At 40.0% G+C, this 127,645-nt stretch overlaps 3 protein-coding genes across 5 annotated transcripts; 2 read left to right on the forward strand and 1 right to left on the reverse strand.

The window, feature by feature from the left end:
- The first annotated feature begins 64,515 nt into the window (after positions 1 to 64,515).
- On the forward strand, positions 64,516 to 84,295 carry CCDC80 (coiled-coil domain containing 80). Its single transcript, XM_005523926.3, has 8 exons — positions 64,516 to 65,121; positions 65,510 to 67,410; positions 71,480 to 71,636; positions 75,547 to 75,683; positions 76,324 to 76,472; positions 79,689 to 79,792; positions 81,368 to 81,448; positions 83,035 to 84,295. Exons 2-8 carry the CDS (start codon positions 65,518 to 65,520, stop codon positions 83,379 to 83,381), a joined length of 2,868 nt encoding a protein of 955 aa, XP_005523983.2. The 5' UTR covers positions 64,516 to 65,121; positions 65,510 to 65,517; the 3' UTR covers positions 83,382 to 84,295.
- Positions 84,296 to 88,450: 4,155 nt separating this feature from the next.
- On the reverse strand, positions 88,451 to 98,965 carry SLC35A5 (solute carrier family 35 member A5). 3 transcript variants are annotated; one of them, XM_014253306.2, is made up of 7 exons: positions 98,899 to 98,965; positions 97,484 to 97,636; positions 96,647 to 96,715; positions 95,489 to 95,625; positions 92,249 to 92,316; positions 90,235 to 91,030; positions 88,451 to 88,826 (listed from the first exon to the last, which is right to left on the reverse strand). In XM_014253306.2, the coding sequence occupies exons 2-7, from the start codon at positions 97,611 to 97,613 to the stop codon at positions 88,758 to 88,760; spliced, it is 1,269 nt and encodes a 422-aa protein (XP_014108781.1). In that variant the 5' UTR covers positions 97,614 to 97,636; positions 98,899 to 98,965; the 3' UTR covers positions 88,451 to 88,757. The 3 variants fall into 3 exon arrangements, with proteins under 3 accessions (XP_014108781.1, XP_014108780.1, XP_087907484.1); XM_014253305.2 differs by having other exon boundaries at positions 96,647 to 96,745; XM_088051358.1 differs by lacking the exon at positions 98,899 to 98,965 and adding an exon at positions 98,590 to 98,723 and having other exon boundaries at positions 96,647 to 96,745.
- A 114-nt stretch (positions 98,966 to 99,079) lies between these two features.
- On the forward strand, positions 99,080 to 121,238 carry ATG3 (autophagy related 3). The gene is made up of 12 exons (XM_005523928.3): positions 99,080 to 99,255; positions 101,980 to 102,021; positions 105,180 to 105,229; positions 106,457 to 106,527; positions 108,296 to 108,403; positions 109,986 to 110,035; positions 111,476 to 111,557; positions 112,074 to 112,108; positions 112,845 to 113,000; positions 113,636 to 113,763; positions 119,240 to 119,308; positions 120,961 to 121,238. Exons 1-12 carry the CDS (start codon positions 99,184 to 99,186, stop codon positions 121,040 to 121,042), a joined length of 945 nt encoding a protein of 314 aa, XP_005523985.1. The 5' UTR covers positions 99,080 to 99,183; the 3' UTR covers positions 121,043 to 121,238.
- The last annotated feature ends 6,407 nt before the right edge of the window (positions 121,239 to 127,645 follow it).

Consider the following 127,645-nt stretch of genomic DNA (forward strand, 5'->3'; position numbering starts at 1 on the left):
GAGTTTGTCTTTTATTGGAAATTTCATGTGCTTTTAAATTTAAACAAAAGGTTGCCTTGATAAAAAGCAGATATTTAAACTGATATTTTTAAAACAGATTTGTACTGTATATGTACTGAATGTATTTATAGATATTTGTATGTAACACTACTATTATTTAATGTTGTTTGTACATTACTGGTATATTTAGAGATTCTAGTGAAAGCCATGGAAAGTTATCATCTGAATAGTCAAAATAGGTACAGCGTGGAGGAAAATAACTTCAAGTCTTCATGACACATGTATACTTTCAATCTATTTTACCTCATGCCTTTCATTCATCTCATAAAGAACTCTCAAATTTAACAACAGTGAGTTTTATATCCATCATTTGAAAAAAAAAAAAAAAAAGAAACAAACCAAACATCTTGTAATATGCAGGGCCCAAAGAATGAAGCACAGAGTGACGCATCTGCACTAGGAGCATTCAACAGCTCTGCCACCTATGCAAGGAGGATCACAGTTAAAATAAGCTGTGAGGCTCTAGCTAAGGTTGGGCAGACCTCAGACTATGCAGAAATTCCCAACAGCTTTTAAGTGTGCAGATGCTGTCTAGGCCTTCTCCAAACAAGCCTCAGAAGACGCTCAGAAGTGTCACTCCGAAGTGTCTACTCAGTGCCTTCAGCCACAGGTGTAGGTACATGCCAGGGTCACAACTGTGTCAGTCTACGTGATACAGCTACCCAGGAGATGTATGGACAGCTCTGCCTTGGAAGCTCAGCCCTCAGAGATTTGAATCAGGCCGAGATGTGAAGGCCAAACACACCATTAATGTGGCAACAGTTGAACTAGGCATTAAGAAACCAGAAATGTATCCTTGGTCCTGGCCTCTTTAAGTTGAACCAATATAACTTATTTCATTGGGCAGATCCCTGGATTGTTGCCAAAGGATCGAAATAATGACTTGTTATCCACTGAAGCCTCAGAGATCCAGGAGTATAAGGAAAACTTGTGATATTCTCTTACAGATAGGGGATAACTTTTTCAACATTCTATCACCATTCAGGCCAGGCAGATTCCGCTCTACAGGGACTATCTAAAAGAATGGATTGCAGAGGCAAGAACAACTAGGCATCAGAATCCCAAGGATTTAGTCTTGCAGGGCTACATAATGATCAGCAGTCAAGTAGCTCCAAGGTATGAATTTTAGATTTAGAACAAAGATCTGACAGCCCTTATCCAGCTTTACTGGGAAGGGGAATGTGTATGATAATACCACTTTGTGGTGCACTACATATGAGTGAAGCAGCTCCCACCATAGCAGGTTTTCATGTGTGACTGCAGCCAGAAGGCACTTTGACCACAGGGACAGCAGCCAGTGTAAGTCCTACTCAGAAATTACATTATCAGCCACTGTCTCTAGTGTGCCATCATCCAGCTGGCTGAACAGCCTCTGGTTTGAGAGCATTCACAGCAGTTCAGAGTGAGTGTGGACACAGGACACAGCACATTGCTCTCATCGTCTTTCTGACCTTTTGCTTTGTTCCTGCAGAAGTAATTCATGGGCTGTTTACAGCAGCAGTGGTTAAGGAGCGACCTCAGCAGCAAGCTTAGGAATGACCCCTCTCCTGTAGCAAGAGAAAGCTGCTGTATAGTCATACCACTGACTAATTAAAGCTAATTAAATCCAACAGAAACATTAATCTAACAGGAAAATGGAAACAAATGGAGAGTCAGGAACATGCAACACATGAAACTATGTCAATGAATGATAAAAACCATGAAATGATGAAACCATAAACAATAGTTTTGAGAGGAAGAGAGACGTCTATATGTTAAAATGCCTCTTGGAAGCCAAATCAGAACATGGCTCCAAATTCTCTATCTGGGCTGAGCCAATTCCAAGACAGACCTTTTTATTCTAGGTCACACCTTTGGTGTTTTCAATACACGGAGTATAAAAGGGAGAACAAACTAGTTGTCTGTGTTCACCAGGAATCTCCAGCTGCTGGATATTTTTTCTTTGGCCAGTTTTATCCAATGCCAATAGCTGGCCAAAGACTAGAGGAACCCAAGAACAGGGAAGCTGTAAAGGATGGCTTAAAACTACCCATAGCTGTGTGTACAAGACAGACCTCTTTAGACTTCTGCCAGGTACAGTCCAGGCAATCTGGAGACCTTGAGCCAAGTTGTACAATGCAGGCCTGTGGTGGTTTAAGACCTGAGGCACATGAATACTGTGAGGTTCAAAGGGTTGCAGGGAGAAAAAAGCACACAGAGCACAAAGCAGTGTCTTTCTGTAGCTGTGAGTTCTAGACCCACGAGTTACTGCCTTGTGTCAAGCTATAACCTGGAGGCATAGTCAGCTCTGATCTGTTTGTTTTCATCTCCTCCTGGGAGCCATTATACAATATTAACAAAATAAATCAATTTTAAATAACTGATTGTGTAAGCTTACAACAGCACGGTTGTTCCTGGCATACCTCAGGGACATTGCACAGTCCACCACCATCATGAATGAATGAATGAATGGGCCTTAGCTGTACTGCAAGAGAGTAATTTGTTTTAATAATGTCTGAATATACACTGAGGTAATATTTGTGCAATCCCTAATAGAGTTCTGGGGTAGAAACTCACATATTAAGAGAACAGTGTTTATTTACATTTAAAGAGCAGTTACAGACAGAAAAGAGGCTTTTAAAATGACACCAGGAGGATCATATTTACTCTCTCCCTGTGGTTTCACCAGGAAGATCATATTTACTCTCTCCCTGTGGTTTCAGATCAGGCTTGCCTGCTGCACAAGTCAAAGGTGTTTTCTTTTAAATGACAGTTACAGAAACTTCATGGGATTGGAAAGACATCTGCTTTTTATCCCCATGTGCACAGTGGAGAGTCTGCAATTGTATTTAGCTGAAAAGCTGGCAGCAGGGAGAAACTCCAAATGCCCAGAATCTTTTAGTCCTTTCCAAGAGTCAGTCTTCCTCCTCTTAGAAAAGGAACATTTTGGTTGGTGGTAAGTGAAATCCATATACAGATTTGAAGCACCACAGGAGTCTTTTTTTTTACTGTTTCCTAAATCTAATACCTTCTCCCATTAAAAAATGGCAGGATGCTTGAGAAGGGAAGATTGTACCAAGGTCTTCAAGAAAGCCTTCTTGGATAAGATTGGACAGAGACATATTGGTACCTTACATAAAATTAAGAATCAAATATTGTATGTCTGTCACTTTTGATTCTCCATGAGTATCCCAACTGATATCTCTTGCTCAGTCCAATACAAAGCTGTTTTGAAGGCATTTCCTATGTGACTTGTTTCTGCAAAGATTCTACATGTTTCTTTTTAATTTATGGTAGGTCCTTGGAATGCTTAGTTCTTACTCCAAGAACAACTGTTTTTCAAAAAACAGATGAAATATCATTCACAGCACACAAAAATAAATTGCCATAGGCCAAGATCTGAAGTCACAAATTCTCTGTTAATAGCCAACTATTCACACTCATTTGATAAAGGCTAACCTGTATTTAATTTTGGCAGAACATCTTGTTTGACCACACAAATCAAAAAATCAAAATCAAATTAAAAAAAAAAAGGGTGCTGAGTTTTATGCAGTACATTTATGGTTTTTGGAAGGAACACTGATGACTGCTTTCTGTTCTCTGGACTACCCGCTAGCTAGACTACTTGTTCCTCTGTGTAGGAATTCACCACAATTTTTGTTGGAGCAGTTTGTTGCATCATAAAGGTGGGTCTGTGGCTCCTGGATTGCTGCTTCAGCAGTGGTGGAGCTCGTGAGAGCGCTGCAAAAGCATGATGCTGAAGATAAGGTTGAGATGGAATTTCCAGGCTCAGCATGGCAATCAGTTATCGCTGTCTCTCTCTTTCCAAACAACAATATCCCTTCTGGGCAGCAGTTACTCATGCTTGGCTGTGACTCAGAAGCAAATATTTTCAAGCTTTGGAAAGTCTGAATGTAATCATTTGGCTGCTTGCAGTTATCTCAAGTGAAAAAAATTGTTTTTCATCTGTTAGGAACTACATTCAGCTCAAGGCAGCTGAAGAATCATTCCACACTCCACAAACCTGTGTGCTTCTCCCTTCAGCACTTTGTTTTGTCAGATGCAGGATGTTGACTCCCTAGAAATTGCTTAACAAAGTGAATAAAACTCAAATGCTTCATACTGTTGTGGAACTCAGTTTCATTGAGGGTGACAGCCCTGTATTGCATCTGTACCTGACACACTCTGGTAAAGCCACCAATGGCTAATTATTAAAGTTCTTCTTGAGGAAGGAATGCAAAGCAACAGGAGTAAAACCCTCTGCAGGTTGTGATTTAGAAGCAGGGGTAAATTGTTCAATTTATACCTGTAATGGAAGCTCCTGATGACAATCTACGTGACAATCCCTATGAGAGAGCAGTTTCATTAATCCACACTGACAGGAAAACAAAGACCAAAAAAGGGGTTTTGAAAAGAATATTCACTACATAAAAATACAGAAGGATATAAGCCAAGTTTGCTCCTTCTAAAAGAAACGTTGGCAATCATTGCTAGGTTACTATAATGCATTAATTTACAGTAAGCATTCTTTACTCATGAAAGTAACAGTGCAATAATAGGAAATCTTAACACAAAACCTTGAGCCTGATTTACAACATTTATCTTTATATCTTAATTTAGGAGTATTTTAATATGTTTACAGTTGATCGAAAGTATCAAGCACATTTCTGAATTGGAATTAGATCTCCATATATTTCCTCTTGTTTTAGAAGAGACCAGTGGAGGAGTTATAAAAGTGGACATAAATGGCTTTTGAATAGTTTCAATTGATTTTCATTTCCTTACTTCTGTGCATGGACAAAACAGAAGAATTTTCATTAAGTAGAGTAGCATACAAAGTCCTGATTTTAAATTAGGATGGAAAAGAGCTGATTCCTACATCACTGTTGGAACCTATCACTAGATTTACTTCTGTGAAGGCAGTGAACAGAACCATTTTCATGAGAGGTTTCATTTCAAAATTGCTAGAGAGCTCCTGAAACAACACAGTTATTTTCTGTCAAGAGCTAGGTCAATACCCATGACAACAACCCCACCCTGGTATCCTTTACTCATTATGCTTTACACTAAATATCTTTAAAATGGTTCTCTGATACAAATTGCTCTCATTAGAGGTTCTCTAAGGAAATGTAGGCTGTTGTATCTTAAGGCAGCTGTCTGGTGACGAGCAGAGAAAGTGCCTGAAAACCAATCTAGGAGTACAACTATAGATCAGATGTATTTCTTCTAATGAAGAACATGGAAGCAGTAAGCAGTGTCAATCCAAAGGGGATAATGCTAATTTGATGGAGCTTTTTAGTATGTATTAGTCAAAATTATATGTAAGTGTCCTATTAATATAGCAAGTCTGAGTATGAGAACAGTGTGAGAACTAAAAAAAATTCCTCCCTTTATTGTAGCTGCTTTAACACAACATTATTTATGTCAGTTATTCTTTGACAGCAGTTAATTCAGGCTAGACTTGGCTTAAGGATGTGTGTCATCTTCTAGGAGGAAAGTTAGGAAGAGTAAATATATAGCTTTCAGCTGTTTTTCAGAAAACTCAAGCAGTGTTTATTGGTGTGACATTAGCAAATCAACATTCAGAATCTGAGCCAAACAGCACTAAAGTAAATCGGAGGCTTTTTGGCTGACTTCAAGCAGCGAATGAGATACCATGTACTGAGGAGATTTTGTTACAGGCATAAGACATAAAGACCTGCCTATGATCTGCATAAGCACTTTCAAGAGGCTCTTGCAAGAAGATTAGTGAATTCTAGAATAATAGAAAGAGCAATTGGAAACCAGCAAAAGAGAAAGCAATACCCTTTAGCAGTTATTATTGTTGTGTGTGAAGAAAAAATTCATCTATTGATGACAGAAAGTAGAGCTACATCAGGCTGCACTCTAAACTAAACTGATTTGAGAGTGAATCTTTCTCTTTCTCCCCTTTCCAAAACTACATATAAATCTAGTCTGCTTCACTGGAAGAACAGAGTAACAGAATTCTTGGTTCACTGCAGCTAGTTAGAACATACTTTTTACTTTGTTTTTTTAAAGTAAATCTAAAACATTTTCCAATTTCTGTCCTAAATTACAAGCCCTGGAATAGATTTTTGGGGTTTGATTTTTGTTTGTTTGTTTTTCACTAAAACAAGTATTGTGGTTTATTTGTTGTTCATTTTCACAGTCTGCTCTGTTCTGGAAAGATTAATCATGGAGATTTTCTAGATTATTTTTCACAGACCATGCATTGTTTTAAACAATTCCTAGGACAAAGGATTTCAGTCTAATGCCATTTCACAAATGGCAGGGGGCTGACTTTCCCCTGTCCTTTCTTCCTGCTTGTTGTTTTATGTTGAAGCATATTTCCCTTGGCAGTAAGAAGGAAATGAGTCACTATCAGCATCTGAATCCTCAGGTGCTATTCAGGTCCTATATCCAGCAATTAAATTGCTACAGATCAGCCTGAGCTACAGAATTCACACATGGATTCAAAATGTCACCACTGCTTAGGTTCACAGGAAATGAAGATTTGCTTCAAGCTCAACTTGATTCACACATTGCAAAACTACACTGCATTTCATGACAATATTTTATGGCTTGCTTGTGTGTTAGACAATAAAATACAAGGAGTTTGTTGGTTCCAAAGACCAGCAGCCATGTGCACCAAAGCCAGGGCAGTCTCAGAAACAAATGTTATACTTGGTACTATGCACAGAATACTTTCATCCTGTTCCATTTGGTCTTCCCCCTAAAAAAGTTTAAAGACAATACTGACGAGATACAGAAACACCATGAGACTTAAGTAGATGAGGATGAAAATGTACCAAAAGCAAAATTCAGTGACAATAAGCCCTACAAAGCAAATAAATGATGAGAAGTACTGCTTCATATTAAAAAAATAACAAAATGACTGCTTAAAGGAATAATGAAATTTCTGGTTTGCTAGCAATTAGAAATTTGTCACAATAGTTAGAAAACTAGATCTGTTCTTAAGACAGTACATTAATGTATGGAATGCTTCTTCCAGTAGGGCTCTGATTCTGTCTAGGAACTCTGTATTTATGGATTTTTGTTATTGTTATTGTTATTAATCAAGGCACACGTCATTAGCCAAACTGGAGGTTTCCATGTGCAACACTAATGTATAGTCGGAAAACCATAGAACTGAAATATTAACGTTGGATTGTTAGAGATGAAAGGACAAAGAACACAGGATTAGCACAGTCTTGTGTAAGAAACACTACTCTGAATAGACAAACTTTGGGACAGGAAATAAAATCTCCCTCAAAACGTGGTTATTTGTAGAAAAGCAACAAAGAAAACTGACATGGGTTTGCCCTTGTGAAGAGTCCAGAATGCCACATAGCTCTCTCCTGCTTTTTTTACAAGAACAGTTTTGACTCCACGTGAGCCAGGATTGTGGACTGCTCTGTTTCCTGCTAAGAGAGGTTACACACTCAACCACCCTGCCACTCATCCAGCCTCAGCCATTCTGAGGTGGGGTATAGTCTGCAACAGCTGCTGCTCAAATAGCTATTGTCTCACTTCCAGCAGAGTATTCCCTAGTGGTAATATATGGGAGGGGATAGAAAAAGTCCAGCTGGGTTTTCAGAGGGAACAGCTTTTGCCTCATTAATTTGCTTATCTGGATTTGAAAAAGAGTGAAATTCATAGAGCTCTTAAAATCTGCCTTAAAGTTCAACTGAGTCCTTTGGACAAAGTCAATAAACGTCATTAGAGAACAATTTATCAAAATCTGATAACTAGCAGTATGAGCTGATACTAACCACAAAGCACAGGTACCTTAACCACCCAAAGCACAGGCAAATGAAAAGCAATTTGGAAATCTCAAACACATCAGCAGAATGGCTTCATTAGGTACATATTCACAAGGGCATGCACATTCTTCTGTGTATTAGAGCAGAGGACAGAGCTACGTAAGTTACATAAGTGAAAGTAAAGCAAAGAAACAAAATTCAACATTGAAGTAGAAACACTGGAAACTGTGAAAATGTCTAGAAAGGCAGCTTTCACCATGCTGTCTCTTAAAAGCTAAGAACCGAAAACACCTTGATTCCTACTGTGTTTGGGGGTAATGTGTTCCTGGTTTTGCATACTTTGTAAATATACAAGATGACATCCAAGCTTTTTAATCTGTGTTTGTGTTAGCAGACAGGATAACAATCTCTTCAGAAACAACAGTGTTTTTACACTCAAATCTTACTCATCTAAGTGCCATTCAGAAAACTGAATGTTTTGATATCTCCTTTGTGGGGTTTCACTGCAGATTTTGCTCTTGAGGGTTTCAAAAACCATGATGCATTAAAACTCTTAGTTCTTGGTAGAGCTGGGTACTCCACAAGAGCTGCATCTCTGCTGGGTTCCACCCTGTGGAACATGGAATTTGTGCAAGACTAAAGCTGCAAAGCCAATGGGTTCCTTCAATGACACACTTTAAAAAGCAGGTCCAGCAGGCTCCATTTAAGACTGTATTCAAGAGTATTCAAAGATTTAAGACCTAAAGCCATGTGTTCAGCTCTTAGGCAAAACTCATCATCATCGTCTCTACTGTCCCTTTCCATGGAGCTTTGCCAATGCGACTGCAGCTCCAGCTGAGCCCCATCAGACATGGTGTCACAGCTGTTGCTGCACTGGACCATGAAAGTCAGGATTCCTAGACCACAATCTGACATGAACAGAGGTGAGTGAACACAACATAGCAAAATCTTGTTTGTTGAAGTCTCAACTAGAGTATTGAGTCAGCTGTTGGGTAGGGTGATTGAGCAGTTCCATGGACACGCATCTCTCTACATTTGCAGAAAAAGCCTTAGTGTCTGCACCTGTATTCTCACAGATCTTACCATTCAATTCTGGCATTCCTTTACACTTTGCACATCAGATACCTTTAAAGAGCAAAATCAGCTTTTTCATATTTATTCTTTGCTCAGGTTCAATGCAAAGAGTGGATTTAAAAAAAATTTGTTATTTTCAATACATAAAACAAACAGGATTTACAGTTGTGCAAATTTCTCAGGTAATCACTTTTCTGATTGCTTCACAATGAACCACTTTTAAGCATGCTAAAGCATAAAGAAGCACAAAACGATAAAGGAAGTTTGCTGGGATTCTAATGTGTGTATACAGACATTGCTGTCAAGGGAAAAACAGTCATTATTTTCAGTGTTGCCTTGCTTCTGCTACAATCCTGCTCTCAATGCATTACTGAGCAAATTTGATGGACAAATTATTCCACCATCTATACCTTGACAGATTTAAAGGAATGGAGATGTTATGCTGAAACATGTTCTTCTGTCTGTGGCTTTAAGAGGTGGAGGACTTATTCAAGCCCAGGATAAACAAACATGTCAGGAAGTCAGATGAGAGACCCCAGAGTCTTTGCTAGAGAAGAAATAACAAAAATAATCTCCTTGTACTTAGAAGGGAAACCAGGGGCCCACACTTTACAACCAGCTCACTATAGACTTTTGGAAGGAATGGGCTTTCCAGTGAAGGAATGAACCAGTTTCCAGACAAGCTCGCCTTCCTCAGTGGCTGGGATTGATAATACATCTGTATTAGCAGTGCTGGGAACTGCAAGTGTGATGTGAAAGGAAATATTTATGATGTTATTACAAGCGCTACATACTTATAAACTGCAAATTCCTGTAGCTTTCACTGGCAAGCCTGTTCTCCACACAGTACAGGCTCACAAAGCCTACATGATTCCAGGGCTACAGTTTAAGCTCCAGCTTTCTGGCCTGGCGGCAGACAAAAGTATTTGTAAGATAATGTCAATATTTTTTTCTTATGAACTTAATGTGTTCCTGAGAATTCTAAAAATGAAGTTCCTACTAGGAAAAATATAGCCTCTCTCATGTCCTCTTCATCAGCCTGATGCACAGATATTTTAGTAAGGGGATAAGATACTAAGAGACAGCAACAGTCCAAGTCCACAAACTTCTGCTGGGAAACAGGAATTGAAGTCTTCTGCCGTGGTAATTTCTGATGAACAGTTATCATAATGACTGTTCTCTAGGCACTTCATTGAGATTGATTCCTGCCATCCACAGAACCCTGGCAACAATCCATGCAATATGTTGGTAAGAATAAACAAAGCTGAAGTTTGTTAATTGTTTATTTTTTTTATCTTTTGAACAGAGTTTAAGGTTATGCAACAAGGTTCCCTCTCCCAATTATATCAGGACATGCAGAATAGAGTTAGTTTCCACAATGTGAAAATAAATCACTGAAGAGAATGGTCAGTCTCTGGTTGAGATGGTTCTCAGCAAAAAAGAGCACATCTCAAAAATTCTAAGTCAGAGCAAGTGTAATTTTCTTTTGTGTGCCTCAGTGATCTCCATCTCCTCCTGTCAAATTCCGCTCCTTCAGGTTTGATATTCATTTATATCCATTAAGATTTTTTTCCCTACTACATACAATTACATACATTACATACAATCCCTATTACCTGACCCTTGGGTCAGAGCCAACCAATTCAGATTACCAGTGAATTTCAACCCTTTCCTCTAAACTCTGGTATGTGAAGACATGGGTTACATGTATTTCTATTCAGAAACAACAAAGCCAGGCCTTGGGGATCATTGGGAAGGCACCCAGTACCCCAATAGATTTCTCCAGTGCATCTACAGAAGGCAGTGAGTAAAGCTGCCCCAACCTCATTCCTGTGCTCGAGTGTGTGGTGGCCCTAAGCCACTGCTGGTTCCTCTAGAGGTGGCCCATTCCAGTAGGAATGCCCTGCTCACACTTATTAGGCTCAGCTGGTTACAGAGGAAGTGCCAGGGTATAAAGTTGCAAATTCACTTCCCAGTTCTGAACCTATTTCAGAGCCCTACAAATCTTGGAATAGTTTGTGGAATCATTTGTTTCTCTCACAGCTCACAGTGCAACAGCCTCTTAAGCCAGCCCAGAGCAGCAGAAAAAAGGATTGGGGTTATGCAGCAAGAGTTGAGGCCCCAGCAAACCCTTGAGTTCAAGTCTTGTGGAAAGCCTGCCTGGTGCTCAAAATTCTGAAAATTCTGAAAGCTGGGATTCAACACAGGCATTTGGAATCTAATTGATGAGCTCCTGGGGAAGGAATCTGCCTTATTTTTATTCTGTATGGTACAACACATTTTTATACATCTACAGATGCATTTTACTATGCCAATAAAGCCTTCAGATTTCTCTGTTAAGTACTCTGTGACTTTCACAGAGGATGGATGAATGAAATGTGTCTGCAGAGTTCCTGCACTAAACATCCATGGCAAAATGCATCCCAACATCTTACACCCATCAAACCCAATAAACTGAATTTCCTCAGCACCTCCCTTTAATCCTTCATATCTCAATGCCTACAACTTCTACTCCTCCAGTTAAATCATTTGGAGTGCCTACATTTGCTTTTCATAGAATCAGCTGATTTTTTTCCACCAGCAGCTAGAAAGGACCTACCTCATTAGTAAAGAGCTTTTGGAATGACAGATTCCTAATAGATTTGTTCGATTTCTAGTGAAGCCAGGCTCTGACCTGGCCTGAGCTGTAAGCAGAGCAGTGCATATAGAAGAGTACAGAAAAGAACAGGTAAGTCTGGTGGGCATGTCTGTGTGTAGTCATGACCCATGTGTTCATAGATAAATGTCCTGGGAGACCACAGACTTACACATGCCAGAGCTGATTGCAGTCACCAGCACCTGATTATTCCAAGAGCATTCAGCAGCAGGATCATTTTAGCCCTCCTATTCACTCACCACAACTAAAGACAGATAAACTTTCTAAATATACCACTGCTTGCAACATAATTACCCTGAAGATGTTTTTTACTGTCAATTTAACACAATCGGCTTCCTTGTGTTGGGTGAAAGCTGAAGCATTTTTTTATGGACTCACAATCGCTGGGTAACAAGCAACCACTTTGCTACAGAGGCTCACAGTGGTCTCTGTAGATCAAAGAAAGGTCACTTGTGGCCAGTCACATCAAGAGACCTAAGAAGAAAGGCAACACCAGGAGCTGCTCCTTAAAACTGAGCATCCACCCAAATATGTGCTGACTGTAAGGCCTAAGGCCGAAAAAAGCATCCTAAAGTCTAACCTTTGCCAGCAAGGAAATTTATTTTCAACCATAACAATGGATTCATTTAGTAATGTGCTTCATCAAATGCCAGGCAGCAGGTGGAAATAGGTCAGGGCTCAGAGGAAAAGCTCTCAGAAAACAACCAAAACATTTTTAAGTGAAAAAGTCCACAGAAGCTTGTTTTTTCTCTCTCCTCTCCCCCAGTCCTTTTGATCATCATTTGGGCTCACAGGTTCATCTCCCAGAAAAGACTGGAAAAAAACCCTTCACCAAAATCTCTTTGAATCAAGTGGATTTTCTCAGCATAATGCCTGTTTTTTTGGTTTTTTTTTTAATTTCTGGCTAAATAAAAAGAATTTCAGAACTGTGGGGCAGTTTGCTTTATTTCTACATAACTGAAAAGTTGAGATTTATTTGATCTGATCTCCAAGTGAAGTGCAGAGGGAAAACAGGATACTGTATCTGGCAGCAAATATGTGGCAATCATGCAAAGTAAACTCTTGATATATCTGTAATCTCTTAGTTGGCTTATCCCTGCTTCAGTTTAAGGCTCTGGAAAGAGCTACCAAACCTCTTCATGTGAAGTGTGAGACGGAACTTATTAGTCATGGCAATTTGCTTCTTATGGGATGCTGAGAGCCAGAGAGCACAGTGTACTGAGAAAAACAAACCTAGAATCCTGAGTCTCTTGGTCCTCCTTAGAATTACCAGTGAGAAGAGAGCTCCAGGTTAGTTTAACACACAGAAGTTAGACATGTGAAGGAAAGCATGAAGAGAAGTCAGGCTTACAAAGCTTTAGGGTTTGGCTCTTGACAATCTTTTTGGGTTTTGTTATCTTCAGCCCATAGTACACAAATACGTTTCCCTTAAATCCATTAAATCTGAGGGATAAGAAAGCTAGTTTCAGATTGTTAAGGGGATGAATTCTAGAAAACCAGAATCCAATCTCTTCTCCAGGCATCATTTTTCCTGCACCTTTTTCTTGTTATATTTTAGTTCCCAGGTGACAAGACACTATTCACTGAGAAAAAAAAAAATGGACTAATTTCTGCCTATTTATATTTTCAAAAATCACACAGTGTTCCCTCTGTTCTTCCTACCTCATTCTAGACAGATGAAAAAAAATCTTCTTATTTCAGGCAGACAGAACATATACAGAGGTGTCCCACATACTTGCACATCCACTTTGGCAAAAGTGACAGATTTCAGGGTATTTGGCAGACACCTAAAAACACCACCAAGGCATATGGGGCTTCAGAGAAGCAGCAGAATGAACCAGGAGCTCCCTCCTCACCCAAATAGCCAGAGTCTCATCTGAATCCCACAGGAAGTGCCCAAATTTTCAGCCTGCAGGGCAGCTTGGCCACCACACATGAGTTTGGGCCTTTGTCCAGGCTTCAGGAGAGCTCAAGGGAGCCATGGCCACCAGCTCTTACCTCAACAAGGGCTGCAGGGAGTCCAGTCCCCTTCTCTGCTCCTCAGGAACAGCTCCTCAAGCCCATGCCTGCTCCTCACAGCTGCTCCCCATGCCCTGCCCATGGGGTGCCCTCCTCTCCCTTTCCCTCACAGCTGTGGGCCCAGATTATTTTCTGTCCAAACACCACCACGTAACCTGCGCATTCACATAGGCTGAAACCTTGTGCAGAGGCTATGCTGCCCTGGGGTAGGGCAGAATGGCTTTTTTTGCAGGGCAGGAGGGTCAGGGCAGGGTCAGTGCCATGTGAAGTGGTGCTTTGGCAACTCAAGAGTGCTTGAAAACAGCTCTGTTTCCCTCCCTGCCCTGCTCAGGCCATGACAGCTCCGGTGTCGGGTGCGCTGCTAGCAGCTCCACCCTACCCAGGCTGACAAAAATAACCAGAGTCAAGTTTTCCTTGTTTTTTAATTGCCTTTTGTTTCAAATGTGGAGTGAAACACCTCGTATGTCAGGGTGTCCTTTGTAGGGCAAAGTAAGGTGAAATTGCCAGCCGTGAGGGTGAGCTGTATCAGATTAGCAAGAAGCTGCTTCAGACCACCAGCGGGACCTTCACCACTAGCCCATTTCTCACAGTAAGATTTCATCCATCTTACTGCACATCCACATGTTTTAGGGTGAAAAAAGGGCCAAACCAAATTTCAGAGAGATTCGGTTTCCCTCAGTTTCAAGTTATTTAGTAAAAAGGCAAAAAAATTGCAAGTTTTCATTTGGCTTTGTTGACCATTCTTTTTAGCTTCCTGTCTTTTGTCTCCTTTTAAAAGACAGGCAAATATTTTTTGAAACAGCTCACTTAGCTGGAAAATAAAGGAAGAGGCAGTGAGAAATTGTGAGTTAAATGGAAAAAATATTTTTGGCAAACTTTAAGGAAAACACTTTTAAATGTTGATCACTCTTTGAAGTGAATTCCTTTAGCTAATTACCTTAACTCTTCTCCTGAGTTATGAAACAAGCTGGACAGCAACAGATGGACAGAGAATTGTACTCAGCTGTATCTAGCATTTCTCTGTAAATGATAATAATAAATATAAATAGCCCTCAGTTCCTGCATTTCCTTCCTTTTCCTCAGTTAAAATGATGTTGAAGGGGGTATCAGGCTAAATTCACAACTCTGCTGAGAAAGTGACCACAGCCTATGAGGAATAAATATGGTGCATAACCAGGGGCTCTCTTATGTAGCTCTTAGCTTAGAAAAGATGAAGCAGGTTAGACCTAGGAAAGAAACACAAACAGTAGAGATGCTAACCCTCCTCACACTTCAGAGTAGTCCATGAAGAGTTGTGTTACCTTGCTCCAACATGGAGCAGCCCCTTGGGTATGCTTATATTGAAGGCCACATTTTGCAATTTCCTAGGAAGCAGAGCAGAGAGCCATCCCTATCTACCAAAATGACCGTAGAGATACTCCAGTACCTCAGGAAGCTCTATCCTCCATAGCATCCAAGAAACAACAAATAAATGCTCCACAGTCTAGTGCAGGCTCACTCCAGACATCTTTTTTTTTCAAGGAAGAAATTTAAGAAGGCAGGATTTTCTTGTATGACTTTCCGTGTCTCCCAGTTGTCTCAACGCATTTTTGTTCTTCCTGACAGAAAAAAAATCACTGACCCATCTGTCAATGCCATCTCTGCTTCAGTGAGCTGCTTCACGCATTTGTTCACAGAGGGCTGAATAATGGACCAGCGCCAAAGTCCTAATCAAGAGGAAAGCTACGAGTAGTTACAGCTCCTCAGCATTATACATGTTTCTGAGTGTGACTGATTAAGACTGTTGTTTGGAACAGGGGAACTGTGTCAGAGGTGCCACATCCCATAAATTAGTTTAAGCTGAGGTAATGTATGTGCCAATATACAGCAATATGTCTGCTAGCTCAACAAGTTTGGCAAGCAAATGTCTGGGAAAACAAGACCATTTTCAGGCATTTAATCTAAGACAGAGTGGCACAACTGAGGAGACCCTTACAGGAAAAGCTTTGCATTTTATTTATTTTTTGAGGAGAAAGAAAATATCTGAGAAAAGATGTTGGTGTCCAGACTTGGTTGTCAGACAGGAAGAACGGTCTAGTTCTCAAAGCAAAGCACTTGCCACTAGGGACTCCTGAGTTTTAATCCATCCCCTCTGTAGCCTCTGTAGTGCTCTACAGAAAAGTCATTTAATTCTAGTCCAGACAGTGAACTTTGTATGCTGCTGAGCAGATTAGTCATACAAGTGTGTTCTTTTCTGTGGGACTACTCATGTGAGGAAGTTATCAATGGGGAGAGGGGGAGCAAATCTGGCCCTCTGTATGGAGTCACGCAGAGGGAGAAAAAGCTACCGCAAGTTTTAATTGGTCTGGCCTCCTTGGAGGAAAAACTATCTACTGTAATGCTGGAAGAAATTGTAAGAAAATTAAGGGACCTTTCTGATAGGAAGATCTGTTAATTGGAACAGCAGTCTTTTAAGTAACAGAAGTTTATTGACTGTTTCAAATACAATTAACTGGACTAAGGAATTGCAAATGCAAGGAATCAAATAAACCCATTTCACCAGAAACATTGAGTAAATGAATCAGTAGAACTTTTGTGTTTGTAGCACCCATCATTTCTTACAGCAGGTGACTGAGACACCATACTTGCTGGCAATGCAACCAGAGAAATGAACCCAACCAAAAGCCACCTAGAAATGTAATTTTTCTTTTGAACCAGAATTGGAGTGTAGTTTTGGAGGCTTGTAGAACCTCAACTAGAACTAGACCCTCTCAAAATTTACTTCAGTTAATTGGCAAGGGGAGGTAATATTTTTTATGCTGAAGTTCTGTTCCACTGAATCTTTTCCAGCAACTGACTGTTGTGAGTCAGTGCAAGAGATTAACAAATTATTAGTGGTCTGAACTGAAACTGAGCAGGAACAATTTCAGTTCCAGATTAACCTGAACTGGAAAGGAGGTAAAAAAGCAACTTGCTTGGCCTCCTGATGTGACAACATCCTTGCTGACGCTACAATTTCCTAATCACATTGATTTACCTGAGGGGAAATCTGATGTGAAGCAATCATAGGAAACCATGTTTTATTCAACATTTATAACTTTTCTGTTACTGTCAGTAGATTATCTGTGTCTTCACTACTTGTCTTTTGTGCAGAGGATCCCAAAATTAAACTTTATGAATCCAGGGAGATAGTGGTTCGTTCTTCTGTAAGAAAAGTTCGATGCCATACAGAGAATCCAAAGCAGGTTGGGAAGCAGGATGTGGGAATTTCTGGTGCCAAACCAATTTTCTGCCCTAACCTACCTGTACAGCTCAGTAAAGTGATAGTGTTCTCTGTACCTGCAAAAGACCTGCTTTTCTCCTTAAGGAGCCCCACAGGCAGGTCCTGAGTAATTCAGCCCTCAAGAACACTGTTTTCAAGAGCACATCTTCCTCAGCCAGGCAATACTCAGGTGTATCTTGTGCCAATGACGATATACAAGTAGAAGTTCAATTTTTCCTTCTTCACTGACCCCTCAGATTAGGAATATTGCATAGATTTTCTAGATTGTGATTTTCAGTAGTCTAGACCTGAGCTGGGCTGCAAAAATGTGTTTTGCCAGGACAGGAAAGTGTATGACTGAAACACTACATGGCTCTGCATCCCAGTTATACCTTGCATAAGACTGATGTTGCTTTTTTTTTTTTGGTATTACCACATTGATTATGACAGCTAGATAACTCATAACCAGAATATTCTCATAGAGAGGTTGGGGAGAAGAACATGTGAAGGTGAACCTAGTCCATGAATACACTGCTTTGTGCTGTGGATAATAAAAGTTGTTAGTTCACTTGGAATTTACTGAAGTTATAGCGTACTGGAGGACATGTATCATAGTTTATTCATTCTTTCCATACCAGAGAGGCCTCTGTCTGAGCAGAGCTTAGTCCATTTTCACTCTGGAAATATTCCCCTTTTAGAAGCCCATGACCTGGGAGGGTGGTTGTTCTTATTTAAGGGGGAAAGAAAAGAAAACCTCCATGAATTCGAAGGATTTAGTGTCACTGGATGTGTTGTATTATCCAGAATCAAAGAGCTTAATCACCATTTACACTAAAGCCTTTAGCACTGCTCAGGCAGAAAATTGTACTGTCTCCTGCTCTCATGTTCCTGCAGTCTTACATTGTCAAGAGCTTTAAAGTGCCTGGGAGAGGCACAAGGGCACAAAGATGAGGCTTGCAGTTTGTACAAGCCTGGTTACAAAGGATAGCAGAGAAATCCACAGCCCAGGTTCAGGCCTTGCCTATAGAGAGTTATGGTGGCACTGTCCAGATACCAAAACTACTTCAGAAACAGTTTAATGTGGAAATCTAGTTGGGCTAATTGACCTTGCTGAGAAGATGAGACTCCTTCATACATGGGACTGGCTCACATCTCTCTGCAGAATACTATTCTTAAGGCATACTTGTGCATTATGTGGCAGAAATTACATTGGGTTATTCAGTCCAAACTCAGATGGGGCATGAGGGACCTCATACTCTGCAAGTATTAAGTCACAGAAAGATCCCACAGCCATACAGCATATTCAGATATGCAGCATGGAATTAACATGTTATAGGAGACTGAGATCTGCAACTGGAAAGGCAATTGCTGGACAGCCTGAAGAACAGGACTGTGCTTAGCAGTCAGAAGTGTTAGAGCTGCTTGGAATTTCTAAGGGAAAATGAATTAAAGTAGAGGGCAACAACTGTATGTTTTGTGCAGCACTTGGCTGCACTGCCAGTGAAAGGAAAAACAGACTCAAGTTCATAAGCACTTCACGATCCCTTGCTTTGTTTTCCCTTCCCTCACCCTAACACCTTCCAAATTACCTTATTAATATAAACCACTCATTCATTACACAGAGGTTTAGTATTTGCAGGAGTTTTAGGGAGGAGTAATAGTTACACAATGGCATTTGCAGCTGATTTACATTTGTTTATCCAACAGTGTTTTCAAGTCTCTTGCCCAAAATCCAAACAGATGCCCTCTCAGGAAATGTCTAAAGAATGCTCACATGCAAGGCTGTCTGAAATTTTAATTGCAGAAAGATCAGGAAGTTCAGACTGAAGTTTTGCAGAGCAGCTCTAACCCCTTCTCCCTGGGTGTATCACATTGTTAAAACAGGGTCTTTCACAACATAATCATGCAGAATGGACAACTCGGCTTGCTGTTTGACATGTAGAACATTGCAAAGAACATTTCTGTCACCTCAAAATAACTTCTTTATTACCTTTAACTACTTCTTTACTATCTTTTGGAATCATTAGGAGTGCTAATAATTTTCTGAAAATTCAGGGTTTCTGAAAAACCCTGCAGAAATAGTTACAAGGGAGTCCGCATGTCTAAAGTAAGGACGTAAACTCAATGAGGTGCTAAGTACATTCATATCTTGAAGAACATTGGTGGATTCACTGATTAATGCATTCATTTCAGTTTAGGGATATCTTTTAATAGTGCCCAGGTGAGTATCAGGACCCCACACATGAAGGAGGGGATTGATTCCAAGTTCTTCTAACATTGTTGCAGGGTTGTACAGAAGTCAATAAAGTAGGTTGTCATGAATCACTTTTAGAGCTGACAAAATAATGTAAACAACTGTTTCAAGATGAGTTTGATGAGTTCATGAAGAGTGAAAGACTAGGGAATAATATTAAAAGAAACAGATTCAGAGAGTCTGCAAATCTTACCCATCACTGTGGTCCTCTTTTCCTCTACACTCATTTGGTTTATGCATCAGTGACTCAGTTCTGTAACGGCATGGTTAATGTATGCACTCATCTGGGAAAGCACTCTGTCTCGGCTTAAAATATTCTGGAGAGGCCAGAACATTAAAAACAACAAAAACACAATGAAAAGGGATACTCTCTGTATCAGTGTCAGTGGGTAAGCCATCAGCTGTGATAAAAGCAAATCCTTGATGTTGAGTGGAACTTAACACAGTTTTGTTCCAGATTCAGATTTTGAACCTTCTCCATGTGAATGTAACAGTGCTTTGATCAAGCATAAAGTGTAAATGCAATACAATAGATATAAAGCCTGATTGGATATAATTACATTTTGTCTCCTAGGTACTAGCACAAATGAAAGTAAGATAATTAGAATCAGAGGGAATTTAGTCTCCTAGGGAATGATATACTAATTTTACAGTACACTATATCTCATGAAATTTAGTTTAAATATAATATGCAACAAATGTATGTTGCATGTTGCTTGTTGCATGTGTTGCAAAGGGATGTCAACCTTTTGACTGTATGTATCAGTCTCTCCTTCGCTGAAGACTTTGAGTCAGGAAGATTTTCTTGAAGGTAAGCACTAGCTAATAGAGTTAAGGATTGTGAAATCCTAGGCCACATAGAATGGAAGACAAGTAATGATCATAGATTTTTCTCTGCAAAATGTCTGTTTACATAGGTAGCAACTCATGGGTTGCACAGAATCCTGAGACTCTCCAAAGGTCCACACAAACCTACATATTTCCACAAAAATAATGTATATACCAGACAGCTATTGATGGAGCGTTTGTGTGCTGGGTGTTGGGTATTGGGGAAAATATTGCTCAAACATTTTTCTTCTGACTAGACTCCTGTGATTAATTTTTACCTTTTTAATGATACTTTATTCCCTAACTCACTTAGGCAAACAGCCTGTTTTAGCAATCCAGAAAAGTAACAAAATGTGATTAGAACTTGGTACAATAGAAATTTGTTTTCTTTCCAGAAGAAGGAGAAAAAGAGAAATTCAGTGAGTGTTGGTAGAAGTGCCTCTTGGTTGAATTACTGAAGTATGATGTAATGCACCTTGGCTCTCCCTCCCGACTTGGGAGCAGTTCAGGCTGCTGTTCCTGCCTGCAAATATTCAGAGCAGGCACCATAAAGGCATATGTGAGCTCATACCCAGGGAGAGGTTTCGGCTGAGGTCAGGGCAATGATACAGACTCCACTGCAGTGTTACCTTGTTAATTGGGATAAATCAATTGTGGTGATTGGAACAGCAATCAGGTCCAGATTATAAATCAGATAAGATAAAAACCTGTCTAGTTCTTCCAGATTTTCCTCTCCCAAGCAATTTTAAGTATAAATTAAAATAAACACCAAATGTAAATACTTCGTCTGAAAAGCTTGTCTAACTGCCACTTTGTGGGCCTGTATCACCTTGGCCAGGAGCCTTCTTTAACAGATCCCATTTTTATTCACATGAATATTCCAGGGTCCTGTGGTTAAATCCAGAATAATTCAGAGGGAGTTTTTCTAGTGTTTACATTAGGACAAGAATTTGCACTGAGCAGTAAGTGCATTCCTTTAAAGTTTTTGTTTAGCAGCTAGTTTAACAGCTTTCCACATGCTTCTTCCCCTCTATGAAAGCTGCACAGGAGCAGTGTAAATCCATCTCAATGCTACTTTAGCTTGAGGGTTCAGTCATCCATAGATTGCACAGTGCACCTCGCTGCAGAACATGCTGCAGTTGGAGCTCTTAGTACTTGTTATGATACAGGTGTTCACTATGACGAGAGGGAACACAAAATAACCAAAGACATTCAGGAATAACCAAGTTTTGTTTATCACAAATTAGAACTACTGAGAGGTGATAGGCTTCCTATGTTTGTAGTAATTCCTCTCATCCGTCCTTCCTTTTGACAAAATGCTCCTGTAATCTATTTTTTCACAGTGCTTCTGAAAACAGCTGGATGGTTCCAATGTTTCTGCTTTTCCAATGGAGCATGGCTGCAGAAAACCTTCATCACCTTGGCCTTTGGCTAAATGAACAAGCTGACTCTGGCATTAGCCTCTTCAGACAACAAAGATAATATGCTATCAGAAACTAAAAGCTCTGAAGGAGCAAATAAAAGAGAAACAAGCCACCAAGTCTGGATAAACAGACACACCAAAAGTCCTGATGGGACCAAAAGACAGAATGGATGAACTGCAAATGAAACAATGGGCTTCTTTTATGCGTGACAGTTTCTGTGATGGATGACTAGAACACATAAGTACTGAATTACCTTCTCAGTTCCTAGGACTTAAAGAAGTGTTTATTATGTCAGAATGAGAAATAATGCATTGAACTTAATCGAAGCATTCATTATATGAATCAATGGCACACACTTGCCTGTAATACTGTATTCTCCTCCAAAAGAGCCACAGAGGACTTACCAGAGTTAAGTAACAAATGTGACTAGGAGCAGAAAGTTTCTGTACAGGGGAGACTGAGGCTATTGAGGTCAGAATGAAGATGCTTAAGAAAAATCAGGAAATTATCCAAAACCATTACACTATTACTGAATATTGGATGAGTGCCACCAAGGCTGTGTAAATCTGTAGCATCAGTTTTTGAGTACCACAGACTTAATCCTATTGCTGCCATATATGTGCAGTGATTTTGGGAAATGTTAAACTTGGGGCAAATTTAGCCCAGATTAACATCAAACTGCAAAGGTGAGTAGTATGCTGTGAAGTCCAGTTCACATCTCAGAGAGAAGAAAATAAGAACCCAGGCAGCCACTGTAGCCCGGAATTTGGTGGCATACAGGAAGGAATTGAAAATTTCATTGGGGAAAAAAATACACACAGAGGCAGAGGAGGTGACTGAGAGAATATACTATGGGGTATTCCTCAGCAATGGAGGGAAAAAGGTGGAACGACAATTTCAAGTGACAGCCAGAATTTAGTCTTGACTAGTGATACTACAGCAGCTTTCCTGAAGCAATTAGTAGGTGCAACACATGGATACAAAGTATCAGAATAGGCTTAACTAATTCTATGTGTCATTTCTTACAGTTTTGGAAATAAGAAATTGATTACAGGAGACAAGATGCAGTAAAACAAATTATGAGAGAAGTACACTTCCCAAGTGGACTGCCTATGATTTCACAGATTATTTTGAAAGAATTTAAATAAGCTAAAATTAAAGACAGTATGATAATTGTTAAAATCAGGTAAGTCCAATTCTGTGTTCAGTTACACCAGTTATTATTTTATTATCTTCTTGTTGCTTTCTCCTGTGGTATAGGTATGATTGAATGGAAAATAAATGCATCCAGTAAACCTTGTTTCTTGTCACACTTCTCAGTAGATGTTCTACAAAGTTTACCAGCAAAAGGAAGAGTCACTGCAGGAAGCATAAGGGAAAATAAAGCCTCTTTTGGAACAGCTCACTGACAGCAATAGAACAAGTTCAGCTGTAAATCAAAGGGGAGTCCTTATTATAAAATAAAACAGTGTTCTACTGCCCAAACACAGCTGAAAGGAACTGTTATATAGTGCATTGCATCATAACTAGGGAGCTTCTGTCACCCTATCTATAGCAACAGCCTTGAATATTGTGGTCCAAATCCTCTCATTTGCTACACGTGCACAATGATTTTCAGGGCTTTAATTTGGGGAGATTTGGCCCAAAATAAGATAAAACTGAAAACTTGAAAATTTTGCCTCCTTCTGCACAAAATAAATTTGCTCACTGCAAAGCAGCTGCCTTTCAAGTGCCTTCATACAGTAGTCTAATTCCTTGCCAGTGAAGTCAGGCTGTAATCATGGCAGCTGGGAGTGTAAACCTTCGATGTATGAAAACATCCAGGCTGATAAAGCAGATTGTTGTGCAAGTCCATATGTGGTGTGCCTGTGTATACATTGAGCATGAAAGCGTGTGGCTTTAGGGTGGGAGCGAGGCAGAGGAGAACAGCCCAGCAAAACCTTCACCAGAGAAACTCTGGGTAAGCTGCCAGCTGGATCCCAGCACTGCAGGCACCCCAAGGACACACGAGGGTCACAGGGCAAGGAGGCAGACAGGATGGGAAGGGATAATCCAGCAAATGAACTTCACCCAGTGTTGACTGGCTCTGGCATAATACAGCAGTGATGTCCCTCAAGGGAAAAAGCACTAATTCCGGCCTGACCTTGTTCTAAACACTGCATTTGTTGCATAGAGAATAGCACAGAAGATGGGTCTTTTGCTCCAGTGAATGCAGGATCTGGGGCCCAGGAGCAGGCAGCACACCTATCTACATAGAAGGGGAGAGGGACAGTCTCCCTTTAGTATTTTTTAGTCTGGCATTAGGTCAAGCTTTTCTTCATCCTTTTCCAGGGAAATTGGAGCCTTCATTCCTTCCTTTCATTAAAATAAATTAATGTATGATTGATGATCCTGGAGCCTGATATCTTCCACGTGTTAAAAGATTAGCTATAGCAGCAGCTACTGCCAACAGCACGTGCTGATGTGTTGCAGCTCTAATCTCCAGGGTCCTTTTTAAGGGCAAGAAGCCCATTTCCATGGCCTAGTCAGCCACTGCCCTCTTCAATTCTGTGAAGGTACAAGCACAGCAGTGATTTTGTGAAGACAGGTCTTCACCTCTCCAGAATCAAGCTGTGACCCACCCGCTCATCCCAGTGAAGTTGCTGAGTGAGTCGGGAGCAGTGACGTAGTGATTTGCACAATGGTAGGTACAACAAAGCACAGGCAAAATTGAGGTCAAAATCCACAGAGCAATTAAAAGCTTTGCCCTTACCAACCAGCAACGCTGTTATGCTCTGAGAATGAGTGGTTCCTCCAGAGTGCCTTTTGGAGAGGGTACTGAACTGAATCTGAACAGAAAACCATTTTGAGCTGCTATTTTTTCATCTGAGACCACACAGGAAACTATTATGATGATTTTGCTGAAGCTGAGCCAGGATGAGCAAACGTTGAATTTCTGGTTCAGAATAACAGAACAGGACTTGACAGCTTTACCAGGGACCTTTCTGCATGGGAACAGCTTGTTTCTAGCAGGCCCTGAACCTCACAGCTTTAGGCATTCATCAGCTTTCCCATCTGTTTTTGCCCAAACGTGCACTGTGATGCTGCTTTGCTCTGCAGACCTTTGCTGACGGCTGTTTGCCACAGCAAGTTTTTCACCTGTCTAAATTGATGCTCCTTACTGGAGAAACCTGCTAAAGTTTTTATTCCTCTGTCTGAAATGTCCTGTAAGGCAGCTGAGATCCTTGTGTCTGCTCCTTCCGGTTCAATCACCTGTATACAGCCTTGAATGCAGCTTCGATCCCAGATATAGATATGTATGTTCCTACACTGTACAGGCACAGGTTAATCAGGGAAGGCAGAGAAGCCCCTAGTCCTTTGACACTGGTGAGCCAGATTTTCCTTGTCCTGCCAAAATACTGTGACTACCCACTGTTGTGCTTAGCTCAAATTTTTCCCTGCTCAAAAAGGCAGATTTAGAAAGGTACAGAGAAATAGTCATGCAGTATTGCTAGAAATGTTAGTACTGCAGCCCTAGCAGAGAACCAGATGGACAAACTCTTCCCTGTCCTGAGGCTTGGCAGGTAAAGCCATCCTCACTGCAATGATGGCCCCCAGCCTTTGTTGAGACACTGATAACAGCAGTGCCAGACAACATCTCTGTGAATATCATGCTATTTTGCCACATATATACTGTGTCATCCTTATCCTGAGGTCCAGAGCAGCCCCAGTGTGGCCACACAACTTCCTGGGCTTGCCTTCATCCATCCAGACAGAATTTCTGACAATGAAGAGGACTAGAGAACCAGAGTAAATCCTAAGATGGAATCCATCCAGATGCCTTGATCCAGAATTATCCTTATATTCCCTATTTGTTTAGACCTATGCCTTCTGTATGGCAGGAGATACTGTGGTAACCAATGAGCCATCACTGGGAAGTCACCATAAACTCTGGAGTTTTACGTTTGGATGAGCAATAGCTCATAAGAGTTGTAAGAGCCGAAAGTTCTGGAAATTAAGCAACTTACAAATGGCCCAAAGCAACTCTGAATGGCTTAGTCTCAGATGTATCTCCCAATTAACTACTCCTGGGGTATTTCCTTCCCATTCCCCTGCACACACAGGTTTTCTTTTAAATCCCCATCTCCTCAAGTCAACTTCATTTCATAGTGAGAATAAAACAGCAGCACAAAGCTGGAGACTGTGTGCAACTGAAAAGACCAAAAACAATAACATTTGTTTTCAGAATTATTTGATCTATAATGAACTGCAAATTCAGTAGAGTACCAGCTTGCAACAACTATGCCCTTTACCAGCAAGAGCTGAGAAAGAACAATGACAAAACGAGTCAAAAATGTGGATCTCCTGGAGAGAGGGCTTCTGGCACAGCAGGGCAACATAAACAAGTGTACTATATATAGGACTGGTCCTTGGTTGAATACACAGATGTTAAAGATGACCTCAAACAGAACCCCTGTTCAGATACACAAAAAAATACATAGGATAGCTGTGTGGTTTGAAGCCTGGGCTGGATGCCAGTAGCTTCCAGTTTCCCTTTTTCCCAGTTCAGTTTATACCGACGGCCCCCGGCCTTTGTTGACACACAGGCAGTGATAGTGAGGAAGTTACGATCTTCTGGGAAATCACGCACGGCTCTTTTTGTCAGCCAGTCATGCCAGAGGCCCTAGGGACAGACCCTTGTCTCAGGCTGTGTGCTCCTCACAGCAGAGGCTGTGTCTTCCTTTGGGCACATACCCCTCCCAGTGTGGTTTGTCTCCCAAAGTGGGCAGCCATGAAACATTCCCACACTGCCCCATAGCATGCTCTCCTGTCCCTCATTAAGCATTCATTTACTCCCCAAATTTAAAGTATTAACTATGGAATTTAAAGTATTAACTTTTGAAACTGAAAATGAGAGGTTTTTTTCATACTTTAGTTATGAGCCCTTTCTATGTTTATGGCCTAATATCTCCTATATTCTGATGTACTATTTTACTGTAAAAGTATGACATGTTTATATCTACATTAGGTCAGAGAGGATTGGAGAGATTTATGCAATGTGTATTCTAACACTGACACAAAATGTTTGTTTACAGGGAGAGGGTTTTGGGGAAAGAAAGTATGGATTCTGTGTTTTAGAAGCAATGAAGTTGTTAATGGAGATGAATTTAAAATATGCCCTTTGGCAACATAGTGGTTCCCTAGAATCAAAATGCTTTTGAATTCTGTTCTGTACTTCATAAGTTTATGGTTTATTCTGGGCAACAATCCTTAAATAATACAATATGATGATAAATTATGAATATTGGGCAACCCCCTACCCCCTTGAAATTAGTTGGTTAGAGCATAGTGATAGTAATGTCAAGGTTGTGAGTTCGATCTCTGTATGAGAAATTCACTTAAGAGCTGGACCTGATGATCATTGTGGGTCCCTTCCAACTCAGAATATTCTGTGATATTAATGGAAATGCATATCTTTTGAAGAAAATTTTCCCACAGTCTTCCTCTAGGCTTCATTAAGAAAAAGTTACGATGGTTCTCAGAATCTTATTTCTTATTTCTTAATAAAAATTACCCAGGAGTATCAGACTTCAAGAAGACAAATTTGCTGTCATATAATATACTTCAGCTTCAGGAATAATTGAATTTGAGAGAAGACATGCTTGCACTGTTTTATACATTTTTCTCTGGATCCTGAATGTCAAATAATTTGCTGTGTTTCTTTGGGAGCTGAAAGAAATTAGGTCAAATTTACCTCTTTAAAGATCCCTTCAATGTTTTCCTGATTAATTGATTGAATCTAATTTATTCATTCTTCTTTTTGTGAATCTAGAAAAGAGCTGAACTTGAACAAAATTTAGTCTGTCAATTCTGAGACAGAAGCACTCAACTCTCAAGACAAAGATTAGGTAAATGTTATACTCCACCTTTTCTTGGGGCAGGAAAAGGTGTTAGTATTTTTCCAAAATGGTTTCATTCACTTTGCCCAAAAAGTGTTACTTGGTGTAATGACTTTGTAAGTCTCTTTCCCCCTGCTTTCTCCCACTTTGGTAAAGCTAATTTCCAGTCTATTAAAAGTCTTCTTGTGTAAAAACCTGCATAACAAATAGCATGGCTAGTGAAACAAATAAAGCCTGCATTCTCTTCATAAAGGCATTATTTTGGACCATTTTCCTCTTCTTAATTGCACAAAATGTGTAGAAAAATAATTATCTTTGAGATTTCCATCAGGTTCAAAATTTTACTTGGTGAAGATGGAAGGTTTAGGAAAGACTACTAACTCAGCTGAAAAAAAAAATCTATCTCCTTTTACTTCATATTAACAAAACATTATACTCAAGAATTTTTGCCAGGAGAAAGGTAGAGTTAGGGTAGATTAGAAGTAACTTAGCCATTGTTTAAGCAGTGGGAACAAGACGATGAAGGGATGAAGGCCACCACGTTCGTCCTGGCTTATTTATGTAATTTCTGATATGGACACACATACTACTGATATTAAGCCTGAAATCAGCATTCCTCTTCACAGACTTGTCTCATTCAGCTAAAGAGTTTTCAAAGAGATTAGCAATTTAGCTCTAAATGCTTCACCCAAAACAGAAATTCACTGTGAAGATGCCATTCTTAGTTCTGTAATTTCATCATGATTTCAAAACAAATTATTTCTATTTATTTCAGTGCAAGTAAAGGCATATGGGTATGGTGATGTCTTCTTGTTTGACTTAAAACTAGCTATGTTTCTTTATTCCAATCAAAATATTTCAAGCCACTGGAATGTATTGTAATCTGGTTCCTTTGTGCATTTGGGATCAAAAATAGCCAAGATACTTCATTTTTTAAATAGTCCTCTATATTGTAGAGCTGATTTGTTTTCCTCCTAATAAAAAGTTAATTAAAGTCTGCTGCATACAGTTGGATTCATTTCATAACACAGCACATGATGCACAGCTCTACCACAAAGAAACCCCCTCAATTCTTTCTGTTCCTTTTCTTTTTTTGCTTGGTTTGCTTAAACAAGGGAAATTTCATCATGTGAAATGTGCGCCAGGATAAATTCTGCACTCAGTCCTTCCCACTGTTCCCCATCCAACCACATTCATTTAAAAGATGTGTCCCCATTCCACAAGGATGTTCCTTTCCTGCAAGCCAAACCTTCTGCTTTGGCACAAGCACACTAGAAAACCGGGTGATGAAGCCTAGAGCTGTGCTCTGATCTCATACCATTTGTTGCTTTGGGATATGCTCCCAAGAAACTCACTTGGCAGAGAAGGAGACATTTCGTACCTCTGCCACATCCCTGGCTGATTCTCAAAGAAAGACCTGACTCAAAGAAAGATTCCGCATTATAGGGCAGTGAAACCCAAAGTCCATTCCACTCATGGATGCTGTCAAAAGATGTCATAAAACATGGTTGGTACCATTTCCAACCTGCATGTTGTACCTAGGTGTAGATAGGAACAGAGCAACAACTTTCACTGAGTGCACCAGCCCAATTCTCTACTATATGTGCAAAAGACCTTTTTTCAGTGTAAGATTCATCACTCAACAGAGCAAAAATTTAGGGTCCTCAAGGTAGAGCACAGAGAAATGTGTATGCAAAAGAAATAAGGTATCTGTGTTGCTGACATCTGTCAGCATTAGTGTCATAACTGAAGCCCCATGATCAGTTTGCTGAGTGGTTTGTCTTTTTCAACCTCAGATCTCTAAGTCATAAATTTAAGAGAAAAAGAATTCTTTTTAAGACCTCAAGGTATTTTACAGAGGAGGAAACTGATGCATGCTGAGATGATGCAAATGTGGTGATCAATTTAGGCAGCAATAGAGCAGGACAGTTCTGAGAAGAAGAATCTGAGAAGAAAAATCTGGTGGATTTCTGGAAGAGCGGTGTTGTATTCCAATTATTTTGAAACTAGAAGAAGGGAAAATAGAAGAAAGTTTTGTGTTTTTTTTTCTCTCAGTAAACCAATCATAGGTCAATCAATGCTTTCAGTAAAAAAAAAATAAAAACCATCTGGTTCTTCATCAGCTGTGCAGTACATACTCTTCCAGTTACTGTCAGTTCCTAGCTCTTCAAAGGATTCAGTACTTTCTTTTTCACCCCTTCCAAAACAGAACAATAAGGACTGTAGAGACCAAAATTATTCAACTACACAGTACAGTTTCCTCAATAAAAACCAGCTGGTACTGCAAAAAACAACAGCACAGCCATGGACTAGCTTGTTATTTGCAGTCCTGTGCTCTCAATAGCAAGAACCATATTGCTTTGTTTAAGCAGAATGCAACACAGCATGAGCCACGAGATGAGAAAAATAGATAATGAAGACACAGCACCCTGCAACATTTCGCTGAGTTTTAATTCCAATGTGAGCAGTTGCACAGACTTAATTAGAAAGTGACGGAGCGCTGCTGCTAGAGAGAGACAGCTGACACAAAGCATTCCAAGGTGCCTTGGACAAAGGTCAGTCAAAAACTCTGTCTTGCATAAACACCATAAATGCAAATTTCATCATTTTTATAGCATATTTTCTGAAAGAACACATGTGCTTTTAGTCATCTATTTGTTCACGTTCTCAAGTGTGGTAGATACATCATTTGGCTAGGAGACCCTAAACTAAATAACAGCTTGGGGGACTGAATCAACCTTGTTTCCTTGGGGTTTTTTTATATTTACCCTTTTCACAGAGATATTGCCACATTTCTTCTTTAAGATAACTGCTTATTCACTAGAGATAAAAATAAAAAAAGCTCCAGATAGCTGAAAGATTAGCAGAGACAGAGATGAAGCTTGGTGGGCTGGGAAATGTTATCTAAATCCTGAATAAAATATAATTTTTAATGGAGGCTAAGCAAACTTATATTAACTATGGAGATGAAAAATACAGAATCACTTGAGTAAATAGTGATGTCAACAAATGGCCACATGATACGTGCCAAGTGTCATTCTGAGGTCACAGCTGGTCATGAGATCAATGAATCCAAATGAAACCTGAAGGTCACTTATCCTTGTTTCTGCAGCAAGAGAACTAATGCAAGGAGATAATATCACAAGAGCATTTTACATGTGTAGCCCTTCAGTCACTAATTATGGATGAGGCCACTGCTTCCACAGCTGGCTACAGTGGTAAAGGAGGGAGCTTGTTCTGCAGAATGGCTGCAGCTTGGCATCACAGTGTCAACACCTGAGGTTTCTCTGAGTAGAAAGACAGCCTTCTGATCAGGAGAGATATTCCAGTTCTCTTAGAAACTACAAGAAATCGCCTCTGCTGCTGGGACCAGACTCTGACCCGGGTGGCTGCATTCCACCTTCTGTGGGTAGCCTGGCCTGTGGTCCCTGTTCATCCAAACCACCACAGTTTGGGATTCAGATAAAAGGTTTCAGTTTATTCTTATCTCTGTTATGAGAGGTAGGCTTAGTTTGATGTCAGAAAACCTCACCAATTTTAGTTTTATTCTGCTAGTTCAGGCATGGGACAGTTCATACCAGTATTCCCTTATGGTTAAATCTCAGTGGTTGGAAGGGTAAGATGGTAACATTCCCATTTTAGATAATTTCTGTTTATAAAACACAGATGAAACTGGCAGTAGCCTTTTACCTTAAATGATGCTAATTTTTGCAACTGAAGTGGTAAAGCTTGTCAAAAAGTACTTGAGGATCTGGCATTTCTGACGTTCTGAAATGGAAGCTATGTAGTCTCTGTTTTTACATTAAACTTACCAGGAATTTCAAGCAGCAGAGAGTATGATGGGTTTTTTCTTGGCTTTTATGAAAAATACTGTAGTGATTTATTCTTTGCCATTTGCTGCAACATACAAAATCCTGCTGCAGTCTTACCTCTATGCAAGCTTACTCAGAAGAAGCACACCAAGATTCAATTACCCATTAAAAGCAGAAGAGTTTATAACAGCAATGCTTACAATAGCAAATGTTATAAAGCTCTTAATAGCAAAGGCAAGAGATGAGGGCCAAAATCCTTCTGAGGCAGAAGTTCAGTGTAGTCAGCAGAATTATGCCACAAAACTGTATCCTCTTTAGAACAGTTGCCTTATTCAGTGAGATGTTTCCCAGCATATCCAGTGGAAAAGTTGTTTTTAATAGGTTTTAACCAGTGCAGAAGTCATCCTTTGTATGGCAGGCCCTCAGAATTTTGGTTAGCCACAGTCCTGAAACCCAGGCTTTCCTATGGTTAGATGATATAAATACCAAGCCTTTAAAAAGAGAAAAGTAGAGACAAGCTCTAGGAGCAGGGCTTAAATTTTCTATAAATATTCATCTAAATATAGTGCAGCTATTTCTAAAACACAGAACACAGATTTCAACAAATAGACCTAACAACTAGAAAATCATTGGACCAAATTTTATAAAAAATTGTGCCCTGGCAAAATTTTCATTTTGTCATTCCCTCCAGCTCTTTAAAAAGTATCTCCAGATTCTCAAAGATAATTTCTCTATTTCCTGACATGTTCTTTCACAGGCCACCACAGAAATGTCTATAAATACTAATATATTAAGCATGTATGGACAGGTTTACATCTGTAGAGCTCAACATGCTCAGCAAAAGGAAGGAAATAACAAATTTTCATCATCCAGATCAGGAAGATTCTTATCATACAGCAGACTTTTATATCAAGACAATAGATTTTACAGCAGCTAGCTCAAACCTTCTCTGCTGAGCACAATCCCTTACGAAAGTGGGCCTGTCTGCGTAACAAAACTCTGTTTATCACAGGCAAGGGCACTGCAGTCTGGCCAAGTGCAACTAGTCTAAGCTGACACAAGTTTGTAGCAAAGACAAGTAGATGGATTCCTGAGATTGGCAGCAAAAATTCCCTAAGCCTAAGAAAGATTTTAAACTGAGAATCTGATGAACATACAATTGGCTGTTGAACGAAGACAGCAGTTAAATAAAAAGAGCAGATTACACTGTGATGATCAGGGTGGGGCAATCACATCTCTCCCACTGTAATAGAGAATTTAGATGACTACAGTGAATATAAAAGTCAGCAGCTTAAAAACTACTGAAATTGGGGTTTCTTTCCCTCACATCTTTGCTGCTTTTGTCTCTCTGCAGAATCCGGTTTGGTGAATATTTGGATCTAGTTAGATTTCTGTTGAAGGAGTTGGGAACATAGATAAAGGTATTTCTTAGTGCAGCTCTTTTGCTTACATAGGTCCTGTTTAACTGGGGAGAGGAGTAGTGAAAACTACCTCTATGTTTCTTCCAACAGAAATATCTTCCTAATGCCTCACTTATTCACCATGAGTACATAACTTTCCTTTGGTTTCCATCCCTACTTAACATGTCTGTTTATCATACCCTTTCCTCAGCTGTGGAAGCACCAGGAAACTGAACCTTCTCCTCACACTTGGGAACTGAATAGAATAAATTCCTAAAGTCCACCTTTCTTGAGTGGTTGACCTGGCTGAAATACAGCGAAGCTGGTACCAGGCATAACCTTGGGTCACGACACAGAATTGTTAAGTCAACATATTGTGAGAAGAAGCATGAAATCCTTATATATCCCATTGGTTCTAGTTCACAGGCTTTTTCAACTTTCTTTCTCTCATATAAGTAACAGTAAGAATTACCACTTTACCTTCACAGGCTTCATATCCTTATCCACCCTCCAGGAGAACAGTGTCATCCAAAGTCATTCAAAGAGTAAAAAGAGAACTGCAAGAACCTTTTATTAACTTCTATAGAATGCAAAGCATTGGACTGCCTAACTTTGCTTAAACTTAGTCATGTTATTTATCACTAGCCGGGGCAAATATTTTTTTTGTGGAGCATTTGGGAAAGAATTTTCATTTATAAGATCTGTCACTATAAGATATAGAAAGAATGCAGATTATAAATGGTGGTAATGGAATGATACTGGTCTATCCTGTTTTATCCAAACGCAGGACAGTCTAGTTTTCAGATGGTCTGGTTGTTGCTTCCCAGTCAGCATTCTTAATTTACAGATTTTCACAGAAGGAGCTTTCTTTGGATGAAATGCAGTGACCCCAGTGTTTGATAGCCTAAAGCTTGCTATGGTTAGAAGCTAGAATAGAGGGTGACCACAATGACCACACTGTGAACTAAGGTGTGAACTGCACAGGATAGGGCTGTAGCAACAGAGAGTGGAGAAGTCAGATCAGCTTGGGCTATAGAGCAGGCACGTGGCAAATGAGCCTGCTAGAATTGAAATATGCCACTCTTCTATGCAGACATGGGTAGGACTCCAGGCAGACCAAATTTATGCTGAAGTGCCACCCCTTTCTTCATCTGCAAAATGGATAGATTAACACATAGGTTAATCTTTGCAGTGGGGTTACCAAAATTAATGCATGAGTGCTCAGCTGCTGCAGAAATTTTGTCTTTCCTGTAGCTAAATAGCTGCAGCCAGTGAGGTGCCTGTAGACTGACTATCTACCCAGTGCCAGATGCTGGAGGGGACAAGACTGGGGATAGAGAACTGGGGCTTTTCTTGCATTGTAATTCCTTTAGATCAGTCATTTTCTTAGTTATGTCAGGCAAGTTTGGCCAGTGATATATTTGGAATTGAAAGGCTGTGGGTTTTGTCTCCACTGTCTCTGTTTTGGCACACAGGAATAATGAGTTTCACTAACCAACACTACATTAGCATTGCCTGCTGTTGACCATGGGAGTCAACCTGATTTCTTCATGCTCTTTTTTTGGAAACTTTCAAACTGGGATGACAAAAATTAGCTGACTCTCAGTCAGCATTTTAAAAATTGTTCCCTCTCTGCTCACTGCCCCAAATAAAGAGTAGAAAATTACATTTTGTCTAAGTGCTAAAACAGCTTTGATTTTGCTCAGATGTTATGAAGGAACTTCATCACAACAGAAGTAGAATTAGTTTACATTCTTTTCTTTTTAATAAGGCATTGAAAATATTAACACTGGCTCTGCATGAGTAGCATTTAATGTCAGTATCTCATCATTTGAGCCAAGTACAATGCTAACTTTAAAAGCAAGCTACAGTCTAAAAAGTGGTTCCATGAAAGTGCTACTAAAGTACTTTATGTTTACTCTTGTTTATCTCTAACAGAAAATACAATGGTTGAAGCTGCATATTCTTAATCTTTTAGCTTCCAGCATTATAGAATTAAAAATATTGGAAATTCTACAAGAAATAAACTAGAAAAGATCAGCTGACAGCCTGATAAAGGTGGCAAACAAATGCTAACTCATCTTCCTCTAGGAGGAGTGGATGAATGTCACTATAAGAAGGAAAACATGTCACTTAAAGAATAAGAAAAACAAAGTCTGCAAACCCACAAAATTTCATTTCTGTCACTGCCACCTTCCACAGTTATGTTAAAAAGAATACATTTTAAGCAGTTTTAGAAGAACTGTCTTTCACCTTTACTCATCACCTTTTTTGTTTGCTTAGTTGTTTGGGGTTTTTTGTTTTCTTTTGTTTGTTTTTGGTTTGTTTTTAGGTTTTTTTTGTTTTTTGACAGTGGAAGTCAGGACAAGCAGTCTTTGTTCTGTGTACTGTTTGTCACTGTATTTAAAGTACCTTCATACCCAGTTTGGGGTTATATCTGATTCCACCCTTTCAAGGAGAAAGGGAGAATACACAAGTTTTCAGATGAAAGGATTTTCCACTCACCACTAAACCACTAAAAAGCAGTGAAAAGATACAAGATCTTTTTTTTGTTTTACCACCACCACTCACACTCCTCCCCAGCAGAAAGCACATCAGGCACAAACATCATAGTATATAAAAGAGTTCAGGGAACAGCTCTTATTTCATTAACTGAGAAGATGAGGTCTATTTGCAAGTATTTTGGAGATGAGCTGATCACTGTCAGAGATCCACCTTTGCTGCCTTTTACTGGGTAAAACAGCAAAGGAAAGAAATGAAAACATTCTGTGGGGATGTTTCCTGGAATAACAGAGTTACCTGAGAAAGCACTGTTAAATATTTTTAAGCTAGGACCAGCTAATTGAACAATTAAAGGTTGCAGATCTTGTCCTGAATATAGGGTCAGGTGCTGAAAGACTCTTTTGTAATTGGTAAACTGCTGTGGCTAGACAGAAAGCAAACTACATGCGTGATCACAAGCCCTCAAAACACAGTCCCATGTAAAGGACTTTTAAAAAGAAAATAAAAAAACAAACAGGGAGCCATTCAGTTTTCAAATTGGACAGGAACAAATTCTCTTACTTTTGAACACTTTTTCCCCTGCCAAAAGCAACAAGATGAAAATGAAAAGGGTCTAAACCAGCTATTTCAGATGTGCATAGTGCAGACCCAGCATCCTAGGTGAGATCAAAAGCATGACTCCACAGGATACTTCCTTTGCAAGGTGACTGGAAAACAGAATGAGAAAACCCAAGACCACCTTACACAACTTGACAAAAACAACTGTGATCTTTTATAATGACAGTTTGCAAGATAAAAGGCAACAACAACCCAAGCTCCCAAATGAGTGAGTTCAATCATCCATGCCTTAGTGTTCTGCTGAAACAGAGGACTTTGGAGGTAGATAGGAAATGTACAACAAATACGAGTGTTGGTCTGCAATAACTCAGGGCTCTGATGGGAAGAATGGAAAACCAAAATAAACATGTGTATTTAAAGGACTCACCTGTATATGTGGGTGACAACTACAGGTGCCTTAGTACTCCATGGCAGCAGAAAATAAGACTGTATAGGAAGTGACTTTCTTGTCCCATTCATCAATGCCCTGGGTGAAGGGGCAGATGCCTCTCCTGCAGGTTCACTGTGACCCAAGGCTGGGAGGAGTGGCCAGAGGGATGTGCACAGAGGGCTGTGCAGCCCTTCAGAAGGGCCTGGAGGGCAGAGGGACCTCCTGAAATTCAGCAAAGGCAAATAATGTGCAGGGTTCTGCACACTAAAAGCAGATATCAAGAGGATGGGCCCAGGCTCTGCCTGGTGCTGCCAAGCAAAAGGAAAAGATGGAAAGAAATTGATACACAGGAAATTCCACCTGAACATGAGGAAGAATTTCTATATTGTGCAGGTGACTGAGCACTGGAACAGGCTGCCCAGAGAGGTTATGGAGTCTCCCTCACTGGAGATTCCAGACCTGTCTGGATGAAATCCCATGCCATGGGCTCTGAGATGACCCTGCTTGAGCAGGGAGTTTGGACCAGATGACCCATTGTGGAGCCTTCCAACCTACCCAGTCTGTGATTCTGAGATAAACAATTTCAAAGTACTTCCAATCTTAATAAAGTCTCAAAGGACTGAGCACTATTCATGCACCATAATTATTATTAAAACTTTTTCTCTCTGAATCACCAAAAAATTTAATTTTAATACCCTCTAAGTACATCAATGCAATTTCAAAGTGTAGGTTAAGAAAATCGTATCTTGCTTACCTTTTCAAAGACAAGTTACTTTGCATTTGAAAATCGTATTTTTTAGCCTTGAAAATTGCATTTTCAATGAAATTAATTCCTGTAATGTGAGACAGAAACACTTTAAAGTGACTCTCTTCAAGTTTCTACAAGAATTTAGGGGTTTTCCAGCAAACCAAAACATTTAAACCAGGGGTGCTCTGGAGACAATGCAGTACCTTCCCATGGCCATCATAATAATCCATAGCACCCTTTTTAAATAAGACCATCCTCAGAAAAAAGTACATTCCCCTTTCTATTTAAGCAAGATCTGAGTGAAAGAAAGGGTTCTAGTGTAGCCCTGTCTACCTCTGATTTGTTTATCTAAGCATGTCATATGTTTTCTAGGGCCACAACAAAGCCCCAGTATGGAAGTAGGAATCACAGAATCATAGAATATCCTGAATTGGAAGGGACACACAAGGATCATCAAAGGCCAGCTCCTGGCCCCATTCAGGACCATCCACAAGTCACACCATGTGCCTGAGAATGTTGTCCAATTACTTCCTGAACTCTGCCAGACTTGGTGCTGTGACCACTTCCCTGGGGAGCCTGTCCCAGGACCCAGCCACCCTCTGGGTGAAGAACTTTTTCCTAATAATCCAACCTAAACCTCCCCTGACACAACTTCAGGCCATTCCCTCGGGTCCTGTCACAGGTCAGCACAGAGAAGAGATCAGTGCCTGTGCCTCCTCTTCCTCTCACAAGGAAGCTGTAACTGCAGTGGGGTCTGCCCTGAGCCTCCTGTTCTCCAGGCTGAACAGACCCAGTGACCTCAGTCTTCTCATACAGTGTCCCCTCAGGGCCCTGCACCATCTTCACATAGCCCTTCTTTGCACATTCTCAAATAGATTTATATTTTCCTTACATTGTGGCACCCAAAGCTGCCCCCAGCACTGGAGGTGAGGCTGCCCCAGCTCAGAGCAGAGCTGGACAGTCCCCTCCCCTGCCCGGCTGTGATGCTGTGCCTGATGCCCCCAGGACAGGGTTGGCCCTCCTGGCTCCAGGGCACTGCTGGCTCAGATTCAACTTTCCATAAATCAGGACCCCCAGGTCTCTTTCCACGGCTCTGCTCTGGCCTTCTTTCTGTGCAGCTCACTGAACAGAGATCTTTCTGCGGGGTCTTTTGTGCTGGGCCTTGAAAACCTGTCCAATCTGCCCAAATGCTAATAATTCCATGGTGTTTTTCAGTGTTACCAGGGTTGTCCTTAAACAAAATCTCACTTCATTTTCCCCTTTTAGGCAGAAAGCCCAGAGCTAATTGAATACATTCTCTCTCTTCTTCAGTGACTAACTGCAATGCTGATGTGTGCATATAATGTGGGAATCACGTTAATCATAGGCACACAGATTTCAAAGCCAAGAGTGCTGGTTGTGATGACCTAGTCTGATCCGCAGTGTAACACCAGGCATAGAATTTCTGCCAGTGATTCCTGCCTCAAGCCCATGATTTTGCACCTCAGTTCCCATCTGTATAAACTGAGCTGCAGCTTCCAGACACAGGGTTTATTATGCCTCTCTCTGCTACATAAAAGAGTTCTTTGTTCACAGAAACCTTCTACCATACTAAAGTCTTGTGGGTTCTGACCAAGCCACCTCTTCACCTTCTCTTTGCTGAAATGAATAGATTAAGCCTCTTATATCTCTGCCCCCAAGGTAAGGTTTCTATTGGTTTGAATCATTCTGCAAAAACACCACATAGACCTACACTCTTGGTATCTCACAAAAATCTTGAAGATATGAAGCTCCTTCAGTGCAGGCTTTTCAAAGATCACATAGTTAATCATACAGAAGTTAGTAATTTCAGCCCTCCAGTTGGGTCCACAGAATTTGCCTTGTCCCCGAGCACGTGTTATGTTTTCAGCTCTGTCATCACCTGGTGTCTCTCAGTTTATCCAATAGAATATCCTTTTGCACAAAGTAAGTTTTAAATGGATCTTAACAGCTGAACATATGTACGGCTGTGGGTCCATATTCAAAGAGCTTAGAAACTCTGTACTCACTCATAATAAACACAGAAAGCAGTAATCAGTTAGAAGGATTTAAGCAATTAGGTAGAGTATCACACAAAGTATTGGCTGTTCCGGTTTAGACTTAGACTTCTAGTTTGACCTGTTACTGCTGACTTGGTCCTTTAAAAACCAAACTTGGCTGAAAGAGCTGGTCCCAATAATTTCTGTCACCCTGCTTGACCTGCCATACTTGTACCCCTGTCAAATGACAGCTCACCAAATATGCCATTCCTATAATTACTAGCAAAAACGCATGTAATCCATGTCAAACTAACCATAATTTTCATGGCAAGATTCCCAGGTTTTGCAGCAATCTGATGTGACAGAGAGATCTCAAGAAGTTCACAAATCCAAAAAGTACTAACACTGTGAAGGGATTAATCAGGAAATTAATAAATAATGCAGAATTCCCTTTCTCAGTGTCTCTCTTGGACAGATATATACAGATATATGCATACATAACTCAAGATTCCAAAATCCTTGCACATAATTGGATTGTAGAAATCACTGATTTTAAGGCAGCAAGAGAGACTTAGAAGTTTAACAGAGTTGCTTAGGTGCCATGCAAGTCTTTTTAGATGCTTAGGATATTCAGCAATCTGTAAGAGGTGCCTAATATCACAGGGAAGCCAACAACAGAACTGTTATATAAATTGCTCTACTCAAGCTAATGAGAATTGAAAGCTCATATTACAGAATGAATTTCAAGCGTTTGCTTTCCAATGTTTTTACAGGTTTTTGTTTACCAATGTCAGTCATGGTTTCCATGTTTTTTTTAATAAATGAAGAAGTTATTCACCTCAAACCCTTTTGGAATATGCAGCTGCTTTTACCTGTTTATATTTACAATTTTTGTATCCTGGGAGAAGGAAGAGAAGCTTGGCATATAGAGCAAGAAAAACAGCATTGAAATTCTTTACTAAAACAATTTATTTATTTTTAAAAAAAATCCAACAGGATATATTGGTACAAAATATTGTTCTTTTTTTCATTTTATAAGTAAATACATACAATATACATACATTTCATCATGTAAATACGGCAAGTCATACAATTTTAAGCTGTTATTTTGGGCTATCTATAGATTCCAAAAATGTTTTAAGATTCTTTTCACAGACAGTAAGACTAGACATGTCTCTTTTCCTCTTCTATAAATACTGGAGTCTCAAGCCCTTTTCCATGGTAATAGATGGTCTAAATTTTTGACATACATTTGGCACTGTTAATATTTACTGTAAGTGTAACATAACTATTTTCTTGCAAAAGTCTGAGACACACAGCCTGCCTCCATATTGAGTGTGAGGTAATGCCTCTATCCACTGATCAAGAAGAAACCTAGGAACCAGAGAGCTGCTTTTTCAGCAGAGTTGAATTGGTGTTTTCATTTTCAACATGCTTTGCACTAAACATCACTAAAGCCCTTTCACTAATTCTGATCTTGTGATTTCTACCGTTGGCAAGTAGAAGCAGAACCCAGCAGAGCAAAGTGATGTAGCATTAGGGTATTGTTTCAAAAGCAACATCTAAATGTGACGGCTGCTCCATTGTCTGGCTCTTTAAACCCAGCCTACGATTTTCCTTATGGGACACTGCTCCAGCAAAATAAATAAATGGGCTGTAGTCTAAACTCCAAAGCCCTCTATAAGATGTTATTGTGTTCCAGGCTCAGTAAAAATAGGAGAGACATCACATTATGCCAGACGTATACTACTGCATTTTTGGAAAGATCAAAGCTTGCCTTGTCTGCTCTAACTGTGGATATAAACAAGATGGCTTGAGCTAGCATGGTCTAAAATACAGTAGGGAAAAATGCCATTAACATCCTATGGGCTAGTTTAAATTGCAACTCTTATTGCCTCACTTACCAAAAAGCCTGAAAAGCAGCAGCTGGTAAGTACCTCAGTGGTGGGGGGAAGCTGCAAGTGGAGGAGGAAGCACCATAGAAAGGTTTACACCTCTAGGGGACTCTGGAAAGCAGGGAGAGCAGAGACCACAGGTTCAGGTTGAAATGCTTTAAAAGGGCATGTTCCACACATTATCCACACATCAGCCTCAAAACCAAATACTCCACCAAATCTTGACCATTATTCTTACAAAACAGCACAACTTGGGCAGAGGCAGTTCAATCCAAGTAGAGTAGCCATCACCTAATTCCAGATAGCCTCCCATGGAAATCTCTGTGTCAGTCACTGGTCCTGACTCCCCGTTACCTCCAAACAGTGTCTACATCCATTGAGTTAAGAGGACTGATGTTTTGGCCACTAGCTCAGAAAACATGCTTGTAACAGGCTGGACACACTACCAATGCATGCACTGAATGAGTCTCACTGTCCTTTAAAATGTCACAATTCAATCTTCACAAGCAACCCTTAACTTCTGATTTGCCTCAGCTTGAGGATATTGGCTTTTGACGCAGAGGTGTTTCAAGAGCTCAGCACACACACTCCCCAGCCAGACATTGCTCCCCTGAAGGGATTGTCCCAGTGCCTGCTGGGCTACAGTGCTCCCACAAGGGCTGCAGCCCCAGGACAGTCAGTGCCCAGGGTGATGGCAGGGTCACAGTCCCAGGCTAAGGAGTGGGAGGCTGTCAGGGGACTCTGGGCTGGCTGCCTGGCTACAGGCAGGGAGAAAGGTGGACCTGGAGGAGGTTCCTGAGGGCTGCCAGCTTTCCCACAGGAAACCTTGGCTGTGTTTTCTGCTGTACTACATGACGCTGTTTGGGCTGTAAGTCTGGATGCTAATGCAGAAGCAGCTTGTGGTCCTATGCAGACAGAGGGGGGGAACTAAGCCTCTTCTTCCTCATTAGGGACAGTAATGCCTCTGGAAAATCAGCACAGGATGATTGTGATGTGCTCAAAGACACTGAGTAGCTAAGCAGAACATATGATTTAATCCTCACTTCTCCTTTTGCCTCCCATCTGTTTCGTTCAGGGTCAGGGTCTGATCACACACAAGCTTACAGTGCTGGTCCTGCCTCACTGGGCAGCTAACGTGGCTAGCTGACACATGAGGTCTGCTTGCATCACATGTCTTCTGTGGATTCCTTTCAGAAAAACTGGTTGCACTAGCTCAAAAATGCATGTAGCACAGTGTATCCTTCCAAGGCATGAGGTCTTACTGCTGACCTGCTGCTCTCTGGTGAATACTTATAAAACACCAAATGTGTTTCTCATGCAGCTTTACATAATCAGTCATGGACCTTTCAACTGAAACATACTGTACCTTCCACATTGCAGTTATCCTCCCATAGCCAAGAGGTAATATTTCATCCAGCTCAACACAACAAACATCCCTGGCTCTCTTTAATGCTTAACTGCAGCCAACGATAGAACTGAGTTATTTGTAGAAGAGTGGTAATAGTACTAATTATTTTTATTATTATATATATTATTTCTCCTGTAGAATTTTCCCACTCTACTCTGCATTGGGGTGGCCTCACCTCGAATCCTGTTTGCAGTTTTGGGTGCCACAAATACAAGGAAAATATAAAGCTATTAGAGAGTGTGCAAAGAAGGGCTATGTAGATAGTGCCACGCCTTGAAGAGAAGCTGCATGAGGAGGGGGTGAGGTCACTGAGTCTGTTCAGCCTGGAGAACAGGAGGCTCAGGGCAGACCCCACTGCAGTTACAGCTTCCTTGTGAGAGGAAGAGGAGGCACAGGCACTGATCTCTTCTCTGTGCTGACCTGTGACAGGACCTGAGAGATTTTACCTCTAATCTACACCAAAGTGAAGGGAGGGGAGAATAAATAAACAGAAGAGCTCACACTGCTCTTTGACAGGCCTGAAGTTGTGTCAGGGGAGGTTTAGGTTGTATTATTTGGAAAATAATTTGGAATATTTGGAAAAACCCCTGAGGGTGGTTAGACACTGGGACAGGCTCCCCAGGGAAGTGGTCACAGCACCAAGTCTGGCAGAGTTCAAGAAGTAATTGGACAACATTCTCAGGCACATGGTGTGACTTGTGGATAGTCCTGGATGGGGCCAGGAGCTGGCCTTTGATGATCCTTGTGTGTCCCTTCCAATTCAGGATATTGTGTGATTCTAGAATCATAGATTCTATGATCATTTGGGGTTTCAGTGACAGAAAAGACAAAAATCTTGCTATGCTAGAAGCCATACAAAACAACAGCTAAATGCTGAGCTTTGCTACTCTACAATGACAATGTACAAATTCGATGTACAGAAATTACAGAAACTCTAAAATCACTCACTGTTTTCATCTGGCAATACGAAATGGCTCAAAAGGAATAGAGGATACAGGAAAACACCTATATGTGGGAAGGTGGGGAGAGAAAATTAAAAGACAGCTGATTGCAAGCAGCTGAAACTAGTCAAAACTAAACAGAATTTGAATTGGTGGTGATCCACAAAAGTTACTGTGGAAATGCAGTGAAATTTTGGGATCCTGCTTCTTCAATTTTCACCTATTCAGCCTTCTCATGAACCTTGTAAGAGTAATAATTCTACAAGTCCCTAGACAGCCATTACTTAACTACTCTTACAACTAGAAAATTTTTTTGGGTTTTTTTCTACCTTTCTTAAATATCTAATGTATGTCCTCTTTGCTGAACTTAGGCTGATTTCTCTTTGCTGTACCCAGTTTTGACCTGTTGAATTGATCACTGTGTAACACCCCGGAAAATGTTCAAACACTATCATATTTTCCACCTCTGCTCCTGCCATGTTCTTTTTCCTAGACTAAACAAAACTGACTCGCTCAGTCTTTATTCCCAGTTCATGTTGTCTAAGCCTCTTATCTCTCTTTTAGCTCTAGAAGTGACTCTTACTTACTGACAAAAGATAGAGAAGTCTGTCAGGGTGTGGAATGGACTTAAAAGGAAGGGAGAGCACTTACTCTGTATAAATGCAACAAAATATCAGCATTATAGTAAGAGTTATTCCATATTGCCAGAGATTGATTAGGCGAGACCAAATGTATTACTTCTACCTTTGGTTTCTTCTAGAGTGGAAGTAGATGGAAGAAGCTTTCACAAATAAGACAGCTCTTCCCCTGTGTCTGGATAGTAGTCGGTGCCCTACCAGTGGAAAAGCTGGAGTGGAGGAGCCTGTGGTTCATGAGCTTTAGTGGCAATAAAACGTCTTTTTTTCTGCTGCTGAAACAGGAGCATGATGGTATCAGATCACAGACACACAGACCTGTGAAGCCAGGGTATAGCAGAAAAGCTTGTCCATGCTGTCCATGCTGTGCAAAGCAACACGGTGGAAATGCCCTTCAAGCTGGTGTCTGCCGGCTCTGGAACAGGAGGCAGTCCTGTCGTACTGCAGCTGATGGGTTTGGGGGGGACATGGTTAATTACCAGAATGAAGCCCCTGTAGCACATTTATGTGCCAGTCCAAAAGCCATCCAAATCCCTTATTTTTTTCTGGGTTCTGAGCTGAGATTTTGTTTGGCACTGTGTCACACTATGGTGGACCTCAGCTGCAAAGTAGCTACCCTGCCTCTCTCATTTTCTCCTTCCAGAAGAATCACAGGGATGCACACACATCTGCCCCATTCTTCTGTGGGAGTTCTCTGTCTCCCTTGCTGGACCCATCTATCAACATCAGCTTTCAGGGGGAAAGACTGAGAATCTTTCCAAAACAGGCTGGAAGAGTGTAAGAAATTGAGTGGGGAGGGAAGGGAGGAAATTTTTCCTCTAAGTCATAAAGGAAAGTTTGAGCCTACAATTTGTTTATCATTTGATTTTTTAACCTTTACTGTGGGAAATAAGGAAGGGGAAAGTTAAGGTTGTCTGGAATAGGCTTAGATCCAAACTATGCTGCTGAGAAAAGGAAAAATAATCAGAAGAGTCACATGCATAAACAGACAGTTAAGTCCACCAATTCTTTGCTTTACCAAATCATTCTCCACCCTGTACACCTCAATTACTGCCTCACCTATAGCCACTTCAAACTGGAGGTTGTGCTGTGCTGGTTTTTCAGTATTCCCAGGGGCTCACAGCTTGTTGCTCTGATCCCCCATTTTTTAAAATCATTTACACCAATGTCAAGAACGAGTAGAAAGCTATCAGGTATAGAGACAAAGCTTCAGCTAATGCAGTTAACCACAATCCATGTTAGTAAGGGACTCTCCCTGCCTGCACACCTCTTCATGGGATGAGGTACAGGAAGAAAACCCTGCAATTCCTCTCTAACTCACCTCAGTTTGTTTAGGCATGAACCAGCACTTTCCTGCATGTGCCTTCACCTCATCTCTCTTTTCCTCACTGACTCCTCTGCAGCTACTCATCTCCAGCAGCATTTGTAAGAGACCTTCTGCCCACTAAAATCTTCACACCACAGAAAACCTTCTCAGTATTTCCTCTTCTGTGCATGTGTGGTGGGGGTGATTTCAGATTCTCTTCCTGCTTCTATCTCACTCTGAGGAAGAATTCCAGACCAATCACTTGCAGGGGGGAATATTATCTGGATAGCAGAAGACTGCATTATAAACATCCTGTGGTTGCCAGCCTTCATTACTAACCTAGATGTCTTGTGAGAGATTAAAAATAAAAAACAAAACTAAACATAACACCCACAAAAAGCCCAAAAAACAAATAAAAATTAAGAAATCAACCTAAAAATCCCACTAAAAAGTAAAGGGGGAGATGAAGAGAGGGCTAATTTAAATCAGAGCTTCAAGGGGCTAATTTGAACCAGGATTTCAGTAATAATCCCAATACAGATATACCCCAAGACAGATATATCTATTCTTCTGGAATCTTTGGTCTTAAGAATTTACAGATGGAAAACATGGACGTCCTTCTGCATATTATTTTTCCCAGTGCACTTTACTTGGCAGCTCAGAACCTTATAGCAGGAAGATGGCTGTAGAATTTCAGGGATCAGTTCAAAGCCTTGTGCTGTAGCAGATCATCTGGCACTTGACCGATACACCAGCTGGAAGCCTTGGGAAGAACTCCACCCTGGATTTTTCAGCTCCTTTAAAATCAAGATCTGTGTGAGCACTGTGCACATGCACATTGCATCTAAAACACACACAAGGAATTCAAGTCTTAACGGGAATTAGGACACCAGATATCCTCCACAGGCAACAGATGATATCCTCCACAGGCAACAGCAACAAGCTGAAGTACTTACAAGTGCCCTGCTCACTGGCAAAATACAAGTTTAAGTTATAGCTCAGGTGAATGACTTGACATATGTCAGGCCTTTCACTGAGGTAATGCAAGTAATTAATGATACAGTAATTCCAGCTAGGCAATCTGAAGCACACCCTGTCCTGGCAGCATGGTTTGCCTTAGATAATCAGGTAAGTGGTGAGAACCTCACCACCTGTCTGCACCAGAAGGGGCCCCAGTCTTCTCCATGGGGATGAATTGAACTTGGCGTCTCTATTCCACCTTGCCCCTGTGCTCTTGCCTGTGCAGGGAATGAGTGTCTCCAAGGGCAGTGTTTATGATGGGCACACCATGGGAGAACATGCAATTCCATGGACCAGGCACACAGGGTCCATGCACTCCAGCGCTGGGATCACATGCGTGATCCAGCCAAAACTCCCTGTGTCACCCGCCCTCGTGAGCCAGCGCTCTGTCCTGCCAACAGCCACTCTTGTGTTCTCTGTATCTGTCTGCCTTTCCTGCCACACCACCTGGTAGCATCTAAGAGCCAGCAAGGCACAAGCAGTTGGATGGATCAACTCATTTTGTTCAGGTGCCCAAGTAGCCAGTGGGTGGGTAATGGCTTCTGGTCAAAAGCCATGCTAAGACAGTGTTGAAAAGGAAGGTTTGAACACAAACTACAGAACTCCAAGTGCCCAGTCTCTAATTAGATTAATGTAAACAAGCTAAAAATCTTAAAAAGCAATTTCCTTGGGCATTGGAGAAGTTAAGATCATGCTGGGATTTCAGGATTCACATTTTGTGACTCATCATAGGTGACACACTATTTTTCACTTACTTTCCTCAGCAACAATCACTTGATGTTTTAGAATAAACATCTGTCAGGAAACAGATCATATCCTATAGGAACAGAAAGAGGAAACTAAGCTTTGTTCATGAAATGCTAAGAATGTATTTTTAATGACAGAAGCCTGGGGCAGCTTCCCATAATTAGTTTACAGGAGTATCTCAGAAAGGCTCTGGCAGGCTGCGCAGTGCTCATAAATCTGTGCTATTGTAAAATGTTCCAGGGTCCCTTCAAAAGGCCTGGACCAGAGGCAAAAATAGCAGGATGCCCTTCATGTGGTTATCCCAGCCTCTGCAGACTGGGAGGTATCGGAAATCTTAATGAGGAATCCAATCTCTGGAGATTTTTACCTCTAATCTACACCAAAGTGAAGGGAGGGGAGAATAAATAAACAGAAGAGGTCACAGTGCTCTTTGACAGGTCCAAAGTGGGCTTCCAGAGTGTTTTAAGCTCCTTCATTGCTGACCAGCCATGACCCCATAGATGAAAGTAGTCAATATAGTCTTCATTAAAATAAGACTAAGTTCCCAGGCAAGTTTAGATGCATCTTCACTGGTGTCATCTGCACCTTCTCCAAGAGAATCCTTCCAGAGGTCTATCAGTTAACATGGAAGGCGGCATGTATTTTCAGCCAGGAAATATATATATATTATTAATAAAGATAATAATATAACATATATTATTAACATATATATTAAATGTACTAGAAGAGCTGGTACAGTTAAGATTCAGAAAGAGAGACCTGCTCCAGAGAGATCCCAGGCTCACAACACTGGGAAATTGTTTGGATATGAGAGAGAGCAGCAGCTGCCCAGGAGGGATAGATGAGCTACCTCCATGAAAACTGCAGTTCCACAGTGGTTTTGGCTTGTGGAAATTATTTCTTCCCACGAAGGTGCAAACACCACTACTGCAAATTAAAACAAACAATTTTCATTAATTTATCTACATTTTTCTTTCAAATCCTGGAGGTGTTACAGAGATGCCCTGATGAATATCAGTGCTCCACTGGGAGGTACCACAGCAGTAATGGAGAAATTTACTTTTGTTTGCTTGGGGATCTTTTTTTAACCTCTAGGGAAGAAGGCTGTGCCAGTAGTCCTTATTGCTGACCGTCCTTACAGCCCTACAAAAAGCTTCCTTTGCTTGCCTCTCACGAAGCCAAGAAAACATTTCCTTATTCTCTGCTTCTGGTTTCCACAGATTGAAGATAAAATCTGAGCAAGTTAAGAATGAGGAAGGAATAAAGTTGAAACAATAATACTAAGAGACATAGCAGTATTTACTAGCTCCTTCAAATCTTGAATCCAAGCATCCTGAGGCTCTTCACACAGCCCTGACACCCTGGTGTTGAATGGTAGGTGCTTTTCAAAGGAAGGAGCACTAAGCCAGAAAGTGAAACGAAGTCTCCTGACATGCAGATCCATGTTTTAGATCAGAAAAGTTTTGCTGTACCCCAGTCTGAATATTAATACTGAAATAGTTCAAAACAGGGCACTGAAGTGTCCAAAACAAGGACACTTCCCTGAGAAATCTCATTTCCAAGCTATTTAACACATTTAAAAATGAAAAATCCTAATTCAAATCTTCTCTTGAAATAGAGAGACCAAATCTTGGCCTCCAGAAAGCCCTTTTAGAACATGTAGAAGAACTTATGACTTTAATTCCATTATGAATATTTATGCACCAGAGCACACCAAAGAGAGTCCTCCTTTATCTTTCATTCCTACAGAAGTTGTTTTAGTTCTGTCAGTAAGAGACCTTGGGACGATCCTACTGATTCATCAAACTTGAGATGCTTCACATGAGGATCTATACTAGGTTAGACAATACGATATGACTCTTCCTCCTTCCGTTTCAGCCTTCCATAGAATGAAAACCCTTCCACTTTGTAAAGAGTGTTGAAAGTTACAGGAGAAAAAAACAAACTGAAATGCAGTGAACCATCAACCAGATTAGTTTACCAGTATATGGACTGAAGGATTCCGAGATCTGATGCCAAAGGCAATGCCTGCTGAAGGCATTTATTTTTCAAACAAAGGATTTACCTTTCAATCCTAGTTGAAGAAATTAATTGTCCAATATTTGGCATTTGTACTAGCTTAGACAACTTAATTCAAAATTGGAACCTGAGCAGCCCCAGTGAATCAGTGGCTTTAATTCTCATTACATTCAGAACGGCAGGGCCCAGCTGGGAAAGGCACCCAGCTACCTTCTCACTAGCTGGCAACAGTCAAGGACAAAGCGCACAGAGTGAGTGCTTCACTTCAGACACTTGAATGAAGTAATGTTTTACAGAGCTAATGTAAATACAGTTCAATGGAGAGGATGCTGGCAGAAAGCCACAGCAAGGACATAAATTCATGGTGCTGGAAGACCAACTTGGCTTGGCCTGCTGGAGTAGCTCGCAAAGCAATCCAGCATTTCATATAAATAAACTTTTTACCCAGGTAGTAAACCAAGAAAACAGCTGGATTTCTGTATTTTCTATCCAATGTCATGATTCAACAGATGGTTCCGTTTCCTCCACAAGTCACTCTTGTTCTGAAAAGAGCAAGTAAAATGAAAGAGGTTCTCAGATATGTCTGAGTTGTTTCAGCTAGCCAGTTCAATTGAACAGTGCACAGCACAAATGAGAAGCCACTCTCTTCTTGCTCATTCTTGCTTCCATTGCACAAGGAGCTAATTGATAATGTCCCAAACGAGGAGATTTGAGCTGTGAATATGTATCTTTAGTAGTTCCTCCAAAGGAGAGAAACTCTCAAAGTGTTCCTTCAAAGAGGAGCCACAGAATCCTCTTGGGTTATTGGTTACAGGTATTCTGCAGCCTTCCCATTTGCCTCTTACAATCTCTTTATAAACAGTCTTATGAATGCTTGGGAATCCCTCTAGTACCTGGTTCAACTGCCAGAGGAATAACACTGGAGGAGGATGAAGTCCATAAGCATTTGTCCTAACTGGCATCTGCAAATATTCTGACAAAGGCAATCTCAACTCAGTGAAAACATCACAGAGGATTTTCACTTCTTTTGTTCCTTGTAAATCAAGTCGCTCTATTTCCCATCATCAGTAATGAATTATGCCAGATTCAGTGTTAACTCAGTGAAGATCCTCAGTTTACCTCATGGTTTACAGGCTGCAATAGCCCATATTTCAAGAAATGTAGGGCTATTCCTTACAGGATTTCCATTTCCTTCTCCCTTCCTTCAGCTTGAACCAGTGCAGTGGCTGATCACAAATACCTGATCAAATATCTACTAATATTTTTGCTCTCTCCCCTGAACAATTCTGCTCATGTTGGTATTTTGGTGATTTTTTTTTTTTTTAAATGGTTGGCTTTGTTCTCTCACAGTCTTTCAAATAAACTGGAATCACATAATCCTCAAAGCACCTCCCCCTTATATAGAGAATCATTATGTCTGGAAACGTATCTGTGGCCACCAAGGCTGCATATTGTAACATATTGTACCTAGAGATTCCTTATCCCCGCTCTGGTTGTGAGGACAAAACAAAATTCTCTTGTCTCAAACCAACTGGGACCACAGAACTTCATAGACACTGACAGGACTCATCCCAGTATCTTACAAATATGACAGCATTCCCTGGGTAACAGGTTCCCTCACGCCACTGTCTGCACAATGCTCAGAAACCAAAGAAAATATAAGAAGCTGTTGCTATACAGAGAACACCAGCAATGCAGCATGCTATGCCTGCTCTGCAGGAAGACACCTGGGATGTCTGAGCTTCAGAAGATGACTACATGTGTAGCTTCTTCACTTACATCTAGAGTTCACATAGAGACTACGCAGTCCATATCCTCATCCTTGGCTCTAATCCTTCTCTGAAAGACCTATAAAATTTCCATGAAGATTAAGGCAGGCTCCAAGGTCCAAGATGTGGTCCAAACAAATTTAAGCTCTTTCTAAAGTCAAATGCTTAGGCCAGCTCTCCAATGTGCTCCTTCTCCTCTTCCTCATCAGAACTTTTACTTTTCTAATTGAGCTGGGACTCAAACTCTGAACTTGAAGGGTTAGTCTTCTCACATCCAGGACTGTCATTGCCATCTCAGATTTGTCATGCTGACACTGGGTGCTGCAGGCAATGACTTAAGACCTGGCCACTGCCAAAGTAGAAATGAAATGGGCAAAGAGCAGCAATCATAAGCAAGTCATTCATAACCAGGTTTAACTCCAGTCTCCCAGCCAGGGGAGGAGGAGAGAAAGGGAGAAGGGGGTCATATCCTATGGAAGAAAGCACATTCAGAAACGGTGGTATGTGTAAAGTTAGGACAGTAGTGCATACAGAGCTATTTTTAAAACCAAAGGAAAAAGCTTCCCAGCCACGATCAGGGTAGAAGGGAAGGTGCTGAGAAGGAAGAATTTAGTGGTGAAATGAAATTTATAGCTTCCATCCTTCCATCAGCTACCAGTCCATCAGCCAATGTGTTTATGCTCTGGTAGGCTCTCTCAGTCCATTTGGCCTGGGTGGGCCTAAAAGTTGCTGCCTGGCTTTGAAGCCTGCCCTGTGCTACATCTGCTGCCTTCCTAGTGTGGTTTTGGATCTCCATCCTCTCTGGGTTTCCTTTTATATGCACAGCTGCCTGCCAGGCTCACTAAACTGTAAAAACCTTCCTTGACATCAGGGCTGCATAGTCACTGCTACCCATGCAACATGTTCAGTAAAAGGGAGCAGGACACTTTGTGTTGTTTCAACAAAAAACACAGCTAACACTGTAGCATTTTACGGGATGCTGCATTAATGGGAAACCTATCTTTTGTCACTAAGGACAGAAAAGGCAGAAATACACAGAGGAAGCGATGAGATGTCCACTAGTGGCAGCAATGGAAAAAATACATTTTAAAAATGAATCATACATTCCAGAGTTAAAAACATGCATTTTCTTAAGATTGGCTGCTTTAACAGGACATTTATAGGCCATGCATTTCCAAACTAGAATGATGGAACCTGTGTCATATCCTTAGGAAGCTTTTCAAGAGCTACGTAAGAATGAAGAATCATCTACATGTTTGTTCATGTGGTTTTCTCCCCACTTCTGCATAGTTTCATAGACTAGAAGCGATGATGAGAGACAAATTCACTTTCAAGAACAGGTCTGAGTCCATGTCTTATGCAGACTAAAAGGGAGTAGGAGCTGACATTTTTGAAGTCTATTCTAAATAGAAGGAATGACAGAGAAAACCACTGAATTTCTTAGTCTTTGTTTCTGTGTTAACAGACTGGCTGACAGAAAGGCTCTCATGAGGCAAAGGTTGTATTTCAAAAGTGCCTTGCAGAGGCTTACATATTGCTAAATGTCAGCTTCCAGTTTAGGAACTCCAATAGGAAATAACAGATATAGACAACATTATCCTCCAAGATAGGCCACAATGTGTGAAACAGGAAAACACCCACAGCACTGCCATAATGTCTCCTTTGTGAATGGCGCGACAGGGACTGAGGCTTGTATTTATATGAGTCTGAACAGATCCACATAAAAACACTGGCCTGAGATGGGTCAGTGAATGTACTAAATGAAGGCACCATGGCATTGTTCAGCATTGTCTCACTTGATTCTAATAAAAACACTTAGCAATGCCTAGACACAAGTATTTCTGACCTGTTACATAGTGTGTTATTACACTTGCTTCCTGGAATAACAGAAAGGGAATTTACCTCCTACAGACATCGATCGGTGGGCAGAGATTTTTATATGTAAAACAGGTTTATCACACAAATGCAGCTATAGTTGTCACTATATCACATGCACCCTCACAGCTTCTGCTCAAACTACAGACTGCCTTCTAGAGGGCAACCAGTATTCGGCACAGATGATGGAGAATCCTCCTGGACAGAATGTGTTCATTTTTTCCCCACACATGAAATAGAAATTTTAAGTACCATTTTTCCCCCTACAAGTGAGTTTGGCCTGCGTTGGGTGCTGCTGAGAGAAGAGCATATCCCTTAATCACACAGCCCTCTGGCTAGAGAGTCAGCTAGAGAGAAAGATGAGGGAAGAGATGTCTGGTTTGGATTAAGAGATTGTTCCAAAACTTTCTGTTCAATGCAAAAAACACCCTACCAAACGTTTGTGCTCTGAAACGTCCAGAACCCTTCAAAAGGGACAGGATGGGAAGAATTTAGCAGATGCAAAGTAACTTCTCATTATGTCCTGTCCAAGAATGGCAAATGGAGAACAAGAGTAAGAAACAGAAAGGCAGAGAATTCAGTTTTGAGCTTGTTACAGGATAAAAAGGGCTCCACCATTCCTCCACATTACTACATTTTTCAAGCATAAGTTTTTCATTAATCCCATTTTTAAAATAAGTTGAGAAAAAACATCAGTTCAAAAATAAAAAAAAAAAAAGAAGAAAAAATTCCAGCAATAATCCAACACTTTCCAAAATATTAAAGTTTTAAAAAGTAGGGGGAAAAATGGTTTATTGCTTTCTAGACAGCTAAAGATTATAGAAGGAGGTTGTTGGTTTTACTGGGACTGTATGACTCTTCTCCCCTCTCCTTCCTCAGAGATTTATAAATCTTGGAAGCTTGCTATGTAACAGGTTCATCAAGTGGGGAACTCATCAGTAACTTCTCAGTAAGGCTTCCATTTTAATAGGCCTATGATGTGAAGGGTACTTTAATTAGCTCTAAAAGAGCACCAGCATAATTTATATACTATGTTTATTTGGGTGCTCTTTTTCCATGGAGCATAAATGGGGGTAGTTTTTTATATTGACATTAAAAGCAAAGGGAATTTGTGTATCATGAAGCCTCACACCAAGACCTGAAGCTGGGGTAGAACTCTGAGTTCTGCCTGGCAACGGGTTATTGCTTCAGTACACAATTTTCTTCCCATTTAGAATGAACTAACAGCTCAAATCCTACGGATCAAATGCTCCTCTCCTATCTGTTGGTTTAATTGTCACTGCTGTTAAATGCAAACATTTCTCCTCCTTGAAAAGCCATTGGCTGTTCAATTCGGTGCAACAAAATCAGAGAAAAGTAGTATTCTGAGTGCTCCGAGGATCCCCATGTGGCACTAGATGGCGATGCAAAGCAGCTACGGTACAACAACAGGACTGGGAAACTTGTGTAATTGGCTGCTCTATTACAGTGCAGTGCCCCAGAGAACCTGCATGTCTACCCAGTCATTAAAACAGCTTGGGTACCAGCTCCTATGTCTTTTAAACATGTTTAACTCACATGTGAATAAACTGAAAGAATGAACACATAGAAATCATCCATTTTCTTTCTCTTCCACAGCCCCTACATGCTGCTCCTACAAATGCAGCCACACACTCACCCATACCAAGCTAATCCACTGAAACCAGGGACAGTGGCAAAGCTGGGGCTGTTTCCATACTGAATATGGTCCTAGCTTGGAAAATTTGTCAGGTACATTAATGTCAAGCAGCCAATTCAGTCACTGCCTTCCCTTAAAGCTTGTGGTGTAGTCAATTTTCCAAAAATTGTGTAGGGAGGTCATATGTCTGTCTTTTAATACTTAAGCTCATGGAACCCTAACAATATGAAAAATAAAAGCTAGGAGTTAGCTTGCTGCTATGCTGGGAGCTTTGGGAATCAAGTCAGTATCTCGACTCCCACTTCACCCAGACCATGGCTGTCAGTAGAATTTACCTCTGAAGTACAAGTGCTCTACCACTTGCCTCTGAGGTCTGTGCTCAGTTACAGCTGTGTAGCTGCACTGGAGGCATCAGACTTGTCAGATATTAAAAGGGAGAACAATTTGGTTGTTCTTGTACAGTTTAGCTAGCGAGTCTGCTGATAATGTGTGAGCCTGGCACAGTCCAGCTCCCTGTTTGAGAACTGTGCCTGTTCTGCAGTCAGCAGGCTCATGTTTACAAAAGGTCAAGTCACACCTGTAAGCTTGGGTGGGCACTTCCTATTTTCCTTCTTCCTGCACAGGATGTGTGTATGTAGCCAACACTCTCCAGGACTGCCAGAATATGGAATGCCAGATTGAGATGGAGCAGACACAAAAAGCCAACACAGTCATCTGGGACTTAGTCCCCTACCAAAAAGAGATCCTCTAGTGCTCTGGTCAACTCAGATTTACATGACTCACAATGAGCTCTTGCTATCTCCCTTGGAAAGTTACTTGCAAAGTTTTAATACAACTCCTCCTTAGCCTCCAAAGCTTCACCCTGGACCTGTCTTTGACCAATGATCCCATAGCTCTAGGCACCCCAGCAAGAAATCTCTTCCTCTCTGACTCTTCATATCACAGGCTGGTGGCTGGTCGTTTGCCCAAGCTTAACTCACCTACTTTTTTCACTACCTCCTCATAAGTCAGTCTCTCAGTCTCTCAATCACTTGTGCTGTTCTTCTCAAAGAAAATTAAATCTCTCCCTCTATAAATAGTTCTGGTGTGTGTTTCAGTCTGCTGCCGATCTTTCCATTACCAAAATTTCTTGACATTTTATAGCCCACCATCTGGCTATGCATGATGGCATGCAGATGTTAGTCATGCAGATGTCAGACATTTTTGGCTACCAGTACAGCAATAAAGAAATATTTCTCTAACACAAAAACTTGAGATCTCGCCTTAAATGAACTAAGTATATGAAAGGCTAGTTCTGTACTGGGCTCCCTTTGCTTTTTGCTGTTGATGAATAACATTACATTTTGCCAATTACATTTGGGAAAAATAGTGCTCATTCTTCTCCTTCGTGTTATTCCTTAAAAATCCCTAAAATCTCTTATTAGCTAAAATGCCCCCACATCACTGCCAGTGAGTTTACTGACAAAACTTTGGCCACTGCTGCCTTACCAAAACAGCCTGACACTCCTGCCTCCATACTCTCATTGTCCCTTGAGCCCTGCATCTGTCAACCTTGTCTCAGCAGAGATTATAATCTTCCTGAAGAGGAGATTTTATTCATGTCCTAGGTTTTAGACCACAGGTACAACAGAATCACAGCCACAGCCAGGCTACTAATAGCCACCATGGATGTAACCATAAACTCTTGACAGGAATTCATAGCAGTTAAAATAATAAGTTTTTTTCAGATGTAATGTTATATATCCAAGGGTGAGATTAAGGACAAATTAGGATCAGAGTTCTGGCTACATTTTAAGCACCAGACAAGTATCGGCAATAGATATTTGCAGACAGTTTTCAAGGTGCAGTGGGGGGCATTAGTGGGCGAATTAAATGGTACTTTTCAGTAGATAGTTTTTGATAAATTGCAGTGTTAATCCATTATAGGACTGGGTTTCTTTCCCTATTTATTTTTTGGTGTTTTGTTTGGGCTTTTTTTTTCCTCTGAAAGGGTTAGGAACTATAATCCTAGTGACACAATGAAAATCAGAGGAGAAACTCTGTGGAATTAAATGGACTGGGTATCTGATCATCTCCTTTGTACCCAGCAGAGATGAGGCAGATCCCAAATGGTTTTGGAGAGCATGGGTATATGCTTATGCTTCTGGAGGTTAGAAAATCATTCATTCTGGGAGATGAAGTGAGTTTGCTACTGTAATATTAGTCACCTCTGTAGAAATGAATCTGAAGAGAACTGGAGGACCAAATACATGGCATTTCCAACAGCAGCAGATGTGTTGTGTCAGCTGAAGGTGGTATCAGTGTCAATGGCACTTCCTTACACCAATAATGTGACTTTCAAAGATAACTGAATGAAATTAGATATCTAAATCATGTTTTACCCATGTCTACATTACTGTGCATTACTTGGTACTTAAGACAATCTCTTCTTGGTAGATAGAGGTTTTTGGTTCCTTGGTCTCCATTTGGAGTGCATGGACACACATATACACTCACAAAATTTTGCCTTTCACTAAATTATTTCAGCTTTATCTTGAATCTCCCAGTGCTGACATACATGAGTAAAAAAACTTCAACTGTTTTGGTCATTTGTGTGTTAAATTTCCATTGCTACTGGAAAAATTCCAGGTCACCTCCCCTCAGTGGAAGCAGGAATTTGTTATAGCAATTATGGAAAAAAATAACAACATCCAGACATGAAAACTTGGACGAATTATTTCACCTGGGATCTCTTTCACCACATATTTGCTTTCTCATTTCTTTCTCTCTCCTCTTTAATTTTTGGAAATCTATGGTCTCTCTTTTCAGCTTAATTGTGTCCTATAAATACAAACAAAATCCAAGAGTCTTCACTGAAAACAGGAACTTTGCCATTGATTTCAAGGCAGCTGGGTTCCGTACATCAGGAACACATGTGGCTTCACATACAAGGTCTCCTTTAACATGAAGATAAGAAAGCAAAACCAGCAATGGAAATATCAGTCCTTACTGTGTATTTCTCTGAAGAAATCTGTTACACAGATTTCCCTCTCTTTTTTGTTATTTTTGGAGATTGTGAATTGCCAGGGAGTTTTTACCATTAACATAACTCTCTAAGGTGAGGTGACACTGAGGTGACAATCTTCCAAGTCTTCTTGGGCCTCCTGACACTTCCACTGACTCAGTCTATTCACTGGACAGAAATGTTGGTGGCACTGAACTGCTTTATTCCATGTATTTAGACAGAAGCTGCCTAGATTAGAAAGCCATTCTCTAACCATAAAATACACGCAGAGGTACCAAACTCGATGGCAAAAACTAGCTGCACTGTTATACTTGTGCTTCTAGCACTAATATGCTCCATGAACAGCCCACAATGATCTTTTTGGAGAACAGCACAGAGGGTTTTTCTCTGAATGCTTAAAAATAGGAATATGCATGGCCCCTGTATATAGCAAGGGAAACTCATCCAAAAAATAAACCTTGAAATGCTATCTAATATATAGACTATCAGATGTGTCATTTCAGATGTGAGCCTCTACAGGGGTATAATCCAAGAACAGCAGCAATATATTAATAAAACATGCTTCGACCACATTTTTTCTGGCAGATAGTACTTTTGCACTGTAGCCCAAAACACATAATGAAATCCAGATCTCACTAGTTGCTGGAATGTCCTTTGTCAATAAGTGTGAAAAATGTCTTTTACCCTGCAGTGCAAAATTGAGCTGTGGAATTTATGTGCATAAGTTCTTCCACCCTTTAAAAGTATTTTATCTTGAATGAAAATACTAACACTGATTGTGCCTGGCAGAAACCACTCCCTAACTCTTCTGTATATCTTAATCCCTTCTGCACCAATTTTGTTTATTTGAATTTATTGCCTGTGAAGTAACTACATCGACAACATCAAAAAAACCCAGATTTTTTATTATTGTTTGATTAAAAAGTAGCACAGTATTACCAATCAGCAAAGAGATGCATATGTACATCACCTCAATGTGAGACAGTCTATCAGGGATGAGTCTTTTTTATTTTTGTTTTTTTCTGCTACGGAAACCATTAGGATTCAACTGTATTTTTAGGTTTTGGCCTGGTGGGAATCCGTCCACATGACACCAGGGTTCAGTTCCAACCTGAGCTGAGATTATGTCAAAGACTTAAAACAAACAGACAAGAGAACTCCTAATTCCCTTTGAGCCAATGTCATGACTTCTCACAGTATTTTTCACCCTCTTCCTGTGTTATCAGCTGAAAGCACCAGATTAGTCAGCATTGTTCTACTGGCAGCTGCTGACCACTCTCCATCATCTCATGAATTATGGTTTTAGAACCAGCTACCTAAATCGTTCTGTCCATACTTCTGCTTCCAGAAGTAGCACAGGGACATCAAAGGATTCATGTTCCTATCTGTAGAACGATGGCACTAACCAGGTTAGCCATTCTCTCCCTCTCCCAGGTGAGTAGGTTCTGCTCCTACATAGCCACAGAAAGGAAAGAAAATTTTGTAAGAAAATAGGAACAACTGTACTCACCAGCCAAAGAGAGTGTTCAGGAGGCTGGCATAGGCCTCCCCACAGCAAATGATACCCCTGAAAAGAGGACATGGATCTTTTTCTCACTCTAAATGAGATAGCTTCTGACATAATTTTCTAAATACTCAAGTTTAAACCAATACTTGTCCCCTTCTTCTCTGTCTCCCAGTAGACACTGGATAGTAGACACTGCTGCTGAAAACTACTTCAAGAAAAGAACTAAAGAGGCCTGAGTTTCCAGCTACTTGTACTCCTTTCCCCCAATTTTATGATTCCATCTACAGACACCTGTCCTATGGAGCGCCTGGCAGAGCATCCCCTGCAGTGGGTGCCCCTTTCCTCTGCCATCCATCAAGGAAAGATTCCAAAAATGTCTGGCAGAGAAGATCTGGTTCAGGCCAGAGGAGATGAGGGAGAGTCAAAGGTTGCCACTGAGTGAGACACAGGAGAGCCTATTTAAATTAAAGAAAGAGAAAAGAATGGCTCCACTGAAGATTAAACACCGTGATGTACATGATAACTAATAAATAAAGACAAGGGCCACGAGTGCTTGCAAGTGAGCATAAACAGCCTGAAGAGTGGCACATTATCCACACATGATATTTCCTGCTGTCACTTTCAGGCTTGAACTGTCTGCAGTCTGACCTGAAGTAAGGGGATATAAATGTTTAATTCTCATTCTACCTGAATCTTTTGCCTTGCTTTGCCTTCCCTCCACTGAGACATGCAAAAAGCAAAGTGAGGTGGTACTTCAGTATATGCTTCATTTCTCTTCTGACTTAAAACTATCAGAGAATTTGAATTTTCTCCATTGACTACCAATGACTGTTGGTCAAGAATGTGTGCAGCCACATAACTAGTAATTTTTTATATTCATCTCCAAGGCATTCTGACATGTAGTCCCTGAGAGTAATCACTGTGCACAACTCTGTTTTGGAAGACTCTTCTACAGATGAACTGTGGCACAGTCTTTTTTTTAAACATGATACTCCTCCATTCCTACCCCTTCAATTTCATAATCAAAACAAGTCTTTAAAAAATCCCAGATAAACAAACCAACATTTTTAAAATTTAAATTAAAGGGTGCAAGAAAAAGTTTGTATGGCAGGATATTTTAGGATAATGACACCCACAAATACATAAGGAACAATCCCTCCTGAATCAGTGGGCTGTTTTCTGGCAGAATCCCCTTGAAGTTCCTCTACCAGTGGAGAGGAGAGTTGAGTTTTCCCTGGTAAGTGAATGAGCTGATTGTATTGCAGGACAATTTCTACTTGATCTTATTCCAAGTGTGCAAAGCCATAAGTGATTGTATTTGGGCAAAACAGCTGTCAAAGAGATCAGGCCTGGGGGCTCTGCATTAAGAAACCAAGTATTTGTGCAGAGAGAGGTTGCATAAGCACCAGCTTCTATCCTGCTTGAATTTGCTTTGTACCAAAAAGTGGGGCTGTGAGAGCCACGAGACAATTTCCCCTCTTGTTCAGAAAGGCTCAACATCAGCTGGCAGTCATCCAGACAAAGGGAGAAGGACAAAGGAAGCACGCCAGAGAAAGGATGTGGCATGGATCAGTGTTCAGACCTGTGCTAGCATAAAGGCCTCCACTACAGAGGTGTGAAATTGAGATGGGAATCCAAGCCCTTGCAGATGGTGACTTCATTGCTGTGGCCAAATTCATTTAGCTGTGCAGGCATATGACTTGGGAGCTGTAACCAACAGCACTTCATGGGACAGTCTTCAATATCAGCATTATGAGATGCCTGTAGCACAGCTTTCCCTGAGTGATTATGTGACTGTAACAGAGGGATACTGGCCTCGCTCACCAACAATTTAAATTAGTTGAAGCCTTGTTTTCCTTGTCATCTCAAAAACTATTCCTGTGATTGTCTGTCTGTAACTATTCTGAGACTGCTCCTGTGGTTTTTGGAATGCTTCACCTCAGCAGATGTATCGTGGAGAGACCACTCACAGCATGCTGCAGTGGCTTTACCTCTCCCCCCAGCCTGTGGCTGGGTGACACCAACTGCAAGGCCGGCAGATGGCAATCTTTGTATTCATTTGCTCTCCGTATGACACTTTCATCTCAGTGGACATAACACCAGTTGCATCACTTAGTTTGGTGTAGAACTTGTGTTGGTCCTGTCCAGAAGATATTTTGCTCTCCCTGGCTGATGTTTCCATCCCAGATGTAGAACAAGAAATGGGTCTATGCGAGAGCCTTCCTCTCACCAGGAAGCTCTGTAAACTGGACAAGCAGAGGTGCTAAAGTCAAGGTCAGCATGAGCACAGGCCAGTAATAACATCCAGGCATCAGAACTTCCCTGAATCTCAACTATAGACTGAACTTTTGGGGCTGCAACCCTATCAGTATCTAGGAAGCTTAGCCTTGGTTTAATACATTTAATGCTATAGTTTGTGTTATTTATTTTTAAAGCTTGAGTGTCATATGGTACCACCAGTTTCTAAGCAGCAACATTCTTGAGGACTCCACAGAAAAATATATATTTAAAAAGTGAAGATTCAAATGAGGCCAGCCAACCTATTTATCAAAAGCTCCTTTCTATTTTAGGAACTTGATCCGACTAACCAGGCACTGCTCTTTTTATCATGGGTCACTGCATTTGCAAGCCTCCCTGTACTGACTCCCTTTCCTACTCACATACAGGGGGCTGAAGTGCAGTTCCCCTGTTTACACTACTAGTTGTTATTTCTCCAGCTGCTGGCTGGGTTATGACCCCAGTCAGATTACTAATAATAGTCTCTTTCCCCCTCAGGAAAGTGAGGACCCAGCAGGGTTCAAGAAACCTGTCCCTTCTTAGACCATCAACAATGTCTGGCTTCACGGGATTCAGGCTCTGGTGCTCTCCACTCTAATAACCCCCTACTGGCATCAGCAGGGGAACCTACACCTGCTTATCTGGCTCCCAGCTTCCCAGCAATGCGCAAAGCAGATGATGCCAGTTTTCCTAAGCCCCTTGCCTCCTTTCACCTTCCTTGGGAGTAGTTTCTCCCACACTCTCTGGAGGATTGCCTTGAAGTCTACTCAAAGGAAAGTTCTCAATTGGCCCTGTGGCTGTCTCCTTCTTGCTGCTACCTTATTTCTCCAGGTTTTGAAGGACTGAGAAAGAACCCTAGTTCATGGGGTAGTTGACTTTCCTATTAATTCTTTAGCAGCTGAAATAATGCAGTTGTGTGCACATCCCTTGACATATTTGATATATTTAAGTCTGATACCTAAAGCAGAGTATAAAAGGACGTGCAGTACTGTCATCCTTAAACAGATATATAATTTCCCATGGACATAGCATTAACTTTCAGTTCCTTATTAAAAGCACTCTAAGGGATACAGGTTTTGTACATTGCATTCCACCTTTCTCAAACTTCTCATTTAAGTTCAGTGGGCTACAGAATTCATTTCATTAAGCCTCCAAGGAGCTGCACTTTTCAGGGGTTGGGTGTCGTTTTGATCTCAGATTTTCCATGTAGAGGCATCCAGGGAGATTTCATTCCATCCTTTTGTGATTACTTCCAGTTCAGCCCAGAAGGTCTCTTAAAGCCTTGATTTGAAGACTAAGCCAGAGAAAACAGCTACATTCTTGAGCAAATTATGCCAGGGTTAACTAAGACAATTAGTAAAAATTTCATGTAATTGCAATTACTTCAAGTCTGCATTCAGCAAGATTTAATTCCTAATCATTTGTTATTCTTCTGCTTTCCTCTGCTGGATTAAAAAGCAATTTATTTGCAGATGTCTCTTTGCTGTGTATGCATGAGAAGATCATGAACAATGTGTGGCTGTGCCTTCCACATAGTTAATTCCCCACCTCCCTTTCAGTAGGATCATATCCAGCTATCACATCACTTTTTGAACCCTTTGCAATCCTTTTGAAAAGCCTGATGTGTACAACATAAATCGCATTATTGACCCTACATATGACTTTCCAGCTTTTCATTGGGCAGCTGGCAGGCTTTCTCCTTGCTGCAATATCACACCAAAAGCCTATTTCCAGGGACTTATACACAATGACCTTTAAGTCTTTTACTGAATAGCTGCCTTCAAGTATATTGTTCTACATCTTATGAATGTTTTATGTCTTAATTTTTTCTTCTTGCTGTAAAACCTTGCAGTGGCCCTTTAAAATATGTGTTCACTTTACTAGGAGTCCCCTGTTGGCCAGTAAAAATTATTTACTTTCTAAGAAATTTTGATGTCAAATATTTGCAGCAATCATTTCAAGTTTCTTCCTCACCTTGGACAAAGGCACTATCAAACATCAGCCTTGAGAAAAATCCCCATAGTTGCATGTTTTCTTGTGTGCTAGATCCTCCTTACACCTGCCTTACAACCTATCATCTTCCTTGACCTGCCACCCTTTGACACATTTAAAGCAGATTGTGTAGCATGCAGTTTCTTCAGTCAGGTTGGGAAAGCAAAGGAAAGTCCTCACAGAAGTTCTTCAGCATATCTATAATTGGATAGGATAGATCAGCAAAGCTAATATGGAAATCTGTTTCTTTCCTCTGCTGTCATGTACTAAGCATATTTTCCTTGGCATCAGCAGACTTGTGCAGATGAGTGATGTTTTGCCTCTGTGTGGTTTCAGATTATTACCAAACCAAGAAAACTGAGGAAGTTTAAATTTTTTAATTTATTTACCCCAAATCAAATACTTGGCTTCAGTGCTGTAGGGTCACTTCTTTTTAAAATCTTTGTGATGAAACTGGATGAAACATTGAAATGAAAACCTCATTTTTATTTACAGTCTGTTTAAAATGTTGTCATGAAACATGGTAATTTTTAATGACATTTTTTCCTAGTCAAGATAAATAAACCAGCAGGCTTGAAACTAATTTAAGTGGAAAATGTTACCCACCCTTACTCCACAGAACTCCAGCTTTGTGATTCCTGTGAGAAGTACAGTCCCTTTAGTTCCCAGTGAATGCAGGATGTGATATTTTGGGAAAGGCTGAGCATTTTTTGCCCGCAGGTTAATACGAGCACAGGCATTCAGCATTCTCCCCTACCTCCAGGGCAAACCACTGGCCACAAAGCACAAACTGAATGCACATTAACAAAATCACTACTAATGTTTATCAGTGCATTTGAAAACTTACATAAAAACTAAGAAAGTAAGATAGAAAAAAAGGAAAGGTTTCTTCTTTGAAACATTAACTTCAAGGAAAGTAGAAGGTGCACCTTCACCTCCAGACAATGTAACTGAGATCAAATCCAGTGTGTTATCACAGACATGTAACAGCATCCCTGTTAATAAGCAAAATCTTGGAAAACAGTTAAGGTAGTATTAAGGTCTTGGATATTTTTAGGTGTTACCCATCAACTACAATTAAGTGGTGTTTTACGCTGAAGGTGCTCGGCACACTGAAGCCAGTGTGAATCAGCTAAAGACCAGGTGCTGCCAGCAAAGCTGTGCCAGTTTACGTCAGCTCAATAGAATGGTGTCATTTACACCACGAAGGGAGAGCAAAGGACATGACCCTACCTTTACCCTTGTCTCTGTAGGTATTTTTGTACCTTTTCTCTTTTTTCTTTTTCCATTGCTGGTGCACATTCATGGGAAATAGATATGACTCTAATTTTAGTACAATAGTAAACAGACCGATCTCTTTAAAAACTACAAATTAACAAACAGTCATGTCCATATGATGTCTGAGGAAAGAATATACTGACATACATGAGGACCTGAAAGAGAAACTGGCTGGAAAGTGAAGAAAAAAATTGGATTTCACTGAGGAACTCCCAGAAAACAATAAAAAAAAAAACAAGGGGAAAGACAAGGCAGAAATAACAAGGTTTAAAATAATAATTCTTAAATACCAGAGCTGTTATTGAGACTGATGGAGAAACATACTTTTTTATCCAGTGTCAGTTTGGTGGGAGGAAAGAAAAAGCTGAAGTCAGAGAACACCAGAGAGCTGGGATATGTGAAGGAAAGAGTTAAGGCTGGAGTCACCCTCTCTGAAGTGCTCTGTGATGCTGTGCAGTGTTTCAACCCCCAGAGCCTTCCTCCTCCTCCCTCGCTGTGTCGGAGTGGGGAGGAGGCGGGTTCTGCTGAGCTGTTAAATCCTGAGTGAAGTTTCCCCCATTTCCAGTGGCCACCGTTGTCTGAGGCTGGTTCAGAGCAGGGCTGGGGTTGCCCTGACATTTCTGGGATCGCGGCCAGCCAAGAAGAAAAAAAGACGAGTGTTTTACAATTTGCTTTTGTCAAAGTGTGGAGAAGGGGGAAAGGGAAGCGTCCTTTCTTTTTTTTTCAGCATCACATTCCTGTGTTTTTCTTCAGCCTGGAAAACATATTAGTGCTGGTGCTTTCCTCTCTGGAAACAAAGGAGCTAAACGGGACTGAGGAAGCAAGGAGTGGGAAGGAGGTTTGGGAAGTTTAAAAGAGAGACTTGGAGCAGCCAGAAGTTCCCTTTCCTTAAATGAAATCCTTGCCTGTGTGGGTAACCGGTACAGCAAAATTCCAGACCTGCAGGTAAATGGAGAAGCAGAGATCACAAAGGAAATTTCCGCTAACCTCATCCCGCCAGTCAAGAAGGTGAAGAAGAAAGTTAAAAGACACACAACAGGCTCTGTGACCTGTTGGGCTGCGTAAAGATAAATCACTGAACAACAGTAAAGCTGAATGGCATTAGTCTCCTTTTAAAGGAAAAAAGACGTGAAAATTCGTCTCTGGCAGGGGAACTTCCCTGAGAGTGTAAGTTTCAAGTCAAATTCTTGTCTTTCTGCTCTGTGTACGGGACCCTTGCTCAGTGTGTGTTTGCATGTGTGTATAGTGAGAGTGTGAGAGACATGGGGAGAGTGAGAGACAGAGAGAAGGATGCAGATCACGGTGTCGTTTTAGATAGACAGTGTCGTGTTACAGAAGCATGATCTCATTTTTTCGTAAAGTGATCCATTCTGTGTTTTTCCAAAAATAACTGTAAAACTTACAGAGTCACTAGGGCAGGTCTGAGGTGTAATCAAGCATTTATAAATCACACAAAATAGCCAGCCTGTGCTTTGCATTTTTAATCACTTGGGCAAGTTATCATCATACTGTTAACATCTAATTTTTCTCCTTCTCCTCCCCCCACCCAACACAGATTGCACAATGAACTGGAGGCCAGCTCTCAGCTTAGCCCTGCTGTGGGCAGCATGGTTAGTGTGTGGCTCTGAGAAGCTGGAGAGACTAGTGGAAAGAGGGAGCCATGGAGTTAGGAAAGTGCCTCTGGCTTACAGGGCTTCAAGCAGCCTCCTGAGAAGGTCTGGAGCATCCCTAAGGAATTCAAGCCCAAATCCTCAACACCCTGTCACCAAGAGGGATTCTTCAGCATCTCCAAAGCCACCTGCCAACCTCCTGCAAGGGGAAGCACGTTCCCAGGCCAGGGGCACAGGGACCAGAATGAGATTGGTACAGAGACTCACAGCTGCAGCCAAATACCCCAAGTCTGAGATGATTAAGGATGAAGGGATATCCTCTGCCACCCAGTCACGAGTGGTACGTTTCCCTTCAGGGTCAAGTTCTCCCAATGTCCTGGCCAGCTTTGCTGGGAAAAATCGGGTGTGGGTCATTTCTGCCCCCCATGCCTCTGAGGGCTACTATCGGCTCATGATGAGCCTGCTGAAAAATGATGTTTACTGTGAATTGGCTGAGAGGCACATCCAGCAGATTGTGTTGTTCCATGAAGAAGGGGAAGAAGGGGGAAAAGTTAGAAGGATAACCAATGAAGGAAAAATCCTGGAACAGCCACTAGATCCTGCCCTCATCCCTAAGCTCATGAGCTTTCTGAAACTGGAAAAAGGGAAATTTGGCATGGTACTGTTGAAGAAAACCCTGCAAGTGGAGGAAAGGTATCCTTACCCAGTCAGGCTGGAGGCCATGTATGAAGTCATTGATCAGAACCCCATCAGAAAAATTGAGAAGATGAGGCAGAAGGGCTTCATCCAGACATGCAAAGCAGCTGGGGTGGAGGGGCAAGTGGTTGAGGAGGGCAATAATGGGGGCACCATGCAGTCTATCCCCAGCAGTGAACACGTCCAGGTGTCAGCAAGGAAGGAGGATCCAAGGAAGAGCAATAATCAGCCAACAAGGACCAAAACAGTGAGGAAACCAGTGACAACCACAGTGGCCACTCCTCTACCTACAGTAAGGACCACTACCCTCCCTCCCACCACCACAACTATTCGTGCTACCACCCATGCAGTGACAACAGCCAGCCGGTCTACAACAACAACTACACTGCTCCCCAGCACACAGAGGACCTGGACCATGAAGTCACATTCCACCACAGAGTACCACAGGCTGCCAGTAGCCCCTGATGCCACCACACCACGAGTCACAGCCTCTGAGGACTTCTACTCTCCTGTGTGGAAAACAAACCGGAGGGACCGACTGCGCGGCCACCAAGAGAAACAAGTGGCAGCCACACGGAAACCAAACAAGGCTGCCAGCTATGACAGTTTCACAGAAGTTCCAACAGCTCCCTCAGTGCACTATACAAAGGCAAATGTGGGTAGGTTTAAAGATAACAGAACTGACAGAAAGGATTTTAACCACAGGGACCTGAATGTCACACCTGGGCAACACAAACCAACTAAGAGTAAACCACCAAAAAAGAAGACCCAAGCAAAGATACTCAGTAATGAGTATGAAGATAAATATGACCCAAGCAAACCTGCTAGTTCCCATTTAGAGGAACAGTTTGCAGCAGGAAATATTCCCCCAAAGAAAGGAAAAGAATCAAAGAAGCATGACCGAATAGATAAACCTGAGAAGAAAAAGAAGAAGGACAGATCTGACAAGCAGCAGAAGAGTGAGAAGCAGTCCAAGAAGATCAAAGCTGAAAAAAAGAGCAAGCAGGACAAAGACCGCAGTAAGAAGAAGAAGGGAAGCAGGACTGAGAATGAGGATTTTCCTAAGTCCAACAAGAAGACTTTCCTACAGCCTCCCAGGAAATCAGCAACTAACCTCCTGGAATATTTTGAAGGCAAGAGGAGGCTCATTGTAAGTAATCCATTCATCTGAATTTTAATACTTAAATGAAGTTGAATCTCCCTCGTAGGAATATGTGGAACTGTAAGTTTAAAGTGGGTTTGCATTACTCTTTTTTGGTGCTTTTGTCTTAAGAGATAAAATTTGTAGACCCAAATAATTTTTTCCAACAGGTTTCACAGCCTCATACTGGAAATCTTACATGCAGTGTAAAAATCAGTCATCCAGAGATTAGGATAAAACCTAGATAAAACTCCCAGCCACTTCTATCGGCCAACATATAGCCATCAGATTATCTTGCTTCCAGTGGATATGTAGGTGTCAGGATCTGTATCATTAAGATCAATAAAATGAGGTTCCAGTGTGGATTACATCCATTCACCACCTTGGGGTACTTGCCAAAGTTACCACATTTCAGTGCTCTGCATGTCCTGCCAGCTGGCACACCTGCTTCATATTCGTGCTGGTGTCCTAAAGCTGGAAGAAAGCCAGGTGGCTTGGCACTACTAGTGTACGTCTGACTGAGGATATGCACAAAGGCTTGTGATCAGATGCCCTGAGGGATGGGAATTTGGCATCAGATCTCCCAGACATCTTCAGAGATCCTGTGCAAACTTTATTTTGGTTTGGGATTTTCTCCTGCTGTTTGTATTAAACTGTAACACTCCAGTAAGTTTTCAAGCCTGAGAACTTCAGCATGGTCTGGAGTTACTTGTCCCCAGGTTTTATAGCGTTGTATGTTTTTCCAACTACTTATAAAAACCACTTCACCTGGGACAGGAAACAGTTTCAGTTGTAGTGCAAATGTTTTTTCTGGCAGATGACACATATCCTGAAGGGTACACTTTGAAAAACAGTTATTTAAAAATATTCTTGTGAGAGCTGGTCTGTTTCACAGTTATTGTCCAATAGTCATTGTCACAAATGCCTTTGACTTTCATGCTCCATATTCCAGTACAAATAGCTAAAGTGCCAATCTAAGATGCCAAGTAAAGATTTCAACCATTGGAATGTAATGAATCATTCTGCTGATGATTCATGGCCCTGAAAACAAGGCAACTTTCTTCTCCCCCGTCCCGTTCTTCAAGATGTAAGGACTATGTGGAGCTAGCACTAGAAGTGGAAAACAGACATAAGTTTGAAAAAATTGAACTTGACTGAATTTTGCAAATAAAGGCTATTAGTTACTTGTTAACTAATATTTAGCTAAAACAAAAGCTCAGAGATAGAAACTATGTAGAAATTGGGATCCTTGAAATTTGGCCTCAGTGTCGCAGTTTCCAAGAATATATGTTAGCATCAGGATAAATATAAACAAACTTGAAAATAAGAGAGCCAAAAGTAAAGCTCACAGATGTCAGACTAATTCGTAACACTACCACAGTCCTGGCAACTAAAAGGATTGTCTGAAATTTGAACCTTCTGATACTGGGCCACCTCACAGCTGGATCTCTGAGAAAAGGGTTGCACAATCTCAGGTTATCAGGCCAGAAATCACGGAAGACAAATGATTGCGCCATGCTGCACCTTACTTTTCCAGTATCTAATAAAATCCTCAACCTCCCTATTCTGAAGCTACCTGAAGAATAGGTTTTGTTCAGTTATTAGTAAAAGCAGTGGATGAACTGTATTTTCTCATTGCCACACACAGCACATGCGGAAAACAAATAACTTCTCAAGCCTCTTTGAATCCACACGTGCCTATTTGCATTCCTTCCAATCAAACTGTTCATTTCCCTTAGGGGAACAATCCTGAATCTCTCAACTCCCTCTCTAGAGAATTAGCCCACATTGCTGCAGAAGCAGCTCTACCCAAGTTGTTCCCCATTGCTTTGCTGTATTTTTGTCTTTCAGACTAGCTTCCAAGGACATTATTTCAGTCCATTTCCAAACACCTTTTAACAAGGACATGGGGTTTAAAGTTCTACATCATTAACAATTTCAGATTTCAGTGTGAATTTCAAACATCTGGAATTCTGAAGTCTATTCCAGGTTAAGTTCAATTAATGACAAATATAGGTCCCAGGTGCAGAAACTGAAAAAACATATGGGTTTTGAGTCAAACAGCCTCACCTCTCTATAGTGAGGCTTTTACTGCAGTCTTGAAAATGTTGAGAAATTTTGGCCTTGTGAATTTGGGTTTTTTGTTTGTTTCTCTGTGGTGATGAAATGCCAACTGACAGTTTATTTGTAACACTCCATATATACCCACATCCACACACACACACATGCATGAATGCAAATGAGGAACAGGAAGATAATGAGAGGGCTGGAGCACCTCTCCTATGGGAACAGGGTGAAAAAGTTGGGGTTGTTCACCCTGGAGAAGAAAAGGCTTCAGGGAGACCTTATAGCAGCCTTCCAGTACCTAAAGAGAGCTTATAAAAAAGAGGGAGTGATAGCTGTGGATGCTCTATCTCTGTAAGTGTCCAAGGCCAGGCTGGATGGGGCTTTGAACAGCCTGGTCTAGTGGAAGGTGTCTCTGCCTCTGGCAGAAGGGTTGGAACAAGACCATCTTGAAGGTTCCTTCCCACCCACCCAAACTATCCTGTGATTCTGTGATGCAAACGCTGATAGAGACAGTGCATATACAGCCTGGGTTAAAACAGACCTGGCACAAAGCTTTCATTGGAAATTTGCTTTTTCTACAAGGTTTGATGAAGCGGATCAGATTCAGGCTTGACTCTGCATTCCAGCTTATGACCTCCAAAACTAGGAGGAAACAATATAAACCAATGGTCTGTTTGTCATCTCAGTCTTCAAACCCTTCTCATGATCCTTTTTTTTTTATTTGAAGCATTTTTATATGCAATTTAAAAGCAATGCATTACATGCTGTACCCCAGAAACCAAATCCTCTTTGTGTCTGTCACTCTCATTCACCTTCATGTCCCAAAGCTGTAGTCATGCCAGGGGCCTTTGCATAAATGAGAGGCAGATTTTATAAGCCCGGAAATGTTTTTACATTGATGAACTGGATTTATAAAGAGTATACAGTAAAAATTAGCCTTCAGGCCCCACAAACTTCAGAAGGCAGCCAGAAAATTATTACTCCTGATACAGATTAAAGCATAAATTTATAATTGAAGGATTTTGGTGATTATTTGTGACCTTAAATCATAAAGCTTGAGTCCATATTCCAGCTCCCTTTGTATTTGGGGGATCAGTGGCAGGTGCTTGATTGCAGTTCACTGCTGCCAGTTAGAATGATTACATTGCTAGAGCTGCAGCATTCCTATGCATCTTCTGCTGGAAACTGCTGCATAGGATCACTGAATGTTGTTACACACACCCCTTCCCTGGAATATTTTCATCTCAGTCACTAATGAAAGACCAGAGTCATGTGCTCTAAACATTTTAAAAATTAAATCTTCGCAATCCTTAGAAGGCTTTGAAGTAAGTACTGTAAAATGTAGAGCTTTTTATACTTTTATTGTTGTAATTGTTCCTCCTTCTTTTCACCCACATCTGTGCCTTTGAACAAGTATAAGTCCCATAAGACATCAAAGTGGCTTAGAACAAAGAAAAGCAAAATCAGTCATTTTCAGATGAGGTCACAGTGGCCTTAGCAAGTCTTCAAGGTCTTCTTAGATGGCCATCAGTTACATAACTACTCATATAGCCCTAGCTGTACTCACCCCTTGGCAGTCAAAACAGCCATGGGAGCCCTGCCTGGACCATGGGATGAGAGTAGAGAGGCTGCCATGTTCCCAGGGCTCCCACTGTGAGTGAGTCATAGCACCACTGAAGGCTGTGAGGGAGGTGGTGTGACTGGCAGGGCAAGGGATAAAAGGAGACCATGTGGCTCTCTGTAAAATATAGTAATATTTCTTCTACCAGCATTGTGGTAGAATCAGCAGAGGAGCTGGTGCAACCAGCTGTACATGCTTCCAAAGGTTTTCCTGTAGCTGGCTGAATGTCTTTGGGTCAGGCCTGGGCATGAAGGTATACTCCAAACAGAATAACAGCTTTATGGGAAAGAGAGCCCTGTTTGCAGACAGTGACTAGTTCTCCTCCAGTAAAATAATCACCTGCTTGATTCCTTATACTAAACAAACTCTTTTGTCTCTGCCACCAACCAGCTGATCACAACCCCCAAGGCGGACAACACCATGTATGTACAGCAGCGAGATGAGTATCTGGAGAGCTTCTGCAAGATGGCAACAAGGAAGATCTCAGTCATCACAATTTTCGGCACCATGAACAACAGCAGCATGAAAATTGACCACTTCCAGCTAGGTTCTTTTTCTTTTAATACTTTCTTTCCATCTCATAGGCACAATACAGACAGCAAAGGGAAAAATCACCTCACCTTGGGTCAAAATCTAAGACTATGCAGGACCTGAAAAGTAGCTCATTTAGATATATTTAGTGTCACCATCTTCATATTCAGAATTTCCATTTAGACAGGTGACACTGGGCATCCATCTGTCTTAGGTAGCTTTGGAACAACTGCTGTCAGTGTTCAGGTCCTGAGGAATCACCCACCAAAGCCAGTGAAAACCTGTCCTTCTGTAACAATAGTGGTTGGACAAAGATTTCAGGTTGCAGTCCAGCAAAGCACTTAATCTTAGGTATCTCTTGAGTCATTGAACTATTGCATTTCTGTCTGTTTCTAAAGATTAACACCACTGTGAGAGCTTTGTTGGATGAAGCCAAAGAAATACAAATATTCTACAGTTCTATACTGCAAATAGAATAAAAGCTTCTAATTTTGCTTACAAGTCCACCACATCTTTCCCCTTGAAGTTCATCTGGTTACCAAAACCAAACTTTGGGAAAAGATGTGTGATGGAACAGAAAGCTCAGGACTTGACCAGCTGCAGGGTGTTTCAGGTCTGGCATATAAATGGCCAGAAGATCACAGATTGATGTCTGGCTTCCAGCTGTGCTTCTGCTGCTCTCAGAGGGACAGGATCTAGCCTTGTGTCCCTGAACGACAGTGAGTCACAAATCCTGCCAGACTGTCCATTTGTGCACCTCCTTGACAAATCTGGAGCAGTACAGGATTTTCCACATCAGGCCAAGGTTACTCAAGGTCACTTTATGTGTACCTAGATCCATCTGCCTGTCAGTGGACTGTTTAGGATTATATTTAGCTCTAGTCTGGCTAATATTCAGATATTCACTCTGACACAGACCATACTCTTTCAGCTTGTTCTAAACTTAACTGACATCCAAACTTTCCCCAAACCACATAAGTGTATTTAACAGCTGAGTTCTCATAGGAGGAATTAAATGGTTGAAGAAAAACAGGAGATTTAGAAGGGTATAGGTTAAACTTTTCATGAAGTTCACCCTATAATTTTTCCCAAAACACCAAATCCTGAGCTTTATAGAAATTCACACAATACAAATAAATAATACAAATATCTGTCTGCCTCCCCTTCTCCTCCACCCCTCCTGTTTGTATGGCCTCTTCAAAGCTCACTCTCTGTGAACATCAGAGGCAGCAAAAGCTCCTAAGAAACCTTTTGTACACAGTATGTTTCTGTAGTGAGAAGCTTGAGCACCCAGCGTGATGAGGTCTACTCAGAGTGCTGCATCTTGGGTCTGAAATACAAAAGACATCAACAGAAAAGTCAACAGAAAAGACTTTTCACTGGAAATTTCAAACACATTTAGAAGTGGTGAATGAGTGAGTGGCATTAGTTCACAGTAAACCAGAGAGTATTTCCCACTTTCCCACTGGAATGACAAAAAGCTCAGTGTCACTGGAGAGGTCTTCTCTTCAGCCCAAGTTAGTAAATATGGCCTCTTTCCCCTATGGGAAAAGGGACTTTAATCAGGTAAACATCAGCCCCTGGCTACCCATCCTATAATCAAAGCAATTACCTAATCTATTAGGCCACTGTACTGCTAAAGCAACCTGCTGGCCTTCTTTGTAACCTCATTGGAATTATTTCTAAAGATAACTCATTTTCCCAGACTGTCTAGCTGCCAAAGATTTGTGGAGAAATGTCTATCCATTCTTTCAGAGATAAAGCAAAGAGAGCAAGGACTTTGCAGGAAGTAGCATAGTCTCAGCTCTGGTGGATCGTCATACAGATCTCAGATGTCCTTTATGAGGCAGAGGTCAGGGACAAGTAGTGACTTGGAAAGAGGCAATTAGATTAACTTCTTTAACTTCTTTTTTTCTCCACAGAAATAATTTCCAAATTTGAAAAGCAGGTCAGTCTTTGTGACTTACTGTGGACTTATTTGGGACTATATTTTTCCTCGATACAGAATTTTTCTGCCTCACTCTGTAATTTAATTTTCTTTTCATTGTAAATTTTGAAAGAAAGTCTCGTAAAAAGGAGGCTCTAAAGGGCTAACTTCATATTGATATCTAGAGTTTAAAACAGAAGGGTGCCATAGGTCAGTTGGTCTAAGGTACTCCTTTATCTTAGCTGTTTTCCATCACATTTCACAATAAGAACGTTTGCATTTTTCTGTCTCCATCTAGGCCAATGAGATAATCCTTGCTTTTAAACGTGAACTTTTGGTCTATGTTCTTATGGTCACACTTGTCACTAGTAACGCATAAATCTCACTCATCAAGCACCTGATGCAAGATTTACATATATTTATGAAGTGAATAACCAATTAGCACATCCATCAATCCATCCAATCAAAAGTGAATAACATTGCTCGTTAATTCTTTATAAAACTTTCAACTGAGTTACATATAACAATGAAAAATCATATAAATTAGATATATAGCATGATAAGTATAACCAAATTGTAATATTTGCTGGCTCAGCTTTTTTTTGGTAAGCAGTGGGCTCAAGGTATGAAACCTAAAGATCAGATTCTAATTCAGACATTTGCCCAAAATTTTAATTCAGAAGTTTCATTCAGTCTATACACAGGATGGACCAACTGTAAAATTTGAATCAGATCAGTATGCTCCTTAAAAGCTACGTACGTTTAGAAAATTATTTAAAATGCTTTTCTGTATAATGACTGAAATCTTTCTTATTGCTGTGTTCTTAACTTGGATCAATTAATCACATCTCTATTTGACAAATATTTGACAAATAATTATGGAGCAAGGGACTGAAAAGCTGTACCTCTGGATTACACCTTGTGATGACCTGCTGTAGGTCACTTAAGCCATGGGATTTCTAAGGATATGAATGTAGCATTCATAGTGGTGTCACAGGGCATATGCAAGCAGTGTTTGCAGGGAGCTCTTGGTGCACAGGTAACATTTCTTTTGGTGTGTGATTTAGCCTGTCCTTAGCTTTCCAGGCCTACAATTGCATATTGAGGCTTGTTTCAGCACTGCTGCAGTTGTATGGGGCTGTGGTGGATGCTACAGCTGAGGCTGTGTTGATGACACAGACTTTCAGGACTTGACTGCAATTCACCCTGGTTCCACAGGATGTAAGGAACCTCAGTACCTCCACAGGCTTCTCTTCAAATCTCAGTCTTCAGAAGTCTTTTTCTCATTGTTTCAGAATGTTTTCTTAGAGTGGATCACTGAGTAGGTACAATTTGTACTCAAAAGTAAGTTTTTGCCTGTCAGACTGCTAGAATCAGTAAGCAGAAGGAGGAGGGAGTGCCAAACTGGGGTATCTAGAGAGGTATGCTGCTAACACTGCAGCATTCAAGACAGTTTCTGATTTCTTGTAGTCACTAAATGTAAATTTTTAAGACTGGTAAGGTTAACTCTACTGTCCTGGCCAAGCTCAAGGGGTTCTAGCTATATTTTACTGACCCAAATCACCTCTGCTGCCTCATTTGCACATGATGCACATTGCCAAAATTTATATTTTCAATTACAGAAGTGGCTACATTTCAGAAGCTGGTGAAATGATTGGTTCGTGCATATACATGTATAAGCATATTGAAAAAAATCTCAGAGATCTTCCCAGGAAAGAGCAATATTTTTCAAAAAACCATACAAATGATAAATACTGAAGTGCGTAAATCCTAGGATCGACTGATTTTCAAAGACTATTGGGATGGAAGACTAGACAGTTAAAAGTCTTATGAATGAAAAGTTCACACACATGTTTCGTAATACATTGAATATGCAGCAGGAAGAGAGCTTCTAAGAAATGAATACTCCCTTTTCCTTTGAGGCAAAATTAAAGGCAAAGTGCTGTGTGATTCCATGACATGATTCCATATTTTTATTTCTCCTTTGCTTCACATTAAGATAATGAAAAGCCCATGAAAGTGATAGAAGATGAAGATCTTGTGGACCAGCAGCTCATAAGTGAGTTGAGGAAAGAGTATGGGATGACCTACAATGATTTCTTCATGGTGCTGACAGACACTGACATGAAGGTCAAGGTGAGGTTTTCAATTATTTGAACTCAGCTCTCTTAAAAGAAAATGCATTGGAAACATACTAAAAAAAAATTGGAAAACTTGGGAAATTATACTACACACTTGCATGTGAGGCACACAAGATACTGATGCAGGACCTGGTCATTGCTGGAGGACAAGCTAAAAACAGCAAGCAAAATTTTCAGAACATAGGTAGCTATCTTCATTTTCTGCACTTACAGGAGTAAGGATCTCAGGAATTGTGTTTCTGCTGGAATGATGAGGAACAGAACCTTCCCACAGCTAACAGGGTTTTAATGTAGTACCTGACATTCTAAAACACAAAGTTTGGCTGCTCAACAGGATGACAGCACATTGCATAAGGACAATCCTCTAGCTGAATGGCCTTACAAAAGCATATAATAACTACAATGTCATGGCCTTATCACTTTGGGCAAATAGTGAAAATATGCCCCTCCCAAAGGGCAGTCTGACTGCAAAACCAATTATATTTTCCATAGTTTCTGATCTGTTTTAGGCCTTGTTGCCTGCATGCGAGTTAGAATACTTTTATCTCTAAACATCCTACAGTGCTGTGATACAAGCAGAAAGGCTGCTAATATGAGCATCCTTATACCCACCTGTCTTGTTTTTTTCCTAACAGCAATACTATGAAGTACCCATAGCAATGAAGTCTGTGTTTGATTTGATTGACACCTTCCAATCACGAATTAAAGACATGGAAAGACAGAAAAAAGAGGGCATTGTCTGCAAAGAAGATAAGAAGCAATCTCTTGAGAGCTTCTTATCCAGGTATCACCGTCTGTTCTTATCTGCTGCTAGTTCTAATTGTCATTGTACTGGAAAAATACTCATGTATACAACTATTTCTAGGATTTTTAAATACAGGTTTCTCAAGTATTTACAATGTTAAGCAAATAGAGAGATGCAGTCAGAGCTGAATGCAGTCTTGTATAGAATGCTGAAAGACAGGAAGCATGTTTCCTGAGGAACTAATCTTCCTTGGACACTGATTTTCAATACCTCAGTTTCCCCATCATGACATGGAGATAATAAAACTGATTTGCATTAGAAGAGCAAATAAGGATTAATCCACAGATGTTAGCTGCATGTATGAAACACAGTGTTTATGTGTTTTGATCATCAACCATCCCAATCTCATTAATCCCATTTTAATCCCTTTCATATAGTCCAAATAAATTTAAATTCTCTCTAACTTCCTTCTTATCCTGCTTGAGATAACAGTTTGTCTTTGCCAGTATTAGTCATGCATATTGTTAACGGTCTTCCAGATGTCTTTTGCAAAATGTTGGAGACCTTCTACAGAAAGACAATTTAGTTTATGCAATCTCTACATACTGTGTTATTACTCTACCCCAAGATCTAAATTCCAGGCAATAAATTTATCTGGACTGTGATAATTCAGACCCACAGAAGAGCTGTGCAGCTGTGCAGCTACAGCCCTCTCTCAATGATAACAGGATAATTGACATGAAATTAGGACTACCCTATCATTCTAGACCTTATCTGTTACAACTGCATCTTCCTCACCTACTGTGAGAATGGGAATACACTGTTAATGCCAGATGGCTTTAAAAATAACTGAGGCAGCAAGATGGATTATGATGAGGAGGAAAGAAGCAACAAGTAAATGAATAGGTTGTTGATACATAATTTTTTTTAAAAAGTTCAATGGCCGCTTCAACAGAAAGAGCACCTTCAAAAAGATCCACCCCACCCACCTCACCACCTCCTGTTTAGGTCCCAGTGATTCATCCTTGAGACCACCAAGAACCACCACAGTTTGGAAACAGCTGATCAGCACAAGAAAGAGCTTGTATACTGGAAAGGGACAGGCCCCAAATGCTTCCTTGCTTGGAAACAGCCCTAGTAATAAATACACATTAGAAAGCTGGGCACAAAAAATGCAGTGTTGCATCTATTAACAGAACTGCTGCTGCAGCATAGAATGCATTTGTTGTCTTTGAAAGAAGCATCAGGCTTTAAATATTGGGTGGACTTCTCTAACCACATTAGCTGGTCAGATTCCCAGTAAAATTAATTCCAGATTTGTCCAATATCATGTTCCCAGTTGAACAACAGCCTTGGCATCATCTCCCTGGTGTTGCTCCTTGCAGAGCTCAGCTATAATAATGCGAATATTGTTCTTAAAAAACCTGCCTGGTGTGAAAGGAGACCATGAGAGCCAGAGCCAGCTTGAGTAATGCTTAAAAGCAACACAAAGGAGGAAGAAAACCTTGAGTTTGGGGGTGAGTCCCCCTCTAAATCTGAGATACTGGCTGTGCTGCTCTCTGGGCTCACACATAAGAACAGGATATAAAACAGAAGAAAGGTTCCACACAAGGAGGGGTCTGGAAGATTTGTCAGGAGTATTGGTCCACGGCTTCTGATGTCAGAAATAAAGCAGAAATCTGTACATTAATGTTGGCAAACTACTGTGAAGTGTGGTGAGTGTGAAGGACCAACTGAAATAATTTCTAAGCTGTAGTCCCAGATAAGCACACCAAGTGCTCCTGGGGCAGGGGAATAAACAGCTTGAATGGCTTTCAACACTTTTCAGCTCTGTGTAACTCCAAAGGAGATATTAAAAAAAAAATAGAAAGAAATACAAAAGCATCTTAAAGTGACTCAGTTTTTCCCTAGGCAAAATGTGATCCAATGGCCACATTCTCACTCACGGTTGGTAGGTATCCAGCTGTTTTTCTATACAAAAGAGCACAAACAGTATTTTGTCCCCATTTTCAGAATAATGTCGCAGAATTTCCCTCCTTTTCTTCACATCACATATGTGATCCTTATTGCTTCTCATTCCTATTCACTTAACTGTACACACACATTCATGTCTCTTTGCTGTTCCTCCTGAGAAAGAAGAAAATTGAGGAGGTTTGCTTTTCAAGGATTTACTTCTCTAATTGTAAAAAAAATAAATCAGTATCAATCAACAAGCAAAGACCTCAGCATGCCCTGCTCTTCTAACAACTTCTTCTCTGACTTTGAGCAAGTCCCACCATATCTTCAGCTTCTCTTAAGTGAAGAAGAATTGACATTTTGCATTAGCCTTCATTTTGAGATCTTCACATGGTAAAGCAGAAAAGCAGGCTATTATTATAACAGAGTAACATCTGTATCCATTTAAAAGATCATTTCCTGCTGTAAAAATATCTCTGCAGCTTTGCAAATTCCTATAAATCTGATTTATTTAGATTAAGTGGAGAAGTACCTATATTCAAAAAACAAGTTGTTGAGAGAGTATTAAAAACCTGTAGAATTAGAATTTTTAAAGATTTCAGATGTTCTTATGGCACTGCCTTTCCTTGACAGGAAAGGCAGGAGATCCTTATGCAAAATCTTGGGTAGATGGTGCAGCCACTATTAAAGAAAGATTCCAAGGTTTATCTTATTGCCCCATATATGCCTTATACAGCCACAGGCTGACACAAACACACACTTACAAACAAGCTCAGATTTAAAGCCATGTTGAAGGTATTTTGAGCAAACATGGTGCAGGAAAGAAAAAAGAGGTCAGTGATTATTTACACAGAAGTATGAGTTATGTCTGAAATGAAGATACACCCTAATTCTCAGACAGCCCTTGGACTGCAAAATAACTGTGCAGTTCCAGCAGTGGTGAATGACGCAAAAGCTAAATGCCTAGTGAGGAATTCCACAGGAATCCTTCTCTCTTGCATATACACTTCTCAGCACTGCTGTAACTACTGAAGGGGCTTTGAGAAAAGATCATAAACTTTGAAGTGTTTGTTTGGTGAAGCAGCAGCACTGCAAGTGTTTCTTTGAAAGTTTTGGAGCTGTAAAATTCAAAACAAGCTTTATCCTCTCCCAGTGATAGACAGAACTGGGAAGATTTCCCATCCAGCTGTTACTTAGAAGTTGTGAGAGATATGGCATATCTCAGCCTACAGTGAACAGAAATGCTAATAGGACTTCAGTCACATGTCATGACCATGCCTGGTCACACTCTCTTTTCAGGTTTCGATGGAGAAGGCGGCTGGTGGTGATCTCTGCTCCCAGTGATGAAGATTGGGCTTATTCCCAGCAGCTTGCTGCTCTCAGTGGACAAGCCTGCAATTTTGGTAAGTCAAAAAAAATTATAGTCTTGCTCCCCCAAACCACATCCTTCCTGGTGATGTGATAGATTCCTTTGCTCAAGTTTGAACCTGGACAGTTTGAGGAGTCTGACAACTGAAAATTTTCCTCCAGATGCAAATGGAAGATTGTGCTAAGTAGGCAGTATAGCACACTGGCAGCTAAGACAGCTAAACAAAGTGTTCCCTGGAATAATTTTTGAAACATTACACTAATGTAGCAGAAAGTGCTAGCACTCCAAAGTTTCTCTTCAGGCTTGTAATTCAGGAGAGTAATAGTTGTTTTGAGGTTCTTTTGTACTGCACAACTTAACAACACAAGGAAATGCTTTGGTAAGAGTAGATCCTTTAAGATCCAACTGAGAACTGGGGCAGGCATCAGGGAGATGCATGGACATCAGGGTGTTTTTCTTCTCCTTACTGCTTCATTGCAAAAATCTGTAAAAATATTAATGGAAGCCATTTCCATCCAATAAAAGCCCACCCAGACTCATAACTAGGTACTTAAGATTCACCTACATAGTCAGGGTTCCTCCAGGAGACAACTAAGGGCAAGACCCAGAGGCACTCTTCTGTTTTCTTGTCATGGAATGACAAGTAAATTTAATTTAAGGCTTACTCCTTAAGTTCCTAGCAATGCTAGATTTGACTCCTTCAACAGAATGAAACAGGTCCCTTTCAACAGCTGCTATATCTATGCATTTCAATTCCATCAGAAGGGAGATCTGCACAGTGTGGTTGTTTATTCATAATCACCTGGCTTTCATTCAGAGCATCAGCATCATCTCATTGGAAAAGTACTAAAGTAAACTGCATGGGCCACTGCAAAATGCTTTCTGAAGAATAAAATATAGTCAAAACAGTTGAGTGTCCCCACCCTTTGGTAGGGACAACTTGAACATGATCCAGTAAGTTTCTAAAGCATTTGTCAATGGGTGTTTTAACTAAGTGGCATGTTTCCAAGCATCTCACCTCCAAGTTATAAAAGCAGCTACATCAAAGATGTAACTAAAACAATAGATTGTACTGAGTCATGTTACATGAAGAGTTTTTGCTATCCCTAAGGTCTTTCTTCAAAGCAGAGGCAACAGTCCAGGCCTCTGTGCAGATCAAATGGAAGAAGTGAGTATCTTTCATAAGCTATTCCCTGCAGTCATTCAGAGTTTAACTGGCATAGGTTATATTGCCTCTAAATAATTTTTTGCTGTATGTGTAAGTAAAAGCTTCACTAGTGAAGAAAACAGTGCAGGAAGATTCTGGAGTTGAAGAATGGCCTCTGTAATTTACTGGTGTATCCCTATGCTACAGAACCACATCACCATGCTGCTGGCCTTGGAACAGCTTTATGCAACTGATATCATATTTACTCAACACATCAGCTTATCCTGTTTGGGACAGGTGATGTGACTGGCAGGAACTCCATAGAAATCAGTAACTCTCCTGGAGGGCTGGCTGAAACTGGACCCTTACTTAGCAATCACAGACCTGGCTGATCAAACTGAAATCTGACCAAAGATAAACACAAAGATCTGGTCTGACCCAAAACCTTCATTTCCTCCACAGGTCTGCGCCACATAACTATCCTCAAATTGCTAGGAGTTGGAGAAGATATTGGAGGTGTCTTAGAGTTGTATCCAATTAATGGTAAGTGACTGATTTCAGTTTCTTCAGTATTACCCAAGAAAGGCATTATACAGTGCTGAGTACTTCTTTGCTGTAATTTCTTTAGAGAGATGAGTATGACTGTTTTCCTCTTTTGTTTCTTCTAAGAAATAAGATGACACAAAAGAAAACAAAAGCTTTCTTGGTGCTTCTGGACTAAACATTATATATTATATTATATATATTATATTTCTTCAGGACAGAAAAGAACAAATATCTGAAATTTATCTCACATTTTGATTTCCCGCCTAAGCTTACAGTCCCCAGTACACTCTTCTAGCCTTGCTGTCAGAGGCAGGGATGTTTGTGCCTTTTTACATGCTCAAGAGTTTGCAGGGCTAATCAAACACACACTCAGATTCTCCTCTCTGGATCCCTCGTTTATATTCATAGAATGTCTTGGAGTGAATAGGACCCCTTAAAGATGATCAAGCTCCAACCCCCTGCCATGGGCTGGGATATGTTTCACTTCATCAGGTTGCTCAAAGTCCCAGCTAACCTATCCTTGACCACTTCCAGAGACAGAGCATCCATATGGGCAACCTGTTCCTGGGTCACACCACCCATACCCTAAAAAACATCTTTCTTCAATCTAAATTTACCCTCTTTCTGTGTAAAATTAATACCCTTTGTTCTGACTCAGACTTTTTACCAGGGCCCATTCTCCATCTTTCTTATAAACTCTGTTTAGTATTCCACTTGCATCCCGGCTCTTTCAGGCAGATCCTTGAGAAAGTCCCATTGTCAAATGCTGCAGGTTTCTCTACTAACTAATCCAAACAACTGCCTCCATCAGTGGAGGAACAAAGACAGAAAGCAGCTTATTTATCCCAACTGTACTCCAACTCATGCTCTGTGCATGAAAGCATTCTAGTCCTTCTACAGCACAGGAACATTAAGTCTGTAAGCCACCATGTAAGAGTCCTGTTGCCAAGCCAACTGTGTAAATATGTGCCCACTGATCTTAACTGTCTTACACTTTCTACTCATTCACCCAACACAGACTTCACACATCTGGAGTTCATCAGATTCACCCTAGAACATGTACTTTGAAGAGGAAATTACATCTACCACATCCCACACCTCACATATTATGACAGTTCAAGAGTGAGGCTCTATAGGCTCTTGCAATTCTTCTATCACAATTCAATTCCTGTAATTTCTTTCACTGTTACTGTTTTTCACATATGCCTTCTGCAATACATAACTGGTGACCCAAGCTGCAAAGACATCAAAGAAGTTCATGGATTTTGGGTGACAAAAAGATGTACCACACTACAGTAGCTTCAGAAGAATAAGAGAATAGGATAAGTACATAGATAATAATCTATGAATAAGAGAACAAGGACAAGTTTACTAAACTTTAAAAAGCTGTTAAAAATACATCTTCAGTTCACAGTTATTTCATTTCAGATGCAGGAAATGGATCTGAACTTGCAAATTACAATAATTTTACATTGCCAACTCTTGGGCTAGATCCCATCTCCTGTTGCTAATTTTTTTACCTAGAAATCATCACCATCACCTAAACAAAACATTAATGCTGATTTTATGTGATCACTTTCTAGGAAGCTCAACTGTAGACCGAGAAGACATCCCGGCTAATTTGGTGAAAGACATTCGGAATTATTTCCAAATTAGCCCAGAATATTTCTCCATGCTTCTAGTGGGGAAAGATGGCAACGTCAAATCCTGGTATCCTTCTCCAATGTGGTCTATGGCAATTGTGTATGACCTGATTGATTCCATGCAGCTCCGGCGCCAGGAAATGACAATCCAGCAGTCGCTGGGCATGCAGTGCCCTGATGATGAGTATGGTGGGTATGGCTACCACAGCTACCACCAGGGCTACCAAGAAGGCTACCAAGACGACTACCGTCACCACGGAAGTTACCACCATGGATATCCGTACTGAACAGAGCGACTGAGCCTCTGGCTGCCCCTGTGTCTGTCTTCCAATAGCTATCCAAGCAATAGGTGGCCAATTGCAGAAAATCCTCCCAGGCCACCTAGATAGCCATGCCTCATTCTTCTTCTGTTCAATCAAGGGACTTTGGTAATTTGCCTTCTCAAAAAATGCAGAAGCCTTTACAGTGAAGCAATTCAAACCAGTAGTATTGAAGCTTTAAACAATAAAGACTCCTTTATATTTTTAAACCTTTATAAACAAAGGCCATCAGCAGGTGCTGTTTGTATTAAAACCAAACAAAAAAAACCCATAGCCCCAGCCCATGGGCACCACAGCAGGGCAGGAAACAAAGTGTCCAACAATGTGCTTTTTACTACTTTTTCTAAGGGAAAAAAAAAAAGGACATTTATTGGAAAGTGAGATTTCATTATGCTTATGAAGAGAAACAAAGAACCACACTTTGGGTCTCTCCCAGAAAACAAAAATTTAAGAAAGAACCATGGGGCATACTCTTTAATAATAACAGTAATACAATATTTTTGAAACACCATGTTTAAAAAGACAGTGCATTACCATTGTAATTAGCTCACTTTATAAATGAAAATAAGATTTATGGCTATGGCAGAACTTGTTCCAATACAATACAATGTAAAGTTCTTAAGTACAAAGCTTACTGCATGGCTATTTATTCTTTCAGTTGGGGACCCTGTTCTCTTAGATCCCACCCACCTCACTGTTAAATCCAAGTTAATGATAGCTAAGTGGAAACACCAACCAGGGTTAGCACTGTCTGAAATACAGAAATCTGAAAAGCATTATTTTCATCTGAAAAAGAAATCTCATTCAAGTATATTTTCAATGAGTTGTAACTAGCTCTCTATAATAATGCTTTTAATTAAACTGTTACTCTAAATTTCAAATTTTCTTTTACCTCTTCTTCTCATACCCTCCCCTATATAAAAGTAATCTGGATTAAATGTTTATAAAAGTATTTGAAATTAATTTAATCTGCTAAACCATTAGAAACTATTTCTGCCACATTTTCAGAAATGGTTTTTTAGTCCCTTCTCATTGAAGTCTTTGGGCATTGGAACTGTAGCACTGCCCTACCCTACCGAAACCAGTGGCAGGAACTGCATGCATAGCCATGTTTTCAACACATTTGGGTTAGATTTCTAAACATTAAATATGCAACAGAAAGATTATGGAATATCTTTAAGTGAAGATATATGTCAGCCTTTATCATGGCACATTGGCCACTTCTGATGTCAAAGGTGTGCCTGACCAGTCACATTTCTTTTTATAATCCATTTTGTGGGTGCACATCACATACAGATGCACACAACAGGACACACGTACTGGGTATTGCTATCAGAGAAGTAGCACAGGAACAGGGAGAAGCTACAGCTCTAAGCTGGCCAGAGCATGCTCTGCATTTTGACTTCTGACATTTTCCTGATTTTTTTTTTCCCCAGATGAAAACAAAACTGGCTAAAGCAACAAGTTCACTCAAAACCAGATGCTTTCTTTAGAAACTTAAGTCACAAAAGGTCAGGCATTACTTGCCCTTCTTTCTGAATGTCAAAAAGGCAGGCAGATGGTCACAAGACCTTAGTTTTGCAAACCTGGTCGCTCTCTGGGGCAGGCTGCTCTCCCTATCACAAGGTCTAGTTAGTGCAGGGTACAGCTCCTGACTTACCTTTCTCAGGTGACTGGAGCTAACTGGGGGAAGGCATTTGACAGAATGATTTTGAGAGGACAGCTGTCTGCAGACAACTTCTGAGCTCTCAGTGATGATAGCACTTCCACAGGTGAAAGCAGTTGACAGAGAAATTCAAACAGCCAAAAAAGAATCACAGGATGGAAGGATTTCTAGAATAAAATGGAGTGTCCTGTAGCTCACTTTTAGAAAACAAGAGTTCATTGAATCACTGTATCAAGGTCAGCTGGCTAACTTTCCTTGCCTAAAGCAACAGCAGAGAAAAGTATACCAGATGCCCAACAGGCACCTCCTGTAGGCAGAAAGAAAAACACCCTTGGGGCATTTTCTTTCAGGTGTTCCTTTAAGCTTTCCTGTAATCTTGTTTTTATGTAAAGTCTTTAAATGAAAGCCCTTTTAACTCACACTACAAATCACATAAATTAAATGTCCTGTGCTTCTAGGGTTAACTTATATTAAAAGAGTGCAGCACCTGATCCTTGTCCATTGAAAAATGGCCTTTTTTTCAATACCCCTGTCAGAAATTCAAAGCCAAATTGTGCAAGTACCAAACCCAGCCTAGGCATTCAGTGGGAGTTGCATTAAAAAGACAACTCCAAACAAGCTGTCCACTTATCAAGAGAGGTAGGGATGGGCTCTTAACCAAAACTACACATCCACAATCATAGAATTTGTTGACGACTCTATTATTCTACATTCTGGTGCCTATTTCTGCCTTCATTACAAAATGACACTGAATTACCAGAAACTTTTAGCAATGAGTTAAAATCTTGATTTTGCAACCCACTTTTCCCTATATAAAACTAAAAGCAAAGCTAGAAGGAGCACCAAGCCAAAATATTCTTTCAACAATAACACATAGCTAACTTGCAGGTATAAGTATTCAGGAAATACAAATCAAATCCAGATCACTGGATCTGTCCCTGAAGCATCACTCTGAGGACAGACTTACTAAGATTAAGGTCCTATTTCAACATAACTTAGTGGGAAGGTTCTACATGATAAAGAAAATCTTTTTTCTTATACATATTTTTGGCATTTGATTCAGCTCCAAGGTGGCTGTTTTCATCCACAGTCTGTCTTTGAAGCTGCTACATTCACAAAATAGCTGAAATTAACCAAAATAAATACTTCAATTTACTTGTTGCAAGAGAAACACGAACACACATCTATTCTTGAGATGTTTTGTGAACTGCTTCCTCAAACCTGGAGGGAGGAACATAGCACCCTCAGCAGCAATTAAGTTCAAACGTTTGTGAATCTGGGCTCTAAATCAAAGCTGAGCATGAACGCTCTGCCCAAGGTATTCATTAAAGACTCTGTGCCAAACTAATGTTGCTCTCCAAAAACATCCTCATAAATTTCCCTACTGTAATTTTGAGAGAATATAAATTAAGCTTTCCAACATGGAGTAGTTTCCATATAGTGGAAATACTTAACCAAGTGGGATTTCACATGACCTATCTGAAACATCTAACTCTAAAGAATTGCTCCTCCTTGCTCCCCAGGGCTGCCTCCAGCTGACAATTGTTCACAGTCACTTCCTCTAACAAATCTCACCTACATACTACATTTTACCATTGCCATGGATAACACAGCTGCAAAGATTTGCATGTTATGCTTTGGGTTACTATCTACCCTATGTTACTAAGTGGATACAAATCCTTACCCATTTTTTTGACATCAGTTAACATTCCTGTTTCTGCAAAGGGGATATACAGTTCTCCTTCATTATAATAAGAAACCTGCCTGGCCATCCAACATAAGCTCTCTGAGACTTCCAACCTGAAGACAACAGAAAGATTTCTACGTGTAAGACAGAACCAAATCTGCAGCATGAGTAAAAACTTGGATCAACAGTTATATAACCAATACCTTTGTGCAATCTAGACTTTGGTAAACAAGTCAAGCATAGCATTAGGGAAATTTACAGAAAGGAAAATCACTAAGCAGGACGAGAGTTGAAAGCAAGAACTAAATGCAGTTTAAAATAGCTGAAGATCAGTCATTTACGTATTTCTTGTCTCTTAATGCAGATATTTCAGGCACAAGGGTCAAACATGGTTTTTAAGACATTAATCTCTGGCTTGATGCTGTATTTAGTATGATCATGGCTGATTTTTATGTTCTTTCTTGATGCAAGGCAAAGGTCTTCGGAACTTCACGTAAAAAGTTACTGCTCACATAAACGCAAAGCAATCTAAAGCTAACAGTACTTTCACCCTTTTTGAAAGTACCTGCAAAAGTTGGTAGCTGTGACTGAAAAAGGCAACAAACTCAGGTATATATTGGAAAAAAAAAAAAAAGAAAAAAAGTCTTATTGCCACTAAGCCTTTAACAGTTTGAGGATTTTTTTTTAAGTTTCATTTCGCAAAATACAATATCATAAACCAATAAGAGCAACGGAGTTTCTGGAATTTACACTGAAATATGCCTTCTACTCCTTCTGTACAGATGCAAACAACTAGGATTCCTTATGTTGAAACGGCCTGCTATACAAGCACAATGAAATTAGATGCAAAAAGCTTCTCAACAACAACATTAATTTTGCACAGTTATTCTTAATATATACTATAAAAATACAGAAAAAAAAATAATAGAAATTCTGAATTCATAGTTTCTAACTTGACAGTTACAAACCATGGGCCACATATGAAAACAGGCTGTCCCTCCTGATGGATCAATGACAGGAGGTATGTTAATATAGCAATAAACCAACAATACAGTACAGCTGCATAAGCTTTATACACAGAGCCTGGACAGGATGGCAGAGGAGAACAAAGGCAGGACTGTCTTCAGTCCAGAGAAATGCATCACTTACTGCTTACTGTACACTCTGGTATGAGGCTCTGACACTGAACTCATTGCTTATCTTAAGAATTCTTCTGACAGTATCTTCCAACTATGAAAGACACGTTTTTGAAGCGAGGAAATTATAAACCAACATCTTTTCCACTGCTCTGAGAGAAGAGGCTTTAGGAACATACCAGGAATCCCTTATCAACATCCCTGTTCCCTTGCATGTTTCAAAATTCTCTGAATAATTTGGAACCTATTTTTCATCTCAGTCAAAATATAATCCAGCAGATGCCACAACTGAAATTCTGAGATCATGATGCCTGGCACTCTGCAGAATGACTTCTCTCTCTCCAAAATGAATGCAAGACCTTATCAGTCTGCCAGGGTAGAACAACACCAGATGATACTGCCACCTGCACTCTCTTGCTCAGTGCTCCAGATGTTGAAGGCCATTACTGTAGCTGCATAATATTTGTTTTCAGTAGTGGGCTCAGTGCAAAAAAGCCTCTGCACAAAGCCTTTCTATATAAACATGCAAAAAAATATGATGCATTCATACTGTTTAATAAACTTTTATTTTATTTAAGCTCTTTCAAAGTTAGGCCACGTAAGCTGCATGTAAAATTCACCAGCTGCTACAAAGGCATTCCAGATTTCCATTTCCCCAGACACTGGGAGACAGGCACAAAAGAATACAACTCTCCATATATACAGCTTGAATATTGTCCTCATCCACATATGACATCCAGCCCCAAAACAGCTCCAAACAGTCTGTCAGTGGGGAAAACGACCCTTCTCTATGTTAATAAAAGATTAACTCTCTCTCACTGTGAGTCATAGCACTCCTCCAAGCCAGCCTCATGCTAGAGGGAATCTTCATCTGTATCGATATCACTGCTTGGTTTGTTCAGCCTCTCAAATTCTTCTCCATCCTACAGGAACCAGAAGCAAAAGAGAACAATGTGAGCAAAAGTAAAAAAAAAAAAAAAAAAGTAAGGTAGTAAGGTTTATTCCAAAGGTATCACTTAAAGCAAAATCAAGACTGTAATTTAAACCTCTTACCAGTGTGTTATAAGGTTTAGGAAATACATACTCATAAAAAACATTCCCTGCATCTTTAACACTTTTTAGTGACTCACTGCCTAAAACAGCTTGTAGTCCATTCTTCCATAAAATCATAAAATGTTTTGGGTTGGAAGGTACTGGAAGGATGCTAGGTCTCCCTGGAGCCTTCTCTTCTCCAGGATGAACATTCCCAACTCTCTCAGCCTGTCTTCATAGGAGAGGTGCTCCAGCCCTCTGATCATCTTCCCCTGGACTTGCTCCAGCAGATCTAAGTCCCCAGAGCTGGACATAGTACCACAGGTGGGGTGTCACAAGAGCAGAGGGGCAGAATCACCTACCTTGACCTGTTGGTCATGCTGCTTTTGATGCAGCCCAAGATACAGCTGGCTTTGCATGCTCACATAGTGCTATTCGTTTCTACAACAGCTGCTTAGTTGTAAGTGCTAAAATAGATGACACCTGGCATACCAAAACTATATGAATTTGTGTTATTTATTGCTCATTAAACAACCTAAAAAGGTACCACGAGGAAATTTCTCAAAAACATCTCCAAATTCAATGTTTGCTGGAACGCAGTGGGGACAGCGCTCTCTGCTGGTTCCAATGTGCATCCACGGCCCGTCCGTACCCGCGGGCTGACTTACACAAACATGAACTCTTCCCATAAGGCGACTGCTCAGCTCAGCTGAATGACAGCTCTAAGAGCAAGCCATCCCCGACACCTTCTAAGTAACTAGATCACTGCTCCAATAAAAACAAAAAACACTAGCAGGCCTGGAGGAAATATATAGCAAGAAAAAAAACCCCAAACCATATTAAAACTCTATTTAAACACTGCCTTTTTTATCTTCAGCTATCTTTGACTGCTATGGTAGAAAGAACCTTAACATCAAGTGTGTTGACATCCTTATTATGTGGCCTAAGCTACATAGACTTACCAGCTCTACTTAGGTAAAGTTACTTCGCAGGCATCAATTCCAATTTCTGAAGGTCCTGGGTAAGTAAACTCTCTTGGTTATAAAGCTTTCAAGAAAAGATTTGTACAAAGCTGAAGTTGCTCACAGGACTGCCTACAGTCGCAGCAGGAAAGCAATGCTTACCTAGGCTTCATGATTTCAAAAAGTGGCATATGGAAAGCAATACCCAAGATTTTAAGAAATACTGCAGAACTTTGGTTTTGAGGGATGAGGCCAGTCGCACACAAGTTGATTCTTCCAACCATAAAGGGAGGTGAAACAAGAGAAACCAAAGGAGACAAGTACTGAAAAGCCTTACCCCACTTGACCTCTCCCATGCATCTCCTTTGATGAGTTTTCCCCTTTCCCGCAGAGTGGCATATTCCAGGCCTCTTGCTTTACTGGCATTATAAATGAATATGGAGAGAAGCACGACAGGAGCTTCCAAAAAGAACTCTAGAGAAGGCCTGAAGTCAAAGATGACGAAAGACACAGTGGTGATGATGACAGTGTTGATCTGAGCAGTCATAACATGGAACATGTTGTCTCGGAACTTCAAGATGAAGGCTACAGACAGCCCCAGAAAAGCTGTGACAAATATAAGAGCCACGGAGAAGATGTTGTGCCCATAAAAGAAGCCACAGTTCCCTATCTGCCTCCGGTCCTTAGCCTGCAGCGCCAGCATGAGCCCATTGAACAGCACCCCAAAGGCATATAGTTTGCTATTCTGTGTGAAGATGCTTTCCCCAAGCTGATCCACATCTTTCAGCATCTTTTCATTGTAGATGTTAGCCAGGGCAGACACAAAACACTGCACGAGAATAAGCAGATGGCCCAGGCTGAGGCGGAGAGGCTTCAATGCTCCTGCCATTGTAGTGGTCACATTCCACTGGAAGCTGTGAAGGAAACTTGGTGCTGCACAGTTGCCCTTTTCCATACATGCTTCCTCAGGTCCAGTAGAGAGAAGGCAGTGGTTAGATGGCCTAAAAAACATATTGTGATGAAATCCATGCGCAGCCAAGCTGTGCTGATGGCCTCCACTTCCTCGAGTCAGGGCAACGATGGACAGGAATAAGATCACCAGAGACGCCCACTGTACCCAAGAGAGTCTTCGCCTGGTACACAAAAAAGCCACTAAATTTAGAAACACAGTGTCATCAATTAAATGACAGAACATCCAGATCTATAAAACATATAAAAGACATCATGCCACAGATAAGGAGACAGACAGGTGCAAAGAAAAGTCTTTTCAGAGTACAGTAAAACAACCAACCAACAATGCCAAAATGTAACACACTTTTCTAGGGCAAAGAGGGCTGAGTGTGGCAATCAGAGAAGTACAAGGTGAAGTATTCTGAAGAAATAAGACAAAGGAAGGCCTTTCAAGATCACATTACTTCTAGATACTGATTGCTTAACAACTTAAAAGCAAGTCTTGTCGCCATGGGAACAAGGGTCTGATGAATAAAGTAAAAAATCACTGACATCCAGATAATTACCATCTTTTTTTGAAAAGCATTCACTACACTGCTCTTTTCCCCCGTGATGTGGAGCCCTTTTCTAGTATTTTATGATGGTAACACTTACAAATCTATAAATGTAATTCATAAGAATATTAGAATTATTTATAGTGTTTTTCCACTCAAAGCCTGTTCACCTTGGTGAAAATAAAAAATTTGGAAGAATAAGTGAACTGTGATATCACAAGAGACACAAAAGTAAAATGAGAAAAAGCATTTTGAGTCAGACTATGAGGCATGGTTTTGGCATATTAACACCTACAGGAAAGGCTTATTTGTGCCACATTCAATACAGACAACTTTCACAGTGTAAAGTTAATACCCATTTCCCTGACAGTCTTGTTTGATTCTAAACCATACTATAAAGAGCACAAATTCAGCAAAGCGGAACACACAGTCTGGTTTTTGTCACATGAGTAACGAGCCAAACATACATGTCTTTCACCATTTCCTCTTAGTAGACCATGATTACACTCGATTAAGAACTGCAACAGACCGCTAAGAAGTACTGGCAATCATGAAATAAGATATTTAATGTATAAATGAAAGTTTTCTTCTTACCATTCAATGACTATATAATCATGATTTCATCTGTTTTCTACTAGAGTGGACCAAATGTGTAGACATATGAAGGTACTCCTAATAACATATTTCCTACACCTTCAGATGTAGAAAACAAAACCACCTCTCCAGGATGGTATAGCCGCAAGAAAAGAGAATTACTGTTCCATCAGACAAAGAGAGAAAACATAGCTTAACTTCATCAAAGCTAGGAAGATTTAAATTTCATTTACTTTAGCAAATACTACTTACTTTAGCACTATCCTGAAGAGAAGAGCTGTTGTTATAATGACAAAATTTGAGAAGAGTACAGCCATTGCCTTGAAAGAAAAGGAGAAGAACAAAGTTATACTCCAGACACACTGTGGAGACCAAAAACCTACAGACTTCAGGTGTTCATCTTCCTGCAAGGTGCCACAGTGAAAAGTACTGGTACTGAATCTTCTTCCTTACCCAAATGGTACACTAACACACCTGTAAAATGATACTCAAGTCACATTTCAAAATCTCAGGGAAACCACAGAGCCCAAGCTCCACTGCAGTGGGGAAAGCTATACTGAAATGAAGATGTGAGGAAATCAATGCAACAGAAAACTTACTTAACAGAGAACAGTTTAGTATTCAGTCAGTTCAGGTCCCCAGCTGGGCTGACCAGTCAGCTGCAAATACAGCTGTGTTGGCACAAAGGAGGAAGTTGCTACAAAATGAGAATAAGCAAAGAATAAAGGAAGGTGAGGCTGCTCCTGGCTGCAGTGCCATTTGCAGTGTTCATGAAATTCCAGACTTGGACAAGGCACTTGCAGAAAACAAACCTCTTGTATGTCAAGTGCTTTTGCTGTAGAGTTTATCAAAGATAAAGAGGTGCTTGGCTTGAGTTTTCAAGACTGCAACTGTAATTAAAAAAAAATAAATCTATTTCAAAGTACAATGGAAGATAACTCTAAAGCTTCTGTTTAATTTGGGAATAACTATATAATAACATCAGTGTCTCTAATCCATGGCCATGATCCCAAGCTGCAAACTCCTTGTGGCAAGGATTTTCTGTTTTGTCTCTGTATTAGACACTCTATACTGGGACACTGGACCAAGAAGAGGCTCTTTTAGGCACTCTAGATACCAGTAAAGATCAGAATTCTACCAGCACCAGCAGGAAAAAAAAATCCCTTTTAGAGGGTGGGGGTGTTTTGCAAACTGTCTGTTATTCCAGACTGCCCTGTATAGTCAGTACATGTACAAAAGATCCAGGCATCTGAAGTTTTTGGTCCAATTGAGCCTCAGAGTGAGCTCACCTTTTTAGACAATTTTATACAAAAGCATATATAGATTCAGGAGTACAAAACATTGACTTTTTCTTGAATTTTCTCGTAATTTCGACATTCCAAATTCTGCTATAGAGTGTCTTTTTAATTCACCAGAGGAAAAGCACAGACTCTTCTTATTATCTTCATTCCTCTTTATCCCAACATACTATCTGCTGAACAGTAACTAATGGAACAGCACAACACAGGCTCTCAAGTAAGCTGAAGACTTACTTAAATGAGACACCTGCCCAAGAAAACACATCTTAATTTTCCACTTTGCAAAATTAAAACTCAGTAAATATTCATGTTAGGTGAACACTGTGGAAGGAGAAAAATATTGAATAAACAAGGAAATCTGACAGAACTAACTCTGGAAAAAAAGAGCTTTTATCCAAAATGTAGATGTATTCCACGCACACTCTGGTTTTACTTTATAGTCAATGCCCCCCCATCCAACATCTCTGGTAACACTATGAGCAAAATCTTCAGAAGGATAGTTCAAAAAACTAATTTTGAGCCACCTGTTCTCTGAAACCTCAAGAGACCTCTGTCTTAGATAAATACAAATATCAAAGTTTGTATCAAAATGATACGAATATCAGAGTTCCCCATGCCACTAATCTGCATGTCACAAGCAAAGTCTCAAAAAGCAAGTCCTTAGGAAATTTAGCCACTAAAAAGTAACCTCAGTTATAGCTGAAGTTTCAAGCAAAAAAATCTCACCAAAGCAACTCTAACTCCTGCAACTGCTCACTCAGGTAGTACTTAGTCCCAAAACTACTTTGTACTTAAAGTCACAAGACCTAGTTCAGTCAGGTACGGCCATCTTCCTTTCAAGCATCTTCACATTTTACAGTCATGGTCTTGTACACTACCAAGGTATTCTACCTTAGAGATATTTATCTTAGAGATAGTTATCTCTTTTAATACTTCTTTATCATAATACTGTTACAGTTTCAGCTAACCATCATATAATTTCTCTAATTAAAAGATGCTAAAAGTTCTAAAAGGAAGAATCTTAGAGCACATGTTCTGATGGGAGAGAGACAAGTTATGTCTGAGTGTGTGTGTAGGTAAAACAAAAGCTGTGCGTATTACAAAGGATTACCTCAACTGAACCAAATTAAATTGTTTAAGAGAAAAATAGCATTTATGTAACTTCATACTCATCAAGCTTTGCTTCTACAAATACTATAGCTGAATTTCCTTCCTAAAACTAAAAACCACAACAAACCAAAACAACCCACAAAAAAATATCAAAAAAACAAAGCCAACCCAAACCAACCAAAAATCACCTCCACCAAAATCCCATCAACAAAAAAAACCCCATACAACAAACCACAGAACCAAGCAGCTGTGCATGTTATTTTAAGATTTTTGATTCTTGATTTTATTAGGTTTTTTCAGCTGAGTCCTGTTCTAGACTCTGGACTGGTCTGTCCCTGGCAGAAATATACACCTAAGAGAACAATATCTAAAGAGAAATTCTCAGAAAAGGTAGAAAACCATTTATTTTTAATGTTCAACAATACATTCACAGTATTTTATAGTAAGTGCAAACCATCTGTTTCTGTCTTACTGCAAACATAGATTCCAAAAAGTATCATGATACAAAAATAAATGCAAGCACAAAACCTGTACAATCTCCAAAAGGATGAGGGTAGCTAGAAGAAAGTATCAACTAAATTTTGTACCTAAACATAGGTAACAAACACAAAAATTAAGTCAGTTTTCTTCATTCCCTCCTCAGTTTCTGTTACACTCATTCCCTTTGTGAGATTTTGTTTACTTGCTTTATGTTAGATACATGGAATGGTAAAAGCCCCACAGAAAAGTGCAGCTCAAATATTAGCAAGAGAAACAAATGGATTGAAAGAGAAATACAGAGTGGAAGAAGGCAAAGGAGGAAAAGTACCAAAAACCCTCCGACTTCTTAAGCACTTCACTCTACTTCTAAATCACTTTGGATGGAGAAAATATAAAGACTCCTCTCTGATGAAAGCTGTACAAAACTGACCAGTGGGTAAGAGAATGGGAAGGTAACAGATTATTCTTTCACCTGCCAGTGTTAAAACAGCAGACAGCATCAGTTACAATCCTGCCTCACCAGTGTTACCATGGTAGATAGCCTAAGAGCAGGATTACTGACTAACACATTTGAAGTCATGTTATTCAGTGTAAGTATACTTACCGGCTGGAGGTAGGACAGTACGTAGAAGACAATCAAGTTATCCAAAAAGTAAAGAAAGGCAGGAATTGACCATTTCATGGAATTACATACATTCTTCCAGGAAAAACATTCAGAGAGATTATCCATACAACCTTTTTCTGAAAGGAAAAGAAATCAGTAAGAAAGACATCATTCCTATTATTGAAAGCCCATTCCCTTGTAACAGAATAGGCACCTTAGTGCCAATAGTTCTCTTTTGAGGAACACCATTAGACTGAAAACACCTTGGTTCCACAGCTCTCTGGCAACACAGGAACCATTCTTTAAGGGCCAAAAAAGCAACCCAGAATCCCTGCACAGTAGTGACATCCTTATTGGGTGTGACTTCCTGTTGATTATTGATCAAATCTGCAACAGGAACAATGACACAGACAGTGCATTCCTTCACAGAGCACTCAAAGGTCAGCCATTAAAGTCAGAAGTACTAAATAAACCAGAACTCAGCACATGATCTGGGTATAAAGAGAACATATAGGAAGAAAAGAAGAAAGAAAGGACAAAGCACAAAGAATGACATTTACTTTGGTATTCAGGACACAAACTTTAGGAGGAAGACTGATAAACTTTAAACTACTCCAGAGACGGTGCCAAAAGTACTTTATTAGCACAGATTTAAAACTACCCAATGATATCTAATCCTCTCCTGAGCCACCAACACATTGAGTTCAGCAAAACACTGACATCTGGATAAAAAAAAAATAAAAAAGAAAACCAGAAAATATGCAATCAGCAGTAGCCAATGAAGGCAAACACTGATTGAATACATTTACTGTCTTAGGTAAGTCTGTACTAAATGGTGAAGGTGAAAATTCTATTAGTTTACAGAGCCACAACTGTTTCCTGGAGAAGTAGACAAAACCAACAGTTCAATTTAACATGTACCTCCAGTGCCTGATACCCTCTTCCAATTTAAATATTTGTTATGTACCATTTTGAAATGCTATGAAGTTAATCTCTCATAGTTTTTACATCAAGACAGAAAAGAAAAAACAAAAATCACCTGCAATGCAAAACCTGTGGTAAGTGGACAGTGTCATCTATTCTTTAAAAAAAGTGTTTGTAGGACAGCAAATCTTAGAAAGTCAACACATGTTAATTATTTAAAATATTGGTACTTACCTTTTTTCCTATTCCACAGCGCCAACACTACACATAGGACCAGTTTCACTACTTCAGAACACATGTTCACTGTCGTAGGAAGATAATCATACTTGTTATCTGTGGGATCCAGCAAATCACAGAGTACACAATTAGTTTCTGTCCCTGTATTTACAATTAGAGCGGGAATCTATTTTAACCATTCCAATCACAATTTTAGTCACAAAAGGCTTTGTAAGAGCTTCTGTTATAAATGCTTCAAAGTTTATGATATACGACTTTCTGAATAGCCTCTTTTCTGAGTTGAAGTCTTTCCTCATTTGGTCTCAGTCTATAGCAGAACTTTTTTGGAAGAACTTAAGAACATGTCTGTGTTAAAAACAAATTAAAATGGGAAGGTTTTCCCCAAAGACCAATATGGTATTTTTTAACCCTCACCAAAAAATGGCTTCCAGGATGACATAACCTTCTTCTAGGACTGGCAATAGCAGCCAGTTTTAGCACACCCACTAGGATACCACTTCTCTACTACACCCGTTGCAAAACATTTCAATTAAATAATGTACTGCCAACAGTGCTTACACAACCATCTCCTCTTTCAAGAGTTAGCTATAGAATAAATCACCTGCCTCATCTTTTAAAGGTATATCATACACCTTGCAACCAAAGTTATACCTTTATGGTAGACCACTAGCTAGACAGAAACTTTCCAGTGCAGAAACACATGTCCCTAGAAATATACTAAGGTACTCATGCAAAGAACTCTGCAGGTGGAGAAGCAGGTTTTTTGGCTATGTTTTAGTCCAAACATCAATGCTTTCTTATTCAAGGTACATCATGAGTATCGCCCAACAGTACCTTCATTGGCAGAATACTTCATCAGGAGGATTCGACTTGAGCCCAGCGTGATGAACACTCCTCCAAGCAGAAAGGTCTGGCTGGTTGTCTTGGAGCAAAGGGCAAATCGACTACACCACTCCAACTTCATTCTGCTGCTTCACCGTCAGTGCCCTTTGGATGGCAGGATTAAAAACCACTATAAACAGTACTTCCAGAAACAGGTTACACAAGGCAAAATTAGTGTATTTTATTGCTTTGTGTTATACAAAGATGCTTCCATCATAGAAAAAGCCATGATCTTGTTCTACAACTATTGCTTTCTTATTAAAAAAACAAAACATCAAGTTCAACTTATGACTGAACACTGCCATGTCAATTAGACCATGGCACCAAGTGCCATGTCCAGTCTTTCCTTAGAACATCTCCAGGGATGGTGACCCCATCACCTTCAACTCCAATATATAATCATCCTTTCTGTGAAGAAATTCTTCCTACTGTCCAATCTAAACCTCCCGTGGCACATCTTAAGACTGTGTCCTCTTGTCCTGTTGCTGGTTGCCTGGGAGAAGAGGCCGGCCCCCACCTGGCTACACCCTCCTTTCACGGAGAGAGCAATAAGGTCAACCCTGAGAGACAAATACATTACAAGGACCGTCAAAGGGGGATAAATGACGTATACACAGGGACTCTGAAGGTTGCACAAGGAAGCTGGTTCCTGAGAAGTCTGCAACTACGGCATACGGATTAGCTAAAGGGATTAAATATTTCACACGCTTGTTTTCCTTTAATATTTTTTAAGTGCTCTTGTTGCTAATCCCAGCAAGGAGAAGCGCTACAACAGCGGAGGGAGACCAACCCCTCACAGCAGACCCGGCGCCGGCTCGTTCCCAGAAGCGGAGGAGGCACAGGGCAGCTGGAGTCAAGCGCCGGAGCCGCGTCCTCCGCCTCCAGTGCCGCCGTTACTCGCCCGACCCGTTAACGGGCCCCAACAGCCGGCCGAGGGAGGAGCGGTGAGGGAGAGCCCCTCCAGGCCAGCTGCGGGCTGGGCTCCGTCCCATGGTGACGGTCCGTCTCACGCCAGCAGGGCAGCCGGAGCGCGGCGAACCGGACCGGGGGACACCCACCTCACCACCTCCTCCGCAGCGGAGGAAGAACACCCGCCGGGTTTGCCAACCGCCTCCTGCCACGTCGCTGCTTCTGGCTGCAGCCGCGAGCAACGCGGCGGCGGCCGCGCGGGGCGAGCGGGGCTCCGAGGCAGCAGCGCCCGGTGCTCGGACGCCGCCGCCAGGCGCACCCCGGCGCACCGCGTCCCGGGAGGCTGCGGCAGCCCGGTCCCCCTCATTCATCCCCGCCGCCCAGGGCCGGGCTCCCCCCGGGCCCCTCATGAAGCCCCTTCAGCGTCCCCCGCCCATGCTCCCCCTCCCCGGCCTCACCTGGCGGGGCGGGGCCGCACGCGCGCCCCCCGCCTTGCCGCGCCCCCCGTCTTCCCCCGCCCCGCGCGGACACGCGCGCGCCCTCCGCCCCGGCACCGCCCCTCTCCACCTTCCCGCCCTGCGCGCGCGCACCGCGTGTCGTCACGGGCGTGCGACGGGAGGGGCGGGGGGAACGTGAGGGCAAGGTCACGTGGGCGGAGAGGGGGTGGCGGCCGGGGGAGCGCCTTGCCGAGGGCGGGCGGCCGCTGTCCGTCTGTCCGCCCGTCCGTCCGTCCGATCGCCGCAATGCAGAACGTCATCAACACGGTGAAGGGGAAGGCCCTGGAGGTGGCCGAGTACCTCACACCCGTGCTCAAGGTGCCGGTCCTGCGCGGGAGCCGGGATGGGGAGGAGGGACATCCATGGCCACCCCCGCCTGCGGGCGCAATCCCCTGCCCGAGCCCCGGGAGCCGCTCCGCTTGCCCGGGAGCCGGCTGTCGGTGTTCTTGTCGGCCGGGCCCGAGGAGCTGCGTGGCTGCGGATCTCGAAGGGCGCGGTGCTGGGCGTGCCGGCACAGCCATCGGCCTTCATCCCGCACCGCGCCGGAGGGGATGGGGGAACCCCAGCTGGCGCTCATATCCCACTGGGAGCGGGGAACATCAACCTGGGAGGAGCGGGCCTTTCGAAGAACAGGTGTTGCTGCTCCTGCTTCTCAAGGAATGACTTAAATGTGTTGCCGTTTTCTGTTAAAGTCACGAAACTTTTATCTGCTTGTGTGTCCAGGAATTGAAATATGAACGTACAGACAGGCTTGAGCCTGGTTTCAGGAATTGCGTTGCAATTGTTATTTTGGGTGAACGGCAACTTTTTCAGCTGACATAAAAAAACCCAAACCAAAACAACAAAATTAGCCACACCTTCATTATGCGAGCAGGTTTTACATAGCACAACTTACTCCTGGCTCAGAATTACAGTATTAATACAAGCCTCTGTGCACCAAAGTAGTTGAGAATAGCAGAAATGAGCCATTGGGTCATTATAAGAGTAGGCAGTGCATCTGTTAGAGTTCCTGTTACTGCATATTTAGATACAAACAAAATACGGTTTTCTGCAGTTGTTAGACTACATCTCATTGTCTGACTCTTATTTGCAAACAATTTTATTTAAACCCCAGCTTTATATATGAGTGCTTAACTTGGCAGCAGTTTTTTTCACTACAGATTTTGATACTTCTGCATGCTTTTGACAAAACACTTGTTTATGACAGCAGTCTCTCTGCCTGTGGCTTTGTGGTTTGACCTTATATGTGCTTTGCACCCTGCAGCTTACATCTCTGGGCAGAGTGCAGTGACAGTCAATTATTAATTGAACTCGTCCCTCTGTGGTATGTGGGATGCTCTTGTCTGGATAGTGGACCTTCCTAGAATTGCCCACCAATGTGAAATGTATGGGTTGCAGTGAAGCTGTGGCATGGGAAGGTGAAGTGAGTTGTTTAGGATAGTACAGTTGTTGTACGGCTGGTGGTAATAGTGGATGAATTAACGTGTCCGGATGGATTATTGGGACGAGGCAGGAGTAGAACCTTCCAGAAATGGAAGGTGTTGATATTACGTGTATATGTTCCCTTTACATGGGGGAAGTAAATACTCCAACTTCTTAACTTTTGAAAGAAACTAGACCTGCATCTCTCACAATCAAAGAATTTACTTAGATGGAGAAATGAACTATTTACCCTCAGGGAAGAGAGGATGGATATTTTATGTGTTTTCTTTCTGTAATTCCAGAGACGCAAGTTTGTGCATGTTCCCTACTGTTTATGGTTCATTTTGAGGAGAACCAGTTAGTTGTCTCCACTGTGGTGTTGCACAATGCGTTACTGAGGATTCTGAGTTTTATAGCAGTTCAGATTACTTTGATTTCAGTCATGTAGCATATAATGATGCTGGAATGTTTGTACAGCTGCTGTTTTCCCTATCTTTATCTTGTTCTTAAGTGTATCTTTCTTAGAACTGAGGCAGAAAGGCAGTACCATATGAAATAGGTGTGCTCCTTTCATTTTCTCCAGTACAGGTGATAGCACATATTGGGGGAAGGAACAAGAATAACTGAGTTTAGCTGGGGTTGCTTTTCTTCAGTATTTTCTGACTGATTGACTACAGTGAAGTTGTGGCTGGAAGCAAGGTATTTTCAGTTGATGCTTTTAGTCTTGATAGGAAAAAAAATAGGTTCCTTAGGGCAAGTAGTCAGCTATGCCACGGTTGATATTGTATTTTCTCAAAAGCCAGTTTTGGATAGCTCTAATACTGAGGAACCGTAGGATACCATGGTACTTGAGACTTTTCTGAAGAAACAAACAAGCCGAAGTCAAAACATATACACTTATTCTAGATTTGAATATGATCCAAGTCATGTTATTCTTAAGCTTCATAAATGTTGCCTTTAATGCCAAAGTACTCAATTTCTCCATGCAGAATAAGTCTGGTGTTTGCTTGCCATCCATTCTTTCATCCACAAAACTCGCCACAAGAATATGCAAAAACGGAAGTAGTTTCCATGAGGTGCATGATGAAGGTGCAGAAATGGGCATTAAAAGAAAGTGTATTGCTACGACTTTGTATTTAACTTTTTCTACCCCAGAGAAAAGTTGTTTTGGTCTTTCATTCATGACTTTTTTCAACTGCAAAACCTCATGTTGTTGTGTTGCAGTGCTGTTCAATGCCTAGAACTCTGGAGTCCTTGACAGTTACAATCACTGATTCCAGCTGATTTTCTGTTTCTTACTGCCAGACGTAATACTGAGTGCCAGTCATCTTTTCTTCATTATTGCTATAATTGGCAGTAGCAAAAAATTATTTTGCATAGGTGATCATTTCTCATAATACATCATATTTTGCAACAAGTAATTTTGGGGAGCCTTACTTCCTTATTTTCTAATGTAAGATGCCAGCAGTTGTGGCAGAGGTTGCCTCCAGGTTGATTCTTGGACCTCTGGACAGAACTAGTTGCAAAATGAAAGTAAAGATGTTTGTCTTTACTATAAAGTGGAGTGTATTGATTTGTCAGCAGTTCTCAACATTTCTAAACTATTTTTTTTTCTTGCAGGAGTCCAAGTTTAAAGAAACTGGAGTGATTACACCTGAAGAAGTAAGTATTTAGAAACTTAAATTTATTTTGAAAGTAATGATGCATTTTTTTTTAATGCAAAATGACCATGTTAAACAGATCATGTCTTTGCCAATTACTGCTTCTTGAAACAATTTCCATGAAGTGAAATTTCTAAGTGGCCTTTTTTACTCTACAGTTGAAGTAGATCAACATAATTTTTCTTGAGATGGCATTAGGCATCTGAATGTGAGATGCTTCTTTCCTTTATTATGCTATGAAAAGGTTGTAGAGAAGCTGGGTCAATAGCTCAGTTTGTCATGGGAGTTCAGGACTGAAGCAGGAATGTATTGATTTTTAAAGTCTTTCCTCTGAAGAGCTCAAAGGGGAGCTTTTATCTTTGGAACAGTCTTTGCTTACCTCTGTTTTGGTTTCTTCCAAGGCTCTGTGAAGATCAGTCCATATATTTGTCCACACCATGTATCCAATGATAATTATTTTTTCCCTCTTCTTCTCTGTAGGCTGCTTTAGGCTGGTTGTATTTTGGATTGCTGCCAAGCAGTTGTATTTTTTTAAGAACTCCAGTGCAAAGAGTAACAGACAGGATTTTTTTCTGAAACAGAACGTTGACTGTGTTGAGCTATTTTAATTTCCTCATTACACTTTTTCTCAAATTAAAGTGCTACTGATCTGCAAATACTTTGTCTTTACAGAGGTCTAATGAAACAGTGTCAAGAATGTTAGGTAGAATGAAAGAAAAATGAAACAATAAAAAAGCCATAAAGATGAGATGGAAAAAAATGGAACAAATGATGACTGATGCAGGTAGATAATGTGGACAGAAGTATTTTTCCTAATACTGTTGTCTGTATTTTTCTACTGTGTTGTCTGGCAAGCAAGAACTCACTCTTCCTCTCTGACACAGAAATACCACACAGAAAACAGGCTTAGCAACATGGTGTTGTCCTGTTTTGATAACCATGTGTGTGTGTATAAATATTCATATATGTTAAACAGTAATACATGATCTTTATTGTATATAAACTAGAATAACAGAGAAAGTCTAGACAAATGTTCTACCAATACATAATCCCTTCATGATTTATGGAAGAAGAATTTGCAGAACTACCGTAAGAAAAGGCACCTTCTATAGAACATAGCAAGAACCACACTGTATTGGATTACACAGTTTGCAGCACTTAAACACCACTGGGAATGTGAATAGTCTGTGTTCTCTGTGTCAAGTGAGATGCTGCTGGGATGAATAAATTGGATCCTTCAAAACAGTAGTCAAGGGAACCGGTTACACAGCGAGATTTTTTGGTAAATTTAGATGTAGCTGGAGAGCGGATCTGCTGATTGTCCCTTTGACAGTCTTTTAACAAGAATAGTTGTTAAAGAAGAATAATGACACTAGGGTGTTGCCTTTGAAGCAATTTGGATTTCTTGGGTAATTTAAGATGTATTTTTAGTCTGAGACACTAACCAGTGTATAGATTTTTGTGGGGTTCCTATGGCTGGCCTCTGAGGATGAATAAATTAAGACTAAAGATGACTCATTAATCAAACTCAACACCTACTCTCTCTTTTCACTTATCTATGTACTTGGTTTAATCTCAAAAAATACTCGCCTGTCATGAGTTCTTACTAGTTAATACCTCCAAAAGATGACACCTGTTTTAATTATGTATGTAAATACAGGGAAATTGTTAAAATGGTTCTCTTCAGGACTAGAAATAAGATGTCCTAAAATTAATCTCCTTCCACTTTCCAGTACTGATTCAGATACAAGATAGCATCAGTGCTTGAGAAGTAGAAAGTGAAACCAGCTAGATAATTTTGCTCCCTAAGGTGAAAAAAATGTAGATGAAATTTCAAATGCTGTTTTAGGGCTGTGTATCTGTTAGACCCACAAACTACACTGTTTTTCATCTTTAGTAATGTATTTCAACACTGCTGTCACAGGGTCCCACTTCCTTGAACAGAGAAGTTTAAATAATTCTGGAGTTTCACTTGTGTTTACAATGTAAGAGATAATGAGTTTTAAAATTTCCCTGTATTTTGGGAGAGTTTGCAGGGTTTTTTAAAAAGGATTCAGTTTTGCTAGAGGCTTCTGTTGAAAATAGGTGAAAGGGAAGCACTTTTGCAGAGATTAAGCCTGTTAATCCATGTGCAGTGCGCACTGTGGTGTTTTCTGCTGCGCTGATCCGCCTCCCTTTGGAGGACGCGGTGAGGAAATGGCTGTGACCCTCTGCAAGCCTGTTATGTCACACTGCAGCAGCTTCTGGGCAGCTGAGGGGGGTGCTGTTATAAAGTGGCACTTCAAGATGAGAAAGCACCTGTAGCAATAGCTGTGCACTTTATATTCCAAAGGGACTGCTGCAAAGCCCACAAAAATCACTTGAGTGCATGCTTGCCTTTGTCAATTTATGTGTACAAAAACAAGCCCAGAGGGTTAGATTTCTGCTGCGGGAATTTTGAGTCTGTATGCAAGTCTAGCGTGACCTTGCTGGCAAGTTTAACATGACAGTATCACTTTGAAATAGTAATGCAATTTTATAAAAATCTTCATCTTTGATACTAAGAACGAGCAGAGTGAATATTTTTAAAAGCTATTTCTTCAGAACAAAGTTACCTGTAAGATTTTTAGTGTACTAAGGAAGTCGTAATCCATTTTCATGTAACATCAGTGATCAACTATTATAGTGATGTCCATTATATAAAATCTTTGTTGCAGTTCTCTGATTCAGTGGATTGATGGTCTTGTTTTTCTTACTGCAAAATTGTTTTGAACAAGGAAAGAGAATTAAACATTGTTTTTTTACATTGAGGTCTTTGTAAAAGTTTGAATAGTGGCAAATTAAAATAATTTCTTTATTACAAAGTAAACAGTCGAAAGTAAAAGGTCCAGATCATTTTTTGGTTCTTACTAGACTGGCAGGTAGTATCACAGCTTTTGAAACACTGAATTTGCTATGGTGCTTAGTAAGCATTTTGGGTTAAGTTGGTTTAATCTTTGCATTTTCATGGTTAGATGAGAAATAGGGTTAAACTAAAGCATTAAGCTGATTGAAACATTTGTTAATTACACAATTAATTGATCAAAGGAATGTGGAACTGAAATACTAATGCTGAGAAAAAACTGGAGATTGTTTCCTTTGGCCATATTTAACAGTAATATTTTTTCCCTGCCTTAACAGTTTGTTGCAGCTGGAGATCACTTAGTTCACCACTGTCCTACTTGGCAATGGTAAGTAAAATAAAAAGAACTGTAGAAAGCTAGCACTCCTACCTGTGCTTTGGTGTGTTTTCCCTGGATTTAGCCATACAGTTGTCTCATTTCAGAGCAGTAAGTGGACTTTTCAAGTAAAACTTTTATGATGGCTTTATATTTAAGTCAGGCAGGGTTTACTAATTGCTATATAGGAATAGTTGAGATGAAGATTTACTTGGGAATTTTTTGTTTGTTTTAAGGTTTTAGGGGAAATAATCTGTTACATACTGTGAATGCTTTTAGTGCTTAGCTGCAGTAGCAGCATGTCTCCCTGGGTTTGTCTTGGTGATGGAAGAAGCAAAGGCCATGTGCAACTGGAATTGCTAGGCAGCTGTAAATGATGTATTTTGACAAGTATTTGTTAATAAATGTATTCAAGTTAGCCCACAGCAGTTCACTTTGTGCAGTGATTGCTCTTGGAAATCCCCTCTGTTTCATGTACAGTAAAGATCCAAATAAAGTATTTGCTTATGTTTTACTGGTGTATTATATTATGAAACTAATGTGCTCCTAAATGAGCATCATCTCTGTAGTTGGTGTCATCAGGGTCTTGGCTCTGTACTGGGCCTCGAATTGCTGAAGGAAAAATTACTGTGTTTGAATCATTGTTTCCCTTACCCTTTGCCACCTCCTTCAGAAAAACATGATGTTGAGTCTGGCAGCAGTTTGGAATGGGCTATTTAGAGTGTTACTCTTATTTCAAACCAAAAACCGCTAAAGGTGAAGGTAAATGCTTGAGTAATGTAAAATTAAAGGTACTTAAGCACTAGTGACTTTCATATTATTATAAATTTATATATATTATTTTATATATTATATATTATTTATATTTATTATGTATTTATAGAGGTCTATTTCTTGCTTTTCTGGATTTGCTTTCTTCAGACATTCGCTACTTTCTTGTTGCTGATCCTAGAAAATGTTATATAGAATAGATTATCCTGTCAACCCATCTTTGCTTGGCCATCTCAAGGTGAAAGTAGTTTTTGAGGCATGAAATGGTTTTGATCTCAGAACAGTTAGGGGTGGCCGAAGTTTCTGACACCATACCAAATGTGTGTAGGGAAGAATAAAGTCATAGCAAGCCAATTCTGAGAATAGGTCAAGAGGATTATATAAAATGTTCCTGACACAATGTGAAAATAGAAGGGTTCTTCTGTTTGCAGGTTATCAAACTCTCAAATGGTGCACTTCATTTTACAGGGCTTCAGGAGAAGAACTAAAAGTCAAAGCTTATCTGCCAACAGACAAACAGTTTTTGGTAACTAAAAATGGTAAGGCTGAAATTTAAATATAAGTGTTCTTAGAACTGACTGGTTGACTGCGCTGTCAGCTCTACTGATTGCCTGTACTGGTAGGGGAGGCAAATACCTCACACTTTGGATGCTCTGGCTTTGCAATATTAAAGAAGTTTTTCCTGCACTCCTGAATTCTTTTTCTTAGACCACTTTATAGTAGAGCTTTATACAAGACATACAGCTTGTATTGATGAAGTATAAATGAACTTTAAACATTACTAACCTCTTTGTCTGTCTTTGCTTCAGCTGATGTTCAGTGCCTAAAACAAAAATATGTTTATTTTCCTCTTTCCTTTGAAAACCCAGGCTATTAAAGTGTTCTCAAAATATTTTTCATAGTGGCACTGATACTTCTAATCCAAGTATGTAGTTAATGTCAATATCTTTGTCAATTAGAATCATATAAATACAATCTTGAATGAATTTTTTATCAGCTTCACAGTTATGTTTATATAATACATGTGGTGACTACCTTTTTAATAGATACGAAGGATAGCATTTTGGCACAACTATAAGGAAATCCAAAATGTGGATTGATATGATACAAAATCCACATTTTGTATCAAAATGTGTCAAAGCTATTAGATGAAGCATAAAAAAGCCTGAGGAGGTTTTTGCCTGCGGAAGGCTGTATTATATGCTTGGATTTTCCTTGCTGGCTTTTGGAGTCATGCAGTGCACTATCATGTGAAAATTACTACAGTAGTGTTGGACATTTTCCTGAGATGGGCCTCATGGTTTGATGGCCAGCTGATCTGCTTTGTTTCTTTTCCTGCCACTACTGTGGTTCTTCATTGCTTTGATCCTTCTTGATCACATTCCAAAATAATGTGTTTCCTGCGGCTGGTGTCGCATTGACCTCCCACCTGAGTAAAAGTTGTGGGCTGTAGTTGAGACTGGGAGCCATCCTACAGACCTCTTTTTTGGAAGTCTTTGGATGACTTCACTTTGGCTTTCACACCCCTTTCATCCCTTTCTGAAAGGTTAAAGAGCAGTTTTCAAATGCTGCATTTTGTGCAACAGATTTGTTTTTCTTCACATTAATAGAAAAGGAAGGAACATTTTGTACAAGGAGCATAGTCCTTGTTTTACACTATTGGAAAATGCCTGCTTGGCCTTAATCAGATATTCAGTCTTTCTTTGACTATTTTCTGAAAACATTATCTAAATCTGTTTGAATGGCTCTGTAACACATATGACAGAAGTTATTCTCAATATCACCTGAATTCTGACCTTCTAAACTTCTAGATGTTAAATTATAATTAAACATACCTAATGTATTGCATAAATAGCCGTTGCAAACTTTCAGCAGATTCTAAGTTTTAAAGCCAAGTGAGTTTGGAAAACTGATGAAAATCCAGGCAAAGCTGTCCTTAGTTATTTACTAATGTGAAGAAAACTTACAGGTTCTCTCCAGTTGTTAGCAAATGAGAAATTAATTCTTTTCTAATCCTTAAGAAATTGGATGAAACTGCTTTAATACTTAACAGAAAGATGAACTTCTAAGGCTACAGCAGTCATTTCATTTTATTTCATTTGCATGAAATAAAATATCTGGTACAGCACATCAACATATTTTTGTAGGTTCATACTTTTGTGCTTGAAATACAGTCATAGGATTCTTTACATAGGGCTATGAAAGATTGCCACATTGTAGAAGGCCTTTTAGGAAAATACCATGCCCCAGTCTGGTTTTATATAAGAATGACTAACTGTATTCTTTTTGTTTTTCCATTTTTTGTAGTGCCGTGCTATAAAAGGTGTAAGCAGATGGAGTACTCAGATGAGCAGGAGGCAATTATAGAAGAAGATGATGGTGATGGGGGATGGGTAGACACTTTTCACAATGCAGGTATTCAAGGTCTTCCTTCAGGCTTTGCATTTGGTAATCTGATTTTCAGTTTCCACCCTTAGAAAGTAAAAGCTTTCTTACATACATGTCTGTGTACCAAAATGTAATCTGAAGGAAATAAGTAACATTATCAGCTACCCACCCGATTGGTACCTGATGTTCAACTGTGCAGCTGTAAATGCTCCTTTTCAGAGATGATGGCAATTATTTCATTATTCTCTTCCTAAAGTTCTAAGAAGTTATTTTAAAATATGAGCTGTGTAGTGACTCATTCCTTAGTAAGGAAATCCTGTGAAGAGGATGTTGGTTTAAATTGTGGATGCTGTACTGAAAAGAAAGATGTTAAGAGATGAGTGTGTGAGATGATTCTTTTTTACAATATGCTCTTTAATGAGCTTGTGTTTATAAAGAAGGCTAAAAAATACTGCTTTATATGAATCTATCTCACTGGCTTTTCTAGCACAGTGTCTTGTAAATACTTCTGTTTTTTTCTAATTGGCAATCGTATTAGTTTTAATCTGTTTCTTGATGTTCTATCATGTGTTAATACAACTCTGTCCTTCAATGATGTTTTCTCCACCATTTCTAAAAGCACTTCTCTCAGTTTTTACTTTCTTCAGTGTAAATTTTTTTTGCTGTAATGTGGAGAAAGTTCTCTGAATAGTTTGCCGGCATGGGGAGAAAAAAGGTTGGACATGATGCCTTTTTTTTGTAGACTGGCAATTCTTAAAGACATCATAGTTTTTAATCGAGTGCTCCCACACCAAAGAAATAATTTGGAATAGCTTTGTCCTTGAATTGAGTGTGCAGTATCCATCCCTGCTGTGAATAGACTCCTCTGCCAGGTTTTTCCTTTGAGAGTTGACTGGCTTGGGCACCATACAGTACAGCACAGCTGCAACACCCTGACTAAACCTTGCCGGGTCTCTAAATGCTGTCAGATGAGATAAAATCAGGAGTTAATCAGATAAATGTACTCTGTCAAAGCAGAATCTTGGCACATATCCCAAATGATACTGTGTGAGAACTGCAGTAAAACTGGAAAGCTAATGGGCAGAAACTCAGGAGTGGACACTACTATGATTTGGGGTGGTTTTATACCCCCACTTCCCCTCAGCTAAAAGCATTAAGTGCTTTGCTACATTTTGCTTTGTCATTGCTTTCAGGAAGCTCAGAAATACTCATAAATGCTTGCCTTTTTCAGGGAGCTGAGTTTCATTATTGTGATGTGAGTGCCTGTCCTGAACTCACTTTTATGCAAAAATACCTTAAAATAGAAGTCCAGATTTGCAGAGTTCCATCACAGACTTTTTAAGACATGGCACATCTCTGCTGTAGTGCTCTGTATTACTGGTATGGTTTGCTTAGGGATGTCCAGCACTAATCATGTTTCACCAGTATAAGAAAAATGATACAAATAATACAAATACCAGATGAACAGCCTCTCACATATTGAGGTTGTTGTGAGATGTGACTTGGAAAGATGAGACGCTGCTTTCTGAAATGCTTGCAAACTCTTTCTATGCTGTTCTCTAACCAAGAACCGAGTTTTTTTAACACAAACTTCTTGTTCAATTTACAGGTATAGTGGGTGCAACAGAAGCAGTTAAGGAGATCACACTAGACAGTAAGGTACTTGTTTCTAAATTTTTCTGTTGCTTTATTACAGACCTGAAGGTAATAGTAGTTTCACCAGTGGCAATCTAGTACTCCCTGTGAAAGATTAAATTATACTTTGTCACTAATTGTTTTGCAGATGTACATTGATCCTTGGAGCCTGTGATATGAGTCTAAGCATGTGCATCTCCTTATTGCTGCATTTACTGAGCCATTTGTCTTTTGGAAATGTCTTTAGCCAGTGTGCTTCTGTGCCAGGCTTCTACAAAGTGAAAATGAAATTCTGTTTAAAGTGATGCCACATGTTTGTGTTCCAAGACATTAGTGTTTGGAAATCCAGTGTAAAGAAATTTTTATATGGAAAAGTAATGTGGGAATGTGAAGTATTTATTTGTGATATTCAACTACAGCAAGCAGGCTTTTAACTCATTGGTCCAATTTGACAGGTTTTGCTCTTCAGTTTAGAACTTTACCTGTTTAAATGTATATATGTTATGAAGTCCTCAGTTTCTGCAAGAATCACTTCAGCAGGAGAAAATGCTGAAACTTAGATCCTCAGGAAGTACTTGAAATGCAAATGTATTGGCTAGCAGGTTTAAGAAACATGGAAAAAGTCACAGGGACACAAAATGCTTTTCAAGATGAGTCTGTAAGGGAAGTACTGTCTGGGTGCTCTGAGAGTTTAAATCATCCAAGAAGCTTTAGATTCTAAAAATTAGGGGGAAAGAAAATGGGCTGCCCCATGCTGCTGCATAATTATAAAAAAGCTCAAAATGATATTGATTTGATGAACTGTGGAGTGCAGGTATTCCAAATTACTTTGCTGAATATAGTAAAAATACTGCTTTTTTACAAGTTGGTAACATGAGGGTGGAAGAAATACTCAAGGAATAACTAAAGTTGAGCACTTTTTCTGCAAAAGTCTTGCAGAATGTTGCTGTGATTCATAACTGCTGTTGTGTGTTTTGCATTGAATTTAATTTCTATAGTATGTAGAAAAACTTGCTTGCTTGCAGGTCCAGTCCAGGACAGTTCTTTCCTGCTGATGTTCTGTTTGACATTGCACTTTGTAACTTAGTTTCTTATTGGTTTGGGCTTTTTAAATGAAAAATCAGCCACCTGGTGCTCGGAATTAGACGCGTTTGAGACAGGTGGATCTTTCGATTGTTTAACACTATGGTCGCTTTTCTTTGTTTAGTAATTAAATCATTCCAGATTGCAAAGTCAAAGGAAAACTTTTTTAATGGGGTTTTAATGTCATACTAGGACTTTGAAACTAGGATGAGTTATTAAGCAAATATTTGAGTTCAGTGTAGTCCTTCTTAATATTTCAGAAATTATCTTTCTGGATCACTGAATGTGTTGACAGGACTTAACATCTTAAATTTTTTGGGGCTGTTAGGCAATGCAGTTGCAACAATCATTAAAGCAGCATTTTCAATTTAACTTCTAAAGGATAATATAAAAATACCAGAGTGTTCAGCATCTTGTGAAGATGATGATGAGGAAGATGAAGGAGAAGCTGCAGACATGGAAGGTATTTCTTTAAATTTGGTAGATATATTTTATTTCAGGTCTTTAACTGAAGCAGTACACTCTAAAACACCACTCATTCTTTGCAAGGAATTCATGCTGAAAATTTTCAGTAGGCCTGTGCTCTTCAGTGTCTTTTGTATGGCTTTATTGATGCATGTTTACTCTAACTTGTGTGCCAAAAACCTGAGTGAATGTTAGTGATTGGAAAATTGTGTAGCAGAACAGATCTAAGAATGTAAAAATTAGGGATTTAGCACAGCTTCCTTCCAGCTTCATGCCTACACTTAAACTCAATCTGCCTATATAAAATCACTGAAGTATTGCTCCTCACCTCCATACTGTAGTCTTGGTCAAATTTGTCTTTAAAAAGGGATAGGCTGGTTTGGGTATTGGGAAGTTTACCCGAATAATACTTTTTTAGGTAAATGTAGATTATTTTAAAAGTAGTTGTTTATGAATGGCAAATATAATGACTGGCTACAAGCTGAACACAGAATTTTATGGGTCTTCTTTTCAGAGTATGAAGAAAGTGGGCTATTGGAGACAGATGATGTGAGTGAACAGTTCTCTATCTTGTTACAATATAAGCACAAGCAAAGTAAAACTACTGATGACAAATGGCTGAAATAACAAGCTAATGAGTAGCAGGGTTACTGAGCTTGGATTCCTATGGATTTGTCTCCTGCCAATCTACTGTACTAACTTGAACCCTTGGATCCTCAGAGAATTTGTCCACAGAAATTTTCCTTGGTTTTGCTAATCCTTTTTGCTCTGCCTGTACACACAGAGCTGTATTCATGAGAAGTTAAAAAATGCAGTGGTGGTTCTTGGGGCTTACACAGGGAGCATGAGTGGCCTGTAGGTTCAGTAGATTACAGCAATCCATCAGACTTCTCTGAGGGAAAACAGAAGGCCTCATTATTTGTGGTACTAAGCCAAGGTCTTCATGAACCTGCACAAACTGAGACCTTTGTCATCTGGATTTCATTGGAGTTGTTATTTGTGAAAGAAGGTAGGGGATGTAACAACATAGCTGTCTACTTCCTTAAGAAATTGGACCTTTTTTGAAAAGTGAAAAAACCCGCCAAAAATAAAACCAAAAAATACTTGTTGGGGGAGAAACTGATACTTCTAATTTAGAAATAAAAACAAACCATGTGTTGGGGTTTTTTTGTGCCCACTTAAGAACATTATTAAAAGTTTTGCAGTTTTACATAACTACTTAGGATGGGAAAAGAGGGAACCCAAGCAAGACTATACTAATCTTGTTATTTTTACCTTGAACCAGGCAACACTTGACACAAGACAGATTGTAGAAGCTAACAAAACTAAAGTTGATGTTGGAGGGGAAGATGCTATTCTACAGACTAGAACCTATGACCTCTACATCACTTATGACAAATATTACCAAACTCCAAGGCTCTGGTTATTTGGATATGATGAGGTATATCTATGTTGGGGTTTTTTTTCTACTTCTTTGAAATTAGACTCACTGTGTCAAATAGAAAGGTTATTTTGTTGCTTATTCACAATAGAAATTTAAAGGAAAAAATGGTGAGAAAACCATTAAGGAATATTGGCTTGTAGGCAGGACTTTTATTGTACTTGCAACAAATTGGAACAATTTCACTGAAAACTGCACATAAGTGAGCACATTCTGAAGGAAGCCACTGGTATTTTTGTTAGCACTGTAGAATTGGTAATTACCCCAGTAAACTCAGTCAAGTAAGCAGGTATGTATTTTCATCACCTGGAGAAGGAAAAGAATATATAAACAGTTCTTCCCTTTAATTACCAGGTTTTGTGAGTTAAAGTTGGGTAGGGCCCACTGCTCAAATACTGAGGTGGGAACCTAGTTGGTTGTCAAATAAATTGACTTCACCACTCAAAGGAAAATCTGTGCAGTACTATTTCTATACCATATGGATTGTAACACACTCAGTTCTTTCACTGTACCTTCAGAACTTTTATATTTTAGATGCCTGTAATTTCTGGGGCATCATCTTTTACTGATGTTAGAAAGGAGCAAGATTCTTTGTCAGTAACGCTTTTGTTCTCGTGTTCCTTGTTCCTCTACAGCAGCGGCAGCCTTTAACAGTAGAGCACATGTATGAAGATATTAGTCAAGATCACGTCAAGAAAACAGTGACCATTGAAAACCATCCTCATCTTCCTCCACCTCCCATGTGCTCAGTTCATCCATGCAGGTAAGTCTTTGTTTCTGGTCTGATAGACACAGATACAAGGCACTTTGCTGCTCTTGTTAAGGATTTTGTTTAGGTTTTCTGGACATATTTCTACAATTGGCTGTTGTGGTGGTCTGTTCGCGTCTGAGGCAGTATGAAAGGAGGAGATCAGCAATTCTGAGTTCATTCCTCTCTGCAGCCAGTGTGTTCTGCAGTTAGCTCTGTCTTCTCGGATCAACTTGCTTTTTTAACTCAGCTTCCCTGTGTACTCCAGAAGATGGCAGACTACCAGAACTCGAGGAAATACAAGTTTTATCCTCTTGTCTACTTTTTGGGGAGGGTAGAAGTACAGTGTATACTTTGGCAGCAGAAAAAGCTATTTGAACATTAAACAGCAGTTTCTTATTTTATGTTAACTACCTTGTGCTCCCCTTTAAACTTTACATAGATTAATAGACATCTGTGATTGTCACACCGAAATGTTTGTTGACCACAACTGCAAAACACTGTTGTTTTTATTGGGTATTTTCTGTTCCATTTTCCATGTTTCTCACCCAAGACATAGAGAGCCTGTAGTTCGACTTGCTGCACAGTTATTTTTTTCTAGGACTTTGAAAGGCACAGCTTATCTTAGATGTAGACCCTAACATCCTTTTAGGTGTCTTAGTGTTACAGAACCAGTATCTGAAACAGTGTAATTCCTCTTGACAATATGAAGTTCCAGGAGATACAAGTTTGGGGTTTTATCTTTTAAGAAAAGATACTCTTCATATGATTGTATATGTTTAAAAGAAAAAATTCAGGGTTCAGATTTCCCATTTAAGTTTAATTTCCTTTGACTTAAACACTTTGGATATCCATGTGACTAGCTGAGTGTCAAATAATCAGCTGATTGTTGACAAGCTTGTGGTCATTTTCACAGACTCAAAGCATTCTTGCTTCTGATTTAGCATTTATTTGTTCATCTGTCTTTAGAGAAGAGAGCAAGGGAACTTTGCAAAAAGTATTTTATAGCTAATTTTGGTCTTATGAGAATATATATTCATGTGCTTTGTAATCTGTGTCTCATGTTTCTTGCAATTCACAGTTCATTAGCCACTGCAAAATGTTTGTTTTCACCAAGCAGTCAGACGTACATATGGACAGTATTGAGCAGAGAAGCTGTTGTACAGCTGGGAAATAACTTCTTCCACTCTAGTGGTATAGCAGAAAATTTTTGAGTTGTAAAGTTCATTCTTGGTCTTTAAATCATCAGGTTTAAGTCTGTACTAACATGAAAATATCAGTATGGGTGCTCAAGAGTAATACAAGAAGCAGAACTGGGAGAACTGTAAAGCAAATAATAAAGAATAGAACATAAAACAACATAAGGGCTCTGTTAATCTGTGGGACCCCACCACATGTTGAATACTACAGTACAGCTCTTGTAATCTGTTCTGTAGTCTGTGAGGTGAAGGAAGACTAAAACTGGAAAATATATGGAGATTTGTCTGGGATAACTGAAGTTATAAAGCTCTTTCCCATAAGAAATTATTCAATAATCTGTGACCCTTAATATTTGAAAAAAGCTGAGCAGGGAGTTGTGATATTGGTGACCTTTACTATGAATGACACAGGAGGTGAAGTAATAGGATTTAAGTTTTCTTCAGCAGTGAAACTGGTGGTATAGAATGCTACTCTGCTGGCATGTTCAAAGCCAGAAAAGATTCATTTCTGCACACACCACCTAACTAAAATAAATACTTATTTAAGCAATAATATGTTAATGAAATAAGAATTTGTCAAGGTTATTAAACGTATAGTTACTGGAAGGGTTCAGAATAAGAAAGTCCCTGGATAATTTCCAGCATACTGCTGGAAATGAGTAGTGCTTTGGACAGAGCGTTTATGAGGTGCTTGTTCCAGCCTTTTTATTGAGCATGTATGCTAAGATAGTATATATACACATACATATATATATAAACACATATACACATATCTAGAGAGAGTACATATATATATAGATAGAGAGAGTACATATATATAGGAAGCAGAATGAGGTAGATCTTTGGTTTGATCCAGTAAGGTGTTCTTGTACCTTGTATGAACATATCAGTCTTAAACTCAACTTGTTAGTGACTTGGTTTTATTGTTCGCAGTGTGAAGGATTTTGGACAAAAAATGTATGCAGCTTTTTTGTGCAACTAGTGTTTTTGAAGGAGTGTCAAGTGGGAGGAATGTAGGAGATCTTAGCAGACTGACTGTAAAGATGATTAATAGGAGAAAAGGAGGAAAAAATCCTGAAGCCAAAATTTAATTTACTTTGCGTTTGCTGGAAGCCGTGCTAGTAAATGGTTTGGGAAGAAGATCCTGTTGATGCAGATTTGGAGGGCACTCAGAACAAAGAAAGGTGCAGAGGTATTTGGGCATGACAGCCCTCACTGACTAGGTAGAACTGTGGGGTTTATACTGGGCTGTCACTGCAATGTTATCTGCTTAATTTTAGTCATTACTTGGCAGAGGTGTTAGCAGTGCACTGCTAATCTGTGAATTTGGGTTGAATTTCTTCACAGGTGAGAGCCCTGTGGTCATGTTTTCACTTCATCCTCTGAATCCAGTGAAGTGCCAGTTCCTTTGTTATAATCTACACTTATGCTTGAAGGAATGGTTTATATCATGAGACGTGCTTCAGCTTTAAACATGAAAGAGATGATTGATAGTGAAGTGAGACGGGTTTGTTCCTAGTCTTAAAATTGGAGGGAACTGTAGGCCTTCTGAAAAAGCAGTGTCACGGATCTGCAACTGTTTAACACTGGAAAGAATTTAAAGGGTAGTGTTGAGGCTCTGAAGAAACAGGCTAACAGCATCTCTAAAATGGAGATTTTAAGTATGTTTCTTTACCTTCCAAGGTCAGCTATTCTGTTTTTTCAAATTGGTAAGGCTAACAGCTAAGAAGGTCTAGGCCTCTGAATAAAAACTAATAGCCAAACTGTTGCTTTGTTTTTAATTCAGCTACTAGTGTTTAGTTATGTCTGCTGATGTTGCTTCTCATCGTGTTACAGAATTGTGTAATGTAGGATATTTGTATGATTCCAAACATTTTTCTTGCATTGTGAGTATCCTCATGTCAGGCATCAGAGAAAAGAAAGAAACAGCGATTGGATGCCACTGTCAGCTCCTTGAGATGGCTTCTATTTTGAGCAGTTAGTGAAAATTGTTCATCTTACAGCTCTTCTGTAAGTTGTAGTTCTGTCAGCATTTTTATGGTACTGGAAGGAACATAGTCAACTTCCTCTTTAATTGCTGTAAAGTGCTTTAATCATGATTCTCAGCTTTTTCTGTGGGTGTTATGAAGGGACTATCAAACAAGTTAACTACTAAACACATTTGCAATTAAATCGTAAGTACTTGTACTGATTCTAAGGACTTATTTTTCTCCATTTCAGAATAAATAATGATAGGCTTCTGAACTTTTTTTACTTCTAATGTACTCTAAATATATGCAGGGAAAAATTTCTAGATAGCAGGATATTTTAGCTTACATTTCTTCAAAAGTTATTTCTTTCCATTGTAGTGTATTTATATATTTTACGTTAATTCCCCCAAGTTTTCTTACAGAAGGAGACTGAAAACAGGGAGCAAACTTTACAAAGTTTTTAAAGCACCTGCAAAGCTTTTCATGAGTAACTGTGTGACAATGACAATGACCATTACTCTGTGGCCATTAAAGAATTTGAGGTACCTGAGTAGTTCCTAGAAAACAGAAAAGATCAAATGTCATTAAGATGTATGAAGTTGAGCCAGTATGCTGTTAAAGACTTCTGATGGCTGCATGGTGACTTGTATTCTGCGCCAGTAAGAAAAATAATCCAGATATGCATAAGGTCAAAACTTAAGTTTTGGCAGTGACCGGGTTCCTACAGAAGCAGCTGGCCTTGGCACCTGTAATGGCATGTGTTTCACAGGGCATCAAGGGGATCCAGAATTGGAATCAGCTCTGAGGGTTAGTTGACTTGCAAAGACCAACAGTAAATGACAAATGCTGACCTTTAATATTTCCCCAGACTTGCATGTTCCTGTTTACAGTGTCTTGGTAACTTTGCAGCAGCTTCCTTCCTTGTTTGCAGTCACTGGCAGCATGTTTAACCTCAGAGGTGACTACTAAATGCCAGTTGCTGGGCAGCTGTTTAGATTGACGTACTGGTATCAAGGCATGGTTAAGAGTTACGCAAACTCTGCTTCCCACTCATCCTTATTCTCTGTTGGAACTTTGGTTGTTTTGGGATGGGTGTTTTAAACTACTCACTCACCTGCAGTGCTGTGTAGATGGATGCCCATAGCCCTGTATTATGTCACTGGTGAAGATTACCTACAGAATCATCTATTTAAAACAAGGTTGAAGTATAGATAAAAGTAAGATTAATGATACAACTGGGAGTTTGTGTTACAGATACGATAAATAAAACTTAATTTAACACACAGTAATTCTCCCCTCTGATTTGAAATGTTCTTCATCCCTTAGTTTATGGGATAGAAGAACTGCCTTGAACACAAGAGCAATACTTCCAAATTGTAACTGGTCATTAAAAGATTTGAAGTCTTTATCATTAAGGATATTCCAAACTATAGCAGACAAGGTCCTGAGTGTTCTGTTCTAGTTGGCTGCTCATTGAGCAAGGAGGGTTTTAGACTAGGTGATGACCAGTCTCTTCCAGCCCTGGCTATTCAGTAATTTAATGTTGTATTCCCAGGACCAGCTTTGTTACACAAATATTGTGTGGCTCATAGTAGGTCTGGGATGTCACTGGTGAGAATGTAAAAGCTTAGTGACCTGAGGAAATGTTTATCCTTCCCTGTAGTGCTTTACAGTAACAGAGTTACAAGAAAGAAGAAACTGGCTTAGAAACTGCTGATTTGCCATAGAAGCCAAGTTACCACCAGAGAAAGTTTCCATACCCTAGACCAGTCTTAGAGCAATAGTTATGAATTTATGCAGGGTTGATTTAATCTGCCTTTCCTAAGAAACTATGAAATGCTTTAGTGTTTTAAAGCTCTTCAAGTTTTACAAGTTTCAGTTCAGCAGAGGCAGCTGAAAATGCTACAGCAGTTTCTAGACATCATCTTCAAGGGTCATCTGGGAACTTCTGGTGGCTGACTGCTGGTCAGTGTTACCTTCTGGGGACTTACGTGGGGGCTTTATTGGCAATCAGCAATTGAAAGTTACGCTGCTGTCAAGCAGGTGTCCATTCACTGTCGTGGTGCTCTGTCTGCATTGTAGTGTATAACATTTTTGCTTTCCATGGGAATGTCAGGAGCTGTTAAATAATGTTACATTCATCACTTAATGTTAATTTTCAGTTACTGTTGCTATTTTGCTTTCTCAGTCAACTGAAAATTTCTTTTTGCTGCTTCTGAAGCTAATGGTCCAAAATTATTTAATTTGCACAAAACCTATTCTTGCTGATGAAGAGGGAGTTGCCTCTTCCTTAAAATATTTTGTTCTGATCTGTTTTTTCAGGCATGCAGAAGTCATGAAGAAAATAATCGAGACTGTTGCAGAAGGTGGAGGAGAACTTGGAGTTCACATGTATCCTTTTTCATTATTACACAGATTCTTGGAGACTTCTTGCAGTGTAAGGTCTGTTACCTCAAGCTGAAACACAGTTGTGTGTAAAAGCAGTGAACAGCAGCTTGGGGTAGCTCTTGCTGGAGTTTTGGGATGAGCTCCTTCAACAGACTCCACTCAGTTTTTGGGGGAACATGAGGTGGTGTAAGGCAGAAGCAGTGGGGAAAGCAGGTAGGTTTGAAGGGACAGGGCTGAACCCTTGTTTGTAAGGGTGTGAAGGATGTAGTTGTGAGCATGAAACAGAAATAGCAGTGTAGGAAGATGAAACCGGAGGTTCACAGACTCCATACAGAGTGTAATCGCTGCTTTGCAAAGCAGCTTTTGTTTTAGATTTTAATCTGAAATTAATTTCTGAAAGGTTAGAGGTCCCACTATTCTCTATTCTGCATGTGGGCAATATCTTGGTAAAACAACATTGCTGACAAAAAGCAATAAAAATCACTTCAAACAACTCTGGACATCAATATCACGTCTCACAATTGGAATTTTTGTTCAGGAAGCTGAGGGTTAGTTATGCTTTGTAATAAATTGATAGTATACTTTCTGACTGGAGCAACCTCCCTAATAAAAGCAAGTATGTCCTTTCAAAATAGTGTTCTTTGCTGCTGTAAGGCAAATAAGCAGGAATTACTGAGGCAGCTGGAGGTCCTGAATCAATAAAATTCTCATTTACTTTATGAGTTGAGACTTGCTTAATTTGCGCAACAAGCAACTGGAACTGAACTGAAAAATAACTTGTCTGTCACAGTTGTTCAAGACTCCTAGTCCTCAGTAGTTGCAAATAGCTTTTTTTTTTTCTTTCTTAATCACTTAACAAACTGGGGCATTTTTAACATTTCTTTACTCATTTTCATGTATTTCCTGTTTGTGAAGAAATGGTCTGTGAGACTATTACGTCAAAACAGTTTGGTTTACTTACATCCAGTACCAACTGACTTAAGTCAGTTGAAAGTAGTGATTTCTGTTAATTTTTCAGCTCCCTGCCTGCCTCTTTCCCACATGGACAGAGACTTTAGATTGTAATTATTCAATATACTCCAGACTGCAAATTCAGGCCCAACATGCATTTGAAGGTGATGTATACAAGGGAACTCTTCTCTGCAAAGGCAGGCTGTTCAGCTTGGTAAAGCTAATCTCTGTACTTTCCCTTCTGAACAGGCAGGAGCTCTTTCAAAGGATGGCTCAGAATAGGAGCAGATCTCTTTTTTCTGAGCCCCTGAAGTACTGAGGAAGGGAGCCTTGTTTCCCTGCAACTACAGGAAGGTTAGATAGGGATTAACCTCACTGGGTACAATTCACCTTAGTATTAGTTAATAACAAATATTAAGAATGTAAATGGAATTGGTAATGTTTCTCTGGTGTCTGCAAGATACATTGAAAACAACTCCTTGTTTCCTTCATTAACTTAAACCAGGAAGGTCTATTTTTGGTCAAGCATCAGAAGTCATTGCCGGAATTCTGCCATATTAAACTCCTAGTCTCCTAACTCTAAAGTAGCTAGGTGTTATTTTCCTATTAGCAAGAGATACTGCTGAGCAGACCATTGAATGTGACTTCTGCTTTGTTTTGCAGGATTTCTACCTATTGTACATTTTCCTTAATAATAAACTCAGGTACCTTCTTATTTTCTTGAAATTTGTACAGGCGGTCATTCCAACGATAGAATACGACTACACAAGGCACTTTACGATGTAACTAAAATAAGAGATGTGTTCCTCTAATTATCGAATCTTTTTTTAAATAACCCATCCATGTGACTTATACAACATTATACACAGTTTCTGTAACTAATCTTTTATCAACTTGATGCATTAAAATAAAATGTTCCATTACCAGCCTTTTTAATAAAAATCTCTGTGTGTAATATAAATAAATCACTTTCATTCCAGTACAGATGCTGCACTAAGAGGTGGGATTTTTTTCCTCCTTAATTCCTCTAATTTCTTTCCATGAGATTATTTTTGTGTATGTTGGAAACTGAAAGCTGCTTTTGTAGCAGAAGCCTAATAGTTTTGACTTTGTAGCTGATTCCTAAAAATGTGCATTTTTTTATTTTTTCCCCTCATATTTAAATTCACTTAAGAGCTTTGTGGAGAGCTTTTTCTCAGCTATAAATGGTTAAGTTTCATATTGATCGAGGAAGTTTTTAAAAGATGAAAAAAATAAGTGGTTGTCTTGTTAGGAAAGTTTGACTACAGCTTAAACAACTGTAACCAGTCTTTGAAAGGTGATTTACACTTGAGCAAGACTAGAGATGGAATATTTGGGGAGGCAAGGGAGGAATATTGATGATGTAGTCTGTTTGTTTTGTAATAAAGAACAGTCATATTGACAAAGATACAGCTTGAGGGTAAAGGGAAAGGATTGCTATGGCAGAGCAAGGTTCAATCTTGATTGTCTGCCTCAGCTACATTAATTGCCAGCCCAGTAGCGTGGTTTCCTCCTTGAGATGAACATACATGGAGTTGTTTGTGGGTTCAGATATTGCAGAGGCATCCAGGCTTTAGCAGACACTTTCTGCTAAAAATGTAATGTTTTTATTAATGAAAATTGTAGGAAAGTACCATTATGTCTGTGTATGTATATTTGTGCATATATTTATAGTCATTAGATTCGCTTAAACAGGTTTTCAGGAAAGCACTTTTAATCTCCCAAATATCTATCTTGCATTCTGTAAGGTAATCAGAAGTTGGGTGTCTGCAATGGACTAAATTGACTGTTGGGTAGGAAGATTGGTCCCAGTCCTGGCACAGCTGGTCCCTGTTTCGGCTGTCCTGTGTACAGCCTCTTACTTACATGTGAACACGTAATCAGGTTCTGTGTTCTATGCTAAAATTGACTTTCATATCTGTCTTCCTCTTTTTTGGACAGTATCTTAAGCAATGTCTATGTAAGTGAAGAGTAATACTGGCTGAAACCTGTTAAAACGCCCACTGAGTCATGCCATAGGAATTTGCCTATGAGACTTATCTCAGAGATGTTTTGGGCTTTCTGGTAACAAAGGGAAGCGGCTGTTCTCCACCCAAGAAGTAGCAAGGCTTGAAGGGGGGCAAAGAGAGGGAGTATGACTTAAAATAACCAGTAGTGATGTATATTTTTCCTTTGAAGCATCAGAATCTTTTGAAATATCATTCTCTCTTAAAGGTATCTGTTATTCTCCTTTAAGGTGAATTAGTTTCATAAGTCACCAGTACGTTAAGTTATAAAATACCATATTCTTCCTTGTCAGGCTTTTGATGAAAAAAGTGGTGTGATTTTTTTTTTTTTTTTTAAATTTATTTTTTTATGTATAAACCAAAAAAGGCCTTTTTCTCTGTCCCTGACAGAAAAAGAGGCACTGCAGAACTGATGAGAGCTTGCCAATGGCTTCCATCATCACCATGATATTAAATGTCTTTTAGCCATTTTAGCCCTGCACTGTCTGGTGTCACAAAAACCAATCCTTGGTGACTAAGACATGGTGCTCTGCTTGGCTGCTTATCAAAGTGGCTGTACGTGCAAGCAAATTTGACCTGGATGCACTTGCAGCAGTTGTACAGTACCTTAATCTTCCTCTTCCTTTGGGATTAATCTTTAAAATTCCTGATGGAACCAAAGATTGCTGCTGTAGGAGCTACTATAAACATGCAAATGTAGTAACTTCAGTTAAAGTTTCTCTCAGATCCTACATGATTATTAAATATCTGAATTTTGTGTCTGCATCAGAAGAACTTCTGAGAAGTTCTGCTCTGCTCACTTTTGTACTACACACCTTACAGTTCTTGTGGCTCTTTGCCTGCTTTCTGTGTCTTGATCTTGGACTTTGGGTACATTCTCATTTACAGGTGCTGCATGCAGTGAAGGTGTGGGTGAAATTTTGATTCTACTGAATCTAAAGATTATGCACAGTGAATGAGTTGTGATGTGAAGTGAATAACCTCACAGTGATGCAAATAATGACCATCACAGCCTATTGTCAGGCTTCAGATATCTAGTTTTGAATTAATATGAAATGTAAAAGTAGTATAATAATAGTAAAAAAATTTAAAATGCCATTAAATACTTGCTTCCAGTAAAATAAATGTGGAAGATAAAAATCAAAGCAGTAAGTGTGGGAAGTGTAGTTCTGTATTTAGTATTTTAAAAATCTAATCAAAGCCTAAGCTACAAGTAATGAAGGATGGAAATAGTGTTAAACAAACTGGGCAATTTCCACTTTGTCCTTCTGTGGCAGCATTTTTAGGTGTGGGAAAATTGAGTTTCTTTAACCAGCTTGCTAACAAACAGTCTGAGCCATTGCTAAAGAACTAGAATGTTTTGTATTTGTCTGTGTTGTGAAGTCTGTAGGGACAGTTATAATTTAGGGTCTTACTATGCTAAAAATTTACTGATTCACATGTATCTTTCTGAAACATGCCTATCTGCTTTTCTAGTGCAAAACAGCCTTTTATGCCATCTTCAAGATCTGTTTTAAGTCTACTATTTGGAAACAAATGAAAAAAGAACCCAAAACACCTGGATGTAGAAAATTCAACTGTATAAAGGATGAAAAATTTCATTCATTCAGAATATCATCCTTATTGGTGGAAGTAGGTGTGTACAACTTGATAAGAGGCTCTCTCTTTTTTGATAGTCCAGATTCAGTTGCAACAAAGATTTATGAGGAAAAAAGATGAGTCTTCCTAGCTTCAGACTCTTGCACTGGTATTCTTACTGTTGTTCTCTACAGAAAGAAATCCAAGATGAATATGCTGCTAGACTGACATAGCATGAGGCCAGCTGCTTCCATAGCAGTGCATATCAGTTCTAAGCTTGGGCAAATACAGAAATCTCTTAGTAAAGGAGACAAACTGGAACACAGAGAACACAAACAATGAGTAGGAGTAAATTTCTTTGTTGAGCCAAACTGAAATTTTTCTGGCAAAAGTTAAACACACAGGAATAAAAAAATGGGGTTCACTCGAGTCAATCCAGAATTTTAAGTGAGCTTTCATTTACACAGCTTTTGAAGAGAGGAAGCTTGTGTATCCTTGTTTGTTCCTTAAAATGATTTTTTTTCAGACCACAAGCCAATGGTTTTAGACAAATTTGTTAAAACACTGAAATTAGTTTTTACGGTGTTTAGAAAATAAACATGTTTTCTTCTGTAACTTTACTGAATTCAACATCTCTGTACAAATAGTTTTGGTCCTGCTAAATAAATGCTTTTGGCAAACATCAACTGAAGAAACACCCAATTCTAACAAGGGACATTTGCTTTTCTGCTCAGGAAAAATACAAGTTTAAAACATGAATACATGTAGGTTTAAATCAACATGATGATTTGTCTTCTGAAGCACTTCTGAAGTGCCAGGGCAAACTGAAATGCCCTTCTACATTCTTACTGCCTTTTAGTTTGTTTATGACCACAAAAGTCACACAGCCTGCCTTCCCTTAACAGTGTACACAATGTGTTCTTGTGAGAGCTGTCATCAAAACACATACATCTTCTTTTGTGTAACTTGTTCTCTGAAAGAAAGCCTCAGTTTCTCTGCCATCTTTTCTTTTTGCCTGTTCATATGGTTTTTTGGCATAGCACATCTACTTTCAGCTTCTAAACTGAGCTGTTTCACAGGTTAACCTTTCTTGGCTTTAGTGCCCGCTTGCAGAAGCGAAGATATTCGGCTGATGGCCTATGTTCCTGCTTGTGCCTGGCAGATTTGGTAAGTGCCCCTCTGTCTTCTACCTACTTCAGAGGCACGTGTTCACTGCTGATTCAATAATTAACTCCTTGTTTGCCCATGAAGCCTGTTGAGCCTGCGCTAAACAAAGTATGCTGCTGGGCCGCTGTGCATTGATTGGTGTGTTTGAATGAGGGGGAGATCTCTCTTAGGGCATTAATAGCAACTAATTCCACAGTCATTTTACAGCTTTTTCTTCTCTGTTCTAACTCCCTCTCTGTCACCAGTTGTGAAAGTTGATGGCAGGCATCAGGATATGATTGCCTGCTGGCACTTAAGGTATTTTTTTTGATGAAGTAGAACCAAGTTTGTTGTGGATCCTGATTTTTTATTTGCAGCAAGTTGCATATCACCCTTTGCATCTCTTTTTAAAGATCTGTTCTTGATCACTCAGATTCAGCCTAGGCGATTTTACCCAGCCTAAGTGTAAAAGTGGTGCTGCCAGTTAATTTTACAGGTCAGCTTTTAGAGAGGACTGCAGGTATACCCTTAATATGTTTTCACATGACGAGAAATCAAGATCATAATTACTGGGTGTCAAAACAGACAGTAAGCTTGCCCAGTTCAAAGGTGCAGACCTGCTCTTAGTGTTATACGGTATTGCTTAGGCTTCTCTTTCAATGCTTGGTTTTCATTTGGCATTTCAGTATCAATACATCCCAAAGGTACTACTCTGTTTTGGGAGTAGCCTTCATCGTGCTGCAGAGATTGTCTTGCCAGCCTGCACTGGACCCACATTCCCCCATGCATGGCTTTTGACCACATGATTTTTTGATGTTGTTACTGACTTGCAATTGACATTTGAACATGTGGGTAAGCAATGAGGATAAACTATGAAGTTTGCAGCGTGTGCAGTCTTGTGAAGTAGAAAAAAAGATCACAGCTAAATATGTGAATAACCAATAAAGTTTTATTGTCTTGAAAGACTTCAGCCTAGAAGAATATATTCTGTAGTCACTTGTCATGGACTAATAGTAATAGCTTGCAAGCAACCAATGTTAATTTAAAGAAATTATATGTATGTATTAGACTTTCACAACATCAGACATATAATTGCAGATATTAGAAATTAATGATCAGGTGGAAGGGAATAACATATTTGTATTACTAATAATGATTTTCAGGACACTGAAACTTCATAAAGCCTTGAGGATACAATGTATGGAATAGCTTAAATAAAAGAAGAGAAAATAAGAATACCCTAAGGCTGATGCAGATGATTTTGGGAAAATTTTGATTAATTTTAAATTGATACTTAAAATGTGAGGAGAAAATGAGCAAACAGCTAGCATTGGATTTCTTGTTCTTAAAGGGTTAAAGAAGGGTAACAAATGGTAATCAGTGTAGCTTAATGGAAGGTATCTGTCTTGCAATTTGATACTGTTCTTTAAAACTATCAATATGATCAGCCACCCTTAAAAATTCTTACCTTTAAAATGATACTGCCTCATTCATTGACTAATAAATTTCAAAAATACAGTTCCCAAATTCCTTGAAATGGATAAAAGGGAAGTAACCAACTGAAGTCAGCTTTGATGATTCCCATCTCACAGACACCAAGCAGGGGGTGTTAATCATGTAATTAATGGGTATTAATTTTTAGTCTGCAATAATTTAGCTTTTTATTAAAAGAAAAAATTATTAGAAGCCTACTTATAATAGAAATTTCAAACATAAGCAGTTCATTAAACAGAATCATGATGTTGGTAGTCATGTGCTGTCTAAGTGAGCACAATTGTTTTCAGGTTTATGCACCAAATGATCCTGAAGTTTGGTAGTAAACATTTAGCTGTTGATCTTCATCTTTTTTTTTTTTCAGCCATCTTCCCTATTGCTTCTAAGGGCTTATGTACCATATAATTTGGACAGAACTAGCCAAGCTGATAGGCCATTCTGCTGTTAAAAAAGTATCAAACCTAGAACTGATCAGGTTTTCTTTTGAAGTAACCCAAAATGAAATGTCCTTTTTTTGTAGTTCCGGAGTGGAGTTATTTTGATCTGGGGATTTAGGTGATTTTTTCATTAAAATATTAGGAAAACATTACTGAAAATGTCATTTTCATTTTCTGGCCACAAAAAAAAAATAAATAGATAGGATTTTTTGTTTTTCTAGCAATGGGGTGTGTGGGAAACATGATCAACAATTTACTTGTTTTGACCAACTTCTTAGCACTGCCAAAAGCAGGGAAACATTTTTGCTAATACAGTTGACATTGATAATTACCTTATCAAAAGGTATTTTCCTAATGATTTCTTGTTAGATAAATGTCAACAGACCCTAATCAAGACTAAATTAAAAGTCTCCAGTCTATCTGGTAGCTGCCACTGAGAAGCCCATTGGTTACCTATTACCTGAGGTATTTGGGAGTGTAATGGGAATCAAACTGAAGCTGGCAACATTTGGAAAGGCGGCTGCCTTACTGTTCTGAGCATGCAGTACATGCTGATCTGAACTAGATTTTAGCTCTGCACCCAATTCTACTCCCTGTACCTAATGCTTCAGTATCTTGCTTTTAACCTGAAAATGGTTTCTTAGGAAATGTAACAACTACCTGGAAAACTTCCATCAGTGCCAGCCATGGGCTGGGTTTCTGTTTTC

The sequence above is a fragment of the Pseudopodoces humilis genome, chromosome 2 (assembly GCF_049639895.1).
Source record: "Pseudopodoces humilis isolate 2021_Gansu_Grassland_sample_001 chromosome 2, ASM4963989v1, whole genome shotgun sequence".
NCBI lineage: Eukaryota > Metazoa > Chordata > Aves > Passeriformes > Paridae > Pseudopodoces > Pseudopodoces humilis.

What these genes read in the sequence shown, in the direction of transcription:
- CCDC80 (XM_005523926.3), top strand. Translation starts at nt 65,518, where the DNA reads ATGAACTGGAGGCCAGCTCTCAGCTTAGCCCTGCTGTGGGCAGCATGG. An exon ending in AAGGCAAGAGGAGGCTCATT is followed by an intron (nt 67,411 to 71,479) that starts GTAAGTAATCCA and finishes GCCACCAACCAG; the next exon opens with CTGATCACAACCCCCAAGGC. An exon ending in AATTGACCACTTCCAGCTAG is followed by an intron (nt 71,637 to 75,546) that starts GTTCTTTTTCTT and finishes CTTCACATTAAG; the next exon opens with ATAATGAAAAGCCCATGAAA.
- SLC35A5 (XM_014253305.2), bottom strand. Translation starts at nt 97,613, where the DNA reads ATGAAGTTGGAGTGGTGTAGTCGATTTGCCCTTTGCTCCAAGACAACC. An exon ending in CTCTTCAGGATAGTGCTAAA is followed by an intron (nt 91,031 to 92,248) that starts GTAAGTAGTATT and finishes TTTGTGTACCAG; the next exon opens with GCGAAGACTCTCTTGGGTAC. An exon ending in CATGGGAGAGGTCAAGTGGG is followed by an intron (nt 88,827 to 90,234) that starts GTAAGGCTTTTC and finishes TGGTTCCTGTAG; the next exon opens with GATGGAGAAGAATTTGAGAG.
- ATG3 (XM_005523928.3), top strand. Translation starts at nt 99,184, where the DNA reads ATGCAGAACGTCATCAACACGGTGAAGGGGAAGGCCCTGGAGGTGGCC. An exon ending in CACTGTCCTACTTGGCAATG is followed by an intron (nt 105,230 to 106,456) that starts GTAAGTAAAATA and finishes TTCATTTTACAG; the next exon opens with GGCTTCAGGAGAAGAACTAA. An exon ending in GGCTATTGGAGACAGATGAT is followed by an intron (nt 112,109 to 112,844) that starts GTGAGTGAACAG and finishes ACCTTGAACCAG; the next exon opens with GCAACACTTGACACAAGACA.